Raw genomic sequence first — 144,179 nt, 5'->3', positions numbered from 1 at the left:
AACAAGACCTGTACTGTCATGACAAAATACTAGTTGACAGACAAGAGGCGTACTTGAAAGAAAACATAACCTCTTTTTCACTGTGAAGATTTTTCCCTTCCCTTCTCTCAAAGAAGGATGAACTGAGCCCACCTTTTCCTTTTTCCTTTTGTTTCCAGATAGAGCAAGGGAAAAGAGTGAAACAAATACTCAATATCTTTACAATTAGGGAAACACAAATGTTAGCAAGCCAAAAAATAATTTCTCCCTTTTTCTTTCACATTCTGCATGAAGCAGAAGAAAAAAAAAGAGAGTGGTGGCAGGGGATCACCTCCTTCCATCATTGCTCACGCAACTTTATACACACACCAAAACAGGCAATATCCAGATATCCTGGAGCAAAACTTTCGATCACTCACCTTTGCTGTTTCCAGAAGTATATGCCAACTCAGGTATAATAGGATAAAGAAATAAAACGTCTCACAAATGTTGTATACACATCGTGGATAGGAGAATACATGACAATGGATAAAACGCAGCTATCTTGTTCAATTTACAAGCACGGTATCTCCATCTTGTTCTATACATAAAAACTTCAGAACAGAATAAGGTTTAAAAAAAAAAAAAAAACCCACAAACCTATAGCTAGCTAATAATTTCTGAGGCAGTAAGCTGGAAACTTGCCCTGACACAACCTTGAAGCAATAACAAGACTTGCAATATTTCTGGTTTTCTACTTATTTCGCATCCCCAACTGGGAGTGACAGTTCAGTAATAGAAAACCTATAACCCAAGGGTGCTGTAAGTTAAGGACAAGGAGAGATTATTTTCTGCAATAGTGAGCCAGTAAGGTACCACTTCCAACATCTGTGACGTACAGCCCTGCAACTGCAGGAAGGGACCACAAAATTTTCACTACTTCAGTAATTTTGCAAGCACACTCTGCTACTATAAGCAACTATATGATTACAAGTGATACATTAATGCAATATAGCACAAGAAAAAAAGCACATCACTTCATTACCATCACCTTTTCCCATAACATCTACAAGGCAACTTCAAGCAGTAGCCTCTTACTTAAGCAGGATCTGAAATACAGTATAAAATAGATTCTGACATGGAAATGCATTAAGTGAAGAAAATGCATACTCTGCCAGTCATGGATGGATGCACAGACACACAGATGGGAAATTAATGAGTGTTTTTATTGGCTCTTTGTAATTTGTCAACCTGTAACTGATAAAATCAACATCAGAAAGGTTACGAATTACAATGTCCCTTGGTGCTGTAAAAGTCTTCAAGGACTTCTAAAGAAAAAAAAAAAATCTTTGTTCCTTGTCTGGTGTGTTTCTTTTCTGGCATTTTTCACTTAAGAACTGTCCAAAAAGTTTTTCAGACAATTTTATCATTTTCTGCATTTATTAACCTGAGAAAAAGGCCTTGTGCTTAGAAGCAGAATTTCCCTTGAAAACCTGAAGGAAGTGATTCAGCATGCAAAAAGTGCAAGCCCCAACCTGAGAAGAAACACATTTTGCGTTATATAAATTTCAGAAAAGTCACCTATACCATGTGACCCAATTCCTCAAATGCAAATAGTTATTCCTGCCAACATACTAAATAAGCTGCTGCACAGACACATGTATCACAGAGACAGATGCTGCACAAAAAGCTGCCTGTGTGACTAAACGGGCCTCTGACAGGTATCTTCAGACTACAGTAATTGTACACAGCCAGTGAAATGCAAAGCTTTCAAAGTACAATATATATATAAGATGTCCAGCATACAGCTGAGTAAACACACAACGCAGTGGGTGAGCAATTGGCTGACAGGCCGGGCTCAAAGGGTTCTAGTAAATGGGGTTATGTGGGGCTGGCAACCAGTCACTAGCGGGGTTCCACAGGGATCCATCTTAGGGCCAGAGCTCTTCAATGTCTTCATAAATGACTTGGTCTCAGGACTTGAGGGATTGCTAAGTTTGCTGATGACACAAAATTGGGAGGAGCTGTTGACACCCTCGAGGGCAGAGAGGCCCTGCGGAGGGATATGGACAAATTGGAGAACTGGGCAATCACCAACCGCATGAAGTTCAACAAGGGCAAGTGCCGGATTTTGCACCTGGGACACAGCAACACTGGCTGTACATACAGGCTGGAGGACGAGATTATGGAAAGCAGCTCTGCAGAGAGGGATCTGGGAGTTCTGGTCGATGGCAAGTTGAACATGAGCCAACAGTGTTCCCTGGCAGTCAAGAGGGCAACCGTGTCCTGGGTGCATCCAGCACAGCATTGCCAGCCGAGCAGGGAGGTGATTGTCCCGCTCTGCTCTGCACTGGTGCGGCCTCACCTGGAGCACTGGGTGCAGTTCTGGGCGCCACAGGATAGCAAAAGATAGAGCTACTGGAGAGTGTTGAGAAAAGGGTTACAAAGTTGGTGGAGGGTTTGGAGAGGAAGCCGTATGAGGAGCGGCTGAAGTCACTTGGTTTGTTCAGCCTGGAGAAGAGGAGACTGAGAGGACACCTCATCATGGTCTACAGCTTCCTCACAAGGGGAGGAGGGAGGGCAGGCACCGAACTCTTCTCTTTAGTAACCAATGACAGAACCCAAGGGAATGGCAGGCAGATGTGCCAGGGGAGGTTTAGGTTGGACATTAGGAAAAGGTTCTTCCCCCAGAGGGTGGTGGAGCACTGGAACAGGCTCCCCAGGGAGGTGTCACAGCCCCAGGCCTGACAGTGTTCAAGAAGAGACTGGACAATGTCCTCAGACACATGGTGTGAGCTGTGGGGTTGTCACATGCAGGAACAGGAGCTGGACTCAATCTTTGTGGGTCTCTTCCAACTCAGGACATTCTTTAATTCTATGACAAGAAACAAAACCGAGAGAAGTCAGAAAAAGCTAGAGGATTTATCTATTCCTACTTCCTCTCTGTTTCATTCTACTCACTGATAAAATATTCCAGATTGTGAAAAGTCCTTATGATGACCAATCTAAAAATAAGTGTGAGTATTATTACAGGATCACTAGAGCAGAAGGCAGCGATTCTTGAGACAGGTAAACTTAATTTGATTTGATACTAATTTTATCTGGGTTGCTGCCAATATTGATAGCCCTGTCATTAGCTCAGCTCTTCTGGTGGTAGCAGTGACATTTTCAGAGCATGGCCAGTATATTACAATGCTTTGAGAGCTGATTGTGCCTATTGCAGTTACCTAAGACATCTAGTATTCACCCTCTCCTTTCATCAAATAGCATTTACAGAAGTCAAGTAAGAAGAGAGGTTTACACCCTCCATCATCACTAACATATATAGTATTTGCTTTTTACTTCAGAACAGGTCCGTCTGTGGGACATTCCTCAGTGATTTACCACAAGGTTTCCCTCTTTCAACAGCCTTTCTTACAGAAAGTTATCAGAAAACAGATATAGTTGACAACATTAGAGATGCTTATTCAGACCCCAGAATAAGCTCCTCCAACCTCTCAGACTCCTTCAGGTTCAGCTTTTCATACTGTTAATTTAAAAGCTGAGAAAGAGGAGGTGTTTTTAAATAGTGAGGAAGCCAGGTGCATCAAAAACCTCATCTGACTGCAGAGAATATTTTGGCTGCTATTCAGAAGCTGCTACCATAATTTCATTCTTTTGGCTCCAGCAAGGCATCAGCATTTTGAAAGAAAGCCTGGCACAGCAGGGAGGAACATGAAGTGTTAGAATCCCAAAACTCAGATCCAAATTTCAGAAAAATATATCTCCAGTAAAGTAAAAATTCACAGTTAATTTCAATAAAGCATGGGCTTTACAACTCTAAACTGTCGCCCTACTAGAAAATTTTTCCAACGCTTATGCCAGGGGTGTCAAACCCATTTTCACCAGGGGTCACGTCAGCCTTGCGGTTGCCTTCAGAGGGCCAAATGTAATTTTAGGACTGTATGAATGTAGGAGTAGTTACATTCGTACAGTCCTAAAATTACATTTGGTGCATTGAAGGCAACCGCAAGGCTGATGTGACCACCGGTGAAAATGAGTTTGACACTCTGACCTAAGCCACTAGGATTCAATAGGTCATAGAATAGAATTAACTTCTGGATATACATTCCTTGAGGTTCTGAATTCTAATTTCCTTTTCGTCTTCCAAGTTTTTTTCCGGATCCCATTTCTTACGATTTATACAAACATAAATCACATTTATGTTTTTGAATTATACATAAACATTGAATCAAGCCTCTATATCTACAAAATGGAATATAAACCCTCACTGTCTTATTTTGAGGTACATAATTGCAAGTACCTAGAAAAAAATGAAAGGGGATATTAAACACTGGAGAGAGAATATTTGTCTTGTTTTGGGTTTTTTTAATACCAATGGAATTAGACACTAAATTTATTATTTTTTTCTTCCCTGTTCCTCAGCTACTATTTTTATTCACCCAAAGCCAGAAACATAAGCTAAGGACCTCAGGGGTTTTTTGTTTGCTGGTTTGGTTGTTTTTGTTTAGTTGGCTTGGGTTTTTTCTGTTATGAAGTCTATGAGAAGTGGTTGTTGATAGGGTCAGAAGTTTTATCTTGTGAGTTACTTCATACAGACAGTAGTTAATGGGAGCTCTGATTTGCAAAACGAAGCTTGATAGGGAAGTGCATAGGCAGAAGAAATAAAGAAAAAGTATTTTCCTTTTTGTGTCTTCCTCTTCCTCTAGTAAACAACCAGATTCAGCTATTTAAGATTTTGCTTACAGTATGAAGACTTTTGGTCAATCCTTATTAATAGCATGTAAGGACATCGTTCTCTTACAGACTTATGCAATACTCTTCTCTACTTCTTTCTTGTCACACTTCCTCTGAAGTACCTCATTAAGGATGATGCAAAACTTGGCCAGCTGGACCAGCAGAGACTTTCATTTTTCACTAAAAAGCATTCTGTGTATCAAATTCGGTTTTCACCACACATTACTGCTAAGTTTTGCTGTCCTACCTTTCTAGTGGCATCACATCTTTTGAGATTCTCCCTGTGAGTGGGTCAGTTCAGTTTCTACTGACCTTGCAAGAAGTTTCAAGATAAAATATTTTCAATTTTTCTACTCAGACAGAATTTCTGCTCCATAAAAATCCAAAAGTTTCGAACTCTTGGTATGGGTTGGTATGCAAACCAAACAGTGAAAGATTAGAATTTCCCGTAAGTTTGTGGCCATACGCTAGTTGATTATTGCCTGCTTGGGGAAGACCTTTTCCTCACACTGCTGATGTATCTGTAAAAAGGTCAAGATGTTGCAGACAGGTAGACTCAAATCCATGTCTATACCACAATATATTTGACCATTTGCATCTGTCAATACAAATACAGGGAATGAAAGCTAATGAGATGTTTTTAATAGAAAGGAAGGACTGAAAACAAGGGGCCAGACCATTATTTCCAGCTAATCTCATTCTGAAATAGGTAGAAACAAAAATTTTTAAAACCAAACAGCAACACTGCAGTATTTACTAGAGTTAATTAAAAAAGCAGAAATTTTTTCTAATTCTTACAGTGATTTTTTTTTAATTCAATTAATGTCTCTGTAGAAATGTCAGAAAACTCTCTCCAGTCTAAAGTCAAGTTTAAGAAAAGGAAAGACACTACAGAGCAGCCGAATAGATTCAGAAGATATTCAATGTACCTCCAGACAACTCCTAATTCTTAACACACTAGCTATACTAGACTGTGGTTTTCCATGTCAAAAAAAAAAAAGGAAAAAAAAAAGCCTGTTGTAATCAAAGATCAGTACTTTATGATACAGAATTGTATCCCTCTTACTAAATACAATATTTGCAACCTTTTCCTTACACTATTCTGTTGAGCACTATGTTCATACAGACACACACAAAAATCTGCAGCTTTCTTAAACTGTAAGCACTTTACACTAAAATGTATTTCAAAACCATTTTCAAGCATTTTATTCACTGCGTTGTCTGCCCTTTGGGTTCTAGATGAAAAATGAATGAGCCTAGAAAAATAATAAGCAACAAGGGAAAAAGCAGAAGCTAATTTATGTGTTTGTATGTGTATGTATATAGACACACAAAATGGCTCTCCACTTTAATGCGTTTATCATCTGCAGTCAACATCAGATATTTGCTAAACACTTAAAGCATCCGTGTTCCTTGGAACAGCTGGTGCCACTGTGAAACAGAGATTTGAAGCTGTGCGTAGCAGAAAGAGATTAGCATTAAGGTCTTCTCACCTACACAGAAGAGTCTATGTACATAAACAAGTTACAGACATTGGCCCCAATCCCTTTCATTCTGAAGTTGTGGGGTTTTTTTTTTAAAGTCAAGTACATGCAAAGCATTTTCAAGATCCAAATTACACTCCATATACAACTGGAATAGTCCAACGATCTTTCTGCACCATCTGAAGCAACTTGATTGAAGATCTTAAGATACTATTCTGTTACCATTATTTTAATGCCTATTTTAGTGCAATTCAATTTGTTTCAAAGAAAAACTATTTTTAAACAGCATCAAAAATGCAAGCATATCCAGTTGGATAGACAAAGGTAAAGAAGTAATTACGAGCCTTCATTTTCAGTCCTGCTGATAGCAAAATGTCGGCAAAAGGTTCCCAGCAACACTTCTGAACATAAGTGCTATTCATGGGACTAATTCTTGAATGTGAGAGTGGAAAATTTGCAACCACATCCAGCCTAAGCAGAAGAAAATCACTGACCTTTCTGCATCTATATGGAAAATAACAAGCTTTCTTCTTATGCTTAAAACACTGAGAGATGTTGGCATCACACACACATCTTCAAGAATTGAAATGTCATGTTCACTCTGGGAGAGAAAAGAATTCTCAGGTGCTCATTACTACTAAAAAATGTTCCCACAGAAACCAAACCCCAGGCTTTCTCTACATGATGAGCTTTTAAAGGTTAATTAACAACAGCAAGTGATAAAAATTTATAACCTCCTGCTTATAATTTTTTAATGATGCAATTTCCAAACTTTTATCATTGGGCTTATGCTTGAAATCAAAGTCCCATCTGCTCACATCTCAGAAAACCCTAGCAGGAAAAAAAAAAAAATCTAAACCTTTTGCCCTATGCTGGAGATACAGAACTCATTCATTTTCCACCCCATGCCCCCAAGACACAGATTCTACGCAACTTTGAAATAAACATCTTTGAAGGCATTCCATCATAAGCGTGCTACAACGCTTTGGCAAAAAAATCTGGAAATAGTAATTCGAAGAACGTCTATTACTCATTTGTTTTTGTAACTCAAGGTAGATTTTCTGTAGAATTTTTGTTCTACTGTAAGACTCTTCTTACATCACATTTCTGCCCTAAAATGAAAATAAACTAAAGCATTACCTTTTTTTTTTTTTTTTTTTTTTTTTTTTTTTTTTTTTTTTGTAACTGAGAACTCAGGAGCTTGCATTTGTGCTCTTTTCAAGCTGTGTTTTCTCCATAGTTCTTCACTTGGAATTTCTTAACGAAAGTTTCAAGTATCTTAAAAACTCCACAGTGTGGTTCTCCTATTATCCCAAATTCTTAAATATATATTCTCTCACCACAGACATTCTGTTCATCACATATAGAAGCGATAGATAGACAAACTTCAGAAAAATTTTCCAGTTGGCCAAGCTCAAGGAAGATGTGTAACCTTGATGGAAAATAATTTTATGTCTGGATCTCTGCAACATTCCTACTGCTCAGCTCTGCTGAAGAAATATTTGTCAAGGAAAGTGTCGTGGTTTGATCGTGGGGAGACAATCAAAACCCATGGCAGATGTATTTTCCTTAACCCTCTTCCCCCCTCCCGTTTTCTACCACCCCTCTCCTCCCCCTTTTTCACTAAGGACAGGCGATTTTGAGAGGAAAGGAAAAGAAGAACAGAGAGAAGAAAGCTGGAAAATTTGAAAACGTTTTACTAACGCTACTAAATAAACATAGAGAAAAATGAAGCAGAACAAATATTATAGAACCAGTCTTGCAATTCCCAGCAGCTGCTTTGGCAGGATCCTTCAGCCAGCCAGAACTAGATTCAGTTTGTCATGAGGCCTCAGCTTGCAGGGACAGCAGAGATGAAGCAAAGCAGCAAGACACCCAGCAGATGAGAGAGAGAGAGTCCTTCGGGTCCACCTTTTAAATCCAGGAAGTCGTGAATGGGATGGAATACTCCAATTGGTCAATTTGTGGTCACCTGACTCAGACCACCTCCTCTCGTTGCCCCCCCTCAATGACCCAGGACAGAAAGGAAGAAAACCATGAGAAGATAAGGAGCAACAGTGAATACAGAAAGATCCATGATCTTACCTGTTACATCTGTATCATGACTCAGATGAGGTTGCGATTGATTTCAGAAAGACTGTGATACATTGGGCAGGATTATTGAGTGTGAATATTTTCCAGTTTTCAGAGCTCAAAACCACTTGCAGATAAGCATGATTGTAAAAGTAGTGTTTGTCAGTAGCTGATCACTCATGGCCTTAAAAATAAAGTCAAATTTAGTTGCCTTGTACAGCTTTGAAGAATTATATGAATAATAATTTTAATACAGTTGTAGGAAGCTGAATTGAAAAATACCTAAAATGAAATAGTAAGTTTAAAATTCTGTCTATTTAGAAGACTAATACTGGAACTTAAAGACAAAATACATCGCTGACATATAAAATTCAAGACTATCTGGGGTTTTGAGAATGCAAACTGTTCATTCAACCTAGGACAAGATCAAGTTCCCCACTGTCCTCGCACCTGCTTTCTGCAGATCGACTGTCAGCTTCCCATACCCACATTGGTCCTACAGAACCTAGGTATTTACTTTCCACATTTCATAATATTACCAACAAAAAAAAGAGAAATGCTGAGCTGCCCATCAAGCACTTATATACTGCATTAGACTTGCTTGTGGCTGAACTAGACAGTAAAAATCGTACTGTTCAATAGAAATTACTAATATGTTGAAGAGATTGACAGAAACAAATCACTTGTCTAGTGATCCACTAAAACAAGATACAACATTACAATCTACAAGCAATTGACATTAGATTGTTACTCTCGCATTTTGAAGGTCTTACCAGCTGTTTTTCTGGCTGCATATCTCACTGGCACTACTTTCAAAACAATTTCAGGGAGTGGTTTCGGGGCACACCAGTACTCACATACACAATAAGACAGTTGGCCATTCACTTGAAGCAGTACAACTAGAACTACAAGCAAGGATCTGCCTTTTTGGTCCCAAGGCCAATATCACAATGCTTTAATACAAAATATTTGGACTTTTTTCAAATATTATTTTTAATATACATAGAAAAGACTAAAACCTGTTCACGCTGTTCAGTTCTAACTTGTAGACAGTTAATTCCTCAATACCAAATCAGGTGATACAATAATATAATTATTTTGATAACAGTCATTCTTTTGTGGATTTCTGCGTTGTGTATGGTTTTGTTTGATTCAGGATGGGGGGAGTGGAGTGGATTTTTGTTTGTTTGGGTTTTGAGTTTTGTTTGGTTAGGGGTTCTTTTAGCTCTAATTCACATTTGCTGAATGTGAAGTCCTTTTAACAAAAGAGATTACAATCCTTAATATGAACATATGTTTATGTTGGGAGAAAGAGGTAGGAGGAGAAACCATTATATCATAAATCACATGCAAAACAATAGACTTACAGGGTGTTTCAAAAAGGTGGACCCAATTATGGATTCAGTCTTGCTTCAAATTGGGTCCATCTTTTTGAAACACCCTGTACTATACCAACATGAAAAGCTGCATTAAGCTAGTCGGCTCAGCACTTGTTCCTCTAGGTTTCAAAAACCAAACCTCCAAAATAAGCTAATTAAGGTTTCCAGGACACTTTACCATCGATGCACAATTTCGTCATACAAATAAACTCTAACATAAATAATCGCATATCATGAGCTTTAACCTTAACAGTTAGAGCTACTCTTTCTGTCTTTGAGACATCTACTTTGAATCAATCTGGAAATAAAATCTAGTTTTAGAATATATACATGCGTATTGCACAAAACATAAGACATTGCGTGTGTACACAACAAAAAAAAAAAAAATCCAGAATTCTTTAGCCCTGAGAGACTGGGTCTATTCTTCTAGTTCATTGCATCTGCTCATGGATTGAAGATGTTCATCTGCATTAACATCTGACTTGCACAATGACCCGACAAGCATCATTTGCAAGCTAATTCTCAACAAGAAAAAAGAGGGGTTATGGCCACAGTGCAGTTCTGAAGGACTGCTAGAGTACGAATATTCACCACAGGAGGGCAATCCTGATACAACAGGACAGTGTGTACCAGTGGGAGTTCTCACGTCCCCGCTCTCCCCACTTTCAACTGACCAGATGCATTTTGGAGCCGTGTCCATGATATGAAGGTGCTGATCATGAAAAACAGTGTTTTTTAATGGAGGATCACTGTAATAGCAGGCTTCCTTTTGGCTTCCAGGCTTTTTTTCTAGACAGTTCAGGGCATGGACAGAATAAGCACTTCTGGAAGTGTCAGCACTGGTTCAGCAAGTATCAGCTTAAACCGTATGCATCATTACCAGCCAGTTGGGGTTTTTTACTTAAAATATGTAATTTTGTAGATGCAAACAGCTTAGTATCTGAAAAAAGGACAGTAAAGTGGCTTAACTCTGGAAAACAAAGGAGTTACATACAGTGTATCTTGGCCTGACTTTCTCTCTACTATTTCTGAATTTGTATCTATATTTTATGGTTTCTGCTGTCCTTACTACTATAGGCGCAGTCACACTAACAGTGCTAATAACGAAGTTTGTTCTGGCTTCACTTTCACTAGGAAAAAGACTGGTTTTCCTTATAGACTCAAAAACCAGCTTCTAGGATGTATGATGGTTATTGCCTAAGGTTTTTTCCCCTTCCCTTTTTTCCCCCATTCTTCTACATCTTCAGGAATGGCACTAAATCACCCAGAATGACTCTTCTGCATATTACAAAGTTTATGATGCAGCAAGCTTCTGCTGGAGTGAATGGTTCAATTTCATATATATAGACATATGTATACATGACACTGAGAAAATTTCCACTGTATTTTGTGCACAGGCTCAATTATAGTGTTTTGATCCCTCTTGGATTTGACCTTTTTCTAATTCATACTTGTCTATTCAAGCTTACATGTCAGAGCTCTAAATGAACACATATCCATTTTATACATTGTGATGGGGACGGATCCATCACTGAGCATAAATTAATTAATCCTACCACCTCAGCTAGTGTAGAAGATCTGAAGACTATAATTTTACACAGAGACAACATTAGCATTACAGGTTGTGCAAGCAATTCTTCAATACAGAAGAAAAGTACATTTCTTGTATAAATCCCCATTAAAAAAAATGTAAAAATGTAAATAAGAAAGTGCCAAATATCAGACTGAGTAGTTTGTAAAAGCATGTGAAAGTTCAGCACCATTAAATGTTTCATTTAATGATAGAATCATGTATGAAGTCTCTAGAACCTTATGTTGAGCAGTTTGTTTTTTCTAGGATACCATTGTTTTCTGTACATTCTTTCTTTTGCAGATGTGATAGAAGTCAAGAGTCACTACAAATCCAAGTACCATGTTCTGAATTTTGTTCACCATCACCAACACACTTCAGTACCAAAAGGGAAATCTGCAACACACATCATACATAGCAAACAGAGGAGATAATTTTCTCCCCACTTGATCACACTCAGCATCTGATCAGCAACCTCCCAAAAGTTTAATCTTAAGATGCAGAGGTGGTACATTCATTTTATGGACAATGATTTCTCAGAAATAAAATTATGCTTTTCTGTCTGACAAGTAGACTGGGGTACATTGTAAATGGTGTTTTAGAGCAAATGCATTGAGTTTTGCCTCTTTTGCATGTGCATCCTCACTTCTGTCTAAAGTTATGTTCAGGTACAAGATTTTTTTTTTTCCCAAATCCTTTCTTGATTCATTGGGAGAAGTAGATGGTTAAAACTTCTGACCTTCTACCTGAAGATATCTTCACATGTTTTTGCTGGAGAGGAAAATGTGTAAGAACATGCATATGCTCCCTATATGGAAGAACAGGCTTTTCAGAGTGTGAATACAATGAACACTAAAACAGACTTCCACTGTTGTAGACAGCAGCTTCCGATATAGACTGGTGCTGACGAATACATTTCTTTTTTAAGGGAACAACACTACATGCTTTAAATCACTGAAAAGTACATTTATTTCCAGTGTTTAGGAATCAGATTATGAGAACAGCAACGGAAATGGCTGTCAACCACAACTTCTTGTTTGGCGACTTACATTATTTAATGCTGCTGACTAGCAAATCCTTCTGGGGTTTTTTTGGCTTCATAAACCACATCTCTACAGGTTTTCATCTTTTTTCTTTTTTTCTCCCCTCTTTGAAAACAGACATCCTTTTAATAGCATATGGAGTTTATAAATGCATTATGTTAGATCAATATCTGTCAAAGAGGTTCATTTGACTAAAAGCCGTTATAATACATTTTTCTTCATATTCACAGCTCTTATGTCTACAGGAAGCAATAAAGCAAGTGTTAGGTTTAATATTTGTAGAAGGAAGTAATATACATGCTTTATTAGAGAAGTTTTCTTACAGGTGATATAAACAGGACAGGCCCTTTATTTAAGAGGGTCAGAAGTTCATACACTGAATGAAATGAAAGCCCACCTGAAGCTGTCCCTGGCAAGGGATGTCAGTGGCAATAAGAAGGGCTTCTGTAAGTGCGTAAGTACACCAGAGGTCTTGGTGACATAGGACCTAGGGAGGGCTTAAGGTACTGAATGCTACCTTCTCCTCAGTCTCAGACGGCACGACCCGCCTTCAGAAATCCCAAGCCCTAGAGACCACAGGTGGAGTCTGGAACAAGGAACACTTACCCTTAGTGGAAGAGGATCAGATTAGTGAATACGTATGCGAACTGAACATTCATAAGTAAAATGAACGGCCCTGATGGGACACATCCACAAGTGCTGAGGGAGTTAGCTGATGTCATTCTCAATAATCCGTGAACAATCATGGCAATTGGGAGATGTGTCTCAGGACTAGACGAAAGTGAACATCACAGAATCACAGAATAGTTTGAGCTAGAAGAGACATTAAAGATCATCTAGTTCCAAGCCCCCTACCATGGGCAGGGACACCTTCCACTAGATAAGGTTGCTCAAAGCCCCATCCAGCCTGACCTTGAACACTTCCAGGGATGGGGCATCCACAACTTCTCTAGGCAACCTGCTCTGGTGCCTCGTCACTCTCACTCTTATCTTCAAGATGCAGGACCCCAGGAACTACAGGCCAGTCACCCTCACCTCAGTACCTGGAAAAGGATGGAGCAACTCATCCCAGGAACCACTTCCGGGCATGTGAAGGGCAAGAAGGTAATTAGAACTACTCAGCATGGATTCACTAAGGGGAAATCATGCCTGACCAACCTGATAACTTTCTATTATGAAATGACTGGCTTGGTAGATGAGGCTTCTCTCCCCTATCCACCACCAAAGAGCACCAAACATTTTCTACTTTGACTTCAGTAAGGCACTGGGTCCCATAATGTCCTTGTAGAGAAACTGATGAAGCATGGGCTGGATAAGCAGACAGTGAAGTGGTCTGAAAACTGACTGAACAGCTGGTACCAGGGGACAGTGATCAATTGTATGAAGTCTAGTGGGAGGCCAGTAACTAGCAATATACCCTGTGGTCAATACTGGTTCCAAACCTGTTCACCGTCTTCATTGACAATATGGATGACGGAGTAGAGTTACCCTCAGCAAGTTTACTGATGACACAAAACAGGGGGGACCTGATAATACACCACATGGTTGAGCTGCAATTCAGAGAGACCTCAACAGGCTGGAAAATGGGTTTACAGAAACACCATGAAGTTCCAAAAAGGGAAGTGTCAGTACTCACTAAGAACTGACCAGCTGGAAAGTAGCTCAGAAGAAAAGGACCCAGGGGTCCTGGTGGACACCAAGTTGAACATGAGCCACCAATGTGCCCCTACTGCAAAGAAGGCTAACAGTATCATGAGTTGCATTAGGAGGAGCATTGCCACCACTAGTAAGCCCAAACCTGGAGTGCTGGGTTCAGTTCTGGGTTCCCCAATGCAAGACACACACAGACATACTGTAGAGATTCTTGCAAAGAGCCATAAAAACGATGAAGAGACTGAAGCATGAGAAAAGTCTGCAAGAGCTGCACTGTTTAGCCCAGAGAAGTCTCAGAGGGCATCTTATTTATGTATAGATATACCTGAAGAAAGGGTGCAAAGACGACAGAGCCAGGCTCTTTTAAGTGTTGATCACTAACAGAACAAGAGACAATGGACACCAACTGAAACACAAATTTCAGATGAACATCAGGAAACACTTTTTCACCATGAGGGTAACGGAGCACTGGCACAGGTTGCCCAAGGAGGTTGTGGAGTCTCCCTCCTTGGAGATATTCAAAAGCCATCTGGAGATGGTCCTGGGCAACTGGATCTACATAGCCTGCTTGAGCAGGGGTTTGGATCAGATGACCTCTAGAGGTCCCTTCCAACCTCAACTGTTCTGTGATTACAAGTAGAATCAAGATGTAGTACCAAAAAAACCCCACTGTAACTAGATATGATTTGAAGTTTCTTATTTTCAAGTTGTCACACAGTAATAAATTTAGAAGTGCAGTGTTGTTTTTATCATCTTGATAGAGCACATTTATATTAACTTTTTTTTTTTTTTTTACTTTATACTTATGCTTACTAGGAAATTTAGACATCAGCAAATATCTCTCTAGGCACCTGCAAAGTAGCTGGAAAGTTTAATTAAATGTAAATCAAAACAACTCTTCAAAATCCAAAAGCGTGGAATCCTCATTCCTTCCCATTCAGCTCTTCCCTAAGGACATAGATGAGTAGATTAATAATGTGATCAGTCATCTGAAAATCCAGACTTGGGCAAAACAGTGAACTGAATGAATTCTAACATCTTCAGCACAGTGTAGTGAAAGGAGCAAGCAAAAATCGCTAAGATTTAAATATAGCACTGGCTGTTTGTACTGCCCACTGTGATGAGTGAGAGATCACAGATGTTCCCATTTATGGCTAGCCAGATATTTTGCCAGCATCTCCACCATTTCCTTTGTCTGGCGTATTTCATTCATCCTCCCTGAGCTGGAGATACAAGTAAAATTTAGACTGTAAATCTGTAACCGTTTAAGAACTTCTTTACACTAGAGGAATTAAACTTGTAGCAATTTTAAAGCACGCAAGCAAAAGTTCATTTTAGGCATCTAGCGAAGACACAGTGGATGAGGTAGTTACAGTGTCCACTTGTAGGAGACATCTTCACTACACAAAGATTTTCTCTGAGCTGGAAAACAAGGATGAATTACCCTGAAGGAAGAGGAAAATTTGTGGATTTTTAAAACACAGTAAAAAAAAAAAGCTATATTGATTTTCAATATTTCTGCAAAGCTCCTATAGGCAGGTTTGTAAAACTCAGACTTCATGCAGTTTATCTACCTACAGTTAGCATTAATGACAATAAATAACCTCTACTCCTAATAATGACATCCTGGAAATAGCCATGATCTCTTTAACAGTTCTCCTTGCACAACGCTACATACAGATTTGAAACGTATTTTTTCCAGTAATCTGAGTTAATTAATATAATTAGACACAAAACCAAGAAAAAGAACCAGGAGGATCTGGATTTTCCCTTAGGTTTCATTTTTTTCAACTGGCAAAACATAGATGAGGCAAAAGAGAACAGTGACATACAAACAGCTTTGCTTATATGTCTGATAGCAATAGCTGTCAGGTGAGGTCCTCCAGCCTGAACCTCTAGTGGAGAAAAAAGAAACAAAACAAAACCACAACACACCACAGGTTTTTATAGAAGCTACAACATTAAAGACAAATAAAAATACCCATTTGCCTTACACAAACCTTACTTGTTCACAAGGGTCTATCATTCCTGGGTTGAACCAAAGGAATAGATTAGTACTCTCAAGCCTAGAAGAACTGGATTAAGAGGGATTTTACACCTCAGCTGGTAGCCTCCTGAAGGAAAACAAGGACACAGCTGTCCAAGACCTGCCAGTGAGAACTGCCAGGCCAGCAAGGCTGAAATAACTGCTACCGACAGCCTACCTACCCAACCAAGAGACAGAGAAAGCTGAGCAACACAAAACACAGCACACATGTAAAGGAAGACTAACCAAGTTGAACATGAGACAGCCATGTGCCCCTATGGCAGTAAAGGCTAACAGTATCCTGGGCTGCATTAGGAGGAGTGTTGCCACCAAGTCATGGAAGGTGATCCTGCCCCTTCACTCGACACTAGTGAGACCATACCTGGAGTGCTGTGTCCAAATCTAGATTCCCCAGAAAAAAAGAGAGAGACATGGACATACTGAAGAGACTCTTGTGAAGGACCATGAAAATGATGAAGGGACTGAAGCATCTCTCATACAAAGAAAGTGAAAGAGCTGCACTGTTAAGCCTAGAGAAGGCTCAAGGGGCATCTTATTAATGTACAGATATACCTAAAGAGAGAGGTATGTACAAGACAGTCATGCTCTTTCCAGTGGTGCCCAGTGACAGAACCGGAGGCAAGGAGCACAAGCTGAAACACAAGAGGTTCCCTCTGAACATCAGGAAACACTTTCTCACTGTAAGGGTGACTGAGCACCGCAACAGGTTGCTCAGGGATGTTGTGGGGTCCCCCTCCTCGGAGACATTCAAAAGCTGTCTGGACACCATTCTGGGCAACAGGCTCTAGGTGGCCCTGCTTGAGCAGGGACATTGGACAAGATGACCTCCAGAGGTCCCTTCCAACCTCAACCATTCCATGACTGTAATTCTGTAATACTCTCATAGTGTAAGAAAGGCTAACACATTTTGCTTCTAAAACACTGATTCACAGCAGGAAGCAGTAGAAGGCCCAACCAGCCAGACTTATCACAGCTGGGAGAGGCAGGATGGCCACACATCTCCAGCCACATGGTGTGACACCAGGCAGCATCATCCAAAGAGAAACAAACACAGTAAGGCCTGTTTCCAAAGAAATCCAGTAAAAAAGGACAAAAGGAATCAAGGGTAGAGTTTACACTCTAATATTCAGAGGGATTAATGACCCAGTACATTAAGATTAGAAGGTTAAATTCAATGCTCACTTCTCACTCAGATACCCAAATTAGGCAGCCAGACACTGGCACTAGAAAGAATGAAGCATAATGAAAGCTGCACTTTTAACTGCTGTATGTTCTAGGAAATAACAGTCTTATTTTTAGGAGAAAAACGTCCAAAATGATTTGTGTTAAATCTTGCCTTCAGAGTATATACAGTACATTTTTGTCTTTGGAGCTTGGGGTTTGGTTTTGGGGGGTTGTTTGTGGATTTGGGTTTTTGTTTGGTTTTGTTTGTTTGGGGGGTTTTGGTTTGGTTTGGTTTTTTGGCAGGGTAGAGGCACTGTTAAAGTGTGTAGATTACATCCCTGAAAAATAACTGCAGAACTGACTAGAATGTTCAAAATAACTACTGTCATTTGCACAAAATAGTATTTTTCCTCATGCATTTAAAAAAACAATACATACACACCCTAATTACATATGTACATAAGAATCTAGTCCATCTTACAGAAGCACTTCGAATGCCTTGGTTCAATCACAAAGCTTTCCTTCTCTAACTGTCTAGTTACTGAAGTGGTCACAATTGCAATTGAAAGCCTTACATGGAGATTTAGGTTATTTTTTTTTTTACATGAAACAAAGTTTTAAAAACCCATTACTGAAATAGACTTTGCCATTTGTAATGGAAGTGAAATTATTCCAGTAATGTGGAATTTTTTAAAACTTCCCTAATACAGCCTTCTACCAATTTAGCATCCTAATTTTACCTCCTGAGACTGTGAGGTCCTTTGAAACTCCTGTTGCTCTCTTTCACCTGCACCCAGATACCCACTACTAATGATAATTTCACAGCATTTATTAATGCCCCATTTCCCAGAGACCTGGAGGCAGAAATAACTCCTGGAAGATATAGGACCTTTCACATTTAGATCCCTTCTTAACTAGTTTTAATTAAAATCATCATCTTCAAGCAGTCTGATGGGCCAAGTGTCACAAAGGCACCCCAGAAATCAATTTAGGCAGGTGATAAGCTCCAAATAGATTTTATTCTAACCAGAACTGTTCAGCAGACAGCCAAATAGAAACAGGATTTATCCAAAATTATTCAGCACTGCAGCAACATTTAATAAACTGTAATTTCGATATGCCTGTTGGGGATATTACCATTCAAGCACACAAGAATTAGGACCCACAGTGTGCACACACTCACAAAAACCAGAGGCCTCTTTCACCCAACAGTACACAGAAAAAATAATCACTTGCCCAGAGTGGGCGAGGGCTCACCCAAGGACATATCCAGAAGAAAATAATCACTCACCAAGGAGCAGGTGAAGGCACTCAGTCCCAGGAAGTCTGCTTAGACAGTGTCCCTGATCTTAGGGGAGGGCTCTGTTCGCAGACTCAATGCTCTGAGAAGACCACTCCAAGGTGGTCTTTGGCAGAGGCTGTTTTACAGCCTGGGTAGAGCTGACTGTGGTCATTACAACATGGTCCAGAAGCTTCTACAGTTCTCCTTGGATGAGGACCCTGACTGTTGACTGATGATCCCACCCCTCCTGCTCCCCCAGCCAGGAGGAGGTGAACATGAGGAAAGGGGGGGACATGAACGAAGGTGCAAAGGTGAGGGCAGGCACACTAGGGCACAAAAGGTGCTAAAGAGCCATCAACTGCCCTATTGAAAGAGCTGGAGGGAGAAGTGAGAGGATGCAACTGCCATATCAAGTGCATTTCTTTAGGTGCTTATCACCAAACACGCCCTCATGTTAATTGATTCTAATTGAAGATCTCTGCAAGGAGACCATGGAAACCCGGTCATCATCTTCCCAGACCAATTCACATTGGAAAACCAATACTGTTACATAGGCTGTGCCTGCTCAGCATGCAGGTAATATTTAGCCTTCAGGACTGTCAATCTGATCCATAACAGGACAGCAGGAAGCTCTGTGCTTTCTGTACAAGTGGTCAACATTTCAAATCATACTCAGTTCATTTGCAAGTGAAGGAATATTTATTTCCTTAACACCTTTCATGGGCACTGAACAAACTGTACATGCTATGAAAGCATACTTCTGAAACCATAAGCAATAGTTTTCAGGAAAAATTGAGAATGTGGCACTGTAGACTCTGCACACAATACCCAGAAAGAGAAATTAAACAAGCAAGGAAATGCTAGCTATTTTACTTGCTCCTAGAACCACATCTGATATCTCCTTGGGAGACAGAGCTTTTGTTTGATACACACCTGTTCAACCTGTCAGAATAAAAATAGAGCAGTTGTAGCAGATGTGAGTCAAAGAGAAAAATATTGCTGACAGTGACATCTTTGTCAGGAAGGACAACCCTCCTGCTGAGAGAGTTATGCTAATTACTGGAAATTCAGAGCTGTTGAATATCAACCTCAAGCTGTTTAAAAGCAAAACCTGATATTATAAGAAAAAAATGTATGGTACTTTCTGTTGGTTAATCTAGCTTCAAAGCAAAACATCACCGGCTCCGTTTGAACTCTCTTCAACTCTAGCCAGTCTTTTACAATCACCTGCAGTACAGCTGATGCCTCACAAGAGGAAACATTCTGCTAAAAATTAGCAGTCTCACCTGACTTGCAATTTATTGCATATTTATCTGAAAAATATCTTTTTTCTCTTCAAGGAGGTGTGAAAATAGCTCAATCTAGAAAACAGTTTTGTGCACTTGAGAAACCAGAGTAAACTTAATACTGTCAAGACCAGCACTAAAACAAGGTCCTGTACCTACAGTTTAGAAAGGTAATTACAATGTGAATGAGCAATGGCCCATCACAAGACTGTTCCCTTTACTAAAGAGGAGTGGATACTTGCATACTCAAACTACAGGAATCTCAGACTGTCAACTATAGTACTAGACCTTCAGCCCTAGTCTCAAGTCAAAACTGAGCAGCCAGTTTTGAACTCACGCACCATCACAAGACACAACTTTCTCCAGGAAAGAACTCCAGCTGCTTGTCATAATCAACATGCAGCAAACACAGGGCCACATAATGGAGGAGGGAGGAGGGAGGATATGTAAGGTAGGATGAACATCCAAAACACACCTTCCAAACTCAAATGGAAGCCTGCTGTCCTGCTGTTTGCTAGTTTGCAACCAGTATGAGTTCATTGCATATTTTGATAACACCTGAACAGAAACAACACATCCTGAATTCTCCAATTCATAAAAAAAGAGATGAGACAATAATAGATTAGAAAACTGATCGTACATTGTGCTTCTGCATATGTAGACTGTTTAGACAGGGAAAACTAGGGCCTTGAGGTTCTTTAAAGAAGAGCTGATGCAAAAATGAATGGTTCCCAAATAAACTTTGTCTAGAAAACAAGAGGAGAGCGGGGAGAGACAAAGAAAACAATCCATGCTGTGGAAAAACCTGTAGATAAATGATACATGGAGACAAATACCAGGGGTGCCCATGGACCTTGGTCAGTAATGCTAGAGACTAACTGCCTAACTGTGAGCAGCTGCACAGCAGGAACCACAACTTTCTGCCCAGCCTTCCCAGAATAGCAGCAATGTCTTCCAGGAAGAGAAGGCGAGACCCAGGGAATGCAGTACTGTGGGCAAGCAAGTGAGCTCTTGTGAGAGCTAGTCAAGCAATATAAAAGCTCTCATCTCGTTTGCTCTTAGATAAACCCCAGTTTCTAGATCAACTATAAGTTTACTCTGCCTAACCCATGACGAGCTATTTTCCAGGCCAGCTCCAAATCTTGTTTTTCCCCTCTAAACACCAACCATTGCACCTGAGCAGTAATCCCAGGTCCTCACTATTCACAGCCAAAGGAGAATTCCAGCACCAGCCCTTGGTTCACTTAGGAAACTGCTTTCCAGTTGCACTGCAACTGCTGCTCTGGGTTTTCGTCCTCAAAATTAGGCTGGACAAGGAAATCCAACCCTTCCCAACATAAAAGATTCCTCAGGGATGGATTCTTTCTGCAGACAATTTGCTTCAGCAGCTCCTTTGCAGTCTCAACCACACTGGTGGCTCTGGGCTTGCTCTCTCAACCCCAACCACAGACAAGCCACTCCACCCTATCCAAGAACTGAGCCAGTAGCAGCTCTGACTTTTTAAGCTGGTGTTTTTATCAGTACAAAGTTTGGCATCCACATACAAGAAACTTAAGAAAACATTACTGTACAAAACAAAAACAATATAGATTATTCATTATTAAGATAATACTAAGAGGACAAGACTATTTAGCTGTTATACATTGAAAACCAGAAAATTGTCCATTGCATTACAAAGAGCTCTAATTTTCTTCCACGTACCTCCATTCCCACTCAAACCAAGCTGCTATGTACCTGTTCCTGTGAGCTTCAAGACAGCCAGCAAAATCCTCCACGCTCTAATGGCACATTTGTGCATGAGAACTCTAACACAATTAATAGTAAATGCATTTGTATACACACATCTATATGTATGTATGTGGAGCTTTGTTTCAGGTTTTGCCAAGTTATCTTATGTCACATTTTGTCTCTTTTTACAAGTTATTTCCATAACATCATGCCAGTATTAAGACAGAATAAAGGAACTTTAATGAAGTTTCGAAAGCTCTGCTGGGGGTGGATTGGCTCTCTCACCAAAATATGAACTACCTCAGTAATTTGTTTTCAGAATCATACAAAAGATGTTGTATGTATCTGATTTTTTACATATATATATATACACACACACACGCATATATAAAAGTTAGCCTTACATTATACAGGAAAGGAACTGAGTATTTTTAAAAACAGTATATTTTTATAGATGAGGAATTAGCATGCTTATGTGCTAAAAATTCTCAAGATGACTGCAGCTGGTAATGAGTGGAACAAATTGCTGAGATCTAATCCCTATTGATTTAATTTGCTATTTCTTCTTTTCATTTCCTATTGTTCCATTGTGTGAGAGCCACTTTTCTTTCCTGCCTAATGTAAAGTGAAATGCTTTAGTGACCTCATAAGCCTCACCATTTCCCAGCACAAATTAATCTTCCTGAAGAAAAAAATAAAGAAATCTTGCCACTCGTTTTGTATGCTTTTGTAAACTGATCTAGGCCTCTTTTTTCTTCTTGACACCTCCTTCAAAGCATTCTACAGATACTTCATTTTCAGTTGTTTCTGCAGTGATCTAGGGTTATATGCAGGTGACACTATGTTTTCCAGTTCCACTCCCAATAAATTGCAGGTGTTCTGCAATTAAAAAAAAGGTAAAGAAATGTTTGCAGAAAGTAAATTCAGGTATGAGTAGCACTGTTCTTTTCTTCCCTAGTATTGACCAAATTCCTGATGTAATGTCCTTAGATTAATTGAGCTTTATAAATTGGTTGGTTTTGTAAAAATAAGCTACAAGAGTTTCTATGGTCACAAGTCTGAAATGCAGTTTGCAGCAATACAGGGAAAGAAGAATCAACACGTGCTAAACAAGAAGCGAGTATATTATGAATTTTAATACTTTTTTCCATTCAAAAATGTAAGTAACAAGAAAGATTTGAACTGTAAATATTAACAAGTTTAAAGAAGTTCTGTTACTGAAATGCACACTGTCAGGATTCCCGGCACATTTCCACATGCAATTTTTCCTCCTTTGTAACATTGTTTTTATCCAGATCAAATGTATGTAATGAATGATTAATATACCTGAATTGCTAAAATTAAGGCATCTACACATCAGGCTACAGAATATTTTTAATTTTAAAAAATCCAATTATACAGATGAATATCAGCAGGACATCCTAGAAACCAGGATAAAATGATCCAGACATCTGTTTACTTTTTAGAATAGCCTCTTCCATTTTTGTATGGCCTTTTTTTCCCCCCCATCAGCTATCTTTTCTCTTCTTGGTAGGGGCTCTTCAGCAGCAATCAGGTTTTAGATCATGTATCACAGGATAACTAATATGTATTCAGAATCACAAGGGTATATTTACCACCTAGGGTTATTTTCATTTTATTTTCAGTATTTCCTGTTCCAGTTGTAGACAAAACAAACATCACAGAGGAATTCGGAAGAAACATAACCACATTTTAAAAGCACCTGTTAGTGTCTTTAAACAAAACGTTTTTCTAAAACAGGGTTCAAAGAGATGGAATAGAGTATAATTTCAGCAAGAAATAATATTTTTAGAGGAAAAAATGTTTACGTATTGCAAACAACTGCGAACAAACCTTAATTATATTAATCAGCATTGACCTATTAGAGAGCAGTGTAGGGGAAAGGGACCTGGGGGTCCTGGTGGACAGCAGCATGACCATGAGCCAGCACTGTGCCCTTGTGGCCAGGAAGGCCAATGGCATCCTGGGGTGTATTAGAAGGGGGGTGGTTAGTAGGTCCAGAGAGGTTCTCCTTCCCCTCTACTCTGCCCTGGTGAGACCTCATCTGGAATATTGTGTCCAGTTCTGGGCCCCTCAGTTCAAGAAGGACAGGGAACTGCTGGAGAGAGTCCAGCGCAGGGCCACAAAGATGATTAAGGGAGTGGAGCATCTCCCTAATGAGGAAAGACTGAGGGAGCTGGGTCTTTTTAGCTTGGAGGAGACTGAGGGGTGACCTCATTAATGTTTATAAGTATGTAGAGGGTGAGTGTCACGAGGATGGAGCCAGGCTCTTCTCGGTGACAACCAATGATAGGACAAGGGGCAATGGGTGCAAACTGGAACACAAGAGGTTCCACTTAAATTTGAGAAGAAACTTCTTCTCAGTGAGGGTAACAGAACACTGGAACAGGCTGCCCAGGGAGGTTGTGGAGTCTCCTTCTCTGGAGACATTCAAAACCCGCCTGGACACATTCCTGTGTAGCCTCATCTGGGTGTTCCTGCTCCAGCAGAGGGATTGGACTAGATGATCTTTTGAGGTCCCTTCCAATCACTAACATTCTGTGATTCTGTAATTTATGTTTATTTTTATTTGTATGTTTCCCTTCTTACAAGGTCACTGCTTGGCACACCAGCCCACTCAGCACCTCCAGCCATGTCCCACAACAGCTGTTCTGCCACATCTGAGAGCTGCGGTTCCAGACAGGAAAAACTTCTGCCTTTCCAAGGCAGGATATAATTTTTAAGCATCTACCACTGTCAGGTGCTTGATTTTCTGTCCAGACATTCATGATTCAATATCGGAGAAAAAATATGTAGGTCTAAGGAAATTTAAGAACTATTTGGAACTATTTTCTTCCCAAGGAAAAATCTGGGACTCCTTACTCTAAAAGTACAGGTCCCAATTTGAACTTTCAGAGATGACAAATAGAACTTTTATTTGACAGTATAAAATAACAGATATTCAGTGGAATAAAAGTTGTATGTAAAATACTGAGGAGGGGGGAAGTTAAAACTAGGGCCACTTATCATAGATACCATGCTGAAAGTGACATTCAGTCTTTAACCCAAGATTTCAACATTTGGACTGTGGCTGAAGAAGGCACAAGACACATATATGTACATACAGTGTTATGGCATGAATTGGTAGCCATCTAGCAGTGTTAAGTAGAACTGATTGACAGCTTCTTGTTTTCAGCGACTTATTTTTGTACCAGGGCTATATAGGGTCAAGTCTCGAAGAGAATAAAGTACACAGAATCTGTAATAAAAAGTCATGTCTCCTGTTCCTAGCTGTCCTACAGCACCCAGATGTTGTCTCCCACAATTGGCTTAATTCTCTTCTCACATTTCTCATTGCCTTTTCACAACACAATGATAGCGGATTATTAAAAGAGTAGGAAACAAGTACTTAACTTCTCAAACCTTTGCTTTTCACACAAGCATTTAAACACCAATGAAAAAACATTAGGCCTCTGTAATACATATTGGTGAATACATAAATAAACCACTGATTATGGTAAGCAGTAATCATGCAGAAAACAAATTCAAATCAGGCATAAGAGGACTTCCATCAAGCAGACAGGAGAACAGTCCCCCTCCTGTCTGATGCTAGACATTTACAACAGGTACTTCAAATCTCCATGAAGGTTTATCTGTTCCTATTGTTTACAAAATAACCTGTTTTAGCTGTCTTCTAAGTGGTGCATCAAAACCGTGGTAGCAAGCACAAAGTACCAAAAAATTAAGATGCACAAGAAATATTGCAACTAATTAGTTTGTTCTCATCACAGCCTGGGCAAACTTCAGAAACTGTTTTGTGTGTTGGTCACCTCGGAGCTAATACAGGTTCTGCCCAGACATGTAAACTGTGCTATTATGAAATACTAATTCAGACTGGATAACTGACAAATATAATTTTTTAAAAAATCTTCAGGTCAGTGATTTAGTCATCCCACCTTGTTAGGGGACAGAAGTTGTTTTAATTTACCATCTGTTGAGTGGCTTTTCTGAAGCACATCAGTGACGTCTGTTGAATTCAAAGCTGATGTTTCTGCACCACAGCATTCTCTCAAATGCCATTTGACAAAGCATCTTATTGCACAACTCAGAACAGACATTTTGGATTTCTCTAGCTCTTACAAATAAGACAGGTCGCATATGAGTGAAGTATGCATACAAAGCTGTTATGAGGATGCCAAATTTTCATTGGTTTTGGAGGAATATAAAGCACAATGCACAGATTCATCCCCATTACCCAAGTAGTGTCCAAGAGTTTACCAGCCATGGAGACTGTTCTGTCCATCACTCATATCATGCACAGTAACAGGCCTTTCCTGGCCCTGATCTGATTTCAAGTGTCCCTGTAATACAGGACTGTCAGGGTAGCACCAAATCTTTGCACTGCATTGCAAACTTTTTGTCAACTTCTAAGTTCACTTTAAAAACCCACATACACAAAAGTCCAAACGAAATCATCTAATAAGATTTGATGGCTTCCTAACACTATTTTTAAATGTTTCTTTAATAGAATATTACAGTACATAATCTTATAACAGGCACCTCTTAAGGTTTGCTAAAAGCCTTCAGCAGGCTTGTTGTTTTCCCAGAAAACTGAGATAGATATGTTTTCCAAATTTATCTGCCTGCCTTCAGACCCTTTCCATTTAAACTACATTCAAAATTGCATCAGCTTTACATTGAGAAATGGAATGAGATAAACGTACATCTTTTTGTATTTAAATTAAATGGCAGAAATGCCTGACTGAAGAAAACAGTCAATGTTAGGCTGTTCTTAACATTGAAGATCTTTAAAAACAAATCAGAAAGGGAAAAAGAGTATATAAAACCTGAATTGTGAAATACAGATAATTAGGAACAGTAACAGAGTTATCTGAAATAAGAATTGCCTCTGTTGCAGTGTGCTCAGGTTCTTCCATCTTTGCCTCTGAATTTTCTACCAGGAAACCTTCAGTTATTATTGATATTGAAGCAATACCTTCTGTGCAAGTCAGAGGCAGATTTGCTTTAAGCAAGTACTCTGTAACTACTGATATCGTACAGAGCTGTATTAAATAGTACTTTTATATCATCATCTATTCAGGGCTTTACATGTACTTCTGAGCTGCCTGAAAGTTCAAGACTGAGCCAAATCACTCAGCTGATATTCCTGATACAAAGCCCTCTCCCAATACATAGCATCCTTCTGGTGCAGAAAGGCAAGGTCCAGATACCAATTGTACTCATTTTCTTGCCCCTAGCTTGAGCTGATCCTCTTAGAAAGAAGAATCCACAAGTCTGAAGTAGGGCCCCTGACAGCCTGTGCACATCCTCCATGTGCCTGGTCACAAGTAGCATAAGAAGCCAGGACAATGCAGTTCTGGTGCAGATGCTGTAGGAAAAACTAGACTTTTAAACAGGACCTCTCTGCAAGCCCAGTGGATCAAAGGTGTCTAAATACGTCTCCATGGAAAGAAAGTACTAACCTTGCAAAAACTAAGTCAGAGAAGAACTTTCCATTACCGTAGAGAAACATGAGCTTATGAAGTCTCCAGACCTGAAGTTACCTACAGATTTTATAATACGCCAAAGTAAATCTTTTCAAGTCTTCGGTGTTTCAACACCTACAGGAGCTTAGCTTTGAATTATTCTAATTAAAGTGCATTTAAAGCCCAGTATTTATCTTAATACAACACAAGATAGTTCCATCTATCCTGTATGTGAGAATGAGGGATTCACAATACCACATATAACATAAAGCAAGGAAAGAACAGCCTGAACCGAGATATTAAAAGAGTGAGGTAGGTGACAATTGCTGCTGGGCAGCAAAATATTTGAGAGGCAGTTTCTGCTATCTCTCTGTCCTAAGAGCTTGAAAGTCTGCTGTTTCTCATCTGTTGTGTTCTCATTTGACAGTCTCCCATCTGCTTTACTCCTCAGATTTTTGAGGCTTTCACACCTATAAGTTCATCTGCTCTCTCCTTTGTCAGTTAGCACATAACTTGAATGAGACATAGCAAGCTGAGGCATAGTAAGGACAGAATGGACCTCTTGTTCATCTCACATCAGCCACTTCTCCATTTATTCATTCCTTTTGACAAACCCTCTATTTTCCCCATTATTTACTCTTGCAGCACAACAAAGCCTATGAACTTTTGTTTATATCTCATTCACTAAACTTTCACCAGTCTAATGGATATCCAACGCTTTGTCCAATGGCTTTTAACACTCATCCATACTCTAAAAATTATAATTCTATCTCGGTACTCATAACATTGCTTTCTGGTAATTCTAATAAACATCTGTTCAATTGCTATCCTTGTTCAAATCATGTACTTCATACAAACCTCTGCAGTACTTTCCTCCACATTATTAGATCAGGTCTAGTCTTAAAGGCTTATAATCCTAAATTATTTCTTGGACCTTGCCTCCTGTCACAACAACTTAGTCAGAAATGCCTATTTGTCTCCTTCTCCAGCTACTTTTTTTTTTTTTTTTTTTTACACTTCCTCCATGCTGCCCACTCCACAAAGAAAAAGCCTTCTCACTCCAATATGCCATCCCCCTCCCTCACACACACATTCTCATTCAAATTCCACCCAAGACCTATTTTTGGCACGTCTTAAATAAAAGTCACATTTCTTCAACCCCAGTATTTAGCTGAGGGTGCTGAACATCTAAAAGGAAAATTTAGCTACAAATATGCTCCTGTTCTGCCAGAGTTCCTCCCTATAGTCAGCTTCTCATAAAAATCACTGATTCATCCTCATGCCCTCTGCAAATGATACAGTTCTCACCTTTTCTGTGCAGTCACTGCTTTGCCAATACATAAACCTCTCTAAAAGTCATACTTATGTCATGCTGCTTATTCTGTCTCAAAACTGATTTGTGAATTAGTTAAATTGTTATAGAGCTCACTTCCACCATTGGTACAGAGTGTTCTTAAAACCAGAGACAATTCCCCACTTCTACTGGGATCAGGGGGATGCTATGTACATTTCAAGACAATCATGTCTAAATTTTTCCCTCCTTTTTTCACTGTATAGTTATTAAACTTTTTTTTAAGAGCCAAACATATTACATAACCAATAAGGAGTAATACAAAAGATAAATTAAATGAGATTCCCAGTTGCAGGGGTAGATTTTTAAAAATCAGATCCACTAATGTTCCAAAAGACTAACAGAAACAAGCAAATGTTCCTTCAATAAAAGGTAGACAGATTTAGATTAAGCAACTCTATGTTTAATTTTATATAGGAGTAAAACACTTCAATAAATGATGAGCTGATCAGTGAGAAATAAGATACACCACTGGACTACAATGTATAGACTTTTTTTTTTTCAGTCTTCCAATGTGAAAGCTGCTTAACATCTACTAAAATCAAAGTGAAAGAAGTCCTTTCTCATTTGCATTGTAAATGCACACAGCCTACTCCCACAACCAACACCAAGAGCAAATCTGATATAGCAATTCAGAACAGATTTCCTTGCTGCAGCACATTCAGCACCTGCTGTCACTGCAGCACTTCAGAGAAGCAAATCTGATGTGCTACTCAAGTAACAACTTAGTACCCATTTTGAAATAGGAAGCCTTATTATATATTACAACTAAAGTCCAGTAGTTAAGCCAAGTCCACTGTTTCTGGAAAATATCTACCACTTTTTAATGTATTTCTTAATTAAAACTAATTAGAAACTCTTTTCCTGTTTACCCTCAGCAAGACTAATTAGTGTGAATTACCTCAGTCTTCCCACAGGCTCTCCAGAGAGAGAGTGCCCAGAGCACACGCTGATTCTCCTTCCTGGATGGACAGGCCATTGGAACTGAATACAGACCAGAGCGATATGGACCAAACAGTGTGTTCCAATTAAAAGATATCATGAATTTTTGAATCATATGCTGACTTCAGAAAAGTTATTTTGTCCATATTTCTGTTTGAGCCTGAATAAAAATTAGTTCAGTACTCCTAGCTTTTGACTCAAAAGAGCTACTGAGACCTTATTTAAAGCCTCAGCAGGAATTGTTCTCACACATCTCAAAAATTTTGCAAGGAAAACAAATGTAACAACAGGACCGAAAATCAGCAGCATTGCACATCACCACTCCTTACAGAAAAAGCTTCTGAACATTTTCCTTCACTTTTAAAACTGCCATTTGAACAGAGTCTCACAACACACCTAAAAAATCTGTTCATACTCAAATCCATCAGCAGCTCACAGCAGCTATTAAATGGATGGCACCTGTGCACAGATTCAACACAAAGGAAAGCATTTCAGTTTTCTGCAGCCATCAGACCACTTTTAAGAAGTCTTCATGAAGAACACATGGATTTGATACACACATCTAATTTCACGTTGACAAAAAAACCCAGAAGTAACAGAGCTATCCTTAATCAAAACAGATACAAGATGGGAACTGGCCTCATTTCATGACTATATAGTCTGTTCAGGTATTATTATAATAAATCCAAGCATTTGAGTAAGACATACCATTTCTCATTGAGATATGCAAAGCACATAATCCAGGCTGGTCTTTTATCATCAAAATGAAAGTGTCTGCCATGTGTAAGCTGTCCACCTCATAACCCCCTCAGTAGTGGGGTGAGGCCACAAGAGGTTTGCAAAAAAGAAACACCAGGAAAACTGTCAGAATTATTCATTTACCTGTTGATTCTCTTCCTGATCAGGTCTGAGACACCTCTGAAATTCATGGGAAACAACCATAGCCCTAATTTATTCTATTAGAAAAATCTCATTATCTACAGAGGGAAACAGTAGAGCTCCACAACTGGGATCACCATACTGGTATAAATAAGAAAGCAGGAACCTCAACAATTCATTAAAAGAAAAATGCACTTCCTGCTCATACCAGTTTACAATGAACAGGCATTTATTATGCCTTTAAAAAACACCACACAAGTGCAAGCACCTCGTTGCTATTTAAAGACTCAGCATGGAGTTTTCTGTGAGGTGACTGTCTCTTAATAGGACCTGAAAGCAGCTGGCAGTAGAGTCAAAATGGCCTGATCTTCCTCCTCCTCCCAGCATACAGTAATGAACCTACAACATTAGAACAACAAATCTGTTACTGTGATCAAAGCCAGGCAACTTACAGCCAGACAAGAGAGGCTTTACAGCTCCTCAGGTACTTTAACTTCAGTGTTGTTGGGGAAAACAATAAGGAAGGTAGAGCTACAGTCACTTTTCCACCATTATTCTTTGGAGATTATGGTTTTATGAAGGGCGGCGTGTTTGGGCAGAGGAAGCAGCATTAACTAGGTAGAACAGTGATTATCAGCATCTTTTGGTGGGATCTAGGATTTGTGACCCTTCACCATGGGCTAAGAAATGACTGTATGTTGGCTGAGCCCCATGAGATGATTTGCTTGCCCTTGGCCATGGTGCAGGGAGCAAAAAGCATGTGCATGAACTGTTCCTGGACACCTCTCTAGCCAAAGTCATTTGATCTTGAGGCAAGTTCACTAATAAAGATGGACCAAGCTTCTACAGAGGCCAACACTTGAAATATTCAAATTTATTAACAAAATTAATCATATTTTGTTTAATCTTCTTGACAACACTTTAGGCCATTAGCTATGCAGATGCCAGAGAACGCACTCGGCAGTGACATGCCATGGTAGCACTGTGGATGTTACAGATTGCATGTTTATACAAAGGCATTGTGTAACATCGCTCTTGGCAACAGAGATGGCAAAATCTATATCACATGCACAGTCACATCCTGTAACTGTTAGAATATGAGAAAAAGCACAAAGCAAGATGTTGTCAGACAACTACTGCCACAGCTCACATCACACAAATTAATGCTGCCTGATGTCGCAGCAGATCTATTCTATCAGAAAGATTATCCTTACAGTGTGAACTCAAGTGTCTTTGATCTGTTAGAGCAACGTATTGGGCTCAAATTCAAAAGGGAAAAGTGTCCTTCCTTCAGCTTCATTATGTGCGAGTTATAACCAGAACTTCATAAACCCTTTTATTGGCCTTTTACCCGTTGCAGCAAGAGCACCTGGTATCAACATTACCAATACAGCTTCTCTATTACCTTGTGCATCACTTTGAAAAGGTTTGCAAAGAACTAAAGATACAGCTTTTCCTACCAGAGAACTTCTGTTCTCAGCTCCAATTTCAGTTATCCCCATGTTAGCAGTTCTCTTTATGTTGCATGAGTTTGGTAAAGAGCAAGACTTGCTCTGCAGCTGATGTAAACCCATGGGATGTTCATATCCTATGCAGGAGAGAAATTATGAGCTGCAGAAGGGTACACATGGCAGAACGTGCACCAATTTCACGGGGAACATTAAGCGTCTAGTATATTCTGGTAGCTAGATTGCACTGATCTCCTGAATGAATGTGTTTGTATGTGTCTTTATGAAATACATTCCTCGAGGTTGTGAATCTCTGTCTTTCTCCTTGTGGCCCCTCATATTCTCTATTCAGTACTTGATCTGTTAGTCTTTCCATAGCATTTTCCACTTTCAACAATATTAGCATATTCCAATGATTCAAAAAAAAAAAAAAAAAGCAGCCTTTATTTTCACAATTCAGTTATCTCACTACAGAAATTGGAAAAAGTAATACAACTACTGATATACTGATTATAGCATATGTCAGCAAGACCTTTATGTCAGATGCTTCCCAATATCCTTATTGATTGCCATTTATTCATGGTCATAGCTATGAATGTTCTAAGAATTAATTTTTATATTTTACTGTTCCACTCCTATGAGCTATTCTTCCTTTTTCCTTTTCAATCTGTGGTAGCTCCATTGGAAAATCTTAGGTTCAGAAGAAACTATTTTTCTGTCTTTCGTTTGCAGTACTTCCCTTCCCATTCCTCACCTTATGTTAATGCTCTATCTACAAGGTATATAGTTTGTGGGTTTTCAGATGCAAAAGGTTTTTGGTTTTGGAATGCAAAAGAGCCTTTGGATCCTTATATTATGTCTCAGCTCATGTTTCATATCAATGTCTGCATGAAGTCCCAAGTACACAGGGACAAGGATGGGAAGAACCCTGGCATGTGCTAATGCACAGTAAGGTCCAAGTGCTACTAAGCCCAAGAGGTTCATCAGTTGGTATTGCAAGTGCCAGTGTTGATGCCAACAGACTTGTTTAAAAAGTTTTATCTAAAATAGGTTAATGTATTTTGGATGCTCATTTGCTTGTATTTTAAATATGTCCTTGTTTAAAGACACAGTCTATTATAGCAAAACCTTTTAATGTCACTGTCCAAAATCAAGGAGAAATGCATGCAGGCAAAACTGGTGATCCACATAATTCCTAAGGATGCCTCAGCTCTCAACACATTTTTGTTTGCAGTTTACAGAGCATTATGAAAAAAAGTCTCAATTCAGAGAGAAGCCAGAGGAATCTGTCAGAAAAGTCAATGTAAAATGTTTATACAACAGGAAAAAAAAATTCTTTATATTTGTTAGAAAACACTGAACACATTTAATAGATGAGACTAAACCCAAGAAACATGAAAGAAAAAGCATTTATTTGTAAATACAATAAATCAAAGTGAATTCTGTGATTCTGTAATTTGGCTTAAGAAAATTGTGCAAGAAAAATACTGCACATTACTGAACATAACCCTATAAAACTCTTCAACTTATAATATACGAGTGATCATAACATGAATCAATGATTCAACTGAACAAAAAAAAAATAGAAAGAAGATTACAGGAGCTGAAGCCACAGAAGTCCTGAGGGCTCCAAATTATGATAAAATTTGGCTTGACATACAGTATCTGTTCTGTGAGATGAGGTTATTAAAAGTGCAAACTGGAAGAGTTCACAGTACTGAAGTACAGTACATACTCATTACACTTATGGCTTCATAACAGTTCAAACATGCTATACGTCCTTTACATCTCAGAGTCTGAGAAGCAACCAAGCCTTGTATTTTCAAAGCAAGCTAAAAGCCTACATTTCCCCGTTTTGGAAATTACAGTCAATTTTCCACGTGTTGAGAGCTGATAGTAGGCAAAATCCCTCCTTTGTGGTCCACTTCCAGTGCAGCACCAGTACTACAGCATATAACCAAACTTTGAGAAATATTTGTACGCTCTTCCATACACAAGATGTAGAGATGTTCTGTCTTCTGTAAACATAGTATTTATTTAGTTGTGTCCAGGTTTATTCAGTGGATACCCGACATTTTAATTTTTTTTGTCCCTCTACCCAGATATATACATAGCAGTAGAACCAACACATACCTTTAGTTGCAAAATCAGTTGGTTGTGCTCAGGTATGGCTATTTCAAAACCCGCCTTAGCTCTATCTTGCGTCAAGTGTGCACATTCTGCTCAGTGCGGGTGTTTTTTTCTGTTATGCTCCTTTACGTAAGTTGATTTATTTATTTTTAATATGAAATTAGATTACTATTACCTAATGTGAGGGTAAAGAGAAGATGGATCCAGACTCTTCTGCAAAACACACAGCACCATGCAAGTTACAGCAAGGGAAATTCTGTTTGGGCACAGAAACTTCAGCATGGCAGCAGTCACCTGTTGGGACATGTTGCCCAGAGAGGTTGTAGAAACTTTATTCCTGGAAATACTCAGAATTCAGCTGGACAAACCCCAGATTGTCCAGGTGAGTTCTGAGCATCTCCAACCTCCTGTTTGAATGAGGTTCAAAGTAAACTCCAGAGCTCCTTTCCAAGCTAAATTATTGTATGATTCTGTAAGTGACAGGTAAAGTCAAAGGACCACTTTGACCCATAAAGAAGTCAAATGACTGCAGAGACTGCAAAGAACAGGCTACAGGTCGTCAAATTTTTCTGTAAGTTGAACACTCCTGAAAGCAGACAGCACCTTTTTCATAATCCCCAAAGAGCAGCAGATGAGACATTACACTCTGAAATCAGATCAGTTTGCTTTCATTCAATCTTACATTATAGTCTTATTGATCTCAATATATTTAAGTACTCTACAGCTTTCAAACAACAGAAGTTAAAAGTGCCTTGCAGATGGTGTTGGTTATTTTAACTCCTGTTTGCTCTCCACAAGATAGATGCTGATAATTCCTCAGCAGTTTGCAATGATGATCCCCCTTAAAGATATAAGATCCTAAGTACGTAACACCTACGTATTCATTTCCTGATACCAGCTGGTGGGGTTATTATGCAAATGGTGAGGTTGTTTATACAACAAAGAATTTCAGCAGCCAGAAGGGGGTGGGGGGGAAGAGTCAGTTATACTGTAATTTTCTCCGTAGTTAAGCAAAGCTGCATAAGTACAGTCCCCAGAAGAGGTGGGATTGGAAACAGGTCCTCAAGCACACAGCTGGGTGCAGCGGGTGAGCACCTGCGCTCCAGAAATCCAACAGCTGGTAGTCCATGCACCCAAACCTGCAGCTGCACATCAGACAATAGTTGAGGGAAATGCAGATGCTGAAAATATCATCTCACTGGCTCGGTCTCAGACTTCTTACAGCACTTTTCCTGCAGTCTTACAATAACTTCATTCACTTGAGTTCAAAGAGCAAAAACTGCCCAGCCCCAAACTTTCCATAGTATAAAAAAAATATTGAGTTGCAATTGGCAAGACAGAACTTGTTAAGGCATTGCCAAGAGATTCAAAGATATCTAATGGTTTTAATGAGATGTTACTGTTGCAGTTTAAAATGCTAATGACTTCTCACACTGAAAAGAATAGCCCCTGTATACCCAGAAAAGCAGCATGAGCCAATCATAACAAAAAGAAATAGCATATTTAAATTTTGAATTTAAGGGTGATTCACTGACCTGCCTTTTTCAAAGGAGCCTTTGAGCAGCTGTCATAACACAATCATGTTAAAACACAAATATTTTAAGAATGCTCACTTCGCTCCCTTATACAATGAATCAAGCCATCTGTGCTATTCTGGTCCTTAACTGAGAGTCTATACACACAGAAGATACTAAAAATCTTGCCAGTTTAGTCCTCTAAGCAGATGTATCCCTGAGGTACAGCTCCAAGATGTTCTCCATTTTAGAGGTAGACAAAAGTGAGAGAGAAACAGCCATGTTAAAGACAACCAAGATTTCTGCTTCTCATTTTGTTTTCCCTTTCCTCTTATCATTGAATTATTTCAGTTGGAAGAAACCTTCAGGATAATCAGGTCCAACCATAGCCTAACTCTTGCACTAAACCATGTCCCTAAGAACCTTGTCTAAATGCCTCTTAAACACCTCCAGGGATGGTGACTCCACCACTTCCCTGGGCAGCCTGTTCCAATGCCTAATAACCCTTTCTGTGAAGAAGTTTTTCCTAATATCCAATCTAAACCTCCCCTGGTGCAACTTGAGGCCATTTCCTCATGTCCTATCACTTGCTACTTGGGAGAAGAGACCAACACCCTCCATGCTACAACCTCCTTTCAGGTAGTTGTAGACAGTGATAAGGTCTTCCCTCAGCCTCCTTTTCTCCAGGCTAAACAGCCCCAGTTCCCTCAACTGCTCCTCATAAGACTTGTGCTCCAGCAGATCAACACTCCCATCCAATTCAAGGATAATACAAAAGTTAAAGGAGAAGAATTATGTGGATGTCTGGAACCACAGTGTTCTCTAAAGCCTGGAAAGATCCTCTTGACTGTGAGTAGAGAACTGCATCTTCAAAGAACCCCAATACTTAAGAATTTGTTCTTTTACAGCTCAAATTCCAGTCCTCTTCTAGATACATAGATTGGAGGACTTGATCACAATGCACAAAATTTGCCTCTGTTTAGTGGCAGTGACAGAAAGGCACAATCTTATCTTTAGCTATTTCCGGATCTGCATGAGTGTCTTAATTAGCATTGGAGCATTCAAATTCAGCACCCTGTGGCTTTTCTGTGCCTTTCTCAGCAACATATTTGTTGCTTCTTCCTCAGGGCTATGATTGTATATCTTACTAGAACAGAGACATAGTTATAAGGCCATGAGGAGTTCCAAAGCATGAACAAATTTAATCCACATTTTCTAATCTCTGAAAGCAAAGACAGACGAAGGAGGAAGAACATCTTATTACCCTCAGCTCATGCCAAGAATGAAAATTCAATTAGCAGACAACAAAACAAAGTATGATCGCTGTTAGCAACAGGTAACTCTGAGAAGTTACCTGGGTTTGTTTCAGTTCATCTAAAACTCAGGAATATCTAACAGGTCTGGTTGTTTTGGTTTATATTTGTTTTGTTTATCAGATGATAAATATTAACATATCAAAAAAAGGAAGGTTACAGAAATATTTTCTCCAGGTCCTGTGAGGAATTATTTTTGAAGTTCCATAAATTTAGGAAACTACGAGAAACAAAATGTTGTTACTGAGTTACTCCACACAGACACTTTTACTTCCAAGCCCCTTCTAACTTTTTTGTCTCAACTGCAGCAATATCTGTGCATAGCCAAAACTTTGAGCCAATTTCTTTCATATTGCCATAGAAATGGAGCTTGAGACTGCGCCAGTCCCTCCTCCCCAACTTGCTTTTACTGCGCAATATTTCAAAGGCAGCCAGTTGGCTCCAAGTTAAAGCCAGATGGAAGATCAAGGTGCAGACAATAAAAGCCTGATGTAACAGGTTAAGTGAGAAATCAAGCTAAGAGAACAAGGCAATTGCAGCATTTGAATCTGTTCACATCTGCCTTCAGCTTCTTTTTCTGAGCATGATGGTCCTGCTGTCCTGCACAGCTGGCTGAGCAGCACAGAGCCCAACAACAGACCCACTTCTCTTGCAGATTTGCATCTCTTCTGTCCCTTCTGGAAGGGCTGACAACTGCATCCAGCAACTAAACTTCCTACAGCAAAGTGACACCCAGTATCTAAACAAACTTCCTAAAGCAGTGTTTCTTAGAACATTAAAAATCATTCTAGAAATGATGGATTAATTTTTTTTAAGGCTATAAACAGTTATGTACGCAACTACCTCTCCTCAAGTCTTATGCTCAAAGAGCAACTTCTCTAGACTCACTTCAGATCCTCTTTTCAGTCTTTCCTGGAACACTACAGATTCCTTTTTCTTTTAAGGAGTATCTGGTTGTTTGGGGGTTCTGCTTTTTTCAGAACAGTTCCACAGTCTGTCAGAAGGATATGGCGTCACTTTGGGCCAGAACACACACAGTCTGAATACATGCCAAAATTCTGCTCCCCACTATGTTAGCTGATAGATTTGTACACACTCAATGCCCCATGGACAATGAGGTGAATAGTCTTTTTTAACACTCCTAAGAAAAACATACGAGAAGTTAAATGTTCATCCTCTGACTTTGGAGAGGGTGGCCTAACACCCAGTTCTCCAAACTCTGACCTTGGATGAGCTTGATCTCACACTACAGAAATACTATAATTCAGTAAACTTGAATTATGATGGTAAATCAGGATCAGGTAAATAGGATAGGAAGAACAAGTTGGAACCTGTCCTTCCTATAGACTCCCCAAAGCACCTGAATAAGGAGAGAACATACTACTTGAAGGGTGAGAGAAGGGAAGCGTGACAGCCATGGTTTCCTATCAGCCCCAGAAAGCAGCATAAGGCAGAAGACCTCCCTGTCCTCCTGTTGCATCCTCGTTGACAATTGATCATAGACCTTCCGCAGAGCAATCTGTACTCTGGGTCTTGGCATTTATACTTTGTATATCCAAGAACAAAATATGTTGACAACCTCTAGCCACTCTGAAGGCCACCAGAAGGCAAAAGGTCATTAGGGAAATGCTCTTGACCCTATGCAACTGAAGTCTTGTGATGTGCATTTGGTTCCAACACACAGCAGCAAATAACTTTCACAGGCCACAAAAAACATTACAATAATGGTGGTAATCAGCAAAAATTACACAAATATGTTTCTTCCCTTTCTTTTTAATATCACTAATTGCAAATCAGCACAAAGCCAACGAAAACCCACCCCAAAACCTTTTTTGTGTTGCTTACTATCTTCCGGAACATTAACAGAAAACACTTAGATGGATTAAATGTTCAAATATAAAATGAAGTTACTGTAACTGACTCAGGCATGTACTTCAGGAAGCTTCAGTACTACCTCTACTCATTTCTCATTTTGAAGTAAATGTTTTTGGCTTACAAAATAATAATTATGTAAGTATAATCCTGATGATAGAGAGCCTAATCTTAGGGAGGTTATTTTGAGCATCTCCAAATTTGATTATGTTCAAATCTTTAGACAATAAAAAGGAACCACTAATTTCAGTCTATATTCAAGCTTAGATTTTGAAACTGTTCCTTCATTTTCTACTACTTCTGAAAGATAAAATTCTAAAGCAACCTGCATCTAACAGCCGCCTTTGTCTGGTTTCAGCAACTTACTTTTTCAAGTCGTCAAATCATCTAAGCAAGAAAGCCTAAAAATATATCCCAGGGGGGGAAAAAAAAAAGAGTCTGTCTTTTTACAGTGGAAAATGTTACAAAGACACATAGATCTGTTTTTCACAAATATTTAACTTAAAGACATTGGCCAGAATCAAATGCTCTAAATCAATGTAACAACGTTGTTAGGTAAGGATTTTCTATCAAGTGAGCACATGAAGCAATGACTTCTTTCTATCCAGTGCTACTCCCATTGCCATTATGCTGAAGACTGCACTGCAATACACACCTAACAAATAAAACAGACTTTTAAGCCTTTGACTTAAAACCCACACAAAATTATTTGGATGCAGTTATCTATACAGAGGTCTTAAATGAACTTTTCAGGGTACAGTGATCCTACACTAAACACGTTGTTGTTTCCTCACCCAAAATATTTGCTTTCATTTTGAGAAGCAGTAGTCTTCTAGGTAATAAATATTAAGCTTTAAAATCCAAATCTATGTGTCTTGTCTAGAAAGTCAAAAAGAAATCTGTACAGCCACCCACAGTATATTGCACTCCTCCAGCTTCAAGTTGAACAAAGCCAGTGCCAGCAGTCTCAGACTGGCATGGGTTCAACCACATCGCCCACACTCCAAACAAGAACATTCAGGATGTTATAACTGTGTCAAAGTATCAAAACCCAAGGCTCACAGAATAAAGACAAGCCCTGAATGAACACACCCAAAAGATTTTGCAAATAAAACAGGGCTTAATTAACTATGCTCTTTGGTTACTGATAAAACCTAATAAATCAAAATATTCATGCTCATGTGATGCATGAAAGACTTTACAGAGACTTCATTACTAAGAACAACATAATTTGGTTTTAGAATCAACATTTTTCTACATGAGACTCAAGTTGAAGGCCCTTTCCCTGGAAAAAGTATTCATTTTGTGATTTCTATTAAACCTGAAATCAAGTTCAAAAAATATTGAATTATTCACAATTGTAAGAGCATGTTACTGTTTGCAAATTTCTAAAGCTATGAAGCAGCATACTGTGAGGAGTAAAGGTGTATTTCACCTTAACACTAGATTATCCGAAATTCATTTACAGTCTTAACACTGCATTAAGAAGGAGTTTTGCATGATCATAGAACATCTATGTTAGTATAATCTAGCTCAAGTAAAGCCAGCAGAGCTTTAGTTATAGGAATCTATTTACATTAAAAATTAAATCTTATTACACAAATTTATTTGAAGTCTGAAACTTTTTTTTTACTCTTGTATTGCTACCAACACCATTTCCAGAACACTACTAAAAATAACATAACATCTCACAGCTCACATGACTGGAATGTGGTCATGGATGGCTATGTCCTTTGCAGGAAAGACAGGCCAGCCAAGCGTGGTGGTGGAGTTGCTCTTTATGTGAGAGAGCAACTACAATGTGTAGAGTACTGTCCAGGTGCGGTTGAGGAGTGAGTTGAGAGTCTGTGGGTGAGAATTAAGGGGCAGGCTGGCAGGGGTGACACTGTCATGGGAGTCTATTACAGGCCACCAGCTCAGGGTGAGGAAGTTGATGAGGCCTTCTACGGGCAGCTGAGCGTGGCCTCACAGTCACAGGCTCTGGTTGTTATGGGGGATTTTAACTTCCCTGATGTTTGCTGGAAGGACTACTCAGCCAGCCAGCCTCAGTCTAGGAGGTTTCTCCAGTGCATTGATGAGAACTTTCTGATGCAAATGGTGGAAGGGCCGACTAGGAGAGGTGCACTGCCAGATCTCATCCTCACTAACAAGGAGAGTCTGGTTGAAGCAGTGAAGGTTGAGGGCTGCCTTGGCTGCAGCGACCATGAGATGGTGGAGTTCAGAATCTCATGTGGCAGGAGCAGAATAGCAAGCAGAATTGCAACCCTGGACTTCAGCAGGGCCAACTTTGGCCTGTTCAAACAATTGCTGGGGGAAATCCCATGGGCAAGGCTGCTTGAAAGTAAAGGGGCCCATGATAGTTGGTTAGCATTCAAGAACTGCTTCTACCAAGCTCAAGATCAGAGCATCCCGACACGCAGGAAGTCAAGGAAGGGAGCCAGGGGACCTGCGTGGTTAAACAGGGAACTGCTGGGCAAGCTCAAGTGGAAGAGGAGAGCTTACATATCATGGAAGGAAGGGCTGGCCACTTGGGAAGAATATAAGGCTGTTGTTAAAGGGTATAGGGAGGCAACTAGGAAAGCTAAGGCCTCCTTAGAAATAAACCTGGCGAGGGGGGTCAAGGACAACAGAAAGAGCTTCTTCAAATACATGGCAGATAAAACTAACACCAGAGGCAACGTAGCAATGTAGGCCCACTGATGGATGGGGTGGTGCCCCGGTGACAGAAGATACAGAGAAGGCAGAGTTACTGAATGCCTTCTTTGTCTCTGTCTACTCTGCCGGAGGCTGTCCTGAGGAGCCCCGTACCCCTGAGGCCCCAGAGGAAGGCAGGGCAATGGAGGAGTTTGCCTTGGTTGATGAGGGCCAGGTTAGGGACCAGTTAAGCAATCTGGACATCCATAAATCCATGGGTCCAGATGGGATGCACCCATGGGTGCTGAGGGAGCTGGCTGAAGTCATTGCTAGGCCGTTCTCCATCATCTTTGCCAAGTCTTGGGAAACAGGAGAGGTACCTGAGGACTGGAGGAAAGCAAATGCCACTCCGGTCTTCAAAAAGGGCAAGAAGGAGGACCCGGGCAACTGTAGACCGGTCAGCCTCACCTCCGTCCCTGGGAAAGTGATGGAACACCTTATCCTTGGTGCCATCTTAAGACATATCAAGGCTAAGAGGGTCATCAGGGGCAGTCAACATGGCTTCACCAAGGGGAAGTTGTGCTTGACCAACCTCATAGCCTTTTATGAGGACATAACAAGGTGGATTGATGATGGCAGAGTGGTGGATGCAGTCTACCTTGACTTCAGTAAAGCATTTGACACAGTCTCCCTCAGTTTAGTCATGAGGATGCTGTGGAAGTGTGGACTGGACGATCGGGTAGTGAGGTGGACTGCGAACTGGCTGAAGGAAAGAAGCCAGAGAGGCGTGGTCAATGGGGCAGAGTCTGGTTGGAGGCCTGTATCTAGTGGACTGCCTCAAGGGTCAGTTCTGGGACCAGTATTATTCAATATATTCATCAACGACTTGGATGAGGGAATGGAGTGTACTATCAGCAAGTTTGCTGATGACACCAAGCTGGGAGGAGTGGCTGACACGCCAGAGGGCTGTGCTGCCATCCAGCGAGATCTGGACAGGCTGGAGAGTTGGGCGGGGAAAAATTTAATGAAATATAACAAGGGAAAATGTAGAGTCTTGCATCTGGGCAGGAACAACCCCAGGTTCCAGTATAGGTTGGAGAATGACCTATTAGAGAGCAGTGTAGGGGAAAGGGACCTGGGGGTCCTGGTGGACAGCAGCATGACCATGAGCCAGCACTGTGCCCTTGTGGCCAAGAAGGCCAATGGCATCCTGGGGTGTATTAGAAGGGGGGTGGTTAGTAGGTCCAGAGAGGTTCTCCTTCCCCTCTACTCTGCCCTGGTGAGACCTCATCTGGAATATTGTGTCCAGTTCTGGGCCCCTCAGTTCAAGAAGGACAGAGAACTGCTGGAGAGAGTCCATCACAGGGCAACAAAGATGATTAAGGGAGTGGAGCATCTCCCTTATGAGGAAAGGCTGAGGGAGCTGGGTCTCTTTAGTCTGGAGGAGACTGAGGGGTGACCTCATCAATGTTTATAAATATATAAAGGGTGAGTGTCACGAGGATGGAGCCAGGCTCTTCTTGGTGACAACCAACAGTAAGACAAGGGGTAATGGGTTCAAACTGGAACACAAGAGGTTCCGCTTAAATTTGAGAAGAAACTTCTCAGTGAGTGTGACAGAACACTGGAACAGGCTGCCCAGGGAGGCTGTGGAGTCTCCTTCTCTGGAGATATTCAAAACCCGCCTGGACGCCTTCCTGTGTAACCTCACCTAGGTGTTGCTGCTCTGGCAGGGGGATTGGACTAGATGATCTTTTGAGGTCCCTTCCAATCTGTGATTCTGTGATCTTAAAAGTAAAGACTTATTTTAAATAAACAAATTCTGCTGAAATCATAAAAAAAGTATTTTAAATATATATACATCTGGGGATGGCGGTGAGGAGTGACCTTTATAAGCCCCATTTGCACCTAACACTGACCCATTCACTGTATTTAGTGGTCATCAATAGAAAGAGCCTCCCTGGCCCATACACTCACACCACCTTTCTCAAAAGAAAAGAACAGCACTCTGCTCTGAAAAAGCACAAGAGGCCTTTAGTAACAGCAGGAAAAAAAGAGACACATTTGCTGCATTTTCTTTTTTTTTTTTAAAGAACTGATGCCAAGCTGTTGAAGTTGGTGATCTCCCCGGCAAAGCTGGACTCATACATAAGCACTCTTTTGTTGGATCAGATTTTCATTGAAAGATCCATGGAAATTGCTAGAAAAATGCATAGCTTCATGGTTGATAAGGAGAAGAAATATATTTTAAGTATTATTCAGAAGAAGAGTTTAGGGCATAACCAGAACAAGAAACCAAAATTAGCACAGCACTCCTCTGAGTAATACCTTCTGCTTCTCAGCAGGGCTTTTTATCCCCAAAGGTATGCTGCTGCGATGCATCTGTAACTGTGTGATAATCTAAGCACCTTCATTCAAAGCTCTACAGGGGAAATGCACCATGTTATGCAGATATAGCCTAAATGTTAGCATCTGGAAAAAAGATAACACATTACAAGTATTTACAAAAAGACAGAACAGCAGCTTCATCCACTGAGTTTCTTCTGTTAAGCCAACACAACTGTCTTGTACTGGGTTTAGGCTGGTACCTGCTTCTTTTTAGTTCGGTTCCAAGGACTAGGCATGGCCCTAGTCTCTGTTCATTGCAATACCCACAGTAATTAGCAGGTTTTATTATTATGCATGATTTAGCAAATATGAAGTTGTAGGATAACAACTGATAATTTTTTTCCTAGCCATCAAACAGCAGAAAAACTGTAACAACCTCAGAGATGAACCATTCAAAAGTAGAACAGTAGCCAAATTCCAGGAGCTTTAAGATACCACATATAGCATTCCATCAGTGGCAAGAGAACAAGGACTACATTAAAATATTTGTTATTCTAAAAGTAGAATCAAATTACAATGATAATGATACTGTCAACCGTGTATTTAAGATATGGTGACTGACTCACATGCTGCATTACATTTCCTTACAGGCTACTCTGGTCAAGCTTGTGTGACAACTTACATAAAATCTCAATTAGCTCAAAACCATTGAACAGAGATTGATAATACAGGATCCAAAAATTAAGAAATATAGCAATGCTTACATGGCATGAGCATCCTGTGTCAACAAAAAAAAATGACTTTATATTTGTTACTGTACCTTCAGAGGATAGTAAATACATATCTTCTAAAACCATAATATTTGCTAAATATAGAACATATTTTGAATCTAGGGCAAAAGGCTGTTCCATAACTGTATATTCACACTTAGTTGAGCATCTGAAACAAGCAGTCAGGAACATTTTTCAATTCTAGTGTACATCTTTACAAGCCTGGCTAAGAAAACTAAACCAAACAACATATTTTGTGAGTAAATAGTTCATTGGATGCAATTCCCATAAATCACTTGGATCAGTTGCCAACTTCTGAAGCTTCAGTCTGGACATTAGACACAGTTTCTTGATTAACATTACTACAGCACTAGAGCAGGTTACCCAGGAATGTCATTGAATTTCCAGCCCTGAAGGCTCTCAAGATTTGGCTGGACAAAGCCATAAATGAGCCGACCTAACATTAACAACAGTCCTGCACTGAGTATGAGCTTGGACTAGATAGAGGTTCTTAGGGACATTGGTTAAGTGCTAGAGTCAGGTTAGCGTATGGTTGCACTCGATGATCCTGAGGGCTTTTTCCAACTGAAAAGATTCTATGATTTACCCAGGTCCCTTCAAACAAATCCTCCATGATTCCACAAATTCACAGGAAACAAGATTTTGATGCAGAAAAGCATTCCAACAAGACGTGCTCTAGCTTATCATTTTTGCCTCAGTAAAAATCATAAGTACAAGATTACCCTCTCCCCTCCCCCTGAGTTTCTGAGCTTCCTAAGAGCACACAAACCATTAAGATTGTCTTTAATTATTGCAATCGTTTCCTTCTAGCAGTAATCATCAAGCTCTAGGACATTATTCACTACATTATTTATGGTGGGAGTCTCAGTAGTTGCAACTGCACTGAACACAATGTACGTCTCTTAGGGGAAAATTAGTGAAGTGTGGGCTATTTTGTCCGGAACAAGCCTGTTGAGCACTTCTGTATGGGCAGCTAACTTTCAAATACCACTCTGAGTGGCAAAGAGCTTGAAAGCAGCTTTCCAACAAGCCATCTTCAAAAACTCTCTACTTCCTTTGAAACAGAGGTCATTAATTCCTTTCAAACCTCAGCTTTGATCATTCTAACCTCCACAATTAGTGCAGTGTGCTGTAGAAAACACTTTAAACTCAGAAACAGATTCTGAATTATATACACACTAAGTTCCTGAACATGAAAAAATCCTGAATTTCAGTGATTGCAGTGAAGTACATCTCAAATCATTAAATGTTTTGAATCTCTAAATTAAGTTTATTTAGTCTACATTTAAGAATTAATTCTACTGGAAATGGGACTAATTCAACCCAGAAATCTTTAGATTGATGCCGTCATTCATGAAGGGAGTCATGAACAAAACAGAAGTCAACAATTCTGGGTTAATTTCATACAAGAAATCCACTATCTCCTCTTTCTCAATTCAGCTTCTATAGGTACAGAGTAGCTTCAACACAGGGGGCACCATACATACCTACATGCACATCTAAAACATCAAACCACTAGAAGAAATAAGTGGGGAAATGATGCAATTGTAACTGCCAGAAACTCAAAAACTTGGGGAGTGAGAATGATACTGCAGTATCACTTGCATACCTATTTTGCCTTATAAGCAAGCCTGCTGACATAAAGTCAAAAGTGTACAGGTCCGCAACCTGCTCAGAGCAGCCAGAGTGACATTTTTAGTTTCACTTTTTCCTTTAGGTGTTCTAGCTTCCATCAGCTTAGATATCTTAGGCGACATGAAGAATACTACAAGAGCCTTGCAGTTCCAGCTTGTAGCCTGGAATGTCGGCATTCAAAGAATACAAATTTATACCAGGCTGGAATTAATTCCAGCATTCAAGGTTAGTTAGACAAATACCCCAGCCTCTCTTTGACCAAAAGTCTCTTTCTTTGTTAAGAATTGTAAGACTATCAGAGAAGCAAGTCCTGGAACATCTAGAAATTTATAGATTCAATACAAAAAACTCCAGCCCGCCCCCCCCCCCCCAAAAAAAAAATCAGCTAACATACTGAAAGGCAATGACTACAGACTAACTCTCAAGGAAAGAACAGCTACTTACTCAGCAAGTATAGATAAGTTCTTGCCATCACTGCATTGAAAGGAATTTGAAGCTTAGCCTATCAGTCCAGATACTCTCACAGTTAAGACCAACATGTGCTTACACCTGAACTAAATTTGCATTGCTTTTGATCAACTTGAAGTATTTCCCTCAACTTTCAGTCATTTGTTCTTTAGCAATCTAAATAGGGTCAATAAAAACAGCACTGTTACTCACTGCCTAGTTTTAAATTATTGAGAGAGGCAGGAAAGAAGCAAATGTCATCAGGAACCCTGGAGTGTGTTCATGCAACAAAATCACCTTTTCCCTTGCAGGAAACACTATCTTTCCCTCATTAATAGACCATCTAGTTTGCGAAGATGTCTCCTTGCTTTGCAAAGCAAACACTACCATCATCTTGTTCTGTATTTGCTTTCAAAAAAAAAAAATTTACTTCGAGTAAATCCACTCTTTGAGGGCAGTGGCAAATTAACAAAAGTTAATTAACAAAAGAAAAAGATTACTCATCCAACCTATACAAGTTTTGCAGTTTTTTGTGTTTTGTTGGGGACTTTTTTTCCTCTCAACTGACTATAAGGATAAAATTCTGCAGAGAGCAGAAAACATGCAAATCAAACAGGTTGGTTTAAGTGAACTTGAAATTGTGGATTAAGTTCTCTCTCAGATAAATCTTGGTTTTTTAATACAAATTGCTCACCACATTCCTTCTTAGACAGTCTTCTAATGTAATAATAACAGGAATCTGAGCACCCATAAAAGGTGTTTCAGAACTACATAGTATCTCTTGAGGTGAAAACACTAAACCTCATCCCACAGTCATAAAGCAGCTTCTCTGATAAAACTTTGTGACCTATTTTAGAGTTCCTTCTCTGGCTGGAAAAGGATTTGTGGAAGGACAGGCATGTCACTTTCTCAATATCGAGACAGTAATAAACTGTCAGTTATATTTCTAAATTGACAGATGTTATTAAGTTTGCATATTTGCATTGACTCCTCAGAAAAGTTACCAGTGCAGAAAAAAGTTCTCAGAGCCTGATTCCAACTTCCTTGAAAAACAGTGTTAAGAATGAATGCTATCTTTAAAGGCAATAATTACATTATCAGAAAAAAGGCGCAACGAGAGGTCAGAAATCAGCACAAAATAAAGAGAATTCAGGTTGTAATAACGCAACTAGATGTACACGTATATATACTTACATACACATGAAGTTGAACAGCTAGAATATCTGATAAGAAAATTCCAGATGTGTCAATAAGTAGTATATTGCAGTTATAATACATGATGAAATTGTGTTAAAAATGTGATCTTCTGTGATAGAGACCCAGACAAAAATCAACTGAAAGAACAAGATTTTTTTAAAAAATAATCTAAGTTTATCGGATTTTGAGATTCAGCATGCAGTTCAGAGTTATAAACCAGTCATACTTTAAAGTCTCAGATATCAATTAGATTCTCAGATACTGACGCCTCCCATTAACAAAAACTAGTCTTCCATCTGTGTCTCATGAAGACCCTGCAATATTTGTTTTGATACCAACTTCACTACAATTATCTGCATCTCTGTCACCTCACAGCAAGTCTGCTGCAATGCAGCCAATGACAGGTTACAATTCAAGTATTTCAAGATGCTCCATTGATGCCTTATTTGATATTTCAGTTCAGCTGATGTCATTCCTTTAACACTTCAAAATGTCATTTTACCCTCCAGACAGAACAGTTGTAAGCATTTTAAGAGGACCCACAGCCTGCATGGCTTCCAACAGTTTATCAAGGAGGTTTTATTCCAGAAGTCCTAAAAATGTGGACCTCTTCCAGTTTGTTTCAATGTTTTTATCCCCTTTAAACAAAGTAAGTCAAGAAACGACACTATCAAAGCACAAAGTTCCCTGCACAACTCATTCAGTGAAGATGAAAAAAGTTTGCGTACATACAAAACAAGAAAGAAATTTCAGAAGCAACAGAAGACAGCTACAGGTCCAAAGAGTGAAACTTATGTCGTCTCTACCCAGTGTAGCACGAGCAAATGGATTTGCTATCTTTGCTCCCAATCTTAGAGCAATAACCTCAACCCCTTTGGAGGTTCTCTAGTTTCACTGACCCTAAAGCAAAGGGAGGCAAGTAGAAAGAGGAGACAGCAGGGACTACAGTTACCATATCCTCTGCACCTGAGTACCTGCACACCACCGAGGAGCTACAGCTGGCCAGTAGCTGCTACCTCACACATGGCCTCATGCCCATCTTGCTTCTTTGCTGGAATGCAGGATGAAATAACCTCCAGGGAATAGCAGGGGGTGGGGTGGGGTGGGCTGGGGGCAGGAAGGGGGAGTGTGTTTTGGTGTGTGTGTAGTTTTGGGGGTTTTGTGTGGGTTTTTTGGTTTGTTTGTTTGGGTGGGGTTTTTGTTGTTTTTTTTTAAAAAAAAAAAATGGCAGCTCTGAAGACTGAAAAAAATTACAGGACATACTTTAAGACTTCTTTGCCATGGCACACTGCTTCCACCTCTGTCCCCAGCTCCAGCCATTCCAGGAAGGGAACTACTCACAGAAGGTAAAACCACTTAGGGTACAAAAGCTTTTGTGGATTTTTGTTTTGTTGGTTTTGCCTGATTTTTTTTTTTTTTTAAAAAGCCAAAAATTAGAAAAGCGAAAGGCTTAAAATTTCTACAGATACAGGACACAGCAAGTCAGAAGAAAGGGCAAATTGTATCACTCCCTCTGCCTTTCGACCATGCATTTATGAAGACTTAAAGAAGTATATCTGAAAGATGACTGAAAACAGTTAAGTTTCCTCCTGCCTAAACTGTCTCTTACAATAATATCCCTTCACGAGACTAAAAGTTGAACCTATAAGCAAATTCACACCTGACTCTAGCAGAGACGCACATTCTACAGTAAAAAAACCTAATAGAAAGAGACAAGCCTACCGCTTTTGGGTAGTTCAATTTTTATTGCTTCTAAAAAATGTGTTCATCCATTTGCGTCTTACTTGATTTTCACACAGCTAAGGTTTGTACCTTCATCTTCCTCCAGGCCAAACTGCATTTGTGACTACCTTTGAGACAACCCAGCCATGATATCATTAAGTTAAAAAACATTGACACTGGGGTTCTGCTTGTACATTTCTCAAAAGCAAGATGTTGTTCCTGTTGCTCAATACTAAAGGGGACTTTCCATCACATCACCAGGTATTAATCACAGGTGCATGAAAACTTGTATTCAAATGGGAACTTTGCTATTTACATTTTCTGCAAACTCAGCTTGCTTGTATGCACCAATTACACCTAACATTAAAAAAAATTCCCATTTTGAGATCTCAAGAATACCACAAATAGGACACACAATGATAGATATTAAGTAATTACCCTCAGTATACTTTTAGTATTCTTGATCCTTCTTCCACTCTCACTTGCTCCAGGGCTTTTACAGCACACTCCTGTTGACCTACTGAATATTCCAACCATTTAAAAAAAATTAAAAACCTCCAAGTCTGCTGTCATTGAATTAACTGGATTTTTTTCACTACTTAATTTACTCAAAGCAAATGCAGTTAGGCCATCTGGAAGCACCTTTGAGAATTCTGTTGCTTTTCCATACAGACACACAGTTGTATGCTCTTCTAGCTCTCATGAAGACCATGACCTCCCAAGAATGCAGTGTATCCAGTGGCAAGGAAGCTTCTTCAGAAACTGCCATTTATACAAATAACAATAGCAGCTGCAGTTATACTAATGACATGAAACTACAAGAGCTAACCTTATCTAAAATTAGGCTGTGAGCTCATCACAGCCAAGTCAGAAATAAGTTATTGGAAAAACATTGCACAATGCCATGAGTATAATACAGGCAAAGAGAACTAATGCCTCATTCTAAAGCAGCCAGTCATTGCTACTTAATTTTATTAGTCCTCACCATGATTCAGGACATAGCCATGTTAGGTACTGTGCACACACAAAATTAAATTCACCACAGGAAAAAAATGACAGCAAAGGGAGATTCCAGCTCTTAAGAGGAACTTGGCAGTAGTTGTGTGGCTATGTTGTCATTTTGATTTGACTACAGAAACTCCAGATTTTTCGTGATAAAACTTGGTTTAGATTTACTCACATGCAGTGTAAATCACTTTATATGAACACATGTACCATTACCACCTGTGCAGACGGACTGCAGACTTACCAAATCAAGGCAACAGTGGCAAATACCCACTTCAGCTTCTACTTAAATGACTACCACATGCAAACGAATGAAGGACCAGGCTCAGGATCTCTAGTCACACGTTCCTGACTCAGTACTACTACAGGATTCTATTTCTTCCTTTCTTTTCTAGGGATAAATCTTCAGCAAGTTGTCTTCCTAACTAATTTTTGAAGATGCTCACATCAGCAGATAACATGATGTGTTAAAAATGGCTTCCTAGGTTAAAGTTGTCAACAAACGCTGTAAGAATTAATTACTTGATCCAGTTTAAGAGAAGAAATCAGCAAAAACATGTATAGTGTGAATATAGTTCTTCACAGGTCTGTGAGAAGGAGGATTTATTTTACAGAAAAAGAGGGAAAACAAACTCACTCTTTAAATGCATTTCCTGTGGACTGATTCAGTAGCCACTGAAGTTAGTCCAGAAATGGCTTCATTCTCTATCATAATGGCATCACTGTTTTAAATTGTTTATTCCTACATCCTTTCAACAACTGCAGAAAATATCAGGAGGAGATTAAGTCACTTAGAAGCCATTTTAAACACAGAATTCAACCGCTACTTCATTCAACCCAAAAATTAAACTTGCGTGTCATTCAAATACAACTATAATAAAAAATTACCAATAGAAGAAATATTGCATTTTTCCACACCTCTTGTCTCATGTCTACAAGGTTATTTTTTATTGAAAGATGAAAGACTAATATCGAAGTTATACTGTAACTTTTGTTGTACATTGGCATGGACAAGAGACTAGCCTGCAAACTGATTCTTCATCTACTTATAAGCATATTTCAAATTTAGTCATGATATTAAATAGCGCTCATAATTTTTTTATTATAATTTTCTCCTAAGCTACATCTCTTTTCACCCATTCTATTCAGTTTTACAGTTATTAAAAATAAAAAAAATCTGACTAGGCTGGACTATAACAATACAGCAACTGCCAGTTGGACAAATGAAAGTCAAAAATAGGCATTCCACTGTAAATAAGTGTATAGTACTTCTCACCAGTTTAATTATAATATACTGGAAGTGATAAGTGATTGCTTTTCATGAAGAGGAACGGAAATGCTAATTAGCACTTTTTTAACAAGTGTTTCTGTTTATACGAGTATTTACTGCCAACAAAAAGGATTAATATAGCTCTTTTTGTGCAGTTGCATTTAAATTTGCTACAATATTGTCTTTATACAGAGCTTGTTTCTTCTTGGAAAGCCAGTATGGTGGCATATGCATCAATAATTCTTCTAGCTTCTTAACTCTTGAACAAAAATAAGTCAGTGAAATGATGACTCATGCAACAGAGCTTAAATACTTTTATTCCTACTGATCTCCAGAGTTAAGATCTCCTGTTTGATACACTTTCTCATCCAGTTTCCTGATTTACATATCGGTTACATACAAACATGACCTTTTTGAAATAAAGGGCATTCTTTTTCACAGAATCTGTATTTATTTCCACAGCTATGAAGTTCTTTGTATGACTACATCCATGGCTTGCTTCCTTACACCTCATTCATGGGCAGATGTACCCACAAACAATTCCACACAAATGGCATCTTGATTAACATCCTGTTCAAAATCAGATATCCCTGTCAAATGTGCACCTTCCTGAAGTATAATATGTGAAACACCAGTTTCTCATTTCCTTCCTCCTCCTCAGCTGTGTAAGTCACAATATATTAACTTCACATTTGATATGCACGTAAGCCATGTGCAAGACACACATCACTTTTCAGACAGATGCAGACAAAAAAAATACAAGTTCACCCTGAAGTAACAATCTGCAATCAGTATGGTAGACAGCTTTGAACTGCCTGTTAGCAACACAGAGCTCAGCACGGCTTCCAAAGCCTGCTCAGGCACTTCAGGTCGACTTGCTAAAGTTGAGTTGTGACAGAACTGGGCTGTTACCGGTCTCCCACCTCTGATGTGCTGAGTGATGCATCCCCATTGCATCCCAGCCAGCACCATGAGTCCAGGTACTTTAAACCAAGCAAGGTCAGAGAGGACTAGTACTTCAGCTCCAGCTTACAGCCTTAAATCAATTTTGTTAACCTAAGACCTCTCAAATTGTATTTACAGAGGTCTCCCTTAATTTATTTGGAGGCCCTGGTAGGATTGTGCACACAAAACCCATCCTGTCAAGTCCATTCTCATTTCCAATTCATTTCTCACATAAAAATGTCAGTTCAAAACTGACAGACCATACATGCTTTGTTATTCACCAGTCTTCAGTCCTAATCCTAAAAGAGAATCAAATACAGTAACCCTTCAGCTCAAAAGCTGTCTTGTTTAAGCTTACAGGTTTCCCTACAGACAGGAGTATCCCCTATTAATCTTCTAGCGGCTTCAGGACACTAAGGAAAATAACCCACCTGCATACCTGTCAGAAACTCATCAGCTGATGCTGCTATCCGACTCCTGGCACAGATTTAAGTGCTTGGCTTTAAGACTCAGGATCCCCTTGCCCTATAGCACAGGGGTCAAACTCATTTACACTGGGGGCCACATCAGCCTCATGGTTGCCCTCAAAAGGCCAAATATAATTTTAGGACTGTATAAATGTAACAACTCCTACACTAGTGGGCTATCACATATAGCATGAAGCTGGTTATTTCATTCATAATACGCCTTGGACTAAAATCAGCATATCTCCCAACAGGGAGAAAAACTAAGAGAACATGCTAAGTTTTACTCTCAGTATCTGTTGCCAGTTCTTAGAAGACAGAAAAGACAAGCTTTATAACCTAGCCAATTTCAGTTTGACAAAGAAGAGTTCCCTCAGAAAACTTCAGTCCCTTTAGGTTTCAGGAAAGTCAGCAGAAAGGTAATAACCTAAATTGCAGCTCATCCTTCTCACCCAGATACTGGGTTGGCAGACAGCCTGAGGCTAGGTAGTTCCACTTCTCAAAGGACTTCCATGGGCTACCTCCTTACAAGAATATAGCAGGTTTCATTATGTTGGAAGGCAATTCAGCTAGAACCATCAAGGAAGAACACACCCCAAAAAACTTGTATAAAGAATCCACAAATCTATTTTCCCTTACTATTGACACAAAGCACATCTCTTGTAATGCAAACTTTGGATTTGTAGCACAGCACACAGTGCACTAAGTCACAGCAAGGACAGAAATGTTTACATTTGAACACATTAGTGAAATCTCAAGAAACAAAGCACAGAATTTGTGTGGAAGCACAAAAGAACACACAAGGATGAGGACTACCCAAAATGCATTTTACCTTTTTGCAATCTTTTAACAGTTTACCATAAAAATCTAAGTAGAAAATGAATATAAACTACAGATTGTTGTTTGAGCCCACTGTATGCAACATGTTAATTTCACTCAAAGTGCTCATATTTGCAATAAACATCCATTTATCCACCCAGAAGTGCTGTCTTAGCAGCTAAAATTCTAAGAACACGTGCAAAATTATTTGCAATCAGTAAATTTCCACCACTGAACTTGGCACACCACCAGGTGCACAAAGTCAAGATTTTAATTACTAAAGGTGGGAGCACACCTGCTTTACTCCAGCTTGCACAAAATCATCTTTTTGAAGACAAGGAGTAGCTTCACCCTTAGCTAATTCACTGTTTAGTAAACAAGATAGTATATTGGAGCCAGCAGAATTATACCCATCAGCACTATGGTTACTTCAGATTTATTTGCACATTTATATCAAGACTAATACAGTGCTTAAGTTTTCATGACTAGCTGCTTGTGATGAGGGCCTATTTTCTCCCTAGCTACACCTCATTTCATAGGCCACCATCTGGCCCTGTAAAAGCAGCCTTACAGAGACAGAAACAAAGCAAACTCTCATAGCTTAGGCCCATAGCAAGAATAAAAGTTTAAAAAGTGCTGATTCCTCTCCTGAAGCTATTTTTAAAACTACTTATCCCAACATGCACATTACTTATCATTTTTATTACACCCAACAGGCATTATGTGAAAATGAGATTTTACTCTGTATTAGGTGATTATATTTTGTGCAAAATGCTTGCTAGCCACCAAAAAGTGTTTGCTATTCTGTTCCAAACACCTCACTTGGTAGTTGACATGAATATGTAGATATGTGAAAATATGTGTTCAAAACAAAACAGACTATGATGAAAGGTCAAGTTTGACAGGCTGGAAAAAAAGCCTTAAGGCTCCTCTTCAAATCAAGTTTGAGATTTCTTCAAAGGTCAACATCACTGTGACCTATTTAAATTTCCTTCATTAGTAAGTCTCAGGAATGCTTTGAAATATTATTGTTCTAAGCATTTGGGGAAAAACCTTAAAACTGATAAAAATTTATCACTGCATGACCAGCACCATATAACCTCCATAGCATGTCAGTTCCTGTGATTAAAGAGGTTTCTCTATATCATACATCTTTGCATCAAAATTTCAAAACAGTTTCAGTCTGAGTGTTCCAAAATACACTCCATCAATATGCTCATAGTCTAATGAATATTCCCCCAAACACAGAGTAATTCTTTTTCACACCACATTCCAAATAACTTTATTTTTTTTGTTTTGGGATAAGCCAATGTTTTTTTCTACTCCTAGTGCATACCAGCCAATAATCATTAGAGCACTTGCATGAGAGAAATCAAGAGAATACTTATTTGTGACATTTTTCCCCAGGAGGTTTCCTCGAGCATCCTGCAAAGATGACATATCCTATCTGTGCAAGTCTAAAATGACTACTGCATCAACTGGCATCACACACAAGATGCATAATTATCAACTAAAGGTATGAAACAAGTCATTTCCTAACAATAAGAGATGTAGGTATGGAAAAACTTTAGTTTTACTCAAATTTGTGTAATTTTAAGAAGAGCTACACAAACTGACTGTATGAAGCTCATTTCTCTTTCACACTGTAAATACCTGCAGAACTCAATTTACATCTTGGGATCCTGCCCGATTAAAGTTGAGTCTTCAAACTATTTTTATTTCAGTTAATCTGCACTGCAATAAAAGCAGTCCAAAGTCGCCAATTCCCTTGAAATACTTTGCAGTAAAGACAGGAAGATATGGAAAGATATAGCAGGCATGCACAAATTGACTAAATCCTTCCCCAGAAACAAAATAAAGTCGGGTCTAACATTTTCCCCTTGCACAAATGCTATTTAGAAAGAGATCTAGACCAAGCATTGTTCCTTTCCAGTTACATACAATAAGTCAAAGAAGTAGCTACAGCAAGATACAAGTTAGAGAGCTGTCATTTCACCTATCTTAATAAATAACTCTAAATAAGATAGCTACATACGTTTGCCTACCCAGACCAACAAAAAAAAACCCGAAAAATACTTTTAAGGAAGGTATCTTCAGGCAGGCCTAATATTTTCTACGTTGTTCTGAAGTTTAAAAATACCACAACTAAGATTTTACTGAAAAAAATTTTGTGGGTGGGGGCAAGGGACACATCATGATATACTATTATCTTTTCATATTCACTACCTTCCAAAAGTATAGCTTCCCTGAAAATTCACAGAAAGTTATTTACCATCGATACCAGTACACATCACAATTAACATAAGTAACTGAAGGTAACGACCATATTCCCTGATGTACTGAGTACAGTTCACTCCTATTTTTAAAGGATGTTCATACTATTTATACCATAAGAAGCTTTCATAACTGGCTTTGCAACTTCAGGGAAAGAGATGCACAAAGGTTAAAATAAATATTTGTTTCACTAGTAATTCAGCAAAATGCAGTTTAATGCAAGGCATATTTAGCACAATCTAACCCTTATATACAGGATGACACCTAAACAACAGCATCTCTCCTCTCATTGGGAAATTGTTCCATCTTCTACTCAAATACATGCAGAGCATTTGTGGACAGCACCTCTTTGCACCAGCACTTGGCTAATTTCAATGCACTTCATAACATTAAACATCCTGCTACAGCAAGAGTGTGTGTCAGACACCTGAAAGCCATTACAGCAAGAAAGCCAAGTAATCCTCAACTCCAACACAAAGCCACAGAACAGTACTCTGCAGATAAAGAAGAGGCATGAAAAGAGATGGGCATTTATAGACAAGACAAGCAAATATGTTTGGTTTGCTGAAGCTAGAAGTTCTGCCTGCAACCCCTGAAATTCGTAATTGCTGCCGTGCATGCCAGTGTTTCCATTATACTTACATGGACAACTTCCAGGTTTGCTAAGCCTCCAATTCTCCTTCCATCAAGGAGCAATTTAAAGAGATTTCAAGTAACCGTTTCATCCAAGCTCACAGTTACCTCACAGAGAAGCATACTCTACAAAAACAGAGGCCACTCTTGAAGAAGTTGTAAAACTTAAAAGACCAGCTCTATGCACTCATCCAGACCCAGGTATAAGCTTCAGTCAGATGTACGGCTGAACAAATAGGACAAGAACAGCACTCACATTAGAAAGGGGTTTACCATGCCTCCTTCAGAGGAAAACTAAACTTCAATATGAAGTAAAACAAGCTGAATCAAGAGAACGGCCAGAGAGAAGTACACAACATTCTCATTTCTAGACTCAGGTGGGGACAATTAGCTGGTTAGCACAACTCAGCGGTTATTGACTGGCTTTAAAACCAAGCAAGCCTTCCTCTCCCTCACTTTCTTCTCTTGCTGAAGGATCCGTTTCTCTCCTGCCACATGCAAAGACACTGTGAGCATAAGGCTCATACTGCAGAGCCATATTCACTTGCACACAAACCCTTCTTTCAGGAAGGAGTAGTGACATCCAAGGTCACCTCACCATGCCAGCAGAAAACCAATGTGCATAGTAAGTGCATAAAGGAGATCGTTCAATACACCACACTTTACAGATATTCCCAATCATTAAAGAAGAGTATTATGTGCATTAGCAAAAAGCATCTCCACAGGAGAGCCTGTCCAAATATGGCTACAACATTAGGGCTCCAGCTGTTGTAAGGGAAAAAGGGGAAGGGGTGGCGGGGGGTTAAGCAGGAAGTGACAAACCCAGACCAGAGATATTTCTCATGTTGAATTGCACACTTACTTTTGCATGGAATCCTCTCTCTGAATCAGAGCAATACCTGTACCGCTTGACAAAAATATCAGATATGCAGTTGCGTGACCCTTTTCACTAGCAATAACTACTTTACAAAAACAACAACACAGGAAAGCACATCCTCAACATTTGCATATTGCCTTTTCTGGACAGCCTTGCTATACTGCTGTAGAAGATGGGCATTATGGAGCAAGCACCTCTCAAACAGAAAATCAAGAAAACTTTACCCAGGAATACCTTTATAAGCCTCCCCTCTGCCCACCTTTCCTCTCCATGGAAAAATCTTCACCTCAAGCCAGTAAATCACACCTACTTTATCACAGATAAGCTATAGCTTCTTTTCTCCTATGGCTGCACATTTCTCCCCAATTTCTCTTGATGAAGTCATATGTTCGCTCTCAGTTTATACAAGGGGGCAGGAACATCATGGTATACCTCTCCTATATCCGGGACTAAAAATCAGAATATGCTGAAGTGTACTACAACACAAATGCACCAATACCTTCAGGCTCCCCCTATCCTTTCAATTACTTTTTCTAACCCTACCTCCTAGAGCTTTCCTCAATAAGAGACCTACAGCCCCTTCTGAGGAACTTTTGCCTGTCTCTTTTTCTTCCCTAGCTCCTGGAAAGTGAATTCCTACTTACTCTTTTCTCCTTCAATGCCCAGGTAATAAGTGGGCAGAAACTTACATCCCAGTGCATGTCCCTTAAAAAAAAAAAAAAAAAAAAAAAAAAAAAAGCCTGAGCAAACAAACCAATTCTCCTGTTACCTTCGTCACTACAGAAGAGTCAAAGAGTAGAAGGCAATCCTCAAGAAGTTACACAAATATTAGCATGACTTTCTTCTCCTCATTTGTAGGTGCAGGTGCAACCTGGCCTGCCCACCTCGTCAAGGTCAGATGGGGATCACCTGCACCACGGGGCAGCAAGGAGGGCTGACTCTATCTTTCTTCATATACAATGAGTCCATAGCAGCCTCATTTGGCTTTCATAGCTTAGAAAGAGCTGGAATGTTAGTAACTTTGCTAATTCTAATGAAACCCTGTCAGATTTCCATAGGTATTTCACTTAGAGAAAGCAAGAAAGCTAATAGCATTGATTTTTGAAAAAAAGGCATGTATTGAGTAACTGTATTTTATGAAGTAGCAGCTTGGGAATTTTTTTAGATGTTCTTAAATGATCCATGAAAACTGTTCTGTGCAATCTGGAACATGTTTTCTTTAATCAAATAGTATCTCACATTCTTTTTGCAGAAAAAAGATGCCCTAATTATCTCCTTCTAATAAAAACGGGACAGTTAGTCTGCAACATTCCCATGTGCCAGGAATTGCTGAATAGTCTTTTACTGATTTAGACCTTTCACAGATCCTGAAAACTCAAAGATTAGCTTACAGTTTACGACTCTTGAAATACCAGAAAGGAATTGACTGAGTCCTCGCTACCAAAACATGATTTGCTAGCACCAGTGCAAGTTAATCCCAGCCAAGACTCATCTTCTAAAACAGATGACCTGAGTCAGAGTTAACTGTAGCTGGACCTGTACATTATGGTTTCAGCTGAATTATGACTTTGTAGTCATAAAAAAAAAAAAAAACCACAAACCTGAAACAGGGAAAGACTAACAGGTTTATGTCTAAATAAAGGCATAATGCTGTTGTGTACATTTTTTTAATTCTTGGTTTACAAATACTTAATCTTTATGTAGCCTGGTCTAACTGGCAGCCCTGGCTTGCTTCCTCATACCCAAAGGAGAAGGGAACTATGTTGTCCAGTGAACTCAGCCCAGACTGTGCCTCCTCCTGTTTTCGCACCAGCCGTGGTTTGCCACAGGGACCGGTGTGGGTGCTGCTGTGGGTGAGAGGCCTTCTCCTGGTGCCACAAGTCCCAGAGCTGCCCCATCCACAAGCCGGCGGCACAAACCAGCTCTTTGTGTCAGGCAACAGCCGTTCTCCCGCTCCCAGCAGTGAGAACAATACACGGCCCACAAAGGATCCTAAAACCCAGATCTGTCCCATGCAGCTGACAAAATTGCACTGCCCTAGAGATAGGAAAAGAACACATTCCTTATCTCAGTGCTGGATCTCTTTTCATTAGATAACATACATTTGGGATTGTTGGGAAATGCTGTTTCTTCGCTTCCTTGCTAGAAGCCTCGTTACCATATGTGCATCAAAGTTATCTTATTGCCAGCAGCTGAAAAAGTGTGGGTGCCAGTGTGTGAATACCAAATAATAAAGGAATCCCCAGGAGACGTCTGATTCAATTTCCTCTGTAGTACAAGACAAACATGAAAATTCATTGTCTTGATTAGCTTCAGTGCAGGGAAACATCTTTCACAGCTGATTGTAAATCTTCTGAATGATCTCATTTAGCTTTTAACCTTCCTCTCTTTTTCATCCCTGTACAGATAATTCCGGCCCAGACATTCGTTTATTTAAATAGACTAAGACATGCATATGTTGTCTCCAGTCAGAATGAGAAGCCTCTGAAGCGCATGAATAAGACTAAAAACATTATAAACATTCCTTAGAGTATCTTAGTACAAACATATACTGCAGATCTTATTTCTAGAAATAAGAAAACTACAAGGACCGCCCCCATCGCAAATAAAATACATCTACTTTCCTGAGACCTGCTAGTGTCAAAACCAGGGAATGGGGAAGTAGTTTGAAAACTGGAGACCGCACCCTGTGTTTTAAACCACCTTTCCAAGGACCTCCACAATGACATGGAAGCCAGTAATGTGCTGCAGCCCTGTGCCAGTGCGGCTCACAGCAACCAGGGATGAGCGCTGTGGTCTGAGGAGACACGGGCAGCACGGGCACACAGCTGCACCGCTCTGACAGCCGCCGCCTCTGCTCTGTGCCGACTCCTCTGCCCTCCCATCGTCTCATCTGTGATGTTTCTGTTACAGTTACCAAAGGAATTCTTAAAATGTCAAGAACTGTTATGACCGAGAGAGAAATCGCTCTCTAACATGTTTTTCCAGAATTTTATTAATGCAAATGATGGTGGAAATTACTGATCTGCTTTCAAAAGGCATATGGGAGATTAAATCACAAACAGAGCATCATATCTCAATCTGGTTTCTGTCAGTATTCTTCCTCATAGGTCAGAAAAATCTAAAATCAAAGCTGTTGCACACTTCAGTAGGCAAAATAAAAGGAATTAAAATCTCACAAGATATAGTCCTACCTCAGATACTCTTGGGCCTGAATCATGTTTTAGAAACTTTAGTAAGCTATAAATTTTACAGAATCTTCATGAAATAACTAAACATCATCTTCTTAAAGGTGCAAAATGTCAAAAAAAAAAAAAGAAAAAAAGGATGTACTTTCTCCCACTGTCTCTTCCTAATGTAAATATATTACGCAAGAAAGATCAGCAGGAATATTTTGGTTTTGTGTTTTTCATTCACACACATGTCCACAAGACCTCAAAAGAATTATGAAAATTAATGCCTGCCTCCATATAGAATTTAAAGACACAAAGATTCAGGACGTCTCACTTCAATTATTCAAATTCAGTTCTATTCTAAACTTGCTACCCAGGTTTTCTCCACAGTCTGCAGGGAGAGATGGGCGTGTTTAACCAGCCATTCAACTCATATATCCTAAAGCCTCTCAGGAGGCAACGTAGAGCCTGTGGAGATATTTTCTCTCCTCACAAACGATGACAGCCCAAATGATTAGTTTAAGTTAGATACCTGACTCTTAGAAAACTAACCTACAAAAATCCTACCTAAACTCTTTATATTAGATTTACCGCAGTACCTACCCAGAGAGAAGAAATAATTAACAAGCAAACCATCATTATCACTAATATACTGTCAGTGTGTCACCAGAGTCAGGCATATTTGGACAGTTTTGATAGCTGCCTGGCATGCAGACGCCATCCTGACACATCCATTACAACTGCACAGAATGGCCATCACGTTTTCTCCTCCAGAGAGGAGGAAATCATTATATGAACGGTTTTCTGATAACTTTAATTGCATTAAAAATAGTGAATATGTAATAACACAAGAGCACATAAATCAGCTTTTAATAATATTTGTATGCATGTTCTTACAAACGCGTTGAGTACGTATCAGAACTTCCACTGAAAAGCAGATGAACATTTCTCACCGAGACCGAGGGAGAGCAGAACAAACCTTCCAGTTCCGATTTCCACAGGGACTGGGAATGACAGCAAAGGTGAAGTGGTGCACAGTCTTCTTCAAAACTAACTTTTGTAAGCATTTTGTCTTTTTCCAGTTATTTTATTATCAAAACAATAATACAGAATACCAACAGTGTTGAGACAGCCTGAGAATACATCTCCAGACATCTGCCAACCACTGTACATGCCTGTCCATGCCAGATATACATCTGGTCAGGATGCATCAGAGGACAAGCCTGGAGGGAACTGAGTGAAGGCTGCCACCTCTTGGTGAATCAAACAGCACAAAAATTGGCTTATCTGCTGGATGACACACCACATGTACTGAGTTCACAGTCATTCATTTGAAAGTATGTAGTCAGTAACAAATCCTTTATGTCATACCAGTGCGTCTTTTAATGTATGTTGGTGTAATAAAAAAACAAAACAAACCAAACATATAGTCTTCCACAAAGGCCAAGATCACAGAATTTCCAAAAGAAATGTGCTTCATGAGTTTCCATTCAGAAATATACCTAGAATGTTGAACAGTAACACCAGTTGAGGTGTTGTCTTATTTTCTAAACAGATGATATACAGCAAATAAGATTAAAACACCCTCCACACACACCTAAATTTTGTACATATAGTGTGTCAAATAGATCAGATAAAGGGAATATTTCAGATTTACCCAATCTCTAATGTGAAGTCATTGGTAAGTTCCCCTTGGGTTTACTCTACTACTAACCTTTAATAGATGACAAGTTAAAATTACTTTTATGTAGCATACTTAGCACATTCTGATACAAGTTAACACTTTTTTTTTTGCCTCCCAGCTGAAATGTAAGATTGCTCTGTAAAAAGTTGCCAATTTCTATTTTCTTCTGGTTCAATGCCACAATTTGAGTGCTCCAGCTTTTTCTCTTCCTTTGCAATAGTTCTGGAGCTTTCATAAGTTTTGTAATATTGATAAAATCCCCAAAGCAGCAACAGCAGCTCTGCAAGAGTTGCTGCTGTTGTTGTTTCCGTCAAAGACCTTTATATTGAATTAAATCTAATGATGACTCTGCAAAGTCTCAATAAATATCACCACGCATTTGAAATAATATTTGTCTTGTATTTTACATGTATTACCTTGATCCAGTTTGTCCTCACACTTCACATAGGACAGCAATATGACAGTGATATAATCCACGTATTTTTTCTTCAGGTAAAATCCTATGAGATAAATAGAAAGTCAGTGCATTCAAATACCATTTAACTTTGTTTCTGTTGCATTTCTGCTTGATGAAGAACTAACACATTCCTCTGACCAATACTAAGAAGATCAAATTCAGATGAGAAGACCAAATTAAAATGAAACTTTTATTTTAGAGTGAAGCAAGTGCACAATGTATTTATTAGCATATAAATACAATCACCACAATGATGCTACTTTTACTGACACCCAATATTTTATCTTAAGAAGCCTGAGACATAAGAATCTTCTGACTGGGCAAAACCCGTCCCAAGAAAGCCCAAGGAGGCCAGTTTGCCCATCTGCATTGCTTGCCCTGGTTTGGGGATACTGGAGCAGGAGGGAAGAATAAGGTTTTGTCCAGTTTTGGAAGGAGAAAGAAATGAGGTACTTTAAGACTCTGGACCAACATCCACTGAAATTAATGAGAGGCTCTCCAGAGAAGGTCAGCTGAGTCCCACAGGTTCTCCTCACAAGAGCCATGGCTAAGGGAACATGAGTTCCTGGTTTATCTTTAATTCCCCTTCAGGTAATCCTAAAGGTTCAGTTCCTGCAGAGGTTGGTGCAGCTGGGGATTTGGGTCAAGACAGAAATAGTAGGCAGACAAATGCTCAGAGAAGTCTTTGTACTACATGACACTATATTCAGTGTTCTGCTGGTATCAGCACTGCTGAAATTTTCTGAAACAATATTTTTAAAATTACCCATTATATCTGTTAAAGCCAGATGTAGTAATGAAAAACTTACACCAGGCATCTTGCAATGTTGACAGGTCTTTTTGTACGCCTACAGAATGTGTTAAAGAAAGTTTTATCAAAATAATTGCTTTGAAAAAGGTACACTTTGACATTGCTCATTGGCTTCGAGTTCACAGCTTGCTATGTCACATTAGGCAGTATATCCCGCTTCTCTTCAGCTTAGAATAAGTGCTACCAGATACATATGGAATAAAGAAAAATGTTTTAATGTCAAAGAAGTATTTAAGCCTTCAATGGGATAGATTACCAGCTCTATCTCAGAAGAGGTGTACAAACAGATACAAATATCGTTGCTAAATTGACATTGAAGAATTACTCCCACTATAGGCATGTCCCACAGAATAGGAAATGAATTAATCTGATCATAGTGCAAATAATTTTTCTTTTTACTACAGGCCTCATTTAAGCAGCACAGTAAGTTCTGGAGCTAATTTTTCACAGAAGGTCTGCATGGTATGATTTAGCTTAAAAATATCTAACTTGCCAATGATTTTTTTCTATCTTCTGCAGAGCTTTCTGACTTCTAAACAAAATCCTCACTCAACATTGCATTTAGAGTACAGAATCACAGAGGAAACTTGAGCAAAGGAATTCCTAGGAGAATGAAACATTATTGTAGCCTCTTAAATTCTGTTTTCTGAACTTTTGAGTATGAATTACTTCTACAGACTGAATACCTCCCCAGCAGGCATTTTCATATTATTTATAGATTACTTGGTCTGGCCTACTACATGCAGAGCTTACTCCGGTGTAAGTTCAAGAAACACACTTTCATTAGTCAAGGCACTATATGCTCTTCTCCATAGCTGGCCTCTGAGCATTATCTATATCAGAACTCCATATTCTTATGCACCTACCAGAGCACACAACATTACCGCGTACTAGACTTGGAGTCATCCAAGCACACAATGAAAAATACAGTGCATAGTATAAAAACTAAGTTGAAATCAAGACGGATTGTTTTTCACCTAGCAGTTGGCTTCCATCATATTTGTGACTTGCTCTCTGGGTACTATATAAACCTTTTTTATCCTGTTCTGTAACCTCTTAACAGGGCTGACATACGTCTTGTGAAAAGCTTGAATATTTTTTTCCCCACACAGGCAGGCTACAACTACTCTCTCAGTATCTTTTCTAGATATATTGATATATTATGCACAATTTTAAAGAGTGGCAAACAGAGCGTGTATGTAGTTTTAGTTCAATCACCTTCTTCAAAAATTTCCTCTGAAGCATGGACTTATTTTCCATCTGGAAGCAGCTGATTTGAGCTTGGGATGAACAGATTGCTTCCGAGGGGTCAGCAGGTTCCTGGGTGGAAATGAGGGTCTTCGGGGATTTGGCAGGAGGAATTACTTTTATCTTCAGAGCAAAATTAGTTTTCCAGGTAGAGATATGAGAAGCAAATGTATCACTCATATCTGAACAGGTGTTTAAAATCTTATCCTTCCAGCAATGTAGTAAAGTAGCCACACTATTATGTCAGGCTATGCTCCCACAGCAGAATCACATCTACAGACAGAAATTCTGAAACACCACTATCTCTATTTTAAAATAATCTAGCATAGAATCTGAGCAGGAGCTATGGATGTTGTCACCAACAATTTGCGGTGTCTAGGTGGGTGAGGCAAAGATAATCCATATGGCAGTGATAACACAATATGGAACTTAAGCTTAATTCCTTAGAAAACCTACAGCTATCTACTATAAAATTATTTTTTAAAAAAACCTAATTTTATGTGCCCTGAGATAACATGTTTGAGTTATTGCCCACCTAATTTTTAATTAATCCAATAGAGAATCATCCTTGTTCATAAGCTGTATTCCGAATACTTGAACATTCTGAATATTTTTTGTTGGACATTTTAAAGTTACTTTTCTCACAAAATTTGAATTTAATTCTGACTAAACAAAGGCATCTAAATCACTGCAAAGTTACAGTACAGTAGATTTCTCCATATATGTAAAATATATAACTAGAATAGGTAGTAACAGCGCCTCCTCAAGTATCAAGATAATTACATGACATACTACCACTTCTCTGGCCGTTTTAGCCACTGCTCAGTAATTTTCAATATCAGCTTCTTTTGTGCTTCCACTAATTATGAGCTGCCTGGACTTACAATAGCAGAGATGAAATTAATTTAGCACTAAAGATGCATGCTGTAGTTTGACCCAAATATATCCTATTGTTGCAGGATTGCTTGGTGAAATCTTATGGCTCCTGTTACTCAGGAATTAAACCCACTGGAAATGTTCTGACAAATGCTTGCCAGAAAATGTCAATGTATGGAACACAAACAGTTTTATTAAAAATATCTGAGGCTTGACAAGCTTTTGCCAAATGCTGACTGAGTGCTCTAGGACATGGAACGTAGTGGAATCAAGAGCCCTCAATGGTCCAGGTATGCCTGTCTCCAGGACCTTCCCAAAGTCAGAAGCACAGGTCTTTCTAGGCCAACACTTTCAGTGGGGATCTTTTGATGAATAACCCAGGACTCTAGCTCTGCAGTGGAGCTGGGAATCTAAAATTCCTACCTCTAGCCAAAAACACAAACCCTGGCATTTTAGATGGCAACTCAGTGAATTCAGCATTCTTTTTATGGGCCAAAACAAATTAGACAAGGATTTCAGGTTTGCAGAATGACTCCAATGTATGACGAACATATTTAATATTGAAAATATATGAATTAAAATAAAACTTCAAAAATTTCAAAACCAAAATGGTTCCAGTTCAGTTCTTAACTGAAAAAAATTCCCATCATTGTATGTTTATAGAGGGTGAAGACCCAGCCTTCACTGCTGACTTTGCTTATTAACAACTAATCCACACCTGAATATCTGTTTCTAAGCACCTGATCTTCAGGAAAGCCTGCAGTTATGCCTTCTTTTCTAAATCTAGAGAGGCAAACTTGAAAGATAGATGCTTCCATTGAACAGAGAAAAAGACTGCCCTTTTCTTCTGAGAAATTCTGAGGATATTCTTGCAAGCAGATAGAATGAATGCCTTTACACTTTACAGCATGGACATGGAGTGGAAACATGGATGCTTCCCCTGTGATTTCATTGACCTTTCCGTCAGTAAGTGCACTCTATAGATGGAGATGCTCTTCAGTGAATAAAAGCTGATCAAACTCCTTTGCAAGCCAACTGAAAAATGAAAGTAGAAGGCACCTGCAGCACCTTTCCTACCTTAGAAAAGCACAAGAGAATAGAAAAAGTGAAGGATATCAATGCACTGAAAACATTGCTTCAGTCAGTTTCATGTGAGGAAGTCAAGTTGAAATTATGATAGTGATCCAGCCGAGCCCTGACCTGTTTAAAATGTGAGTTTAAAATATGAGCCTGGGATTTGCAATCTGGTAGTACCTACCTCTAACACAGACTTCCTCATCAGCTTAAACAAGCTGGTTGGTATATCAATTTCTCACATGCCAAAATAAGAGCGGACTTCGAGAAGTCACAGGAGCTCGGGAAATCCATTGGGAAGTGCAGAGTGCCCAGGAGACACGATAAATCAGCTTCTGAGTACTTTGTAAATATGGTGAGGTTTTAATGAAAAATACCCTGACAAAGTGCAATATCTAAGCAGTCTTACAGCCAGTTCTTGTAGTATTCATCATTTCCATGTTTAGAGATAATTTATCAAATTCAAAGATACTAAAATAGTGGAAATAAAAATCAGGATTAGAGGAGAAACATGACAGATGTAGCAATCAAAACAGGTCACACTCATAAAACGTTGATTTTTTTTTCCCCAGTCTCACTCAGAATCACTGCAGACTTATAATGTGTTATTTGATGAATAAAAATGAAGCCTCTATTCTGTAATTGAGCTCTGTTAGGAACAGCGTTAGAACTGCTGTCAACAGCTTAAATATACAAACTGTCCACATAAAAATTGTTGCTCAAAAGACATATTACATTCTATTTCCTCTAAAAGATCACAGTAAACACATCAGTTTTGCTTCTGAAAACCCAATGCAACAAAAGTCTCCAGCTCACTAGACTAGATGTGCCCCCTCTTTAATACCTGGATGGTCTCAGATTAAGCCCTCAGGCTCCAGTTTTTCCCTCCTCCAAGCTGTTTTTCATCCCCCTGTAATGCCCCTCTGAGACCCTTCCCTTAGGCACCACTCCGGTACCTGACTGCAGCCACCTTTTGCTGCAAGTTTGTTAAACAGGGAAGGGAAAATCATCTCAGCATTACCAGATGGGAAATAATGGTGGGATCAGGACACAGTCTCTCTGCAGTTTTCTACACTGACTGCCACTGTGGGAAGGTAGCTGCTCCATCCCAAGTCTCTGCAGGCAAAATGCCTCCAGGAGATGCTATTATAGATGTTTCACATTTAAATAAGCAGCAGAATATATCATTGACTTTCATTCATGCATAAGAGTTGTCTGTAATTTAGCTAAATGCTTCTCAGTCTGGATCACAGAGCTCTTCCTATTCCTGTGCATTCAACTGTCTTTCTCCTGCCACAGCCACAGCCTCTTTCCTCCTCCATAGCCTTCTCCTGCTTGATTTCACTTGTAACTTTGCTTCTACTTTTTCTCCCTTTTGGCATCTTCTCATTGACATCCAAGGAATCATTAGTCTTTTCTGCTCTCAAATAAAGTCTTTTAATTCTAGTTTCCCTCTTCTGTCTTTGCTCCTAGTATTACTGTCATTTGGATTGTGTGTGATCCCTCTAGGAAATAAATCAAAAATACATTTGCAGTTCCCTCTCATTTAAAAACTCCTTGAAAAAGGGCATTAGCCTCCACTACCCTCCTTTACATTATTTCAGTACCTTTCTGGAATACTTCAAGCAGACGCTCAACTTTGGTTGTGGAGAGCCACTTGATGTTAAACAAATTCATAAACTTTCTGTTTGATGAAAGCATAGTGAGTGTGTGTAAACAGTTGAATGTCAGCATTGAAATAAGTTGTGCAACAACAATATCCTCTTCACTGGATATTAAGCACATTATGTTTGGCAGATCTCCTTGAACTTTTACAGATTTAAAAAAAAAAAAAGCTTTCAAAAGTTCCTGTATGAAAAAGTATTAAAAATGAATTCTATTTATTATTCTCCATACAGCGTGGGCAGCAGGATCCTAATTAAATTCTTCAAGAGTGAGAATCTCAACATGAAAAGGTGTTAGCTCATTGACACTTGCAAGTGTCAGACACAATTAAAAACTTTAGAGGGGTGTCTGTTGAATTATGGTAAACTATATGTGTGTAACAAACTTCTGGAATCTTTGCACTGTTTAACAGAGTCCTCCCCACGACCAGATGTCATGCAGTTGCCAACCTGGCTACCAAAACTGCACTGAGTCTATCTAATTCAGATCGATTCTGCACATTCCTTCAAAAGTAGTAAGCCAAAAGATGACAGTGAGCAATTCCATCCTCTTAGAGAAGTTATACAGCAGTGGAACAATCAGTTAATGCAAGCAGCATCCTAGAACTACCACAGAGACCTTATCGAGAGGGCAGGATAGTAGGGGACATAAATTCTTCAAGAAATCCTGCCACAGTCAAGGATCTCAACTTTACTTGGCTGAATGATTCTCCTTATACATACTGCCATGGCTTTTTCCCAGAATGCCACAGCTGACAGAAAGCTCAACTGTCACACCATGGGAAGAGAAGTCAACATACCTCGCTTTCATTGCACAGGGTATGGCTCCTACTGCAATCACCTCCCAGGTCGGGACAGCTTTGTCCAGGATGCAATGCTGCCAAGGGCTGGATGTAGCTACAATTCCACCCTCTCACTTTACATCACCAGTTAAATGAATGCATTTAACAATTGCCTTGCTGTTATTGTTTGTGCAAAAAGGACCAATAAGGCTCAAGAAAACTTTTTCTGTAGAAGACAGGACAGGCTGTGATATTGCACTTGTCAAATTATGCCTAGAAATTAAAGGAAATTACATTATGCAAAGTGCCAGATGAGACAGTAGCCCACAGTTTGTTCAAAAGATGCTGGAAAGGATCATCTTGCTCTCCTGATAAGAATCGGAAATAATATTATCCACTTATCTCAATGACACAGAGCTCCAGAACAGACAGCTCAGCAAGCAAAGTAAAGTTTGCTCTTCGAAAAATGTTTGTATATTTTGGGTACTTCTGGTTTTTAATCACTCATTTTGGGAAGACTGGAGCTAGTTTTCTCCTCAACATTTGCCACTCTGATTTACTCAGCCCTAAAAATTTCTGACCTTCACCACAAGTATGCAGGGTCTCCTGTGACTGTCCATGGAGGAGAGTCACTCTGTGAAGGCAACTGTCCAATGTGACACCATTCCTGCTGCTATAGGGTGCTCAGGGTTTTTTTCTGGAATGCTGCCCACTTATTTCTGACAAGCTGTTTATGCTGCAAGCCTGCTAATGTGTTGTAATGCAAGTAAAAATGAGAGAGGGTTGCATCAATTTCTACCAACTTAGAAACACTGAGCCATGTCTTGTCTTTTGCCCCCAAGGGCAAGTCAACAGATTGCACTACTGAAATGGTAAATTTTCGCTTTTCTTCACGCAAATAGCCAGGCAATGAAGACTTTCTTATCCAGAAGAACTAATGGCTGCCTCTGTCACCTTTTCCCTTCAATTATTTAGACTTCCCTCACACTTAGGCTGGTTTCCTGCTGGCAGCACTGCAGACTGTGTCTATTAATCACTAACTGTCATTGTGCTTTTAAAAGAAGGAAAGGGAAAAAATCGTTCAAGAATAAAAATAGACCCTTCTTTTTTTTTCCTGATGAATAGATGACAGCTATGTGCTACCTGGATTTACAGTGTCTTCAAATACATTTTCCCATTTTTCCAATAAATAATTAACGTTCTAGGCAAGCAAAGAAAATTGCCTGTTCTCGGTAAGTCATATTCCAAGGCTCCCTTTTTCCTGTCATATCAAGGTTTGGTAGCCTCTGTTAAAGCTTAGGATTCCTTCTCTGCCACCACCTCCAGATGACTATCAGGAGGCCAGTATTATGTTTTCCACGTAGTACTGGAGACTTAGCCTATTAAATCAATGGCAAGCCATCTCTTCCAGTGGTAAACCTGACCTGCTTCACTATTTCCCAGGAACTCTCTCAGCCGTACATTCTCTTTAGGCCTCCTCTGTTGTCCTTGCCCAAACAGCCCTCTCGCGGACCACAGCCAGGATCCTCCTCGGCAAGTCCTCCCGCAGGGCCTTCTCTCTGAGGAGTCCACAAGGAGGTCCCAGGTCCAGAGCCTCTTTCCCTGAATGGTTGGACTTGTTTTCCTAGCAGGTCTTCCTCTTCCTCAGCCATGTGCTCCTCTGGAAACTGCAGGCACAGCTGAATGCTTGGCTGTACCAAGACAGACACCGCAGAACAAGAGCGTTTCCCAAGCCTTGTGCTTCAAAGACACATAAAGCTCATACCAGCTCAGAAAATAGGAAAACACTCCAGCTTCCACTTCAGTATATACTCTCAATTTTGGTTCTTAGAGACTGAAAGGCAGAAAATCACACAAAACTGCTTCTATTCACTGCACACTGTTTTGCACTTAGAATTAACTATTGCCACATGCCTGACCCAGTCACTTCAATAAATAATTCATGCAATGTCTCACTCCAACGCTTTCCTGCAGGGTCCAAGAAAAGAGGACTTCAGAGAAAATAACATGTCCTATGAAGAAATGGCCATTTGAGTGAGCATAACAAAAATCCTCCTCAAGTTGCAGTACATCCTGCCAGAGACAGACATCAGCCCCTGTGAGTGAAGCAGATGCAAGGACTCAAAAGAGCTGAATCTATATGGCGGAAACACTCTCAAGACAATTAAAAGTTGGTTGGTTTGGAAATAAGGAACCTGTTCTCCCTTGCCTCATTAGGAATAAAATATACAGACTATGCTGTACATCTATATGCTTTGTCTGTATTTTATTCTATTAATATTATGGATACCCTGTTACAGAATGTAAGAACTGAAAATTTTGTGAAAAACTTTCCAGTGAAAAACGCTTGCCATTCGTAACAATAAATGCTGACTTTATTCACTGCAATATATTAATGTATTTCTAATATTATATTGTTATTGCATGTTATTAAATATTTGCCATAATATTTATATTATTATTTTATAAGAAATGATCTGACAAATGTCTGGCACTCATGGTTTTAAATTTATTAGCAACACTGAAATGGATGTTGCTAATCAGTTTGGATCAGCCCTGTGTGTGTATACAGTGTGTTTATGTGCTGGTGTATCACGTAGCCCTCCTCACACAGTATCTTTATCATGGCTGTAAGCAGCCAATGCACATGGCTGGGCTGATTTGAAACATCTTTACTTATGTTTCTTGACTAGTGATTTCACTTTTTCAGAACAGTGAAAGAGGGGAAACTAAAATTAAAGAAGTCAAAGGTGCTGACTACAAAGGAGACGATATGTTGGCCATATTTTCCATCAAAAACTGGTTATCTAACAGTAGAGAGAGAAGCTGGAGCAGCAGATTAAACTATTTCCTGACATCCTTCTTTCTGATCTTTCAATTGCACAGAAATTAAAATGGTGCAATTTAAATAATCAGTAATAATGCACAAGAATGCCTTTATTTTTTATGACTACTGAAAAAACCACAAATCCTGAAGTCCGTTTTTCTACAAATGAGGGATATTTTCTCTTTTCTGGAAATTATCAACAGAAAAATACGCTACTCTGTGCTACCTTTTAGCTGGGTCTACATTAGCAAGTAGTATGCACCACTCTATAGAGTGAAGCTGTCGATGCAGGGGTTTATGACACCAACAGTACCCATATTTTAGGTTTTGATATTTTACTTCAGATTATCTCCAGTCTGGCCCCTTGGGCTGAATGCTACAGCTTGTCTTTCAGTTTAGTATCACCTGACAAGAATCCAGTTCATGCACTCCAAGACTACTGTTATGGGGCCAGGCAAAACCCAGTAAGTGGGGACAACTGGGAGAGACATCTCAAAAGTGCACATCCAAACTGAATATGGATGCACTTCCCTGTAACTCAGTGGTGCCTGCCCTTCCACTGCTGCCACTTCTGGGTTTCAAAATCAATCTGCACCACAGAAGAAAAGGCAACTCTATTCTTCAGCATCCACTAGTTTGTTAGCTATAACATGGATGTTTATTTGCAGGGGAAGGCATTGCAGACAGGACTAAAAAATATTAATGTAGGCATCCCTTAAGACATTAATTAAATTATAGCATAGGTATGATAGCAAATTAATTCACCTTTAAGAAAACTACAGTTAATTAAAGCTAATACTGTTTACCTGGAATACACAAAAAATTAAAGTTTTACAACTAAGAGAAAAAATACCTCCATTGACCATCTGAGTGCCTCCTGAAAACACAGCAAGACTCTGAAATGTAAGAGCTGTAAGGTGCCACCTATTTCTGTATGGTTGCAAAATGCCACAAAAGCCCTTAAAAGTATGGAAGTAAACAGCTTCATGCATTTCACTGTGATAACTAATTAAGTTTGTGAGTAATAAGCTTGTGAGATTAAAGTTTGTGAGACTTTACCCTTGTCAGACATTTTCATTGCTGTTTTCTCTGAACAGCCATGGTGTCATTGCACTCTGAAGGCACAGCCAGCTATTTGCTCAACAGATTATTTGGCAGCGAGCTTTTATCTTCTGAACAACTCAGCTGCCCGTCTCCTCTGGAGAGCAGCAAGTAACCTCTGTGACACCCTTAATATGAAGAACGAAACTTTAATTCACTTCTAAACACAGGCCACCCCTATGTCAGGAAGCCTATATGGTGCCGGCTTCGTGAAATACCACCAAACTGGGACCACCACACTGGCCAAGCAGCTCTGTGGAGGGGGACAGACCCAGCAATGCAAAGAGCCTCACCACCTGGTCTGGGCTTGTAACGTTTCACACATGAAGTTTGTGTCTTCAAAGGAAAATGTTCGACCTGAAAAGCTCCGTTTCGGTGTTATACCTGAAAACAAAAGTAGAAAAAGGAACACTTAATACAAACACACGATCCCAGGAAGCAGTGTAGTGAAAAATTCAGTACTCACATAAAAGACACTGGTCCTCAAGGGAACCATGAAGCAGAAATCGCCAAAGAGGTGCCATGGTAACTTGTAACGCCTATCTGCTCTCACTGATTCAATACCTTGGGATGAATTTAGCACCGGATGCTGGTCGAAATGCTATTTTCCAGGTGAAAATCTAAATGGCGTCTTATGTACTTGCATGACAAGAGTACCAAAAGCAATTCTGTCAAGAGTTGTAGATTTAAGTTCATTGTCCTGGCCAAACTCTGACTTGGTAAATCAGATTATTTCAATTTTTTAAATTAAATGTTTCCTTTTTAAGGATCACAACCACTGAAATCTGTAAGGACATCCAGTAGTACCTGGAGGGTCTCATGCTTATGTTTTCCTCATGGTCTCTAATGCTTCCAGCACCCCTGTGAGGCAGGAAGATATCACAGCTTGTATCTTAGCTCCCTCACTGCTTACAAATGAGGAAATGATGTATATAAACTTACTGCTAAAGCTATTCAGTCCACAGCCCCAGCTTCGACTCCCTGGCTCCCTAACATCCATGGGAAGAATTATTTTATGAGGAAAGAGGCTCTTAGCCATAAGGCTGAGTGACCTAATTTAACAATTAGGGAACTAAGGACTCAGCAGCAGCCAAAGAAGTATCGTGATCACCTAGAGTTATATCCTAAATTTCTCAGTAGATCTAGTCCTAATTGACTTGCTTAGTCATTGCACAGGAAACTCTGACAGGCCTGGAAGTTAAATCCAAGTCTCCTGACACCCTGGCCATGCCTCATTCAGTAGACAATTCTCTCAGTGAGTTGAAGAGAATACATAACACATATTTGGGGCAAAGACAACCTAAAAAGGAAATCCATTCTACTCAGCTACGTATTATCACACACCATAGCACATTTTTCAACACCCAGTAACAAACTGAAGCCTGCTGCTTTGTACAACACTACAAAGCCACGAAATTACTGTAGGTATGAGAATTTGTGGGGTGAATATGCTCAATGACTGTGGGAAGCAGATCAGGCCACCCACAACAGTGGGCAGCAAAAGTAGCCAACAGCCCTGGCCCACCTGGCCTATAGGGACTCGTCTTCCTGACTCTGAGTAATTTGCTTCACTGTGCACAACAAGGTACAATCTAGGAGGAAGCAGAGGCCTTCATCCCAGCTCCAGCTGTGCTCCATCTCCTACTGAAAGCGGCAGGAGGACTCACATCCTCGGAGCGAGGCACTTTTGCTCAGCTTGTGTGCTAGTGCTGCAGCTTCGTGAACAAATTAATTTTGAGGGAAGTGATAAAATGTTCTCAGTTGCTTTCATTCTTTCAGAAAAAGAGTAAGAACTGAACTTCAGTTTCAGTCACTTCAGTTGAGGCTCAAGAATTTGAGGTTCAGTTCTCCAAACATGCCTGAACTGTCACTTAGCATTACCAGGCCTCACTTTTGTCAATAGAAGAGGGCCAGAAAAAAGCCAATAAAGTGAATTCATGCTCTCCTAGTGGGAGAACAGGTCTATTTCTGAACAAGAGAGCATTTATTATTTTTAGGTTTTTTGTGGGTAGCTGGACACCTTAAGGCAAAGCTTTTACTTAGAGAGTTGTTTTTATAAAAGATTTAAAGATACTCAACTGGTTTCAGTTGGCATCCAGACAAACAAGAGCAAAACATGTCTCTTGGAAGACCTGCCACCAACTCTCTTACGCAGGAAAACTGAAAAAGGAGTCACTGCACACATCAGGCAGCTCAGCCAACAGGAAATATGAAATCCCACATTCAGCACACTTACCTGCTCACAGGATACTCAGCAAAGAGAGAGCCAGAGGCTGGTGCCCGGAGGAACCAGCTGGTGAACGTTGGGGCACTTGTTGCTCTGTGTGGTGCCTGCTGCTGCCCCCGTCCAGCCCAAAGATGCAGATTTTCTTCAGGAGAAAAACAAGGTACAAGAGGGGCCAGGACATGATCTCACCTTGACAGAGACCTTCAATACGACTGATTAGCTGGGAGCTCTGAAACATTTTTGGATCTGCTGGTTTATACATACCTGCATTGATGAAAGGGCAGGCTCTGATGCCATTCTTTACAATAAGCAATACATAACTCATAAAAGAGACTGACCGAATTATTTAAATGGCTTACTAAATATGATTAACTGCCAGGAATAGATCTAAACTATTCTTGCTTCCGAAAAAAAAAAAAAAAATCATTTTACAGAAGCAATGACCCAAATGACAGATTTTATTTGGGGATAAAGATTATTTCAAATTAAAATTCATCCTTGGATGATGATAGTTGTCTTCATGATTCTTCAACGAATGTTTTTACATTCAGGCTGCCTAAGGGCCTTCATAACACTTCAGAGCACAGCACTGCGCAACTGTGGCACAGCAATGGTTGCAAAACACATCTACAATAGCATTTGGTAATAAGGTACTCCATGCCCAATCAACTTACAGAAATCAGTATTAGCAACAGCAGACTAGAGACAGAAAACTGCTGCCATCATTTCTGTGGCAGAACAACCAGATTCATGCAGAGAAACTCCCTTTTGCTCTCAGTGCTTGTCTCCAAGATTAAGTATTTTGTTCTGGACTTGGAGTAGGTGGAGAGCTTACGTTTCCTCCAGCATAGCTTCAGTATCAGTTCAAGAGCCAGATGAAAAATGATGGCATATACTAAATTAGACTAAAAAAATTGACAGCTGCTTTATCAGAACCCCTGCAGGTAAAAGAAAGCTCAGCAAGTTTGGGATTTTTTTTTTCTTTACTAGCACTAAGAAGAAAAATTAATGTTGCTATTAATATTATAATCGCACTCCCCTCCATCTTCGCATGTCTAAAATAAACTTGCCACATCAATAAATCCCATAAAATCACACTAACAATGGAGTGTAAATGGCTTCACTTTATATTAGCAAGAACACATCAGAGAGTAGCAATTTTATTTTCCATGTAATGTGCACAAATTCATAAATATACATACATATATCAGCAACCTTGCAGCATGAATGTTTTGACTCGCCTATTTAAAATTCACTTGCCACGTGCAGCAGGTTTAGGTCTCTTAGAAGGAGAAAACACTGACAAAGTGCTGCACAGCAGATGGTCCTCTCTCGACTCTGGTTCAGACATGTACATATTCACTAGGCTCAGCCGCTCCCTAATGGCTCTTTCAAATAGGATTCCAAGCTTACTTGCCATAACAACCTTTGCAAAAGCAGTGGCAGAGAAACTTGGACAGATTCACGGAGAAACAACTCAGCCTTCTGTCCTTCCTCCTCCTTTACTTTCTGGTTTGTGTTTGGATTGCATTTCTTTCCTGCCATAAGCAACTTCTAGACTCAGAAGCCTTAAGGTCCACCTCAAATGTTCTCACCATATGGAACTTTACCATGCTTGTCACCACTACTACCACATATTTTTAAAGACTAAAGCTCCTTTTTACTGTTCTAGGAGCAGAGTCTGACAGGGAATAGCATGGGCAGGGGCCATCTCACCGCCCCCAGGGATGGTGGGGAGCAGGAAAGGGAGGACTGAAGTCAGATGGGGAACTGGGAAGAAGGGGAGTTCAAAACAGCTACGTAAAGTCATGATCCCTAGAAAGCACAGGGACAGAAGAGCTAAGAGTGGCTGGCAAAAGAGACAAGGAAAAGCGGGGGGCGGAAGGGAGAAGAGAGACACTGAAATTGCACAAAAACAGTGTAATGGGAGACTAGGACCAGTAGCTAGAAGAGGGGGAAAGTGGTGGGCAGTGGAAAGAGATGGACACATTGGACAACAATCTGGAAAAACAATAAAAGGACTGGGTAATGCAAACTGAAGGGGATAAAGAAGTGGAGAGTGAAGTACGATAAAGTCCCTAGGGAAGTTTATTGAATAAGTTAAAAACACATGGGAGCCTATTTTGCCTGTTTTGTTGTAACTATGGATAACCTTTAAAAATTATGCAGGGCTGTAAAACAAAGCAGATCACTGATTTATTTTTAGCTGAGGTTAGGAAGTGCAAGAATGAGGCAAGGAACTACAGGAAAAGATCATTTCATGGCTAAGAAAATGAATGTTGCTCCAGAGGGGGTGGGAATTACGTTCTACCCCGGCGTCTACCACAGATTCCCTAGGATGCTAATTAAATCATTAAAATTTTTCAGGGGTGCTCATTAATTGTAGCTTCTTCATTTTCTGGGTATCTGACTTGGAAGTCTGAAGGTTAAAACACAAAAATGCTGAACATTCCCAGCTAAAATTGAAGCTGATAAAAATTCTGTCTTGCACTTAGTATCTAATACCAGTTACTTTGAAAAACACCCAGTCCTTGGTATCTCAAAGAGGGCATCCAAAATTAAAAGATACTTGAGGTGTTATTTTTCCTTTGCTTCAGTGGAACAAGTATATGTCAATAATGAAACCTTCTCTGGCTTGGGTATTATTCAGATTTTGGAAGTACTGATACATTTTCTGTCTTCGGAAATGATATGGAAGAGCTCAGGAGAAAAAGACTGCTGCTGTCTTCTCACAGGGTATGAGCAGCGAGCCGCAAGGATACCACCAAACGTGCAATGACCGCAGCTGCACACTGGTCACATCGACACTCCTCCTTTCTGCACTCAGTTATGTCAAGGGATGGTAAAATAGAGTACTGGGACAGTTAATTAAAGATTGTTACAATGTATCTGTGCAACATGGTAAAATTTAAAGCTATATGGACAAATTTGAATGACTAACTTTGAAATCTTATGGTTGAGTACTCCCTGTGTGAATTTATGTCCTTGTGTGTCTTCTGAGTGCGTGTGTATATGCACCTATCCTTGGGGAGTGTACATCTATGTATGTGTGCAAGAGAACACTAATTCTGTATGAGGAAACAGGTTTCTTTCAAATTTCCAGTAGAAACGAAGATAAAAAAATAATTTCTGTGCCTTCATCATGTTATTTTAGCTGCAAAGAACCTTTCAATCAAGCATGACATAAGAGATAAATATAAATGTGTGGTGTAGCCACTCACAACATTTTAAGAGAAAAGGCTATGTCTGTCTTCCTAGGTTTCAAAGAAAACAGAAAATTTTCGAAGGAGGAGAAATAAGAAGAGTAAAAAATAAGAAAAAAGCTATTCAAACCTCTTCCATTTTCAGATCATCCTCATTCCATGGGTTAAGGCGGATTCCTGGTGGCGCACTGTTTTTAGGATAAAGTCGAGCTCCTTGTCCCAGTGCCAGCTGGCAAATAAGACTGGAACTTGGAGGTGAGAAAGAAGTACCACTGTGCTTAGAAAGGCACAAAACCAACCAGCTTGCAGGTATTATCTTCCTTGTTTTCCTTGAAATATAAATTAATCTGTATACTGTGCAGGTGTATAATTACATCGCTTGGCATCTCCTGAAAAACAGGATTGTTCTTATGGCTATGTACGTGGAAACCTTGTTCCAGGCTAGAGTCTTCTCCTTAGCACTTGTGAAAGTGATGTGGTTTGAATGTTTAAATATCATACTGGTAAGAACAGAGATAGATCCTGTAACGGTGTAATCACGGCATCCAAGGAAATAGAACGGAAACCTTGCTGTAGAAAAAATAAGAGTGGTATTTGTCTCTTATCTGTGGGACACCCCACCTCCTCCATGCAACCTGAAATGCAGACTCATCTGAGGTCAGCGGAGTATTTTGCATTGTGGTGATCATAAAGCCTATTTCTGATTCCTGAGACAAATGTCTATAGCTGAATTTCCATTTGCAACCTCAACTACTGATGCAAATCCCCTCTCCACAACCATGTTTCTCTTGGTCTCCACTCCAAACCTTTCTTACTTTGGGAGCTGCAAGTCTCTGACCTGCTCCTAATTCATTTTCAACCCTTACTTTCATGCAGGAAACCTAAATTCATTATCTATTACAATACTTTAAAAAAAAAAAAAAAAAAAAAAAAGGCTTCTTCTACTCCAGCTAACATCTGTTTTAAGAAAGATTGAAAGAAAATGTCCAGGTTTTGAGACTGTACAGTCATTCAGTTGAGTCAATGGCAAAACTCCCACCACCCTCAACAAATTTGTGCTCAGTTTCTACTTAAGCTCAGGATAGATGCTTTTGTACCTAGATAAGTACATATATATAGACTTCCAAGAAGAAATCAAAAGCTGGATGCCACATCCTTGTAGTACATATTCCAGATGCTTCTCTGAGTAGTCACCACTGACATGAAGTTTTGTATACTTAAAACTTCAGGTAAAAGAAAAGTTATGCTAAGACTCACAAAATTCAAATTTATTCACCAGAAAATAGGCCTAGAAGAAACAACCCTGGAGCTACATCACTTGTAAAATTCATATTCTTTTGAGCAGAAATTCTTTTATAACACATATTCCATACTGTATATTCAAAAGCAAAATAGAAAAAGAGAAAAAGAAAACTTTTTTTTGTCATGAATTGTGCAGACAACATGGAAAAGTTACCAGGATTTCATTATGGGCTCACCCACAGGAGAAATGTATTCCTGGACTAAAAAAAACCAATCAAGCTTGTCCCTGTTTTATGAGATCAAAACCTATCTAGTTTAGTATCTTCTTTAGGATGTAGTAAAATGAGTGTTTCAGAGAAAGTGCAAGAACATTTCAATGGGCCAATGTGCATCCTACACGTCTCCTCTTGATGTGACACAGTGATCAAGTAGAGTTGCAAAGCCTAATGAAATTTAACATGCTTTCCAAATTCTAATTACTTATGATGATTCTAGATTGTCTTTTTTGTAATCCATATACATTTCCTATCTTGCTATTAAGGATCCGGATCTCTGGTGAAGGCTGACCTACCAGTGCTTTCAGTGTACACCTTCAGATAATACAATAAACCTAACCATGAACCTAATGTGAACCAACACGGTGTCATCTCTCAGACCTTGCAGACAGCTCGCAAAACTCTGCTGTTCCAGTTAGTCCCTCTGAAGAGCAGTAGAGCAAAACGACCATCACTCTAGACAGGTTCTCTGTGGCAACCCGTAACCATGTTGTCGCTGAGACTGAAGGCTGGCGTCAAGTCTACCTACCGGCAAACCCTGAAACGGCAATGTATTCACAGCATGGAAGAGATTCATCCCAAAAGCCTAATGCAAAATCAGAGAGGGGAGAAAAAAGAGGAAGGAAATAAACATTTTTAGCACTCAAAACTGGGCGGAAAATGGAAATCTACATCAAGTAGAGTTAACCGAGCCCTGAAATGGCTAAGTGCTTATAGGAAGCCAGTACTCATATAAGATTTGCTAAGACGTCTTATTTCTTGCAATCAGTTTCTTGACATAAATATAAACTCAGTAAATCTGGGCAGGCTGTCATTCCTAATTTGCAAGGATAATAATAACAGGGGTTTTTTTTAGTGAAGCATGAATTCTGTGAGCTCTCTAGTCTCAGCACATCTGCCCCTTCTCTCCTGCCAATCCAACCACCTCGGCAGAAGTAATGTAGCACTGTCAAGAAAAAGGAGCAGAGAAAGGGCACAGAAGGTTCCTCCCCTCAGTGTCAGCTGCAGCAAGCTGAAGCAGAGAGAAGAAGAAATAGATGGCATGTTCAAACAACAGGACCGTGGCCATGGTTCCTGTGGTAAGGAGCTTGCTCAGTCTCAGCACCTCAGCAGCTTGGAGAGAATGACTCCTAAGGGACGTCACCAGGTCCTCATTAAACAGGCAGAAATGAGCACAGAGTCACAGGGCCTCTTTCTTGCTTAAAATGCGATTTATTGCCTCCTTTCATCTGTTGCTCTAGGCAACTGCCTGCTTCACCTGCTCCTAAAACTGGGCCAGTTTGCTAGGGAGCTGCAAGAAAACACACAGCTTTACATTAGTATTTAAGTTACAGAAGATGTAACTCCACACAGGAGTCTTAGCTTCTACATGAAAGGGGAGATGCTCGTCAATTTGCTGACCCTTAAACTTTGATTTTTGACCTGATTGTTAAACTTTGCCTTCCCAACTCCTGCAAATAGCTACCATTCTGGAAAGAAGACAATAGGAAGGCTGAATGTGAAGCCCCTGCCAGAAACAGGCTTTAAACATCTGAGGAGAACTGAGGGGTATTTTAAGTACCTAGGTCATACTTCAGTGGCTGTATTTTAGTGCAGGGCAAAACACTTTACCTGAAAGATATATAAAGAAAACCAACCCTCAGCTATTATGACCCTGTTACATACTCGGTATACGAAAGTGCTAACTACAGGTCTGCCTTTACTTCAACAAAATTACTGAGCATGTCTCCACTGGTTGCAGTGAGACTGAAATTAGACCACTGTCAAGCACTTCTGCACATTCCACACTATATATTAAAGTATTAGAGCGTGTCTGAATAAGAACAGAAATTTAGCTTACAGACAGAAGAAATTTGTTTCTCCTAGTTAAGTTTGTATCACAACACTGCCTAGAGCATATCACTCAGGTCACTTGACCTTTGAAGGTCCCTTCCAACCCACACTATTCTAGGATTGTGATTCTATTATAGCTGACCTATAATGTTCATTTTTATACAAAACTGAACTCCGAAGGACATGTCTCAGAAAGTCGCTTGTAAACTGCAAACCCCTGTTCATGCTGGGTTTAAGCCAAACAATGTGGTACATTTTTTATTGATCTCCATGCGTTTGGATTAGGACTACTGAGCTATACTTCATACCTCCAGTGTCTTACCATTCCTTGTGGGACTGCTCAAGAAGGAAAACACTACTTACTCTGTCTGAATTCCAGCACAATCAGGCCATCAAGAATAACTTGGGTTTACTCATATGTTTTACCAAGGGACATATTCTGTAGCTTCATTTAAATATATCTGAACTTGGAACAAATGAGGCCAGAATAATAACCAAAAAACCCTACCATTCAGATAAAAGGGAAAAAAATGTATACTGAGTATACATTTGAGTAAAGATATGAGTAGGAGTAAAGGTTCCCTGCTACTTTACTGATTTGTGTTTTTTCAGTATCAAGCTACTAGCCATGTTTATGTGAGGTCACTTACAGGATTACAGTTCTGGTTTTATTCCTGTTCAGCTCAATACTTCTTGCATTAACTTTAATGATAGACACTAAAGATGTGCTCCAAGTGCAGTAAAGTCTGTGTGAAAGTCTGAGGATCATGTTTTCAGGCAATGCTCTGCGATCCTTTCTACAGCATGAGAATCTCTGCTCAGGTGGCTTCCACATAACTAGTTTGGGACTCAAGTACAGACGCTCATTCGAAAATATCACTTCTAAAGTAGTACATTTTGCTAAATGAAAAATTTACAAAATCTGTTACTCAACAGGATAATTTTGATGTGTGTTTTGCAAGGAAAACAGCAGTATCCTCTTTATGATTTGTATTTGTATTTGCATTTACATAACATCCTTTCATATTATTTTTCTTTTTGTTGAATTAACAAAATAATTATTTTTAATTTAAGGAAAGCTAACAACTACTCTCCAAACTGAGTTAACGCAGAGTGCTTTCATACTGATAAAGTCTCAGGTAAAGCAACAAATTAGTTTATCTGTAATCATTTCTTTATCCTCTCCATTTCAGCTTCATGGTACTTCATTCTCAGCATTTTTATATTCACAGGTGCTGAATCTGAGGATGCTGAGACCCAAATGCAGGCAGCTTGAAGCCGGACAGCTGAAGAAATTACCATTCTTAAGCATCTGTCCACTTCAGCTTTTGCAGAGGTGGCAGCTACCATGACAGGAAGCTGAGTCATGCATAAAGGCAATCCAGTTTTGAGATCAAAATAGTAATATAGATCAGCACAGGGTCTGAACTGCCTAGTGGCAGCCTGCAAGCTGCACAGACTGCCTGCTTCAGATGCAAAGCAACTATCCCTGCCGCCAGAGCAGTAACATCCAGGCAACAGACAGGGTGAGCAGCTGGAAATGATAGGCCTGGTCCCATTTCATTCAGCCTAGGTTCATGAGACAATATATTCAGTTAAAAGCTGAAGTTCTTGTCAACGCTGTCAAAGACAAAATTCCAAAAGAATTCAAATGACGCAAACTCAAGTTTTTGACTTAGTAAAGATGACTGCCAAAAAGAGTCTTGAAAAACCACTGCATTATGGCTGGCATGGGAAAGGGGTAGATCAATGAGCCTCATCTTCAAAAGAAACTGTCTGAGAAATTTGTTAATGATAATACTAAGGCAGCAATAATATGAAGTGAGAGTCTCTGCGTCCTTACTAGGAGCTGCTTCCTCACTAGGAGCTGCTTCCACAAGCAAATTCATATTTAAGAACTGCCTAGTACTTCATGATAGAGAAACAAAGGAGACAGCCCAGCCGAGAGTTAGTCTCAGCAAAGTACGTAAGACACAATTCAGCCTACACTATAAATCATTTCCTTTGTGCATTCATTAACTGTCTGAAGCCTCAAGGAGCCGCTTTTCAGCTCTATATTAGAGAAATTACCTGTTCGTCACCTAAGCCAGAAAAAGGCATATCTAAGCACACTGGCCATACAAAGAGTAAGTGAAGTGCAGATAAGACCAACAGTTTCTAAGCAGTGACATATATGAAGCCTCATTTCCTACAGAATTGCATTTCATGACTGTCAGATTTTTTAACCAAATTACATTATACCAAAGCTTCAGGCTTGTCTTAAATAGAGCATCAGAGAATCCCCAGAGAAGAGAGGTATTCATGTCTACCATGAAAGGCTTCAAGTGAGATTTGCTCCTTACTGGACACTACAGAATCCTGAAGGAATATATATTTTGATCGAAAGGAGGATTTTCCCATGACAGTGGCCCAACCTCTCTGTCCAGTGTTGACATTTCAATATTAATGGTTGAAATGTACACTGCATATTTTTCCTCTTTGCAGATAAGCACACTGTCCCCTCCCCTGCCCTGCTATCTTCACAGCACTTACAGGAGAATTAATATAATAAAATTTGCCCCCATTTCATCTGGTTGAAAACAGTCCAAAAATTTATGGGGTGCAGAACTAATAAAGCAACTAATAAAGCAACAGTAAGCAAACGGCAACAAAATTACTCACATACAAATGCACATGGGATGCAAATCTGCATATTTCTTTAAGAAATCAGGTTTTTAAAAAAATTCTGCTCAGCAACACTTAAGGAACCCATCTGGCTGTCACCTTCGTTTCTGAAACAGAGCTGAGCAGTTTGCTTTTGCCTACTTTAGCAGCATTACCTCCTTGAAAGCCAGCTCAGCCTCCCCTATTGCTGACACTGCCTGCCAGAGCGGGCAACTTGTCTGGCAGGGACCGCAGCAGGGCAGGGGGGAAACCGAGTACCCAAAGGATGGGGGCAGGATGACCTCAGCTCTTAAACATTGTGTATAAATACACAATAAGGTTGCTTTATATACGTTATACATAGTGTAGTATATATTTAATGTGTAAATACATAAACCAGCTTTGTGCCAGATATAAGGCATTAAACAGTCTATATAGATACTACCCACATTAAAGACTTACATCTCCAGCCTTCCAAGCACGCAGAAACACCTGCAAAACCCTCTGCCCAAGCCTGCATCTTCCTCCCAGGAAGGCACTCCCACGGCGGCCAGGCTCATCAGGCTAATTGAGGCCCCGTGCCCACCCCTCTCCTGCCCCCCCAGCCCCTCCCCTCCGCCTTGCTGCCAGGTCCCTGCCCGCCCGCCCCTCCCTCGGAGGTTTCTAAACTCTGCGGCTCGCCGAGGCCCCGCCGCCCGCTGGGGCTGAGGCCGCCGCGCCGCACCGCACCGCACCGCGTCTCGCCGCCGCTCTCCGGCGGGGCCCGGCCCCCCGCCCGCCGCGGAGCCGCGACCCGACCCCGCCGCCCTCCTGAATATTTCATCGGCGCTGCCCGACGGGATGCCCCGCCACTGACTGCTGCAAAGGGACCGCATCCCGCCGGCTGCTCGTCTCGCTGCTTCCTTTCTCTTTCATTCTTCAAACCGGGGCTTTTCATTTATTCCGATAAATAAATAACTGATTACAGAAAAAAAAAAAAAAAAGGCAGCAAGAACATCCCTCTTTTGTATCAGAGCAGGTGGGACTCCTGTGCAGGCGATTAAAGAACAGAACACAAGAAGGGCTCTGAACTCTTCAGAACCCAAAAGATGAGCCGGCAGCAGTTTTCCTATAAAAATCCGATCGTGGGGCTGTGACACACTCGGAGGAGGGAAGGTGCCGTCAGCCTTGCCGGAGTCGTCCCTGCTTTGGACATCGCAAACCCTCGTGGGCAGAGAGGGAACTCGAGAGACCCTCCGGCCCGACCGCACAGCAGCTCTCCGCGGGGCCGCGCGGCGCTGGGGGTCAGGCTGCCGCCGGGGGGCTGCCGTCCCGCCTCCGCCGCGCCCGGCACCGCTCCACCGCAAACTTTCTTCCTGCGCCCTCCCCGCCGCTGGGGAGCGGCGCGGGGGGCGGCCGACGTCTCGCCTTCTCGCTGCCCCCGCGCTCCGGTGCCAGGCGGCGGCCGGCGCCGAGGAGACAGGCGGCGGCCCCGGGCAGCCGGAGGGTCCGCATGGCCGCTGCCGGCGAGCCGGTGGCGAGCGCCGCTGCCGCCGCAGTGCTCCGGCGGCTGCCCTGAGCGGCGGCCCGGCGGCTGCCCTGAGCGGGGGCCCGGCGGCCGCCTGCGAGGATCGCCCTGCAGCGCGGCGGGATGTGGCCGGCCGGGGCGGGCGGCAGGCTGCCCTGCCCGCGGGACGCGGCGCTGCGGCGGGCGGCTTTCTCCGGCAACCTCGCGGCGCTGCCGTCCCACCTGGTGCCGAGCGGCAGGAGCGTCCGCGTCTTCATCAGCGCCAACCCCGAAGGTAACCCGCGCTCCGCCGGGCCCCGCCGCTCCCCGCTCGCAGCTCCCCCTGCCGCCCGCAGCGCCCGCGCAGCTCCCCGGCCCTTCCCGCTGCTCCCGGGCGGCGCTGGTCGCCCTCGCTCAGGGAGTCCGCGGCATGGCCGAGACCATACCCCCCAGCCGGCCCCGAGGGCCGCCAGGGCGGCGCGCTCCGGGAGCGGGGCCGCTCCGCCCCGCCGGGCACCGTGGAGGGCGGCGGGGCGCGGGACGGGGCGGCCGTGGGTGCGGTGGGGCGGGAGGGCGGGGGGAGGCGTGTGGCAGCGCGTCGGGCGGCTCGACCTGCCGGCCGTCGCTGCGGGAGATCGGAGGGCGGTTGGCAGTCGCCGGTATAGCCCGCTTCCCAAGTTCGATGCCTATAAAAGACACATCTGAAAGGCACGGGGCGGGGGGTGTCTCTTATTTGCGGCGTCGGAGCAACGGGGCACGGGGGTTCGGACGTGGAAATGGTCTGCCTTCTACCGAAGGGGAAGCTTTTCTGGGGGGACGTCTTGTGGAGCTCTCCTGGGGCGGCTGGTTAATAGAGTTTCCGACTGATGTCATAGGACACAGAAAGCAAGTCTCCACCGGCTGAGGCTACAGCAAATGGGATCCTTTGATCCCGGTCATACTCTGCTTCGGAGGAAGCATTGACTGAAACCTGCAGCTTTAGCTCAATAAAGTCGGGATCGCATACTCGGTATCTGAACTAATTAGGCATCCTGCTGCTTATAGCCTATTTTTAAAATTACCCTTTGATATGAAGAATTTGCATACATTCAGGAGGTGTCATTCTGACTTGTAAGATTTAAGTTGCTGAAGCATATTCCTGCTTGAAGTACGGAAATAATAAACTAAGCGTTCACACCCATGACATTTCTTCTCTGTAAAAATGAGCTCACTGTATTCACAATTCTCTTTCACACCACCACCCACCACCTTCCCCCCCAACATTTCTAATTCAACAATACTGCCACCTTTTATGCAAACATCAGAGGTCTGAAAATCATGCCTGAAATGACAAAACAGTTGGGATTTTGAAGTGAAAATTGTCTTGGCACCAATACTTGCGTGAGTATGACAAATAGCACTCACAAGCAAAAAAGTGGGCATAGCGCTGCCTTGAAGAATTCCCACACCTCCAGGTCTTCCCAGTTGCTCTCGACACAAGGAAACTCAGCTCTCACATCCGACGTCCCCGTTTGTTTGAAAAGATGCCATTCTTTAAGGAGGGCATGAAAATGCTTGCAGTTTATTGTTGCAATCTAAGCAAAGACACATAAATAGCGACAATCAGAAAAAAAAAGTTTATTTGGCTCTGAAAGAAAATTGGTGTGGATTTTTAGAAGATATGTTATTCATTCGAAATGGGTTTCTGCCAGCATTGCCGTAACTGTGGAGCTACTGATGCCTCCGTATTTGATGTGAATGGCATTTATCATCAGGATAGCTTGGCATGTTAGCTAGATGTTTGCTAAAAACCCCAGCAACAGTAACACTAAATTAATTCTAGAAGTTGGAGTTTGAAGCCATATGTATCCATTTGGAGGATTTTACCCTTGCATTGTTATCTCAGAATTTCACCTTTCAAAAAACACTAGGAGGAAGAAAATAATTCAGTTGATTTGGGATTATTTATATTAGCTTCTTTCTAGGATCATATGATCATGGTGATGAATGCTTGTCATGTACCAAATTTTATCTGCAACATTGCTTCTGCCTTCAAATATGATGGTATGGGACAGAAATTTCAGAGTGGTTATAGATTTTGATTACCAACATAAGCCACTTATATGAACATTTAGGGACTCTAAATGATGAGAAACAACCATGACTATTTATCAGTGATATCACTGACACAGAAGTATTACTAGCTGCATGTGACCTTAAATAATACATGGATAAACAAGAAAAAGTAGCCTCCACTGGGATTTAGATATATAGTAAAGTACTTGGAAATAAAAATGCTGTTTGCAAAGTACCTAGAAGAGTTCACAATGCAAGAGTTCTGCAAAAAAAAAAAACCAAAAAACCAACTTTTCCAACTTGGTAAACTATTTAGCATATTTACGACCTAAACCACAATGTATATTTGCATGACTAAGGCCTTTCTTGTTAATTTACAGCATAGCAATATACTTTATACCCCTCCTTCTTGGTGCTGAGCTTTCCTGAAAGAGGCTCAGAGCCCCCAGACTCCCAGTGGCAGAAGTGAACACCCCCTGGCTGGGCTCTGTGCGTATCAGAGCTGTGATGCCAGAGACGCTTAGGGATTAATCCTGCTAGAAGTCACAAGAAAACTTTTTCTGCAACTTAAAGTGTACAATCTTAAAAGTAATTTTCTTAAATTATATCAAGTTAATAAGTGTATATTGGAGAACTCTGGTGAATCAGTGTTTGGCCTGTTCTTTAGGAGCATACTTTAGTATGGCTGAAACATACTATGGTTTTATTATGCAACTAGGAAAATGATTATTTGTAAAATTTCTTAAACAGAAATCCCTAGAAAGAACAGTAAGTGGTGACAGTGAGCATGGGTAATAGGAACAAAATTGCTTCGTTTTACCATCTCTGGTTTTCTAGAGGAGATTTGGTGGATCAGTGAAACTGTATTTTCCCCTAGCAGTTAACAGTATTGTTCAAATTGTTGATAGTAATTAATCAATGTTCATATCATTGAAGATGATTGCATCTTTAGAAACATTGACGTTGCTTTATTCTTTGAATATAAATAAGTCCGTTTTTTCAATAGATATAAGCAATCAGACGTATTTAAAATACGTATTTTGGTTAAAAGATTTTGCTTTAAATAACTTAGTGGTTTTCTCAAGATATTTTATTGCTTCAAAGTGATAAAGAAAGTTATAATTGCCTGATTGTAATAAGTGCTTTTACTGTTACATGTAGAAATCTGTGGACTGTAACACCAATCAGTTAATGACAGTTTCTCTGCTACTCAGTAATGCCTGTATAGATGCTTTCCATTAATGCACAGTTTGTATTAAATACAACAGGTATAAACTTCCATATGGTCCTGTTACATGCAGCTGTGACATCAGCCCTAGATAGGCTCAGAACATTCCAATGATTTGCATCACTGCTTCAAGCAGAAAATTAATTGAGTTGCAAAGTTCACTATTTCAAGAAATTAGGTGGTGATATAAGGCAATATTACAAGCCCTGGTTGAAAGTGATGCCTTAACCTGAGTTAGGAATTTGTCTTGAAAATGAAATCCTGCTAATTGGAATATACAGTCAAAACTCAGATCATTTAAAATTCTCTTGGCTTTTCTGAAAGTGGGGAAGTTAGCTCTTTGCTAGTTTGACTTAAGGTCTTGTTATTGCTTCAATTAGTTAAGACATAGATAAGTTTTTACTCTGAGGTTGTGAAGGTGCCTTTCATGTCTGTAATTTAGCAGAGACAAATGAATGCATTCAAGAGAGATATGTGTAAAAAGCCAAGTCCTGCACACAGGTGGTTCCATTGAAGACAGGATGATGATACCTTTATACAGCATCTGAGTGTGTCCTGACATAGGTGGTGATAGCCAGTCTTATCTCAAAGTGTAAAGAGGTTTGCATTTAACACTTCACGTGGCAAGGATGCTCCCTTTTGCAGCCGTTGTATCAGCTGTGTACAGCTCGCTCTCCTCTGTGCAGCAGCTCTGCAAACCTCCTGAGTTCCAACACAGGGTTGCTTTTTACTGAATCTTGACAGTTAATACTTTTTAGCCATTTTTAGCCATTCAAAACGCTTCTGTTGTACAAACAGAAATAATTGTGATGAGATCATGAACAAGCTTTGTTTTAACAGGCGTTTTTAATACAGAAAGCCTACATTCCTCATGGTTTCTGTGCCTCAAGTACTAAAAAACCAACTGCATATAAAAAACCTAATTAACACTAATTTTGGCGTGATTAAAAATCTTAAGTATGGAGTCCTGTGTATACATGTAGGAATGTAAAATGAAGATCTTATAGAAGATGCTACCGATACTGCCACCACTTTAATGCCTCCATTGTACAAGCACAGTATAAAACTAACCTGTACAGTTAGTGGATTCACAGTGGATCCGCAGCAGGTGGAATCACCAGCTTCCCCACAGACTGCCCGAGTGAGATTTCCTTGCCTTACGCTACTGAACGAGTTTGAGTTTTCTTGGGTTACTGTACAATTGTTCAGCTTAGTTTAGTTTCCACTGACATGCTTCATCCAGAACATTGCATTAATTTGAAAAATATTCTAATAAAGCACAGATGTTTGGTGCCCGATTTACATGTTTTCTCATGATATTTAAAGCAAAATTCTCACCTACAGTTAGTTTTGTTGACCAGATAAGGATTATTCCTATCAATAATGACTGCAGAAATGGCTCTTTCTAATGTTTTTGTTTGGACCTATTGTTGTAGGCTGCTTTGCAGGAATTACATGTATTTTTATGCATGTTGATGTACTTCTGGAAGAGAAAAAAATGTTACATGCATGTGTAGTTTAGTGCTCCTGAACATGAGGGTGAATAACTCAACAGATGAAGAATCCTTATTGCTTTAATTACAAAGTTATTGCCATATGTGATGAGAAAGGTATAACTTTTCATTCTTAGCATGTTCCAGGTGTATTATATTATTTTTACCTGAAATGTTGTTTCTCTTAAAAAAAATATAATCAAAGAAATGTTAACATGGAAAAATACTCAAAAGCCAGAATAATGCTTAGTTAACGATGGTCCATTTTGGCTAGCCCCAAAATGCCATATGGTGTCCCTACTTGGATACATTGCATGAAGATATTTTTATAAAGACAATTTTATATAATCTGGGTGGAATTTATTCCTTAGCTACAGGAAAACACAGATGTTCAAGTGCATGAAATTGCAAGGGAGGTGTTGCGGAGATGTGGAGACAAATAACTCCAGGACTTTTTTTATGCTAAGTGTTAGTTCTGGTTACCTAACTTTGTTCCTATTTATGGTTTTATGTGACGCACATCACTGTACTGTTTAAGAGCTACAAACCAAGCTACAACTGGGGAAAAAAAAAAAAAAAGTTGAATATGTCAGAGTTTGGGAGAGCAACATGGTTCAAGTACCTGGGTTTGGTATGGGCCTTGGTTTGAAATATTTCTTATTCCAGGAGGCCCAGAGGTGAGAGATACATACAGTTCATTAAGTTGAAAAGAAGCCTGCATTTTCAGTAGTTCTTCCTCCATGTGAAGTTTCCTCTCTTTCCTCTTGTGCCACAGAACAGCTCTGTTGTTGGTATGGTTGGGCAGAAAGCAGGATCTGACTGTCCTTGAGACTGTATGATCAAGTCTCCTGTAGGTTTTAACCTTCTTTGCAAGGCAGGGCCAGTAGCTCTCAAGCAGAACCACTATGAGATAATTTTTACTGAGTGGATCCTCAAGACTTTGTTCCCGTTAAAGGAAATGCTTGTCCGGGGCTAAGGTGGACACTGAATTGGATCAAAGTTCATTCTGCTGGACAGATAAACTTAAGAAACTGTTGATAAACTGTATGAAAATAACTGCTCTTCAAGTTGCCCTGTTATTTTTGTGAGGTCTTTGCTTATGTAGTTTGGAGACTGGGCTAAGGATTTGCTCCATATGTACCAAATATGCAAGTGGAAATATTGAGAACTTTTGTTTACTTTTGAACAAAATCTTTAATTCTCATATTCAAAATGTAGGATGTGCATTTAGGGAACAAGACTAAGATCAAGACGTGTGGGTTAGTTTGTTTGTTTGTTTTTCAGTAAAACAGCAAGCTATTTAGTTTGTTCATTTTGTTCTTTCTTGATATTTGGAAATAAGCAAAATTACCTGAAACCCAGTTACTTTCCTGCTAATCAGCTCCCAAAGTTTGGATCCATTATTTACTCTATCTACTTAAAAAACAGCACTTAAAATTTTTAACTACATGACTACTATTGTTTTTTAATGAGAAAAAAATTGTATTTTTCTATAATTTTTGTATGTGTGTCTATAGTGTTTATATACACACATGCACACATATACACAAATCATATAAAACAGTACAAACTGTATAAAATTGTATAAACGGAGGTATAAAATGGTATAAATGGATGTATAAAACTCAAGCCCCATTATCACAGACAATTTTCAAACTTGCTGTTAGGACCCCTTGTGAGAACTGGGTAGTTATTTTCAAAGGGCATCACTCAAGGTTGTAATTCTAGCATTACTGAAGAACAGCATAGATTTTGTTAAAGACTATTGTAAAAGTATCAGCTTTACAGAGGAGTTTAGATTTTATCCACAAGTAAACTTGTAAATATTTAGGGTTGTATGCACCTGCAGCTTAGGTTTCGTGACCGTTTTTCTTAGCATTGAAGAAATAAAACAGCAGATCCTACAATTTCTTTTCTTCCTTTCTAATTTTGCAAATACAGCGCTATTTCCTCAGATGTATTTGCATGCTAGATTGGTTCCATATATTGTAGTTTGTGTATATATACATACATATGTATGCATGCATCTTTTTATTAAACTAGAAATACAGGGTAGTCGAGATGCATGTAGGAAACTGGAGCGTGCCTCGTTCTTGTGCAAGTGGTCATCCTTGCAATGACAGACAAAGAGGAGCTGGTGGCCCCTCTACATTTGACCTAGTGTCTAGGCACAGTGAGGGACAATGAAACACTTGAGCAAATTCCGTGTGATATAAATTTCTCAAATAGTATGTTAGATGATGGGCAGCAGCAGTATTGAATTGAGCCCTTATTGTGCGTCGTTCCCTGAGCAATGCATGAGACCCAGCGCGAAGCGAGAGGCAGCGCCGTGCACGCCGCGCCATGGGCCTCCCCCATCGGCCGGGTCAAGGGCGCGGGGCTGAGCTCTCAGCTGAGCAACAGGCTGCTCTGCAGCAAACTAACGAGCGTTTCCGAGGCTGTGATTCAAGGATTCTGTGTATTCTGTGGTGGCATTTCTGTAATTCCCCAAGAACAGCGTCATACAGAGGGTACATAACTTGGCATCCTACCTCTAAGCTTATGCAGCAAAATAACTCCTTTTAGCAAAGTTACTTACATACATGACTATGCAGGTGTATGTGTGTGTTCACAGATGTGTGAACACACAAGAGAAAAATCCTACATTAGGCTTTGAGTTTTGTTTGGAGAATTGTTAAATATTTGTTACAGAAACAAAGCTTTAGATCAAGGAACTACTGAACCTCTCATTCAAGGTATGAGGGTAGTCCGTGAGCACCAATTTTTTTCATGTGAAATAAATTAAAAGTCTTTGAATTTTCATCTGCTGAAAGAGTATTTTTTGAAAAGGTATCCTTTCAGGCTGCAGTAATAATACATTAGTAATATTTAGCTACTAGTGATTTAAGGTTTTAATATATTGAAGGTGGTAGATATAAATATAATGTAGTCATAGATAGTTGTGTGTATGGAATACAGAGAAATCTGGCAGTTTTTAATATAGGCAGTGCTGTTGAAGACAGCTGCCTTATCCCCTTACTGGGATTTTAATTAAAGAAGGATATTAATAGATAGCATTAGAGAACCCAATTTAATCATGGTTTTGCCAGTGCAACTCTAAAATAACTCCACTGGCCCGATGCTACTCTTATTAATTTAGGTTTTGTATCAGAGAGAGACTTTTACTTGCAAAATCTGTAGTCAAAAGGGGAAGCTGACAGCAGGGAGCGTAGCAAGGTAAAGAGGAGGGAGCCCCGAGTCAGGGCAGAGCTCCACGCGCGTGCTGCTGTGTTGGGCGAGGAGGAGATGCACCATGTGCAACTCTTGTAAGCCACCCCATCACCACCATAATTACATGCCTGCCTTGATCTTTAACCTGGTCTTAGACTCCCTCTATAAGCACCTGCTAGTGCCCGTTGTCAGAGACAAGATGCAGTGGTGGACAGACCTTATGCCTGATGAACTACAGTCATTCTTGTACAGAATCTGGACATAGAGAAGAAAAAGTCATCTTTACAGACTAGGTTTATCAGGCCGTTCAAAAGACAGTTGGTGCCAGAAGCTGGCAAGACTAGCAGATGACAGGACTTCTACACTGGGCGTGATCCGGAGTCACGCTGTTGCTAAGTGTCAGTCTTTGGGACTGATCAAATAGCTGAACAGATCAGATTTCAAATTATCAGAGCCTGAGAAATAGTATGGTACAACCTGCACCCAGTGTTTGCTTGGAGTGGCACAGCTGCAGTCTTCAGTATAGTAACGTGTCTTTAGTATGATTAAACATTCAAAAATGTTTATTAATAGAGTCCACATCACTCTACTAGCAATTGAGTACCTGCGCAGTCTCACCTATGCTTTATAAATCTCCATCTTTGTCCTCCAACTGGTATCTGAATTGAAACATAGTTATTCTAGTGTATGTATGACAGATAGCAATGTTATTTGTAAAATTATTATTTAGACTCTCTAGTTAGTAACGTTTTACAAAACATGAAGATGAAATGAGAATTAATGACTAAGAGCTCTATCTGGACAGCCTCAGTTGCAGAGAGCTCCCCAGCTGACATGTTTGCTATTGGCGGGCATTTCAGCAGCCCCGACCCTTTGATCTCATCGTGTTACTAAAGAGCATTTGCATTTCTTACAGCACTCCATAAGAGTACAAAATAGACATTTAGAAGCATATAGAAGTTCAAAGTTAAAATCGTTGGCAAAATAAATGGCTTGCGCAAACCCTCCAAAGCCCCTTTTTAGCATAGTGGTTTTAATACATATTATCTGTTAGTTAGTATTGTTTATTTGTTTTGTACAAGACTGATGCCTGCCCATGCAGTGCAGGAAAAATGACTGGCACTTTGGAATATTTGTAGCAGAATCCCTGACACTGCCTGAGTGTACACTCAATGTTTATTCACAAGCAATCTCACTGACTGGATTTTATTAGGTTAAGATTACTTGAATTGATTGGGAACCATTGAATGACCATGTGGGTTTAATACTTTTAGATGAGAGGAGTTATCCATATTTGTAGAGTTATGCACAGCAGCTATTATATGTAAGATAAACAAGAAGCAAATGCAGTAAGATTGGATTTAGTGAGACCGAGGAAGCCCAATACTCCTCCTCTGACCCTGGCAGTTTCAGATGCACAATGAAAGAATAAGAGATCACAACAGAGACAAAATGATAAAGATTATATCTTTGTGTTTAATAATCTTTGCTTCCATTAATTTTTCTAGTTTACTTATTAGTCAATAGTCTTGGTACTTTTAACAACCTTTCCAAGTCTTGAAATAAATTATTGCCCAGTGAAATGCCTAACCTTGCTAACTTCATTGGGAATTTTGTATGAACAAGACTATGTGTATTCAGCCGAAGAAGAGATCTCAAAAACCAAAAGAGGAAATATCTGTGGAGCAGGGGTACCTAAAAGCAGATCTCCCTAAAAGAGTAACTTTATCCAAAACCATCTGTGTAATGATCCATTTTTGTCTATCTTTATATAGAAAGAGAGGTTAACTGTGAGGACCTAGTTATCTGAATGTCCTTATTTCCATGGGATTATTAAAACGCAGCCATACGAAAAAATAAATAAGGAAATGACTGTTCGATAATCTAAAGAGCCTAAGGTATGGAGTCTAATCTAAAGGAGTTCAGCGTGTTGTGCAGGGACTCTAGGGGTTATTTTATTACTAAGAATTTTTCCACACCTGCGTATGCCAGCATGACACATCTAGAGGATCTTGCTTTGCTCTCATAACCAAATATAACATAAATCATGTATGACTGCTTTATAAGCGATTTGCTTAAAATGAAGGACTTAATTATTTTTTTCATACCTACTGTTGTTTAATAAAGGCCCCACAAACACTAGAAAAAGAGATCAGAGGAAAAATATTTTCTTGCTTGATAATAGTCCTGGTGGCTAGATTCATAGCCCATACTGGTCTGGTAAGACAAAGTTATTTGTTCTGCTGAAAATGCCTATTTTTCTCCTTCACTTTCCACCCTATAGTATTTCTAATAGCTCAGATGCTGAGAGCAATGAGCAGCAAGCATTGATCCTCTTTTTACACATAGTTACTGGAAAATACTAGGAAAGTGATAAAATCGTATTATTGTTTGATAATGGTCGTGATTTACTTAGATATTTATTGGATTGCATTTAAATGTGATGAAGAATTATGCAATGCTCTTGAAGCGAGTTATTGAACCATTCCAGTTTATGTGATCCCTAATTTGGTATATTAAGACAGCAGCAAAGTTTGTACGATGATTTACTTTGAAATGCAAGTCATTTATGAGATGGGATTAAAAAGAATTAAGCCATCTGTGGTGAGTAAAATGAGTGCCATTGAGTTAAATGACATGCCATTTAAACCAGGAATCTGTGGCCATAATAGAGGTCCAAGGGACCTTGGGCCGTTATTTCATCAGTCAATTATTTATTGTTGTGCAAATCACAGACCAGGAGGCTGGAAGGGACCCATGAGGCCTTTGGATTTGTCCTCCAGATTGACACAGGATCAAACACACTCGTGCCATTCCTGACAGAAGATTGTCTAGTTCTTCATGAGCTGTCTCCAAACCAGTTAAAATACACAGGAAAACAGACTGTACAGCATACTGCTGCACTATGTCTTCTATAGCACTACCAGTAGTGCTTGCAGCAACGTACACAGATACAAAATATGCTCATTAGTCAATAAAAATGACCAAATGTAAAAAAACTCCCTGAAAATTTCCTTGCTTAGAATTTGTTTCAGTAACTTTCACTAGTGTATGTAATTATTCATAAATTTCTTAAATCCAGTTTCTGCCTCTTCATCCTTTTGCATATCAGGAAGCTACTCTATGCATGCATGTGAAAGATAGGTAAGGTAAAGCAATAGACTCCCATAAAGATTATATTATCATGGCTGTATGTTGTGCAGTGGCCTGCTTGTTTCACGTGAAGCTTTCCTGCAAAAGAGGCATGTATGAAGTGTCTGATAGCTCATGTTACAGCTTTTCCTTTGGTGATTTATTTATGAATGGGACAAGGAAACTCATTTAAAGGATTTCTTATTTTGCTGGTGATTTATTCTCATGTAGGATATTCATTATATTAGAGATTAATGTAATTCGATCAGACGTTTATTGTCAGTCAATGAGTTAAAAATATTCTGCAAAAGAGAACAGAAGGCATGTAGAAGACATAGATTATAATTTATTCTTCCTTTCTTTAGAGAACAGAGCTAAAAATGCAAATGATCTCCTTACACTCCACCTGTTTTAGTTATGAATGTCCTATTTTATACTTTCTATAATCAACCATGTGTAATACTATATGCTTGTATTGAGCAATTCCATTGCTGAGGTATTGTTCCAGTGTCAATACCACAGTCAGCTCCTCAGAGTCATTATGTAAATTCAAAATTGTTTCAAATAAAAGAAATTAGATCCTCAGTTGTGGATTCAGTTGTGTTTAACTGTATGTAGGTGTGGAAGGTAAAAGATGGCTTGCACATGTTTTTATCTATTCTGTGGCTAGAGGACAAATGCCTTCAGAGGCACTGAGAATGACGGGTAGTGTCTGGCAGTACAAGAAATGGAAATGATGTCGAGTTCACCCTTTGAGCCATCTTCTACGCTGCCATTGAGAGTATAGCATCATAGAAGATCTTTATCCTCCTTAAAAGGTAATTGTAACTCATTGGGTACCATTATTGTGAAAATAAGAGCAAAGAGTTGGGGAAGATGGCTAAAGTCATTTGAAAGTACTAATTTGTCCTTTTTCAATTACTAACTGCTTAAGATTGTTAAACTGCAAATTTGCTATTACCTTAATATATATAAACAAGCAAATGTGGTTAGCAAGCTGAAGAAATTAATAAAATCTGGAACAAGAAAACAATATCTAGTAAAATCAAGGCTTCAGAAAAATATTTGACTCATACTAACAGATATAGAATTTATTAAAAATGGCCTTTTCAACTGGATTATATAATCTTCACTAAAAATAATGCTTAGATGAATCATTAAAATTGGAAAGGGTAAGGGAGAACGAAGATAAATCACTTTTCCTTTACATATCAATCACTGTTTTCCCCTCAGACATTACATAATCCATCAAAACAAGCCAGTTTTGTGAATTACTTGCTCATGTTCAATGACTTTTAGCACAGACCCCACCTGGAATTCTCACTTTTAAGAACTGTTGTACCGCAGTGCCTGGAAGTGGGTGGTTATAGCTAGGTAGCAGTTGTCTATCGGCATGTGAAATAGTCCTGTCAGAAATGAGCTGAGATTCTCTTATTTAGGCAAGGCGTGGTTGAGTTTTTGGCATCCCTCCCTCACATAGTCCTGTTGTTCTGGGCTTAATGCCCTGTTGCAGCTGCTCTCCTTTAATGGGATTGTCATTTAGTTTCTTCATCTTTGATAACTGTTTCTACAGCAGCCAAGAACTATTCTGACTCTGCAGTGATGTTATTTAATACTCCTCTCCATTTAGCATGAAGAAAAAAAAGCGTTGCAAAGAAAACTCCTACTTTATTGGTGCAGGTTTACTGCACTGGTAGCAGGCAGCATCCCTCCCTTCTTCCGTGGGTGTCTGCACACCCACAAGTGTCACGTTTGAGACTTTTTCATTTTCTGGCATAAAAGTCGTCACAACTTTCACTTGAAGCCCATACAGTAGGCTACATCTATCAGTCATGCTTTTCCAGCTGGCCCCATCGACTTCAGCAGGTTTGTAGTGACCCAAACCATGGCCACGTTCCACCAAACATAAGGAAGAGTATGGTCTGGATTAGAACTTTGTGACTTGTGAACTTAGAAAGTTTAGAGAAGGGAAGGGCAACTTTACCAGAGAGCCAACAGTGCTTGTAGAGCTCATCCGTAGCTTTGCAGCTCTGCCAGATGTAAAGTCACATAGGACTGTTTATTGGAATTTCTTCGGAACGAGGTGTATTTAATGGGCCTGTGCTGGCCTGTACTGTGAAGTACGTGTGTGTGTGTTCATGAGCCTTGCTTTCTTGCGTTGTTTATGGTTCCTCTCTGCTTTATGCCTTCTCAAAGCCTGTAACATACTACTTCGTTTGCTTCCAGCACTTGAATCTGCAGTTCAGTTAGGAGACAAAATGTCTGTGACATCCCGTTGCTTTATTGATTGCCGTTGCCTCATTACCTCGAGTGCTTTAGTAACATACCCTGATTGTTTTCTCTTTGGTCTAGTGATGCTAGAAAAAACCCAGTAAAGCTACTGCAGTACACACAACTTAATTGTTAAAAAATGTTTTCAAGTGTTGTACAGCTTTTTTTCTGCTTTCTAGTTAATTCCATAATTTTTTGAAGTGTGATTGACACCTCTAGATGAGTTCGTAGGATTTTTGCACATATCTCTATTACTGCACTGGCCCTTTTAATGTCTTCTGTTATGCATTTTTGCACTGCTCTCTCAGAAGTCCTGTTTTGGATTTCACAAGAAGTTTTTCTTTCACATTAATTTTTATTATAGTTGCAAATTCTTGTCCTTGCAGGCATTGCTGTTTTCCAGTGCTTAGTTGTAATAAGCCTTGGTGTTTTGCAGAGATAATTTTCAGACTTAATTTTGGTGTCTCTAAATATGCTATGTCTTCAGTTTCTCCTGTCATATCATTTAATTGTATGACAATAATTGTTTGTAAATTGTCGTGTTTTCAAGAGTTTTTCCTAGTTTGCTTTATTAAATTAAGGAATTAGATTTTGTTGGATTCTTCCACTTGTATAGTTTGCAGAATGCAAAATTCTCCCCCTGTAGAGATTCTGCCTTCAACCCATGGTGCTGCTAAAGCTCCCACTGTGTGTTGGCGTTTGCATGCAGATGCATTTGTGTTTGCGATCTTGGCCAAAAATCATAGTCAAGGGATGCAAGGACGCCAAGGCAGCCAAGCTGGAATCTAGGGACCATTTTCAGGATTGGGAAAGGATTCCAGGTCAACCTAACTTGTTTTTCTTTAAGAACATCTACGTGTAAGGGGGCTGTGTTCCCAAGGGGTAATGTGAGGTTAGTTATTAGGATACATCGTGAGATGAAATTCTGCTTAGAGTCCTCACCCATACCACACCCAGTAGATTTAATGAGTATGTAGTGTTTGTTTATTTATTCATTTATATATGGATTGAAGGATTTCATCCAAATGCTGTGGAAGTCGGTAAGGCATCAAAAGGTACGGGGTTTCAATACATGCCACAAATGTAGAACTTCATTTAAAATCCACTGAGATTAACAGATCTTTCCATTGACTTCACCAGCCTTTGGATCAGACTCCAGATTTGTTTCACGTAAGCATACTGTACACATAATAAAACTCAGAACTCTCAGAAACTGACATTTGCTTTAAACTGGGAACACAATAATGTGTGAACAATTAAAATTTGAATCTTGATATTTGGATATAGGAACCGCTTTCCCCTTCTGTCCTGGCAGTTCTATACTGATGTTTCCCATAAATTCTGTATTTTAACATGGGTCTTGACCCCTTTGATTTTACTAGTTTCCTCGGTTTTTTATGTGTATAAATTGACAACTGGGTGTTATTGTTAAGCCAATAGGTGGCACTGGTTAATCGTATTAACAGTCAAGATGCAGAGTATTTTATAAGTTAGATGTCACTGTGAAATATGGCCAGCTATTAAGCATTATAATTTTAAAAAATACATATTCTATATGTGTTGTCTTAAATTTGTCATCTTACAGAACTGGTAGTAGGGAACATTTCAGAGCACTTCATTTTTCATTGGATGTTGTTTGATTTTGGGCTAAAAAGGAAGAGCTAATTGCTGCAACTAGAAATTTTAGGCTTATAATTATGCCCTACATTTTGAATCCTGCCTCAGATAGTTAGGTCTTTTGTTTTGCAAATGTGTTTGTTTAAATATTCTGGTGTAGACCACAAATTTGTAGTCACATCCTGTCATTTCTTCACAACTGAGAGATGCATTTCAGCGTTACTTACTATTTTAATGTTATTTCCCATTATTTCTTCTGACTTTCATGCCAAGCAGCCATTCCTTTGGGCTCAAATGCTCAGCCCACTGTTGTATGTATTTTTTTAAGAATTGAGAAGGTTGGGGAGATGCCACCAATGTTATTATGCAGTATCCTGGTGGCTAGAGCGCCAGCCTCTGAGCTGAAGGGCTGCAATCTCAATCCTCACACTTTCTGCACATCTCGTGAGGAAGCTCCCACCATCCGGCTGGGTGAGGACAAGCAGCCGTGTACAGCATCACGGTGATGTTGCAGTATTTTGCTTGTCAGAATTTATTTGGAGCGTTACAGTCAGTTACGGGGTTTAGTTTAATTAATGAATGGCCTTCAGTCTATCCAGTTTCTCATTTGCCTTCGTAGAAGGCCAACAGAAACCTGGAGGTTGACAGTACTGTTTGGGGAGGAGACAACTGGAAGAAGTGATCCAGACCAATCAGTTCCCATTCCCAGTCTACCTAAAAAGAGTCTTGGGGAGTGTTGGATGCTTATTCTCATGCTCTCTACTCACAGAAACCACAACAGAAGGAAATGGCAACATAGTCTTTGGAGTTAATTTTCTAGGAAGGGAAGGGTACTACGTAGCTCAAATAATTTTTCTCTCTCTTACCAGCTACATGAATCAAACTCATTGCTTTCAAAGTGCTCTGAGATTCTCAGATGAAAGGTACTATAGAAATGCAAATGACTTATTATCATGGTATTATTTTCAGAGGCGAGGTTTCCATAATATTTAGGGACATTTGTTACCTACTGGTATTCAAAGCTTTTAGTAGCAGGGATAATACACAATACCATTGTATGTTATTAGTAAAAAAGGCAGTTTAAAAGGAAGAATTCAGTGGAATAGTCATATGTGACAAAAACATACTAGTGTTAAGAGGCTTGGCAGCCACCTCCATACTTGATTTTGCTGCTAAGTAATTTTTAACCTTATTTGCATCATATCCTTAGATAAGTGCATAAATTCTCATTGCAGTTAATAGACAATGGTTATAAAATACCCACATTTTTTAATATTACAATGCATTAAAATAATCCTATGGCAAGAATCTGTCCTACCCAACCATCAAATCTAAGCACTTAGAATAGTTAGAGGAAGCAAATATTTGGGTATCTTAGTGGATGTGCATTGAGGACTAGATTAGAAGATGTTCTCTGCTCATGTTCTCATCTGGGGCTTCGATAGTTGCACACGAAACTCCAGCGTTATGTGTTAATAAACGTATCTGTGTGCCTTTCTGCAGGAGACTAAGCTAGCACACAAGTAGGCTGTGAAAGAGGTGAGGTCAAGACCCCCAGCAAGCTTCTGTCCTGACCCACTGCAAAGCATGGGAACACCAAGAATGGAGGGATGACACAGAAGTTGTTTCTTCTGTGTATACAAGGAGCTGCTGTTTCCTGGGTGATGGGCTGGAGATGGAACCTGTGGGCAGCTCTTTGACCCCGTGTGATGTTCATTTCTGTGTTGCTTTCAACAGCTGCAAGGGCAGCTTTTTTCTTCTTCATTTTTTGCTTTGGTTCTTCCAGGTTCAACTGCCTGCCTCAACCTGTTATGTCAGTCAACAATTTTCCTGCCAGCTTGCGTGAGCCGGGTGATGCAGTGTTCCTCTGTCAGTCAAACAGTGGCAGTGCAGTGACCCTCCCTGCCTAGGACTTTCCCCTGCTTGAGGGCCTTAGCTTGCATCATCCATGGGTGAGGTTACTCATGGGTTACATTTCTGTGAACAGACTGTCAACGTGAGTGTGCTGCTCCTTTGAGGGTGGTCGAGTGGGGCTCACTGTCCCCACATTGGCACCCCCTGCGCAACACACAAGAGCAGGATGAGGCCGAACAACTTTCTTATTCAGCTGCATCAAGCCTTGGTTGAATAAGTCATCGTGTGACTGCAGCCCACCTGTGCGAAACTGCCATTCCCATCACTGTGGCTGAACTCAGACCAGTACGACCACCAGCAAGAAGAGAAACTGTTTGGTCTTAGGGCAGAGTAACTGGTGGTTGAAAATGGGCAATATCCGTTGAGTTTCCATGTTAACTCTTTCTGTTCACTTGCATATACGTTTTGAAATTTTCTTCAACTAAGCTACTTTCCATGACTTGTTTTATCCCGGAGATTAGTATTTGGCAACTGTTTGTAAATACACATCATCTGTTTACTAACACAAGAATGTAAAATGTACTTTCCCCATTAAAAATAAAATAAGTGACTTTAATAGCAGAACAGCTTGTGTTTGAAGGTCAGACTTTGGCATGGAAATAGTTCACGCTGAGAAACAGCACCTTGGAGCACTCTAATGAAAACTGGCAGTGATTTGACGGAGCTGCAAGCCTTCAGAAATCACACCTCACACAAACAGTTATGTTTAAACAGTGATTGCATATTATGTGGCAGAAAGGCCACAAATGCATATGTGGCTAATTCTGTTCAGTCCCCAGTGTTAGACTGGGGACACACAGAGAGAGGGAGTGCAACGGTGCTCTCGGTGGGTTCAAAGGACAGGGTGGTTATGGACTGGCTTAGGAGGGAACCATCTGCAGGAGTCAGCACTTGCAGGGAAGATGTGCATTCAGCAAGTCACTGTCTCACTCAAGACAGGTTTGGGTTTTGGCTTGATTTAAATGTTGGAGATTAATGTAGGGTTGGGGCTTTTTGAAGTCTTTTAATATTTTTGCAGGTGTAGTTTCATTCCCACAGTTTATTGTGAACAATCATTTGGATTTCAGAGTATCAGAATTAGCATTAGGAGGTATATAAAGCTCATCTCGCAGCTACTGTCTCATTTTGGCTGTTAGAAGAATGTCATTTGGTTAATCCGTTCATCTGCAGCAACAATCTGGAAGGTGGAATTTGCCTCTGTGACATTTTTGTTGTTAGGAAGTGCCAGCTTCACAGATTTGCTGTCACTGTAAATCAGGTTAGATTTTATTTAATTATACCAGCTTATCTACCATCCATACTAATTGTTGTAGCTCATCATAACTATATGCACTTCTGTTTCCTTAAAGTTTCACAACTTCTTACAAATATAGAAATTCTTAAAATTCATTAAAATAAGCACAAGACTTAAATTCCAATTAAATAAGCACATTCCATTAGATTTGGAGGTAGGAATAAATACACAGGATGGATATGCCAAGTGCCTTATCCAGAACACAGTTCTAGTTGAAGGAATGTTTTACCTCTATTTAATTTATGAGGTATTAGAAATGTAGCACTACTCCTGTGGTGTGTTGTTTCATTTTCTGAATGAGACTCTACAAGTTATGCCACAGTGAACAGCACCATGTTCTAAACTAGAGCCAGTGGGGTTCTGCAGGGTAAGTCCTATGAGCATAAATGGAAAGCAGCAGAGAATGGTCTTATCCGTTGTATACCTCAGACAATATATTTCCCATTTATCATTAATCATGCTTACTCTTAATTTCTAGCCTTTTCCAGTTTTGGGGGGTTTTTTTTGCAACTTAGGCTGTTTTAGTTCCCTAGTAAGACTGTTCTGTCTGCTGTCACATTGATCATTTAAGTAACTGCAAACATTACCTGTGAATTGTTGCTTCCTTATAACAAAGCTGCAGTCATGACTGATTTTAGTTTAGAGAGGCAAGAATCATTTTGGTTTAGCTCAGTAACTGAGTAGTAAGTTTGTTTTCAACAGAGGTTATTCTTCTAAGTTATGAAGATGTGATGCTTCTAAGTTATGAAGATGTGTTAAGGCAAAGAATATTGAATATACAGTCTTGTGATAAAGGCTGATCCAACAGCCTTACTGACTGTGAAGGTAAAAAAAAAAAGCAATATATTTCAAATGAAGCAAAGTACTCGGGTAGCTTTTATCACAAGGTAAGCAACACTGTGCAGTACAGTGACTGCAAGCTAGCATTGAGAAAAGTTGCTTCGGAGCCAAAATACTGCTGCATTGGCCCAGTGCAACCCTTAGGCTAATTAGCCTGGTTAACTGTGTACTACATTCTGCAAGAAAAGGTTGACTGAGGCACTAAAGCATGAGAGAAAATTAATGACTGTGGATCCCAAGGAAGGAGCAACTCATCTGTCCCTCTGTGCCTTATGCACTAACTCAGGCGGCTCTGGGCTGGGAGCACTGGTTTTTGCACTCCACTCCTAAATATTTGTAGGATGTATCTGTATTCATCCAGATCTGGAGTCCATTTCTGAGGTGAATTTCTTGATAGTCCCCATGTAATATACTTTGACTTACAGCATGGAGAGGGCTTGGTGTGCTTCAACTGGGTTTCTTTTGGATTAAAACCAGGAAGATAACTCCAGGATCTGTTCTGATGTACTCCAAGTATTTCTGGGGGTTAATACCAATCCAGAGCCAAATCCCCTGAAATACACAAGGCATGGACATTGTGTCCTTGGCACCAGTGATTTTACTCTAGAGGTTTGCTCCTATTGGCCCACACAGTAGCAAAAGTCTCCTCAGGCACTGTATGAGGAGCCTGGATGACTAAGCCAAAGTTGCAGGTTCTTCTGAGAGACAGGATCACTGCTGGTTGCAAGAGGGACTCAGGCGGTCATCTGGGCCAACCTCCCTCTTGAAGTGCTGCCAACAGTAACTTGGTCAACCATGAACATATCTAGTCTAGGCTTGAAGAGCTCCATGGACAGAGGAGCTTCTCCTAATGTCCAACCTGAATTTCCCAAGCTGTAGTATGTTGTCATTGCCTTTATTGTACGGACACTGCCAGAAAGAGCTTGGCTCCTTCATCTTTGTAACTGCCTAAGAAGCAGTTGTAGGCTGCGGTTAGGTCCCCTTTACAGTCTTTGCCAGACTAAATAAGCCCAGATCCCTCCATCTCCCTTTGTAGGCCATGTGTTCTTGGCCCCTGACCATCTCAGTAGCCTCTCCAGTTTCCTTCCCATCCTCCTCCTGATTTGGGGTGCCCAGAGCTGGGCCCAGCACTGCTGGTGCAGCCTCCTCAGTGCCAGGGAGATGAGGGCAGTAACTTCCCAGGAGGGAAGTGAGGAGAGAGAGTGAGGCCACCTGCCTCCAAATGTCACCCAGAGCAGGGTCTGTCTTATTTGCAGTGTTCTAATTGGGTATATAAAAGCTGTGCACTGCAGATTTAGGATCTCGCTTTGAGTGGTGTGCCCACAGTCAAACAGAAAGCTTGCAAAGGAGCAAGGACTTGACTAATGCTTCTGGACTGTTGTCTTCAGAACACACTAGTAAAGTTAGTATATTTTAAAACACGAAATCATAAATTTCTAATGTTGTTGCACACAGAGAGGATGTTTTATGAAAACTACTACACCTTTGACATTTTTCCCCAAAAAGTTTGTGAAGGGAGAACTGTGGTAATGCAGATAAAATGGATTAAGAATTTGGTGTAATTAATTAAATTATGGATTTCAAACTCTCCTAGAATTGTCAAAATAAAAAAATACTATAAATCTGTGACCATGATTCTATGAAGAGACCTCTGGCTTAAATGTATCAGCTGTGGCTCTGATAAACAAAACATTGTAAGATTTGCACACCTATCTCTGGTTTACAACAATATGGAGATTATTAGATCAGTTTTAACCTATTGTTTTATTTCAGTGCAGTTATTCAAATATTGCTTTAACTGCAGTAAATGTTCTCCATCATTCATAAGTTAACACTTTTTCTTCATGTGGGGCTCAGATCTAGTGGTTTACAACAGTCGTGTTTTATTTTTGAAAATAACTTAGCAATGGTGGTGCCCCTCTGTGTCTTAACTCAGTCAACACTGGTCACAATCTAGACGTAGCAAAATCTATCACATATCTTGGTCTTATTTGGAGAGACAATAAAATTCATTATCTATACAAGACCTCATTACTAACCAAATATACTGCAAATTTGACAGTATGTTTCTTGAGTGATATGTTTCATATAAATGTGTTCAGATTAACTTGGACAGATAGAACTTAGTAATAATTTTGGTGTCATTGCCATATTGTACTTTCATTATCAAAATGCATGCCATTTTGCATGGTGAGAATAACATGGTGTCAGAATTGTGCATTTAGTATGATAGCAGGAATCACCTGGACCAAAAGATACCATAATTAATGCTGTTAACTGCTTTCTTCCTTTTAAGATAGTATCAGATTAAAGATGGTGAGGAAAGTTATACTGTTTGACGCAATGTCATTAATTCATGTTATTGATTTATTTCTAAGTGTAGGGTTCTGTTTCATCTTTGATATATCTCTTTGTTCCATGGTGTTTCTAATTAGTAAAATTCAGCTTCCTGAAAACTAAACAGAAGTCAAACTGATAAAGAAATTCTGACTGTGGAGTTACAAGATTAATTCAGCTGTGCTTTATTGAAATATGCTGCAATATTAAAATGTGCATGAAGCCTTTATGTTGCACATAAAACCACGTTGATGTGAAACATCACAAAGTGTAACATGAAGTTTGAAGATTAAATCCCAGCACTTGATTTTTATTAGGTTTGTATGTGTGTGTGTGTGATTTAAGGGCTCTTTTTTATGTGATAAATCTGTATCTCTGACTAAGAGAGCAGAGTTCATATAAATATTGTTAGTAACATCTTTCTCTCTAACACAGATACAATAGCAGAAAGGAGCGCCCTACGAGAACATGTGTATCCTAAACTGCGAGAATTCTGCAGGGAAAACTATGGGCTGGAATTTCAGGTAGGTTTTATTGTGTTGAATCTTGCACTACTTTGTCTTGAAATTAACTCCGTTTAGAATAAAAAACATTTTTAAATGTTGTAATTGTTGTCATATCATTGGTAAAATACAAAATTGCAAAAAATGTATTTCGCATATTAATTGTACAATTCAGTACAATTCAATTTAAGTACACCTGAGTTGATGTACTTAAGTTATTTTACAGGCAGATTTGGGTAAATTCTGAATAGATGAAAAAGAATACAGGGTTTTACAATGCAACATTGCACTGGTGCTAATAGCATATAGCAACAAACTGACAACTTTCACGTTAGAAATTTAATGAAACCACCTCTATTTTAGATTTTCAAAGTATTTAAGAAGAAGTAATGTTACATCGGAATTACCATGTTCTAGAAACTATACTTAAGTTAATGCAACCTATTTTTAATTTAATGTAATCATTGAAGTAGCACCATCTGTACCTTCATATAATTGTTGTATCTACTGTAACTATGGGTTTGTCTTCCACTGTAATGTAGAAAAATAATTTAACCAGGTGAATACTGAAACTGATTAACAAAAGGGATTGAATGTGGAACATTTCTACTGAGATTATAAACAATGGAATTTGCTTCCTTTAACGTCAATTGTAAAATTCCCATTGCTTCAGTCAGTTCATTTTTTCCTTTACATTATGGAAGACAAAGACCCATCCACATCTTTGGTAAGAGCCAATTGGTAATAAACACAGTTGCATTTGACTTAAAACACATTAGTTTGGCATCACAGTTAAAGTCAATGGTACTTTTAAGTCAGGTATATCTTAATTCACAGTCTAGTAAAGTCAGCCAGTAGAGTCCCATGTATGTCAGGAGCCCTGGAACCGGCTCTCTGCAAAGAGAAATAAATAGAGTGTATGATGTTGTAAAAATGTTCAATTTTTCAAAAATTCTGGTTCTACATTCTCAAGCCTTCCTCAGATCCTAGGATTAACCTCCCATCTTAGTGACCCCAAAACTCAGCTCTCCGGAGCATAGCTTGCTTGGAAACAGTGAATGCCTTTTATACAACATCCTGTTCCTCCCAGTGTGTTATTCTTGATGCACATGCAGCTGGTTTTTAATCAAAATAACAAGTTCTTAAATTAGGATTTAATTCCCTGAATCGCGGTGGAGTTGCTGAATCTGCATGGTGGTAAATTCCAGAGTGATTTTTGATTATGGCTATAAAAGAATTTCATCTGAAGGTCCTAGCTCATCAGCTCATTGGGAAGTCCCAGCTGCAGTGGTACATGCAAGGAATAGTAAAACATATTTAAATAATAAAGAATTTTTTTCCTGTGATTACCACATGATATTAATGGAAAATATAAACTCTTTATTTCTCAGTCGTCTTTGAGGAGACATCTCAGTGACAGGAGGGAAATGTCTCCTCCAAGTAGATCATAATCCACTGAATTCTTTGTGAGAGGAAACATGTCTGTCTTCAAAGGGATTGTAATGTAGTCTCTAGGAGAGGAATGAAGTTTGCTCTAATTGATATTCATGGAAGTAAATTATTTTATTCTATAGTTTGAACACCAGGAGCATCCTTATGTGATACGAGGTCTGAGAGACAGCTCCACTGACACGTTTCTGAAAACAGCTGGAAAGCTATCACATTACTGTGGGAGCAAAGTAGGAAAACATGTACAAAAAATTACCAAGTGAAGGTAGTAAAGCATTTTGGAGGAGGCTCTGAGGTGGACTTTATCAAAACTTGTTTTTTGCCTTGTCCATTCCTGGTACACTGAGTTTCTTAGGTTAGCAAGCAAAAACAAGACTAAACTTTTTAGTGCACTGGTGTCAAGAAAGTATTATGTACTTTTCAGATACAGGGTTGAATTTATATTTCCCTCTGCAGAGCAGAACACATAACTTTTCATCCTGATATGTCATTTTCTCCTGACCAAACATGAACTACTTTGTGTGTGACTACCACAAATGCTCTATAGTAGAGGGTGTCCTGAATCCACCCTCTTCCTGATAAATCATGACCCAAATGAAATGCGCCTGAGGACGTTCACTGCTCCAACTTCTGCAGAGTCGCCTGGCTGCACGGGGATGTGTTTCAGTTGTTGCAAAGCACGAGATCTGTCAGGCATCCTCAGGTTGGTGGGGGCTGTTAGGGAACATAACCACCATGTGTGTGGAACCAGAACTGAATGTATTCAATCACTCTATGAATTTCTTTGCTCAATGGACTTTCTTTTCCATTAAATCAGAAAATATTTCTGAAAAATGGGCATTGGTGAAGACAGTAAAAGTAGGTAAGCTGAGAAGAAGACTTCCTGATTGCATGGTGTTTTGCACCTGAAATACAGGATTTTTTTTACGGGAGGCCAGAGAGGTTAAAGAAAGTAGTTGTAATAGAAAATTTTTGGAGGATAACTAATTATAGTTAATTAGCAGCATACTCTTGTCTTCTTGGGAACAATGAACTGTGTCAAATCACTTTCACCATGTGATACATGCTAGAAGGAAGATGTAATTTTGCAAGAATGAGATTTTTTAGTGTTTTTTTAAGCACTTGGAAGTGATAAAGATAAAATTATTTCATTTCCTTAGGAAAATCTGTGCAACTGTAAGATTGGTAGGACAAAAATTAAAATAAGCAAAAGGAAACACTAAATTATGAACAAAAGTCTCCATTAGGTGACCAGTGTGGAACGGAACTCAACCAGTGTCAGTCCGGTGTGTGTGAGTAGCTCTCGCACAGAGAACAGCCCCACTGAAAGTCAGAGTGGGTGTTTGTCACCCAGCTTTTCCAAGCATAAGCAAAAATGTACTTCAGCGTCAGATTCGGTTGTCTTCTCATTCCATTTCTTAAATTTTGTAAATCTTATTTATTTTAGTTAGCATAAAGAATAACCAATAAGGCCCTCATTCTGAAATTCCTGGTGTCTTCAGAGGCTTGATGGCTAAAATATATCCTCTTCCATGACAAAATCATAACATGTTAAGATACTATGTGCTGAAATTGTGTTAGCCCATAAAAATAAACTATAATAACACACTGAAGGCAGCTGCTGAGCCCCTACAATATCTGCTATTCCAGGAATTTCCTCTTCACAATTACAGAACTAATGTGATTTCTGATTAGTTAATTAAAACAGAAATTGCTTTTATGTTTCAGATAAACTTAAGCAGCACAATAAATTCATTCAACCAGTAATTCAAAATTTTTTTACTATATACCAAGATGCTCTAATTTTATGACTAGAATACTTAAGCTCTATCATACATCATTCAAGTAATCAGACAACTGAATGCAATGTGAAGTTCAATAATGAAGTCGTATAGACAAAAAACAGAAGAGAGAGGGGAAGAAGGGAACACTTTTTTCCTAATGAGAATAAAAGAGAAAAAGAGAAGAAATCAGTGCGAATGAGGGAAAGAGGAAGGCTGTTTGAGATGCAGTTTTGTAAAGCAAAATCTGCTTGTTTCAGCAAAATTTTGGAACAGAGTTTCCATAAAAAATAAAGATATTAAGTGTATTTTCTTGGCAGTGTAAGCTACAATGCATTCTATACATAGGGCTATTTCACTCATTATCAGTCAGATGGTACATTACCTTTTGTGTTTGGCAACAGTGTGCTTAGTCCAGCAAACACTGACACCTGTCTCAAACTTTTCTAACAGAAAAAAACAATGCGACTCTTGGTAGTGAAATTAAACATGGGCATAAACACTTGTAGGATTAGGTCTTAAACCCTGGCATTTATTGTTATGAGAAATTTCCCAAGGAGATTAACCGGCTGTAAACTGATGAATTAATTTTACTTTTACATCAACCCATTATTAGTTCTTATATTAGGTCTCCAGGCTGATTTTATGATCTCTTTAGACAACAGCTAGTTTTGTGATTCCGTTTCTTACGGAAACAGCAGAGTTCTTCCAGAGTACAAATAATATTACAATAAAAAATACTGTAATATATTCATGGCTTAATACAATTTTGATTTTTTTTAACTATATTTTTGGACCCTTTTTTTATTCAAGTTACATACATGATGTTAACAATCAATAGTAGCTTAAATGAGAGAGTAGTAGCGTGTACCATAAGTTTAATTTCAAAACAGAAGCATGCCTGTGATCCCTATTCTTTTAAATTCAATTTCCCACAGTAAGAACTCAGCCTTTTAGTTTAAATGTGTAGTGAAATCACACTTCATTACTTAATTTCTGCAAATCAGTTTAACACCCATACTCTGGATTCTTCTAGGAGTTTGCAACAAATTACCATCACAAAACTGAGTCTGTAGCTACAGATGAAAGGTGAAACAGCAAACTGTCTGCCACTGCATATCTATACAATCTCTGCTTCCAAAGTAAGACCAGCTAACAAAGGAAGTACAATATTAGAGAACCACACATATTCTTGCTTTTGAGCCATGTGCACAGGATGAGTTTATATCCTGTGGATAGAAATGACACGGGATGTCAAGTCATGGTCTTGACCGTGGTGCACAGCAAACTCCCATTAATTTCCACAGACCCAGGATTTTATCAATGCTTTTGTCATTATTCTTGCCTATGCATTATATGCAATCTTGTAGCAAATAAAGCCTACATCAAATCAAGATCTTGTCATGCTAATCTCTGCAAAAAAATATGAATATGAAATGAGAGACTATCCCAGGAGGGACTGTCTGGGAGGGAACATAAGAGACTAGAATTGTCATTGATTAATACCTAAGGAAACCCTGCAAGTCTCTATAAGGACTGGATATAGACCCCACTGTCTTTTACTGCACTACAGAACAATGATTAGCAGTACACAAAATGTTGACAAAGCTAAGTGTTAATTTGATAGGCAGAAAGGGCAAATGATAAAGTAACAATGTTGCATACTATGTTCCAGGTCATAGACTTATACTGGGGAGTTGAAGCGGACGAATGGGACAGTCCTGAGCTGCAGAAGACTCGCATGAAGCTGTTAGAAGATTGCTTGAAAAGTTCTGCAGGTCCATGTTTTGTTGTGGGTATAAAAATAATGTTTTACTTTACAACAAAAATATAGTGTTAGCTATCCTAACATGCATGATTCAGTAACAAATGTATTCTCTTCTTCTTTCTAAAATATTTTATATTCCTCACTGTACATTTGCTATACTGCATCCAAATGTTTCCCTACACGGCACTGTAGATTGACAGTGATCACTCAGTATTAGCGGAGAGGAAAGAAGGATCTTTCCTGATCAGTCCCCATAGCAAGATGGGTTCAGAAACCACATGGTATGACTGTGCTATTATCACAACAGAAGTATGGACTGCTTGTTTAAGGAGGCCATTAATTCATTCTTGGCACTTCTCACACATGCATTGTTGGCCAGCCTAGAAGGAGTTACAAAAGCACAGCAGCAGTGAAGAACTGTCTGCTCTGATCTGCACTTTGCTGTGCTGTCGTAAACCCAGGACACGTTAGGATGCCAGGTATTAGTGTGAAAAGGCTGGAGGTCACTGACAACCTGAGGAGGGTCTGAGTCGTTACGTTTTTCCTACTCTCTGCCTTCTCTTTACTGTTGCCAGAACAAGTGTTGCTTTTGGGATTCTTCAAGAGTCAGTAAAGCTGACAAAAATAGATAGATCTTCACTGGCTTTTTTTTTTAAACTTATTTTAATGTCTGAGAGGTATTTTCTGTAGAAGAACCTGTTGTTTTACATCAGGCTGAACAGTCTGCAGCTCTCCCTCACAGCTTTTACAGCTGAAGCAGTATGATTTATGAAGTCACGCCAAACTTTGTGTAGGGTTATAATAGCTGAAAGGCACTGGAAGGAGGCTGTATATATAAAGTCCTGCTAGGTATACTTTTCCCCCTTCCAATGAATCATAGACAATAGATTTTGCTGTCACTGATTTTATATTAAATATACAACTCAGGGTAGTGCATTTTTTTCTCTTCTGTGCTTAGAAAGATTTGTACCATGTTTTAGGCTATACATAGCTAACTTGAAAAATATTTAAAGACCAGTTTAGTGCATGGTATGCTGACTGTATTAGTTGTTAGTGCACAGACAAAAAATATATGACTTTTAGTAAATGCCTTTTCCCAGCTGCTTAGAGAGTAGCATATCCTCTTTACCTGTGAAGAATAAGGCTGTTCTGTAACTTTCTGGGTAGATCTAGATAGAGAATCTCTCGAATGAGATTGGCTAGTCACTGGTGTGTACTGCATACTTAGCAGCATCTAGTAAAGCATCGAAACAAAAGACAAGATGATTTGGGAAGAATGTGGATTTATTTTCTATTTGAGAAGTACTGTATGCAAAGGAGACTTCAGTGAAAGTACCAAAATGGCCACAAGGAGTAAGATTTGCTATGGTCAAGGATACTTCTCTAAAAGATAAATATTTCTATTATTCCAAAATGTATTTAATTTTTATCAGCTATCTTGAGGCTCCACCTTTGTGAGAAATAAGTGGGGGATGCGTGACAATTATTCTTCTGTGCATAGTTCTAGTACTGCAGAGATATTAGGAGAAACCTGAAGTTAAATTAACCTCTGTAAAAGTCTTCATTTGTTTTTAAGATGATGACCAACATTATTTTAAGACAAAGTGTTTGCAGAGAACAAAATAGATATCCTGCGTACATTAGATAAATTCAGTTCCAGTTTCATTCTAGTGCTGTAGAAGTACCAGAGCATCCAGGGCAAAAGACAGACTCATTCAGTATCTATCCGTCAGGCTGGATGTTTTCAGTTAAACATGCCTAATCCTACTTAACCAGTGTTTTGATGTTAGACTTCATTGGAAAACAATTTTAAGACCATGCCTTTGCTATTCCAAATTTTCTTTTCTGTTATATATTTGCTAAGAAAATAATTTAGAAAAGGTAGATTTTTCCTCCAAACCTAAATGTAGCTAAATGCACTCTAATTCTTACACTATCCTAATAAGGCAGAGAAGAGTTCTGAAAAAACTGCAAGTCTTCGATTATTTTTTTAAGGGAAGAATATTAAAGATTTAGCAAACTGAAACCACAGAATCCCATGAGGACAGAGGGGATACAAACCAGTGCCTGCTGTGAAGGCTGGAGATCATTTCTCTCCCTGCCAAAGATGAGACAAAGAGCAAGCTGTAGCATGTGCTGCTCTGTACTTTTATCACACCCTTACGACCATCTCTCTGTCTCTGTTTCATTCACCTCCTCACCTCACTCTGTTATTTAGCTTCAGAGCCCTGGGGAACAAAGGCCATTCTCGGCGCTTGGCTGTAAAGACCCTGGAGCTTGGAGTACGGAGTCTGCGCTGGGTTTGATGCTCTCATGACACTTTTTCACAGGCACACACGGGCCCAGATCTCTAGAGAGTTTGGGTAGATTCCTTCTTACATGATTAAATTTAGTTTTCTGGGTTTATTTTTCTACTTTTTATCTTCCCTTTGATGAAAAAACGGAGTTGGAACAGAAAGACATGGTGTTTTTCCTATAGCAGCATCCAGTGTCCTTAGACATGGATGTTCTAAAATCTCTTGACAGTGAAGGAAACCTCGTCATGTACCATTGCTGCGCATTTTAGCAGCTCGGAATTTTGAAGCTGTTAAGAACTGCCTGCCTGATATTGTTCCTAAGGAAACAAATCAAGCCAGATTAGAAATTTTAAACAGAACAAAACAGTTAGCAAAGAGGTTGCAGTGACATGATGACTTCAATGTTTATTCCAGGTTTTCTAAGGACAGGCCAGAGTAATAGGTCTCCCAATGCCTAGACTGGCAAAACTACAGAAATCTCTTTATGCACATTTGGTTTTTGCTTTGCTGTGCATTAGTGGGATGGAGTTGATTTCATTTACAAGACAAATTGAAGATGATACTACTCCAATAAGCATAATTACTTTTAATTTATAGTAATATAACTAAAAACTGACTTGGGCACTGCAGACTTTGGGCAACATCCCATTTCTTGAGAAAGTTCTATCTATCAAATGTACCACTTCTATTCAGCTGGGTATTTTTTTTTTACTTCTCCATTACCACTTTTTTAATTCAGACACTGATCTGGGATTAAATCAGACTATTCAGAATTAAGTAGCAGATATGGGGTGATTTTAGAAAGTGTTTCTTTATGGTATTTTGTGCCTGCATTCTGCTATCAGGTGAAGAGAAAATGAAATTCAGTTCTTAAGTTAGTGCAGTGCATAAGTTGGAAGTCTTGAGCTTTTCTTGAGATATGAAACAACAAAATCCAAATTAACACATATTCATAAACACATAGTAGGAGGCAGTTCTGATAAAAATTGGTAATTCATTTCCTGTGACTCTTTCTTTGGGAATGTATGGTTCCCCTCTCACCTACTGCCTGAGCTCTATCAATACTTGGTGCAATCAAGCAAGAGGAGTTGTTAGGTTTTTTTGTTAGGTTATTTTGTTTGTTTGTTTTGCCGTGTAAAATCACAGAATCACAGAATGTTAGGGATTGGAAGGGACCTCAAAAGATCATCTAGCCCAATCCCCCTGCCAGAGCAGGAACACCCAGATGAGGTTACACAGGAATGTGTCGAGATGGGTTTTGAATGGCTCCAGAGGAGGAGACTCCACAACCTCCCTGGGCAGGCCGTTCCAGTGCTCTGGCACCCTCACTGAGAAGAAGTTTCTTCTCATATTTAAGTAGAACCTCCCGTGTTCCAGCTTGAACCCATTACCCCTTGTCTTACTGTTGGCTGTCACTGAGAAGAGCCTGGCTCCATCCTCGTAACACTCACCCTTTACATATTTATAAACATTAATAATCAGTGCCTATTATACGTGATCATTAGCCTTTACTGTAGGCAAATACATACTTGCTATTTTTGATCTACAGAATGATTTATGAAGATACTATTTCTGTGGGAAAAATACTTTCCATATGAATTTTATGCAGAAATCATACTGCTGGTCTCTGCAATTCACATGGGGAAATTGAAATGCAGTATATTTATTAAATTGTGAACTGCTTAAACTCTGCATTGCATATCAATACCAAAACCAAAATACATTCGGTGCATCACTGGAACCTTTACATTTTGTTGGGTTATGTTTCCTGGTAAATTCATAAGAGAGAGAAATACAGGCAGGATAGTAGAGTGACAATAAAGGTTATATTATCATCCCCAAAATAGTACTGATCATGAACAGTATTTAGCTATTATGGATCTAGTCTCAACACCTTTAACAACTGATAGAAAGATACAGGTGCCTCCACTAATATCTGAGTCATCTTCGGGATGACTGTTTCTCCATTAATAGCAAGGAGACACTAGGGAGTTAGACTGCTAATTTAGGACAGTGCTTGAGATCAATTAAGGATTTTAGCTATTTAGTGTGTCGTTAGTCTGTAGTGATTATTTGCAGAATAAGTTTACTGCCCTTTTATTGAGGTTGCCAACCTAATACTCCAGTACTAACCTGCTGTTGATTATGCCTTAGCACAGACGAGAGAACTGTCAGGCTTCTGTGCACTTCTCTTCAAACACAACCTGCAAGCTATGGCACGTGGGTGCTCCCTTCCATCTGTGCGGCACCACGCAGTCTCTGCCTGAACTGCTGTTCTTGCATGACTATGTCCTGAAAAATTGTAAAATGAAAGGGAGAAATGGAAATGAAATGTTAGTTTGTTGCCTGTAACAATTTGCTCAATTAAATGTGTTTGGGTTTGTACAAACCTAAGAGATTCTCTCCACCCACCATTCAAATCTCTAGTCCAAAGAATAGTAAAAAACAATTTCTATCTACTCTGAATAGTCATTATAATTTACATTATGTCTCTCAAATTATTGACAGCTTGTTGCTAATTTCAGCATTAACGAACCATTAAAAGAGAGCTAGCATTATAAAATCAGGGTTCCAGTAGGATTTTGAAAATACAGCAATTCACAATATTTGGCATGTCCTTAAATCACCCTGAAATTGAAGATGAAATGTGGTAAATTGAGGAGTGAAATGTTTTTCACATCTCTGGATCTTTTTGTTCCTACAGTACAATGCATGCTTTAATCACTCCATGAAATACACTGCTACTTGGTTGTCTTTGCTTAGTACAAATGGTTGATAATTAATTCTGAGCGCATTCCAGCTCAGAGAAAGTTCAAAATTATATTACTCCAGCTCTGCTGAATCTCCTCAACTCCCATTTCAGTTCTGATGGTGCTTTAGGGTTTATCCCAAATGTAAAAACCAAATATATACAGCTTCTGGAACACCTGAGGTACGTTTTGGTTTTGCTCTCCTGGGAAAACTTCCACACATTTTAATTTAGGGAGGCTAAAGCCAGTCAAATGTGTCTATATTAAAACAGGCAGTTTAGGGAGAACGCTAAGCACCCAGCGCTCTTTGGGAATTCAGAAGAAGTTACGAGTGCTTGGTACATTTCAGAATTTAATTTTCCTCAAGGAAGCAGCTCTATAAATAGTTTTTAAGTGAATGAGGAAAAATAGCTGGAACCAGACGTGGCACAACAGCCTACCTCTTCCCAATAAAGTATATTCCAAGACACAAATATCAAACTGTGAATTTTCTTCTCACTCTGCATCTGATTCAAAATCTGTCCAAATAAGAACTCCCTCTGGGGTCACACAACATATCGGGAATGGCTCCATAGGACTCATTGGCATTCATCTGAAGTATATGCTTGCGGACACTAATCCTGTTTTAGATGGACTTGACCGAGAGGAAGGATTTTTCTGTGAATGTCAAAGCAGAGCTTTGTATATTTTTTTGAAACTTTTCAAAATGGATAAAGTGATTACATTTTAAAGACCTAGTATGCAACTTTTCTCTCAGCAAGCCTTGCTCTTCTTTCACAGTCTCCAGACTAACAGTCAAAGGGTCTATATCCCTTTCCACAGTGTTTGCCTCTGAACAACACAGAATGGAATCAAGAACAGGGTGACATTATATGATTAAGGTATTGTGAGTTCCTTGATCTGCTTTAGGGCTGGAAATGTGTTTTCCTGTGAATCATCTCTGATTCTCTAAATCTAAAATCTAGAATCTAAAAATGCTTACCCCTTTTTTAAACATATCCCATTGAAAATAGCTACAAGATTCATGAGGGAGGTTTTCCATTAAACACAGAAACTGCCTGGTTTTTGGTGCAGTCTCAAAATCACATGCATTTTCAGCCTACAGTCAGAAGGCTGTATATATTTTCTGCTAAGTCACTGTACTTCTTTTTCTTGACGTAAATAGAATTTTTGGTGCTGCCTTCCAGAAAGGTTAAGTATTATATTTAATAAAATAGAGATATAATAATATAATAAAATAATATAAATGACTGTACTAGTGAGAACAAGATTAGCATAAGCTCAGATTTCTATCATTCTATGTATAACGTGTAGAGGAAGAAATAGGCTGCATGAGATTTATGAGCTTTATTTTCTCTTGACCCTCAAGAGCTTTACTGAACCATCTTCTGAGGTAGCACGGTAATCAACTAGATGTAATGATCTGCAAGTGAATCTGTAGATCAGAAAGCCAACATCAGCTATCCTGCAGAAGTGTGTGGGGAGGGGGAAATCCTAAACCTTGCAATTCTACTTCTGTGTAAAGAAAGAGCATACTTTAGAGTATTTAGCAGGCAGTTGATCAGTTCGAAGAGAGCTCTTAATGCTATTGCTTGCACCTGGCATGTATACCTTCCCTTTTCTCAAATACAGAGATTCACTTCAAGGATCCTTTGGTTCTCCATTAACAGACCCAGAAACAAACAATCCAGCTAGCAGTACTTGGGGGTTTTTTGTTTTGATTTTGTTTTTGTTGGTTTTGGGGTTTTTTTTTTAGGTTTGGTTGGTTGGTTGGTTAGTTTTTTAAGATAATCAGTGTATTATTTCATAGGGTACCTTTTTCTTCAGTGAAAGAGAAAGATACTGATTTATAAAAGTTAAATAAGAGACAGTATCAGTGTTCGTCATAGTGATACTGGTATGTATCCATAAGGTATTGCCTCTTTTCTATTAAAATATTTGCTTTCGGTGTAAGGTGGGTTTTTTGGAGTTACTGTTCTGTTAGCATGCAATGTAGCAACTAATTATCATATGCTTCTTGCTTTCACAACTGCAAAACATCACATAGTGACTTTATATTCCATTCCACCTCAAAAAAATGAAGCAGAGAATACTTGCTTAGAATGCTGTGGAGACTGCAATTATTAGTAGTAAACTGCATGTTCTTTTCTTGTTAACTGTTTTGCATAGTGTAGAAATTATATATATTCTTAATACTGTTTAAAAATAACTTAGAATAGTAGCACTACTCATGGATGGAAAAACGGCACATCACCTGGCACGTGTTTTTGCAGAGCAAATTCTCTGCCTCTCAGTGATACCATCGCATGGCACAGGAAAGATAGTGTTTTTATTGAGAGAGGTGTCATGACCTGATGTTCTTTTCCCCATTTCCCATGGGGATTTACTACAGAATTGTTAAACATTTGCCTAATGACTTAATCTGTTACCTTCAGGTGGTATTTAGTATTTAGTGCTTGTACACTTACCATTTATTTTAGATTTGATTACCTTTCAGTTAAAAATTAGTGTTAGAAAAGGCATGAAGATCTCCCAACAGAAAGCTACTATAGGTAAGGTTTTATTTTAACCTATTCCATTCTTGAAGAAGTATGATAAGTGAAATCTAAGAGGATTTATAAAGGTGATTTTTTTCATCTATATTATAAATGGAAAACTAATACTGGGTAGTACTGAAGAACAACAGGTTTTGAAATGTGGCAGTTCTGAAGGTGGCTTTATGAAAAGATGGATTTATACTTCATATAAAACAAATTATTAGGGTTAGCATTTTAATTGTAGTATTTGTTGATATGAATTAACTGTAAAGATTGTTGACACTGAATACTTTAAGTAATGCTATTCATTATAAGCTGCTGTCAAGTGTGTAAGTGGTGTGCTTCATGAAGCCAAGGAGAGCTTTAATCTCTGTTATCACACTGCTTGCTTTAGTCTTTATACTCCAGTTCAGATCTCTTCCACGTTTTTCTTCCCCTCCTTAACTGTTACTACAGTTTAGATTATTAGTTCCTTTCATAGGAATTAGTTCCTTTCATCCTGCAACTATGCTACTGTCCTTTCTAGCTTCCTACAAATTTATAATTATTTAATAAACCAGAAAAAAACAGTTCTTCCTCTCCAAGCGTGTGAAGAGTAGGGAACATATGCAAATAATTTAAGAACATACAGAAGGGACTGATACTTCCACATCACTCTTAAGTTTACTGGCCCATAATACTGCTAGCATTTTTGGGGAAGGAAAATTACACTCTTTCTATATGTGTCTTCTTGTGCAATGAATGATCTAATAATTTCTTTTTATCTTTGAAGGACTAGATTGATAAAGTATCTGTTCAGAGAACACCAGTCACTAACTGTACAAAATAACAAGCCCTGAAACCTATGCCAGCTGGCTTGGAGAAAAGAATGTTTCATTACAATTGGCACATAAGGATACAGAAATCAAGTACAAGTAATCAAAATCCATGAGCCATTCTGTGTGTAGTTGCAAAGCAAATTTGATGTTATGTTATGCTACTTGTTTCGTGTACTGTGATAAAAAGTGCGTTCTGGGTGCTGTAGAGAGGTGGCACTATAATCTGCTAGAGCTAATGTCTCTTATACTAAAAATCTGTCTTTGGGCCTTCAATTATTTTATATCCCTGCAAAACATGTTTATTGATGGTGGTTTAGGTACTTCACTACACACTACACAGTCACGGGTCATATCAGGCTCATAAGGGCTGTGTTATTCTCTGCAAGTTGTGAAATTATTTTCTTGACATTTAATTACAAAATTAGGTTTTCATTTGTTGAGTCAATGAATACCAATCTATTTAGGTCTAATAATAAAGGGGAGGGGAAAAAAAAGGCAGCAAAAAGAAATTTGCAGCAAACTCTCATTCCATGTTCCGTTTTCCTAAAGTCTGAACAGGTGTTAGAAACTCTGTTTTATCATCAGTGATCTCTGCCTCTGATAATCCTCATGAATTAACACTTTTTAATAACTTGTTACTGGCTATATATGTTACCGAGAGACATGGCTTAATTATGTTACAGAAAAGCATAAATATGTAGATCTATTTCCAATAAAGAGTGTGTGTATGTGTTTATAGTGGGATTTGGAAAACCTTTGCAGTCCTAAAAACCCCTCCTCAGCTTCTGCAGCTTTGGTGGTGACTGCAGAGTAGATGCCTCTCTAATAATCCCTTAGGTGCCTAATTAATCTCTTTTTCCACGTTTGACATTACCTTAATCTAAGGTCTTTGGCTCATCATTTATCACTTAAATAGCATCCCAAAACTGGAGTTTAGAAACTAAGCATCCCTTCTGATAAACACTAGCAAGATCACATTTCCCAGAAAACAAAGATATGGCCCCTTCTCTTTAGAGGGTGCGTGAGGCAGCATCCTTTCTCACATACAAAGCATACCAAAGAGGGCAGTAAGGTTTTTAACTCCTCGGGCTGGTACACAGAAGCCAGTGCCCTGTGCTCCCAGCTGGTGACACTGATGGGCTCAGAGTATCTTCTTCCTTTCTGGCTCCATGGTGCCTGTAACTCTGGACACATTAAGCAGCAACAGTATGAGAAGCTTTTCTCCGTTACCCAGACTTCACCTATGAGACGCAAGACAGGATTTCAAACCCTTTCACAGTTCCCTCTTGCTTGGGTGAGTGTTGTGATTGTTTTTCAAAGCAAGGGAGATTACACCACCATGCCCTCCTCTGAAAGACAAGATTGATCTCCGTGCTGTTTCCAGGGATGGTACGTTTCCCACTCCCTGTAGGAAGGGTAGTGATTTCCACAGACAAGGTTATTGATTCCAGTCTGGACTGGGTGCTAGTCTTTCATTAAACCTAGCTCTTGTAGCCCTTGTAGTTTGTTTTTCTACCCAGCCCCACTGTTATAAAGTGTTATGGAACCTGTCAGAGAGTTGTCAGGAAACTGGACTGCAGTAGGAGTTACCTGCAAGGTCCTGAGCTTTATGTGAGAGGAAAAATATACACACTTGTCATGAAATCTCCCACCCAATTTCAAAAAAAGAGCAAAGTGAGAATGATACATTTGTTTGGAAGAGAATCAGAGTGAGTAAGCAGCTCAGATCTATAGCCAGAGGTAGGCAAAATCGTCTGCAGTCCTTTCTCAGTCCTACCTTTATTCACAAACCTTTTTCCTAATTTCATTCTTTTTGACTGATTTTCTCACCGGCACCCATGCTCAGGGAGAGCAAAGACCCAGCAATGACAAATGGTGAAGGAAAAGGCAACAAAATGAACTAAAGTAGTGCTTCATGATCATGTAGAAGACAAGAGAAGAGTGTGGAGGAAGACCGTTCACACTTTCAGAGCCAGAAGAAAGGAGAGTTCTGATGAAGCAAAGCGTATCAGGGAAGTAGGTCATGAATTTCTTCTGAGGAAGCACATGCACTCTACATGATGGACTGGTTGCTCCTACCCACCGTGGCCTGAGAAATTACTCATCAGTGTTTCATATCTCACTCCTGCTAGGGAAAATCTTTGAGATTTAAAAATATTGCACTGTGGGTGAAGTTCAGAGTTGAGGGAGTTGGCTCATTTACAACCAAATTTGGCTGCTCTCTTTAATGTTCTGAAAGACAGTTAAGTGTGAAGAAAATCCACCATCATTTTCCTTTTGTAACTTAGGTCAGGGGTACAAAGTGGAACACAGGAGGTTCCAATTAAACATGAGAAAAAACTTCTTCACAGTGAGGGTGCCAGAGCACTGGAACAGGCTGCCCAGGGAAGTTGTGGAGTCTCCTTCTCTGGAGACATTCAAAACCTGTCTGGACACCTTCCTGTGTAACCTCATCTGGTTGTTCCTGCTCTGGCGGGGGGATTGGACTAGACGATCTTTCGAGGTCCCTTCCAGTCCCTAACATTCTATGATTCTTTGCAAATGTTACTCACAGCAAGAGACTTCAGCACTTGCACCTCATCCTTCCAGTTCCAATGCCAAGCAGTTTTCTTCCAAGGTAGTTCAACAGCCCTTTTTTGTTTTTCATTGAACCAAAACCAATACCCATTTCAAGTTTCTGTAATACCTACACCCCCCAGTGTACTTCTGCAGTGCCTCCAGGTAAAAAAGGAAGAGAGAAATTAGGGCATGGCTTTGTGAAACAATGCACAGCAATATTTCTCGAGACAAGGAACATAAATGCATATCCCAGCAAGTGGGGAGAAAAAAAATCTCAGCAAATAAATGTATTTATTATGCCTTCAGTTTTCTATTAACTTCAATAATTTCAATTAAAAATTATATTTCTTATTTTATGTTTTGTACAATCAGCTGACATTCTAAAACTAAATATATTTACCCATAAGCTTCAACCAAAGGATTGAGTTATCAACATGATTGCTATCACAAAAGTCAAATGAAAATGTTTGCTACTTCTCTATGGTATCATTTTTCCCTTGAAAACTAAACAGGACAAACAATGTAAAGCAACAGTCCCATCCCTGCTGAAAGATAAACCATTGCATATCAACACTCAAAACAGAAATGCTTATTTTGCAAGCTATCACTAGCCTCATTTTACAGACAGATAATCCAAGGCAGTGGCAAAAGCATCAGGAAGTTACCAGTTTCCATACTGAGATGAAGCGAAAGTGGAAGACTTGAAGAGATCTGCAGCAGCTCTGATGTTTTGACTGCTAAGCTGCCCTGCCTTACAACTGTTGGCCTTAGAAGAAAAATGCTGTTCTGAAGGCACTTTGACATGTACATCCTAGAAATCACAGATTACAAATTTTTTGGCCTTTTTTGCCGTTTTTTTATTTCTAATGGAAGCATTTTGGGGAGGCTTAATTCCAGTGCAACATAACTTTTGTCCTTTGATCACTACCACGAATAGGCAAGAAATGCAGTCAAATGTATTTAGTTGAAGAATATTCTCTCTGTGCATGTATCTGGAGGTGCTCACACTGTTCCGCATTGCAGCTAGAAGGAAAAAAAGGAGCAGAGGCAGCTATTTTCAGGACATCTCTTGGGCACCATCTACTCTGGAACTCCAGCTTCCTAAAACTTGGTTTAGATAAAGTGCATTATTACAGCTTTCTTTATCTTGGTTTCAGTTGTTCACTTCAGGTCACCTTAATGGCTTGGAGTTTGCCCCAACAAGGAGTTAACCTATATACTCCACTGAGATTTTCAATTAATTCATATATTTGTTTCTCTTCTTACTGAAATCATTAGTGCATTGAAAATAAATCTAAGTAAATATACTTTTCTGGTTTCAGTTCAGATGATTCACTGTTGCCTAGCCATTAGCATTTTTGCTTTGAGTTTGAGAAGAACTGGCTATTGTTCCCTTAAGGAATAATAATAATAATAAAATAGAACATTCTTTTCTGTTTGTTTCTGGTAGTAAATTCTCAGTTTCAATTCAAATAATATTTATTTATCAGAAACAAGGTTCCTGCTAATCCTGTTATTTTGTTGGAGTTTTTTTCCCAAAAAATACCTCTGCCTGTGTCTGAACATCTTATATTTAATAATTAGTTTCTATAGGATACTGTTACAATAGTGTTACAGTATACCAGCAACAAACTAAAAGGACCCATAATTGTAGTAAATTTCTTTGAATGGGATGTTAAATAGAAGGCCCATAAAAACTGATATCCTGGCCATTTGTTCCAGATTTTCGAGACATGATTTACCTGCACATTTGCTTCCGTCAGTTAAGCCCACATTTCTGCAGACCGGAGGGTAAATATACCTACATGTTACAAATTCCGTGTGCCTTCCCTGACTTGAATGTGCCACCTAGGCAGGTTTGCACATGTTAATGTCTTGTGTTACCACCTCCAAAATAAATATGAAAGACAAGACATAGAATGTAGCCAGTATACTTACAAAAAATAAGGCTTGAAAACAATGGAGCATTTCTTGTAGCTATGCTAAAGTGACTCTGTCTTTAAGTAATACGTACATATATATCAACTGAAAGAAATTGATGGGTATTAGCATCTGATATTAACATCACAGTAAGCCATGGTGCAAAAACGAGATTTCTCTGAGCAAAATGGCTATTTCATTGAAATGTATGGCTTTAAAGAGGAGAAAAGTTTTTATTTCACAAGACAGAGGCAGGAAGCCTGGAAGTGTAGGCTGGGGAAGCAGGGAGTTAAATCTCTAACCCCAGGATTCGTGGAAGGCAGTGAAGAGCAAGTGACCACAGGAGAGACAGGAATCCAGAGGACTGGCTTTGTAGCCCTTGATTAAGGCACTCATGCAAACTGTGGAAAGATGAGGTTCATGTTCCTGCTACAATTAATATTCGTTACTTTTACAAAGCTATGTGATTTCATATAGAGAGGAAGCTGCACCAGCAGGAGCTTTGACATGCTACTGTTGTCCCATCATTGATGCCTAGAAGCCTGATGAGTGGGTTTATATACCTGGTGACCACAGACTTGTCCTTCTTCCGGTTCAGGAGAGATTTTGAAACAGGCCTCTTGCTCTATGGGTGAGCTCCCTCATTATCTACCTTGCTCTAGATTATGACCCACAAGCTACAGCCTGGTCCTCACCAGTTTTCTGCCCAAGGCCTCCTGGTGAGGCATGGTGTGGGTTTCTACCAGACTACAGTGCACAGGTCCCATGGGGATGGTAGAAGGACATCTCCCGGACATCAGTGGGAGCAGCCTTTCCTAACCCTTGATAACAGATGCACAACATAACATGCCAAGGCATTTTAACAGCACTTAAGTCCCTACAAGTCAAGCAGCTGCTGAAGAACCACTTGGTGCATCTCAGTGGCACCTGAATGCTGATGTCAAGTGCCTGCAGGGAATTTTCAGCCCAGAGCATGAAGCATTCACTGAATCTTAGGTAATGTGAGATAGTCTCTTTCTCCTAATGGAGCTGTTCTACTTTGAATAAGTGATCTCCGTTTAAGCTTATGTTAATTTAGCAGGCTGAAATGTGAGCCACTCAGGACCTAGTTCATGAGTGGGCAAGGCTTTCCTCCTTTAGTAGTGAGCAGTTTCTGTAAGAGGACAGGGCTGAGAATTAGGAACAACAACTTCCACTATGCAGTTGTAGCTAAGCACTGTGTACCTGCCCCAGCTCTGAATCTCTCCCCAGGATTAATTCCCTGCAACTAATTCCTGTGTTGAATGAGGAAAATAATACTTCCTAATCACTCATGGATCTTGCAAAAGCAAATTAAGAGGTGCTTAGATCTGGACACACCAAGGTATCTTAGGTTAGAAAACTAATTGCGGTTAGATTTAATTCCTTCAAAGATGATTTCTTGAATTCTTGAATTCTTCAAAAAGCTGGCAATCCAGGACTGCTCTGAGAAGAGGCAGAGAGGATATATATATGTGCTTCAGTGTCACATAGGAAACTTCACAAAGACCAAGAAGTAAAAGTGGCAGGGCTGATCCCATGGAGCCCAGCAGAAGATCATTGGATCAGATCATTTGCCAGGTACAAAACTGTATTTTCAATGAATCTAAAGCTTTCTGTGTTGGCAAAACAGCAAAAAAAAAAAAAATGTTGCTCTTAAGGTGACAAGTAGCTGAAATTACTTCACAAAACATTACAAATCTGACTTTTCAAATGACTCGGTTTGCAAGTGTTAACATATAATCTATTAAAAAAAAAGTCATAAAACCAATCACTAATGAATATAACTTGCTGTTATTTGACCACTAAATATTCTTCTTTGGAATTAAATATATCTAAAATTTCAGCTTATTCTGTATTAATATAAGGTATGGTATTGGGATCCATGAACATTTTAGTGATGATGTCTGAACTAATTACATGAGATGCACTACGAATCCATCATATCAAGATCAAATCCAAATCTCGTTAGTTTTCTCATTTTGGTCATTATTGTGACTGTGCCTATAATTTTAATATCTTTCTACACCAAGAAGATCAGAGGGAAAAATATTTCACATCTGTATCTAAACAGTATTTTTTTAATCTTCATTTTATAGCAACTTCAGCCTCAGGCTCAAAAAAGCTAACAAGACTACTGCTGAGGTTGCTCCGTGTTAATTCTATAAAGTCTTGTTAGATACAAATGGTTGCTGAGGGTTTTATACATGTTTGCCAGTCTGGTACCTTTAAACAGTTCAGTCACCTTCAATCTAATGAATCTTTAATTTGTTGTTTTACTATGAGAGGAAAATGACTCGTCAGGTGGGAGATTTTGATTCACGAGTCTGCATATAAAACTGTCTCTTGGTACTGAGCATAGTGTAAACATTACTGTTTCCTTTAAAAAATAATTTCCTATAATAATTATCAAAATGCTGTAATGCTGTTATCACAGTTTGAAGGTTTAGGTTATTACTGTAGAGAACTGATATTTTTCATAAAGGCATGAAATAACAGCTTTTTTATTTGCAGACTTAGTATGAAACAACATGAAGATTGTGAGATATTCTCTTTTCTTTCAATTACATTACTTCATTTTTCTATGAAGAAATTCGCATTTACGTCAATGTACAGGGAATATGGAGAGAGAGGCATATATTTCCAGAGGCTGCACAAGCCTCTGGCATGGATGCAGTTCAGACACTGAAGCCCCTGGAGGAAAAATGCTATTCAAAGTGTCACCTTCTTAAAGGAACACCCCTTAATTCCTTTGAAGTATTCCACCACTGTTTTCCTCTTGGCTTCTATTACCTCAGGAGCCCCTGGCTCATCTCCATAAGACTTCAGGTGTGCTCCAGTGTGGCCAACACATCTCAGGGCCACCAGCTGAGGACCCTCACTAGCACCCTGCCCTTCTAGCCTTGGCATCTCATCCCACAGCTTGTCACAGGCGAGCCTGATATCGTCCCCCTCGTCATCATGTCTAGTTCAAAGCTCTGTCAATGAGCCGCATGAGCTCATGTGCAAAGACCCTCTTTAAAGTCCCTTCCAACTCAAACCATTCCATCTTTCTATGATTCTATAAGATGGAGTTTTCACAGCCTGTGTGTGCAAATGCACCTGTCCTAAGGCTGTCATTTAGCCTTACAAATAGTTTATTAAGATTCCAGCAAACAGGTATAGTCTGTTTACAGTCGTTAGTCTTTTTTTTTTTTTACTAATGAGCACTGTTAATAGAGAACATGCCATGCATCTCGAGGAAGGTGTGTTTAGGCGAAGAACTGTTCCCCAGGAACCTGGTGTGTTTATGTGACATAACCCAGCATTCGAGCATTGGTCTCTCAGTAGTGAACAGCTGCACTGACTTGGCGTGCCTCTTACTTCCAGCACTGGGGTGTGATAGCACAGTCCTTTAGAAAAACAGCACCGGTTACTTTTGTCCTCTCCAGAAAAATGGGAAGAAGTTGTGTTTCAATCAGTTAAATGGCCAGTGAAACTAGGCTGCAGATTTAGGCTAGTCTGGAGTTACTGGAAAGGAATGACTCTATGAAGAGTTTTCTACCACATAAAGTTTTTACCAGAGTATTTTTCAAATGGCTACACAGAGTCAGGTACTAACACCAGAACCTCAGCTAACTTCTGTTGGAGCACTGAGAGGAACCGCGCTGCAGTACAGTGCCTGGGATTGCCCTGCTCTAAATGATAGACCTGCTCAGCACAGTATTTACGATTTGCTGGTTCTACTTGTGTAATCAATTCCCTTCTTCATTCCAGTGCTATTCTTTTTATTCCCTGTCCTGTTCCTATTTCTATTTCTCTTTGTTTACTTGTCAATTCTACTGTATTAGAACATCAAAGACACTAACTCATTTAATTGCCTTTCTAAATGCACATATTCACCAAGTAGGTACCACAAATGTCCTCAGAATCTCTGTTCAGCTGCTGCTTAACTGTGCTTTAGTTGCAGAAATGCCTAAGTTTGGCTAAAACACGGAGCCCTTGCTCACTCCATCTACGTGAAGGGTTATTGCTGAGTTAAACACAGCCAGGTTTCAGAGGGGTACTCTCAGCCTGGCCAGCTCATACAGCTTGTATGCAGGACTTCTACCGCAATCCCTACAGTAGTTTTCTGGTGTGCGGTGAGCACAGGTACAGCAGACTGATTGGCACCGTTCTGCCTCCTGTTCCCCAAGCAGTTCTCACACAAAAAGTGTGTAGCAGTGGGGCGCTGACGTGGCCTCTGCAGCTTTCTTTTGGCCATGGTCCACTTTTTAAGCTCTAAAACTAAATGTTTTAGCCCATTTAGATCCTTAAATGATGTTCAACTGATGTGTTCCTTTCTTGGTACAGCTGTGAGCTTCAGGCTCTCCTAAGCACTAGATGTCAATGATAACGAACTAGACTCAGGTTTTACCTTGTAGTGCAACATATAGTCGCTCAGACTTCTCTTTCCTCCACACTTCCTTGTTCCTGTTCTCCCTAGCACTGTGCATGCATCATCTTTTAAGATTAACCTTGAAACTTTTCCATAGACCACAACCAAGCAAGAAGAGGATAAATACCTCAAAGTAAAGTGATACATGGCTTATTTTGTTGTTTATTAAGGTTTAAGGATGCTCACTGCCATTATCCCAAATGGAGGACACTCTTTTGTGTGATTCCTCTTCTGTGTATATCTATTCTTCCCCCAACTAATGCTAGACTTCTGTTAATAGCAAAATATTAGCAATGCTGTCTGTAGCACCAAGGTATACCATGGTAACGTATGTCCTCTAGTGTCAGGCTTTCAAATAGTATTTGCATAGGCCTCTGTTTTATTTAAAAGCCCATCATCCACAGTGATTCTAGTATTATGATGACGTCAAAGTTCCTTTTTATTGTGTTTTGCTCTAGTAGCCAGGAGGATGATCCCTAATGCAGAATTATTTACGTAATGTCTGTTGCAATGACAGATAAGGTACAAGTAAAAAACATTCTGTCTTTTCATTTTAAAGTATTGCCTTTTGTTATTTACCTATGGTAGAGAGAGAACAGCACAAACTGTACCAGAGAAGCAGAAAAGTACACAGAATAATTCCAAAACAAATTTAGTTGATTAAATGCAGTACATTAAACCCAGTTATTTTAATGTTGAAATTTTAGTATTGTTAATGAAGGGCCCAGCTATTGATCTTGGCTTGGGCAACTGTCTATTGAATCCACTGGACTTAAATTCAGAAAAAATGCAGCCTAATGAATTTCGAGTAATAATTGCTATACAAGGTAATTGCAAAACTTGCATAGCAAAGCTCCTTTGAGAGAAATTTATGAGATTTCTACATCAATCTGAAAGTGCAAAGGCTTGCAATTCAGCATGATATGAATTATTAACCTCACTTAAATAAAGAAGGAAAATTATATTATATTTGTTTAACCTCTGCAGCTTCAGAGTTCCAAAATTATAGGGCTCTTTGGATAGATCGTAACAGTGAAAACTTAGTAATTTTCTCTGGTTATCTCATCATGTGAAGCAACATAGCTTTCTCTATAGTCGGAATAGTCTAATAGTCAGAATGATCACATAGAAAAAATAAATTCATATAATGAAAATACTGGACCATTTCATTAAAATGATTATTATTTAATTCTAGTTACTGAACACATTTGTTCCTTCTTCCTGACTCCTTGATGTGCACCCTGAATGAAGCTACCATGGGGTACGAATGGGCAGCCAGGCAAACCCATCTTTCCCCTAATGCCTCTCTATTGGAGCAGCTTCTTGAAGGACTTGGGTGCTGGAACTTGTCAGAGAATGAAACCTGAACTGTGTGAACTATCACAATTCTACATTCTTTCATTTCTCCTAAGCTATGGACAGACATGGACTTGTTCCCGTCCAAAAGCTCTTTGTCATAGAATCATAGAATAGTTTGGGCTGGAAGGGACCTTCAAAAGTCATCTAGTCCAACTCCCCTGCAGTGAGCTGGGACATCTTCAACTAGATCAGTTGCTCAGAGCCCCGTCCAGCCTGGCCTGGAATGTCTCCAGGGATGGGGCATCCACCACCTCTCTGGGAAACCTGCTCCAGCATTCCTGTCACTGCTCCTCTGTTGGAGGGTGCCAGCCGCTCGCCATCAGAGCCAGCACGGTAGTTCATGTGAGCCCCTCCCAGTCTGCTCCAGGAGAAAACCAGCCAGGTTAGTTGACACAGTGTGAGCTGTGGGCTGAGCTGACCGCGGTGGTTTTGCCTGAAAGAGGTTGGGAGATGTTTGCGTGCATTGCTCGGACGTCTCGGCTCCCAGGCTGCAGCGTCCAGCACGGTGAGCTGCTTGAGCACCTTCTGCCGACACAACGTGATACAGAAAAGGGGTCTGCAGCCTTTATAAATGGTGAGGCAGGCTTTGTTATCATCAGTTATTGATTTTCAGGGTTTAGTTATAGCTTGAAAAGTTTAAAACAGTTTCTCATTATGATGAGTGCTTTAAAAATAATGAATATTTAGATTTTTATTATTTACAAACCAGGTCATTTACATTTTTAGGGCACTACTGTATTTGCATTAACATTACTAAGAGATCTTTCTGATTCAAATCAAGATGCTGATACTGTTAGTTGCTCTCCACATTAAGTAGTCCTTCTCATTAACTCAAAATCTTAACTGAATACATTTAAATGAGGAAAGAAATTTAAAAATCCTACTTTAAGCAAAGTGGGAGTCCTCCCTGACTTCTGTGGAACAAGATTTGAATGCTGAATTAATCTAATGATCACGAAGTTGAAAAATTTTGTTGAAAGAATCCAGGAGTGTCCTGCAACTCTATCTTCTATAAAGTTTTTCCCAATCCTTTTTTGCATAAAATATTTATGGATAGCAAACTGTGGAAATAAATTTTTAAAAAATGTATTCAGAGCATCACAACCAAAATTTTAATCCTCAGTTGTGAAGGTGAAAAATCTCCTGCGCCACAGTTTAAGAACTGGCTTCCACACACCTTTGCCTCTACGCTAGATATGTGCATTTAAGTAGTAATATTTCTATTTGGTATTTGATCAAAACTGTTTTCTCTTGCCCCACTGTTCATTCAGTGTACAGCTACTGGGGCAAAGACATTGAACATTTTTGCAGCAAGGGAATATGAGACAGCAAAGCAGCTTGTGGCTCTACAACATTGATCCTTGGTATTGCTGGTATAAGCCACATTTTTAATAATACCCATATGAGCTGTATAAAACATCACATGAATTTTGATCAAACAGAACATAAAATCTTCTGTTCCATTACTGTGGAAACTAAGAGTAAATTCCAAGATGCGTCCTTATCCTGAGTCCAGAGGAAAGGATTTCCACATCCACTTTTGAATGTGAGATTAATGCCAGCCTGTGACTAACAGGAATCAATTATACATGAGTCAATACTGTGTCATGAAAGCATGTTGGGTATTTTTTAATTTCTTCTTTTGAATGCCTCTGTGTTTTTATTACCAGCTAATATTAAGAAAGGCAATGAATCTACTTGAAATTTTACTCAGTCATCATAGTAGGATGCAGCTGAGTACAGTACCCCCAACAGTAATTCATCTGACACTGCATGTGTTTCCCTTCCTAGTAATTTCAAAGTCATGAAACTATTACCACATGGCTTTTTATGAAATTCAGATCCCGAGGAGAGTTTTTGCATAACTAAAAAGAAAAAATTAATCCCTACTTTCCTTCAAATACACAGGGCCTATTGGGAGAGAAGTATGGGAACATCCGAATACCGGGAGAAGTTGAGTCAGCAGAATTTGAAATGATCCTGGATGCTGCTGTGGAGGCCAAGCTAGAGACAAGGATTTTAGAAGAGTGGTACTGCAGGGATGAGAATGCGGTGCCACCAGCCTATTACCTCAGACCAAAATCTGAAATGCTGAAGAACTACCAGAATACTGTAAGTTAGGGTCACCTCCTTGCAAAATTCTTCTCCATCAGTTACAGCAGCGGGCAGACCCCAGGGCCAGGCACTTGCTGCTTTCTCTGAATTCGCTGCTACAGCCCTGACCACACCTGAGCAACTGGTGCTGTGATGCTCCTTTCCCACACGTGGTGAAGGGAGCAGCTGCGAAACACCGAGGAACACAACGGGTCACGCTCCCGCATCAATGCACCCTCTGATAACAGCTCGAGCAAGTGGACCGTGAGCATTCGTGACATGTTGGGGCTAGTGGGACAGTTGAACAGATTTCTTTTCACTTCCCTGATGTTGGGATAGGGAATACCTGCCCTGGTTTTATGCTTTTGCCAGATTTCAGTGAGGGGAAACACACATTTTCGCTTTTATCCCCATACAAGAAAGCTCTTTAACAGTCAAAAAAGTGCTTAGTGCTGTCCCAAGTCAGATCTCATACTTTTAACTTATCAGCTGTATTCTAACAGAAGATTTTTGAACACTGCTAATTTTCATTTTTGAAACAGGCATTTGTCTTTAATTGATGACAACTAAAACTGTATATTACCCAGAGCTCAGTTCTACTCTCCTACACATCCTATATACCCAAGGACAGATTTCAGTGGCCAAAAAATGAAGTCCCTAACAGAGTATTCACTTCATTTTGAGCGCATATTGTATTATACAAGAAAATGAAATTAAACTGTTATACTGCATTCACTTGTCGTATAGCAGAATGTTTTCTCTGTTGCATGAAAAAAACATTGAAAACATGAAAAACATAGACACAGAAATAGCTTTAACGAGTTGAAGACAGTATAATGTGACTAATTCTGAAGTATTGATCACAAGGGAGAGAGCAAGTTTTGTAACTTTGCATTGTTTTGCTAATGCCCACAACATCCCTTTGAATAAAGCTTGGCTTTTTTGTTATTAAAACTTTGTACCTTTCTTCAAGCTACTGACACACAGGAGTAAATAAAAAGATTTTCCTAACTTAAAGCTAACGTAGAGCTACATCTCATAAACTAACAGAAAGTAATAAAAGATACATAGCCTTGAACATGTCAAGAAAGAGTTGCTCGGGAGTTTATCCTGGCGGCTGTTGTTTTTCCTGCCACACCCCCCAGAAAACTGGAGACCCCTCCAGCACTCACCTGCAGTCAGTAATGCAGCCGTGATCACCAGCTGCCTCAGAGAAACCTCCACTGTGGCATCTGCGAGATGCCATCTGAAAGGATTAGCGAATTTATATTAGTCCCTGTCTGATGACAGCAAGATTACTTTTACTATAGCAATGAATTAACAAAGTAACATCATATATATCGCATATTTCTCAAATATGGTAGCTAATATGAGGTGCTTAATTACACGCACCAAGAGCCTCATTTTCAGTTTTGAGATCCAAGTTTAAATTATTAGTATTATCATTATTGCTTCTCATTAAAGGAGCAATAATTTTAGCAGCATCGCTGCTGCTTTGTTGTCATTATTTCAGGCTTGGTTCTTAAAACACTCCTTCTCTAAAGGTGTTATTGGCCTTATTCTTGAAAAATATTGCATTAGCATTACCCTACAGTAGGAATTCAGAAAATACTCAACGTGGCTAACTTTTATAATTCTAAAAAGAAATACATTATGATTATCTGCAGTATAAAAAGTCGAACTCTATTTAGTTTTAGTGTATGTGTTTCTCTGTTACTATGTTATTTTACTATGTTATTTATAACCTTGAATATTAGACTTTTACTTTCTGAAGTTGTAGATGTGTGTATTACAGCTACTATTTAACTATGGATATTTTTAAAAGATGGAATCTTCTTCAAACTCTGTGAATGAGAACAAATGGCAAGATATATCAGAAGAGATTAAGAAGATTTTTAAGACTGCTGTGAAATTGCTGTATGAGAAAGGAAAAATGAAACACAGCCAAGCAAAGAGATATCTTTCCTCCGGTAAAGTTCAGACTAACTATTTCTGTATATTCATTTATTATCTTTTCTATCAACCTTTCCAAAAACATGAAAATATATTTCTGTTGGCATTTCTCATATAACTGAAGAGGAAAAAATGTTAATTGTGCTTACTTGAGACCAATACCCCTATGAAAGCACCCAGTGATTTTTCTGTGCTTTTTCTGGTTTTTTACAGAAAACAGATGCAGTCATTTAAGAGTCTGTATGTTGGGGGTGAGGGATGTTCTTGAACTGTTTATAAAGAAAAGATAACAGAGACTCCGTGTTCTCTTTTCATCCTCAGCTATTGAAGATGAACTTGATTTTGCCTTGGGTAAACAAACACCAGCTTTCCTAAAGAAGTGTGTTTGCTACATTCGGAAAATTGCCAACATTGAGCGTTTTGTTAAAATTCCAGAGATGGGAAAATACATGGATGTGGTACATACAGCTGGGAAGTTTCTACGAGATCCTGAAGCCCATGAGAAACTAATCAAGCTCAGGGATGAATTCATTCCTACCATTGTCGCATCATCGAATCTGAGAGTGTACACGTCCGTCACTCACTGTGACATGAAACTGGGCTACTCCCAAGAAGTGGAGAACCATTACATCGAAGGACTTGGTAAACAGTTCTATGAAGACATGATCGATATAATCCAAGCAACAGTGCAGCAGAATTTTGACACCGAGACAGACTTGCTTTATGATGAAGTTCTTCAACACTCATCGCTATGTAAAACATACTCTACTTTTTATGAATATAGATGTGAGGCATTAAACATAGTTCACAAGTACGTTCTACCTAGCAAAATAGGACACATTAACCCTCTTATCATATATGGAGGACCATGCACAGGGAAGACTCTCTTATTAGCCGAAGTGGCAAAGAAGGTAAAGAAATACTTTACATAATATGGTGATGTTAGGAGCATTAGTGTGTAAGGGCCAACTTAGTTTTCATTCTTCCTTTTGTTAACAGATCTGATATCAGCCCTCAATATATAAAATAAAAATAATTAAAAGTATATTCTGCATATTATTGTACACATATTCAGAAAAAGACTTAAGTTTCAATAATGTGTCTGTATCATGTACTTAGCCAAAACAAAAGGACTTTATCAGAGCTTTTAAAAACCTAATAGGAATCAATATATTTTTAAATTAACAACATATATTTTAGAAGGATCTCTTTCCTTCTTGTTCTGCTATGGTCCTATGAATCTGGAACTGTCTAAACATCATATGCTGGTTTTGTTCTTATTCACAAATACAACATGTCTTTCCAAGTCATGCCACCTTATGTTCTCATCAGAAATTATTCCAGAATTAGTCTGGTACACTTGCTACTAATCTATCTGTAATAACCTGCAAAAATACCTGTACTTAGCTATCTGACATATGCTGTTTAAGTCATTGAGCTGAGTACTACAAGGAGATGAGTGAAACACTATGTGCAAGGCAGGACCAAATGTAGAAAAAGACCAAGCTGGCATCTCTAAACCTAATTCTCCAGCTGGGAGTCCCAACTTTGACTTCTCTGCAGGGTGCTCAGCAAATTTAGCACAGTGGGCTGAGAAACAGCCATATCAGCCAGAAGGAAATGGAGAAAGGAACAATAATGTTTAAAATCTGGTATCTTTCCCAAATGTGACTTCACATTAGTTGCTTATATGAAACTGGGATTTGTAACTCAAGATCTCACTTCAGATCTGCATACATAAGTTAACCTAGAGACTCTGGTTACGCTTTTCTTTTAAAATATTCCGTAATGCAGTGAAGTGAGAAGACTTAGCAAATAAGAGAACTGAGTGTGTTAGCCTGCTTAGACTGAGAGGATTTAAAGCCACATTCCTCACTTGCTTAGAGATACTCACAGCAAGAGATACTTTTTACCCATTTCGGCAATGCGCAAGAGCAGAAGTCACAGGCGCACCAAGGCTGAGCGTGCTTCTGTGGTCCAGGAATTAAGGTAACCAGCGAGTAAAGGGCAATCTGTACTCTGATCCCTGTCCTCCAAAACCATCAAGACATGCATTTATACTCAGCTGGGAATCGATGTTAAACAAGTTTAGGTGGCAAGCTGGACTGGCTCACCAAGGATGACATTGCGTAGTGTCTAAGGAAGTTATTAAGAGAATCTACCTACTGACTTTCAGAAGTGAGACACAGATTTTGCAAGGAGTACCCTGGGATTTATGGACTACATTCTACTCATTTCCTCTTAGACAAAAGCCTTTTTTTGGATCTGGGTCTTAGTGTTTTGGGATATTACTTCTGCTAAACAAAGGTGACATATGATATGATTTTAATTCAGTGTATATAAATCAAGCCAACCTTGAACACTGCTGGTGAAAGCATTTCCATTCAACCAGTAACATTTTAAAAGGTTTATTTATATATATAGGCAATCACTATTTATAAACTCTGTTACTGTGCTTCATTTAGAGATTAACTAAATTATGCTCCATATTCTAGGCTTATTCCTGGTTGCAAGAAGAGATGGGACCAGATTCCGACCCTGTGGTAGTTATAAGGTTTTTGGGATCCACTGAAACAAGTACAGATCTGAAGAATATACTTCAAAGCATTTGTGAACAATTAGCAGTCAACTATCGTTGCCTCGTACAAAGTTATCCAAAAAAGATTCATGATCTTCGGGACTTGTTCATCAATCTCTTGAATGAGTCCTCATTCCACAGGCCGCTGGTGATAATATTTGATGCCCTAGAACAGCTAACAGATAGTGATGATGGTAGGAAGCTCTGGTGGCTTCCCATTCACCTTCCACGTTCAGTACGGATAGTTTTGTCAACACTGCCAAATAAGCATGGGATCCTGCAAAAACTGAGGTGCCTTATTCATGAAGAAGACAACTACATTGAATTGACTGCAAGGGACAGAAAGATGTGTAGCCAAGTACTGAAACATCAGCTGTTGCGAGTTAAAAGGAAAGTAACATCAGGGCAACAAATCTACGTCAATGAAGCATTCTCCAAGTGCACGCTGCCTATGTTTGTGAACTTAACCTTCAGAGAGGTCAGGAACTGGAGATCTCACAAAGATGTGGATGAGTCCTCCCTCTGTGTCACTGTCCATGAAAGCATAGAGCAGTTGTTTTGGTCACTGGAAAACAAGTGTGGATCAAGACTATTGTCAAGGGCACTTGGCTACATCACTATGTCCAAATCTGGCCTGAGTGAAATGGAACTGGAAGATATTTTAGCCCTTGACAACAGTGTTATGTATGAACTGAGTGAGGGTGTCAGAGAAAGTAACCCACTGAGAATTCCCTATATATACATTGCAAGGCTTAAGGAGGGCTTACAGGGGTACTTAATAGAGCGACAGGTGAAAAATGTAACGCTGCTTCTTTGGGCAAATAGGCACTTGCAACTAATTGCCCAGAAAATGTATCTGCACAATGAAGAAGATGTGCAAGAAATGCACACAGTCATGGCAGAGTATTTCCTTGGTGTTTGGTCTGGTGGACGAAGAAAACCTTTTTACAGCAATGACCAATATTTGAATGGTTGTCCTGACCGTGACAGGAGAGGCCAGAGTGAGGAGGAAAAGCACTGCATGGATCAAGCTGCTTTTGATAGGCAGGCACCTGATCAGCCGTGGGTCTTTCAGTGTAATCCATTAGAGCCTGATATCTTTTTTATCAATCACAGAAAAATGACAGAGCTTATTCATCACTTGACAAGATGTGGAAGAACAGATGATCTTCTGTATGGAGTCATTATGAACTTCAGCTGGCTCTACACCATGATTAGAATAGGGCAGTTTGATAAAGCACTTTCTGACATAGAACTGGCTTACACCTACTCGCAAGAAAAGGAGCTGAAATTTCTGGCCAGTACCCTCCGAAGTATAAAGTTCAAAGTAGTAAAATACCCAGGTTCACTCTCTGCTGAGTTGCAGCAGAGGCTTCTCCCAGTAGTAAGTTCGTTGCCCAAACTCAGACATCTCCTCTTAGAATGTGACAAGGACGGGCCTAAATACTGCTCTATCGTCCCTTTGCATTCCTCCATGGATGTGACTTACAGCCCTGAGCGCCTGCCGCTCTCATCCAGCTACATGCATGTCACTGAAATTTTGCCAACTTTTAATCCCAGCACAATTATTGCTGCTTTAGAAAATGGCTCCATCAGCACTTGGGATGTAGAGACCCGCCAGTTACTAAGGCAGATTACAACAGCTCCATCTGTTATTTTAGGAATGAAGCTTACTAGTGATGAAAAGTATCTTGTAGTGGCTACAACAAAAAATACTCTTTTGATATATGATAACGTAAATTCCTGCCTTCTGTCTGAGGTAGAAATTAAGGGGTCAAAACACTGTGGAATTGGGGGAGGCTCCAGTTTTATAAACGGCTTTACGTTATCAGTCAACCATGCCCTTGCTTGGCTGGAGGCCAGCAAAGACGTTACTGTGATAGATCTGCTTTACGGTTGGCCTCTGTATCACTTCCACTGCTGGTACGAAGTGACCTGTGTGCGGTGTTCTCCAGATGGAGTTTACGCGTTCTGTGGACAGTATTTGAACACCGCCACCGTATTTCACTTGGGCAGTGGAGAGAAGCTGGCCACTGTGACCTCTGAATTTTCCAGTGGATTTGTGAAATTCCTTCTCATCCTGGACACAGCCCAAGAAATGGTGATGGTGGACAATGAGGGTAGCCTCTCTGTTTGGAATACGGAGGAAATTGCAAATCCCCAGCTTACAGATGACTTCGACTGCAGAAGGGAAGACACTGAAGTTGTCAGCATAGAGCTTTCTGAAGACCAAAGTGCAATTTTAATTTGTAAGGTTCTCAGCATTGAACTTCTTGACACGCATGTGTGGAAGGTGGCTGAGAAGTTTAGAGCTAAACACAATGAGCGCTTTATATCTGCCGTGTTGTCCAAAAATGGCAATTGTATAATTGCTTCAATGGAAAATACCTCAGCCATTTTTGTTTGGAGAAGAGATACGGGACAGTGCATGGCAAGCTTACAGGAAATCTCAGGAACTATAGTCAGGCTAATTAAATCAAATCACCATAACATGCTGCTATCCTTATCCACCAGTGGTGTCCTTTCTATTTGGGATATAGACATCATAACTGCTATGTCCAATATCGACAAATCTGGCAAGCCTATCCAAAGACTGGTGTTACCAGCCAGAGGTGAATTAATATACACATTGGATGGATCGGATTCTGTCCATAAGTGGAACTTCAGCACTGGATTTATTGAAGCTGTGTTCAAGCACGAAGGTATTGTTGAAAACTGTGTGCTAACCTCATCTGGAGAGATAATGGTTACATCAGATGATAAATGCAGCCAGTACGTATGGCACACGGTTAGTGGCGAAAATATCTTTCGCATTAATGGACAAAAAATCTCAGAGCTAATGATTACTCACAATGATCAATTTGTAGTCTCTCTCTGCGAGCAAAATGCATCCAGAGTCTGGCGACTGGCTACAGGACACAGGGTTTGCAATATTTTAGTTGCCTTACAGAATGCATTTATTACAACTGCAAATACTTTTGTAGTCGGAATGGCAAAGAATAAAGTGTTGGCAGTGAGTCTCTGGACAGGCAGTATAACCAAGAAGTTTTGCTGTGATGATGGTGCAAGCATCGTGGATATTAAACTGATACCAGACTGCCCAGATATTATAGTATTTATAACATCTACTGAAACTGTGAATATCTGGAGCCTAACAGAGGAAGTCATCTGCAGACGTGTACAATTGCCTACAAATTTCTTAAAAAATTTGGAAGACTTTGAAATATCCCCAAATGGGAAGCTAGGAATTATAACCCGTGGTGATGAGAACATCAATGTGCTTGATTTATACAGTGGAAAACTTCGCGTAGTTCACGCCCCAGGTGTCATCTGGCGGCAGAGGCTGTCTCGGGATGGCCGCTATCTTGTGTACATCTGTTTTCGCAGTGAAGAAGATGATGACAATGGTGCAGTCTCTAGTTTAATAGTAATGAGGCTAGCGGATGGCAAAAACATCGGTGCCTGTTCTCTTTATAAAACCCCCACTTTTCTTGCACTCTCACAGAGACATTTAAATATCATTATTGGATTTGATGACGGAAGTATAGGTACTTACACTGTAGTGGATCGAGTCGACGCTGCACTGAAAATCAAAATTGCTACGTCAAACAGTCGTCAGATTTTCAACAACACAACACAGGTGATTAGGCCAAAATGTCACAATTATAGCTTCAAAGTGACTGCAGACTGCATTTGGAGGGAATCGACGGAAGTATTTGCAAGGGACAGCCCCATTACAGTTACAGAGCCTGAGGTGAGTGAAGCAACACCAACCAAAAAACACAACTATTGCTATGAGAGAGTGTGCTCAGCCATAGATTGCAGAGGACACAGTTTTGCTGCTGACAACTGAGTAACCGTCCGGACTAGCTTATCTGGGTAATAGTATACATGCATAGATTTGTCTACTGAATTCACGTAAAAACCAGTGCGTTTCTTGGAAGACAGACAAACAGCAGAGGGCAGACCAGCTGTTTTTTTCCTTGACAAATATTCTTACATTTATGTAAACAAAAGCAGCAAACATAAAGCAAATGGGCTGCAGGGTTTTTTAAATTTCGGAATACAAGGTTCAGTCCAGGATTTCACCATGGCCTTGATTAAAAATTTGTAGCAATACTATCAAAATTGTTATGCTATTACAGAAGTTACGCGATCTTATCTGGGGTCAACAAACTGTTTTAACTTAGAACTAAAGCTCCGCATGATCAGTGAGAAGAGGCAGACCACTATTTTATATACCAAGTCGCCTAGATGGGTCTATAGCTAACAGCCAAGTTTATACCCACTTGCAAAAATGTGTTTTTCTGCTTGATGGTGCAATGACAAGATATGACCTGCCAACCTGGAGCACTTGATACATTCCGTCATAATTTTTAAAATACCTGCCTTTTTTTCTTTTTTTTAATTGGGATTAATCTTTGGATTGAAAGGAGTAGGCACCAGTCAGCTGCTAACATGTCAACATGTGATTTGTTCACTTCAGTGAATGGACTGAAAGATTTTTTTTTTTAATTGCATGCAGGGATTTCAGGTTTCTGTATTGTGGTAACAATGATAAAAACCTAGATCATAAAAGGAATATGGGGTTTGGGATTTTATTTTTGGTTTGGGGAATTTTTTTGTCTTCACAGTGTGTATTAGTACAGGTCATAATGAAAACTGTTTGAAAGAGAAAGGGCGTTACAGACGAACAGTTAAACAGATTCATTTCTTTATGTTAAAACGTTACTATCCATTTTGTTGTAAGAAAGTCGAAAGTATCTCCTATGTCCCCAAAGTAATCTTAATAGAAAGTTTTCAGACATGCCATGAATTAATCTTGATAACATCTGCCTCACTATCATTTCTGTTCTTTCTCATGATAAATACAGATCAGATGACCAAACACACCGAGACTGCTTGTATATGTGCTGAAATACTCGACTAAATGTAAAGGCTGTCCGAAGGACCTTTACTGATCCAATTTGTAATGAGTTTTTCTTACTTCCGCATACTTACAAGCTTCACTTTCTGCTTTAGAACTATTCTGAGCCTTTTGTACAGTTTTACCAGTTTCAAGGCAGAAATTGTGAAATGATGACAAATGCTTTAAAAACAATTATATTTTGCCCAAGTAAAAAAAATACTAGACAACATCAGAAAGGATAAGAAGATTTTGCCCTCCTTCCATATCTTACAGATGGCACACCTGTGGAAATATTTTCAAATTATTTAAAAAAACAAAAACAATTTTATTTTTAAAATCAGAACTCCATGCCACAAATTTCCAAGAAATGAATGCTAAGCTAGAACTTAATGTAGTGTGTGAATGTTCAATGTACAAGCCAATATAGTATATTAAGTGACTTGAATGATTTTTCCTAACTTGTTTGCAACTAATAGATCATATTGAATGTTTTTATGTAAACTTTGTATTGTTGGGAAAACCTGCCCACTCAGAGATTTATATTTTCATAAATGTCAAATTTAGTTAAATTTTGTTACAGAGTTGTTAAATTAGAAATATATTGCAGTCTTCAAACAATATACAGTCTTGTGTATGCATTGTTTGTACTAATAAACTATGGAAACAGATTCATGCGTGTCCCTTAATTTTAGGGAAATTTTACCCTGGCAGAGGGACACAAGGCATTTGCAGCTCCCATTAACCCATATTTAAATCATTTTTAAGGGCTATGTTCGTAAGGAAAAATTCCAATATTTTTCCCATTTCAGTTAACAAAATCAAGCGTTCACAAAACAATAAGATTCACCAGAAAAATCCATGCTTAGGTGCTGCTTTTGACTAGATGGCATACTGCCAGTGTGCAAATCAACAGACACGAAGGCTTTCCTACACAGTGGAAAGCACAGAGAAGAGCGGAGCACCTGAAATCCCACTCCCAGTGGGATTATATATTGTATACAGCATCACTGAAAGCATTGATGCTGTATATAAAAAGTCATGGGTGTTCTTGTCCTGCTTTGAACCTTAGTCTTTTACGTTCTAACCAAGGAC

The 144,179-nt window shown here is 39.5% G+C and overlaps 1 protein-coding gene across 1 annotated transcript; it reads left to right on the top strand.

The window, feature by feature from the left end:
- Positions 1 to 86,130: 86,130 nt before the first annotated feature.
- Positions 86,131 to 142,031, top strand: NWD2 (NACHT and WD repeat domain containing 2). Its single transcript, XM_065634648.1, has 7 exons — positions 86,131 to 86,281; positions 107,813 to 107,901; positions 112,786 to 112,902; positions 133,462 to 133,665; positions 135,473 to 135,617; positions 135,922 to 136,511; positions 138,096 to 142,031. The coding sequence occupies exons 1-7, from the start codon at positions 86,131 to 86,133 to the stop codon at positions 142,029 to 142,031; spliced, it is 5,232 nt and encodes a 1,743-aa protein (XP_065490720.1).
- The last annotated feature ends 2,148 nt before the right edge of the window (positions 142,032 to 144,179 follow it).

The sequence above is a fragment of the Caloenas nicobarica genome, chromosome 4 (genome assembly GCF_036013445.1).
Source record: "Caloenas nicobarica isolate bCalNic1 chromosome 4, bCalNic1.hap1, whole genome shotgun sequence".
In the NCBI taxonomy this organism is placed as follows: domain Eukaryota; kingdom Metazoa; phylum Chordata; class Aves; order Columbiformes; family Columbidae; genus Caloenas; species Caloenas nicobarica.
The sequence above is the reverse complement of the archived record's forward strand: the minus strand, read 5'-3'. Positions and strand labels throughout refer to the sequence as shown.

Bases quoted from the DNA above. Each gene is read 5' to 3' on its own strand.
- NWD2 (XM_065634648.1), top strand. From the start codon at position 86,131: ATGTGGCCGGCCGGGGCGGGCGGCAGGCTGCCCTGCCCGCGGGACGCG. The intron at 86,282-107,812 runs GTAACCCGCGCT...TCTCTAACACAG, and splicing joins CATCAGCGCCAACCCCGAAG to ATACAATAGCAGAAAGGAGC. The intron at 135,618-135,921 runs GTAAAGTTCAGA...TTTCATCCTCAG, and splicing joins AAAGAGATATCTTTCCTCCG to CTATTGAAGATGAACTTGAT.